The sequence below is a fragment of the Chelonia mydas genome, chromosome 21 (genome assembly GCF_015237465.2).
Source record: "Chelonia mydas isolate rCheMyd1 chromosome 21, rCheMyd1.pri.v2, whole genome shotgun sequence".
In the NCBI taxonomy this organism is placed as follows: Eukaryota; Metazoa; Chordata; order Testudines; family Cheloniidae; genus Chelonia; species Chelonia mydas.
In genome coordinates, this window is record NC_051261.2 from 1,132,587 (window position 1) to 1,276,321 (window position 143,735).

Consider the following 143,735-nt stretch of genomic DNA (forward strand, 5'->3'; position numbering starts at 1 on the left):
AAAATGGCTTAAACCTCCATCTGCAGAGCAGAATCTAGCCCTAGGCCCAGAACCCATAGATCGGGATTATTGCTGACAAGGCCAACAGTTGCACATGTTCCATCACTGCCATGCAGCTCCAGGATATTGTGTGTGTAGATCTAATCAGCTTGGAGAGTGTGTTGTTCTCCAGGAAGCCTAGGAGAATGTTCCCCAATCCCTGTCCTAATTGCTTGTTTGCATGCTGCTCCTGATTCTGGAGTTGCTAGCACTGATAACTGATGCAAAGGCCATAGACCCATGTGCTCTGGAGCACTGAGAGTAGAAGGTGCCAGCCCACTCATGGAAAGAGATCAAGTACATAAAAGCTGTTGACTCAGAAGAGAGAGACGAGAGGCGCTAATGGAGAGGGATCAAGTCCTGAGTGCAGTTTGGTTATAACCAGAATAGACCCTCTCTTGTTTCCTTCTTTTACAGCCAGCTGTATGGTCACACATCTACACCCTGTCCACTGCCGCCCAGCTGATGGCACACCCAATAAAGAAAACAAAGCTTGTGTCTTTTAAAACCAGGAGGGCTGAGCCTAGCACACCCTGAAGGCATAGCTGCTGTGCATTGAGGGGAGACAGCTCTGAGCCACAGACTTGCATACATCCCCCTGGGGTGTGAGTGTGTGTCTTGTGGAGACTTTGAAGGCCAGCGAGCCCCTGGCTGGTTGCAATGGAGAACCTCCTTCTGAGCTCCTGTCCCACCCTGCATTTTTCTCAGTCACAGACCGGGAGAAGAGGAAAGCGGGTTGCAGTTGTTCTGAACCTTTCCTGACACAGTGTATTTGGTTTCACTTTCTTGACCCTCTTCACTTACGCTAGTGTGAGCACAGGAATATGCCCTCTACTGTGGGAGGCAGCAACACCCCGCCACTCCCAATGCAGTGTTGAGAGCATCCCGTGCCCAGTGGGCAGCCCTGCTGGGAGAGAACTTTATTATTAACGTCCTGGTACTGTGCGGGAGCCTAAAGCCCCTAATCAGGGTCAAGCCCCCCTGTGCTTAGGGATGTACACCTCGCCTAACAAAATGAGAGGTCCCGCTCTAAAGAGCGTACAGTCTAACGAACGCTGAGATGCAAACAATGGGGAGAGGTGCTTGGGCGGCGGGCGCAGGCAGCGGCTTGGTTACGTGGACGAGTTCTGTGGATGATTTGCAATTTTCAACAGGCAAATAAAGATGGGGTTTAGTGAGGTTGTTATGTAAACTTTAATGCAAATTGCACAAATTGCCAATGTGGCTTCCAGTGTTGCAAAGTTTGGGCTCCCTGCATGGTTTGCAGAGTCCTGTGCGCGCCATACGAGACCCTAGCAGGTTGCTGGCCCTGATAACGTTCTGTCTTACCCTTGTGCGTGGCAAACTATTCCCGAAATGTCTCTGATTCTGCGCGTATTCGTGGCTGAGCTGGCCAGGGTGGGGGAACTAATTAGAAGTATCTGTGTGTGGCTAGCCACAGGACACTGCCTTTCAATAAACAGATTCAATCATGTCATAGCAACTGGAATTTTGACCTGAGAAGTGCGTGGTATCGTGCTCCATGCGGCGCTCCATACCGCACTCTCATGGCAGCCTGTGCACAGGCAGGACAGCTGGAACACTGTATCACGTTGCCATGGTGAAACGGTAACTCTCGCACAGTTAGAATTGTACACCGCAGTGTCGCATGCTCTAGATGTGTAGCAAGGAACAATGCGCCTGTGACAGTCCTGTGCACAGTTACATGTGAACCTCAGAGCCAGTGTCACTGGCAGCACTCGATTGGCACATGCACCTCAGTCTGGAGGGGTTGTCACTGCCGTTACAGAATCCACACGGCCTGCCTTGGAGGGAGTCGTTAACCTGCCATTCCGGCGATTTATTGTGCATTTTAATGGACTTGGTTATGCGCTGTGGCTGTGTGACTGATTTTTATGTGTCCTTTCACTCAGGGTATCTCCTTAACTCCCTGATGGCATTTCTGATGTATGAAATAATTGGGCATCCCTCCCAAAAGTGGCTCTTGAATTGGGAAGTAATAGGTTGTTTTTATACATAACTAAATATTTGGAACCTCTTCCAGGGGGTTGCAAATACCACCTTTTCTGTGACAAATAAGGATTTTTCTAGGCCTGGGAAGGCACAGACCATGGGCCTGACAGAGCACTGGACAGTTCCTGCCTTTTTCTATTGGGGCCCCACAGCAAATAGCTCTGGTAGCAGTTGTCTCTGAACTCGCCATCCATGTCCCTGAGACAGAAGGTGAGAGAAGTTAGAGAAGGAAATGGCCACATCCAGGGGTCAGAGCAGGCCTGGCCCATTTTCTAGTGTTATATTCAGCTCAGTGAAAAAATACAATAAATATTCCAAGTGACAGAGCTTCCCTCAGAGTCGGGGGGCCCCTCAACCTGGGGTCATGACCTCCAGTAGTGTCACAAACAAGGTCAGGGGATTGTGACCACCCTGCCTTCCCCTCACTGCTGGGTGGGGGCTCCTGGCTAGATGTGAGGTGGGGAGGGCGGTTCCCAGGTTACTGTATGGAAAAGAGTTAGAACTACTGCTCAAGGGACTGACCATTCTATGGTCTAGATCTCACCATCAGGGCAGCCTAAACTTCTGGTCAGTATCACCGTTACTGATCAGGGAGATGAGAGCATGAAGGCCAGTTTAAAATATTATTATCCAGGGCTGTTGCACATGTTTCAGGATCTTGAGGCCTTGGCTACACAACAAGCTGCATTGTTTTAACTAACGGTGTGATTTTTAAGTGATTTAGTTAATCCAAAGCAAACCAATGTGGACACTCTTATTTCAGATTAAACCAGGTTTATTTCAGTTTAAATTTAAACTATGCCAGGCAGCCCATATTGGTCCATCTGCAGTCCTATTTGGCAGAACAGTGCCAGTTTATTCTGTGCCCCAGGAGTGGGCGTTGAAGCCCGTGATAGTTGGCTGAAGTGTGTCTTTTAGTTTGGTCTGTGTGAGGAAACACAGCTGCAGAGGTGCCTGATGCTTTGTATGGGCATTTGCGGAGCCCTGAGCTGGGGCTCACATTGTGGTGTTGCTCGGAGAGCTGCAGCAAGCAATTACCGGACTGGACAGGTAGAGTGGCATGCATTCAGACACACTTCCTATTCTGCCGTGAAATGGCGGCTTAGCACACCAGCCAGCGTAACTCTGCTTTTCTCTCCAGCACCTTCATTTATATTTGCACTACTGCTCCTCTCCAGAAGCAGCAAGAAATGATTCCACTGAGGATAATTGTAATTATCCCATTATGTGATCTTCGTCTTTGCTCATGCCTAACAAATGTGTTTTCTATTAAACAGAGTAGCTCTTTCATGCGGCATGACCTATCTGTTAAATTGCAATAGGCATCAAAAAGTGACACCATCATACATTAAAAAAAATCATCTAATTACACAACACAACAATGGCTGCACTCCCTATCACTGTCCATAGCCTGGTACATTAGTACTGGCAAAAGCCAGTAAATAAAACCTGTTTCTTTCTGTGTATTGCTCTCTGCAATTGGAAGCAGTGTGCAGCACACTCCCGGCTTTCCGCTATTTCTGGTGACAAGCTGTTCCTGGTTGGAGGATTCCAACGCTCATTTTTCTGCACAGAAGCTCTTGGGCTTGGATTTGAGCTTTGCACCTGGGCAGGGGAAATGTCTCCTCACATGCTGAGAGAGAAGGTGCAGCAAATAAGAGGTTAAAAAAATGCTCTGGCTGCAGCTTTAAAACTTAACATGGAAGGTATCAAACTGAATTGGGTAGGAGGTTCCTTGTCTGGCACACGCCTTGGCAGCACAGAGCTATCTGATCTCAGAGGCAATCAGACACTGGCTGGATTGCAGGAAGCTGCCCTCCGGCAGTCAAGTCCTAACTCTGAGAAGGGCTCAGATCCCTGATGTCTCAGGGGCAGTGTGCAGCCGGGCACAGTACAGGAGCACCAGGGGGTAGAGTGGGTGGTGTTGTGTTCCTGGAGATAAATACATTCTTTCCCTAGTCTGATTTTCCTAGACAGTCAGCTAGGGGGAGAGTGAAGGATGCAGTTTGAGAGATGAGTGCCACCAAGGAGGACAGCCGGTGTCAGAAAGCAGTTCGGATTGTCACTGACCTGTGCCGGAAGAAAAGCCTGCCCAGCCTGGATTTGGACACCTGCAGGGGGTTCCTCCTCCTGCCTTCAGACCAGAGCCTGAGTATCTCGGAGCCAGGTACAGTAACCCCTGCCCTGCAGGGCTGAGCTCTTCCTGTAGGTAAGAGAGCTACCGCACACCAAGAGCCAAGGCAGACTGGCATGGGAGATGACTTCTACAAAGGGACTGAAGTTGGCACAGCTGTGTAGCTAGCAGCACTGATAATCCCCTAGCTAGGAGCTGAGGGGCTGGGTCTCTGTCCAGAATTTATCTCCATCTGTGTGTATGTGTTGCCATTGACCCCCACCATCCGGAGTTCCACTGTCATGTTCTGTCTGGAAATTCCAAGTAACCTGTTGCAAGTTGGAAGTTCTGGAGCTAGCAGCTGTGAGGACGGCTAGAATGGAACTGGAGAGGGAGGGGATATTACCAGTGCAAATAACAGAGGCACAATCATGCTGTAGAGAAGTTTTGTTTGTTAAAGTTTCTGTGAAAGTCCCATGTTGTTCTGACAAGTTAGATACTTATAGTAAACACAGCAGTGGTTTCAGTGACCAGAGTGGTCTGAAGTGTTTGTCCATATCTCTATTTAAGGAGGACAGGAAGGGCTTGAATCGAGTTGTTTAACTAACGAGGCATTTAATAGACTTTCTGTATCTGTTTGCTAGCAAAAGCAAATGCAGTTGTAGTTTCACATCTGTCCCCAGTTCTTCCCTGCCAGCTGGCTAACACTAGAGGGACACCTGGGCATTTCCGAGATGAACTATGCGTGGGCGCTGCAGCTCTAACAGCAAAGGGGTATTTCACCCTTTAAGTGAGGGTAATTTCCTGGATCTCTCTGCCTCTCAGCTGGTAATTCCAGGGGCTTCTAGATTAAACGTCTCATTGCAGAGGAATCCTTGCACTCTACCTCCACAGTTCAGGAGATCAACCAGGCAACCTCTTTTGAGGTTATAATGCCGTATTTGAGCACTATCCTTTTTTGGAATGCGGCCAGTTGCCCACAAAGTGCAGAATCCGTATTCAGCAATATCTGTCAGCTGCTGAGAGTCTTTTAACATCTTTAAAGAGAACCTTCTGCCATCACCAGTACTCAGCCTGCACAGATTGTGTTAGGCAGTTCTCACAGACTTCTTGGGCCAGATTCATTCAGTCCAGTGGCGTGATCCCCGGGACGGGTAAGTATTTTGCTACCTTGTTTCTTGTTCTTTTAAACAATTTAATCATATTTAAAAGCATCACTATTGTTATTATTTAACACTTACATGGTGGTGGTGCCTGAGCCCCCATTGTGCTCAGTGCTATATAAACACATTCTGTCCCAGAGCATCTCAAATCCTGCCAGCCTTGCCGGCTGGTCCTGGTGCTGTGCTCAGAATAGGCTGGCAGGGCAGTCATTGTAGCCTTATTAAACAGGGCCTTTTGTGTTCAGGCACAACCCGTGCAAGGCGCCAGCGTACAGGGCAGTGGGAGAGTTGCGTGCCATAGCCCATCTCCTGTTTTGTGTGTGTGCACTGTGCAGGCTGTGTGTAATAGCTCTGCCAGACATCACGTCTGTCTACTGCCCACAGCACTACACCGTTAGCATGCCAGTCAGAACTGATGTCTCTATTTCACAGCTCCTTATTGGACAGGGTGACCAGATGTCCTGATTTTATAGGGACAGTCCCTATATTTGGGACTTTTTCTTATATAGGCTTCTATTACCCCCGATCCTCTGTCCTGATTTTTCACACTTGCTATCTGGTCACCCTATTATTGGAGTTTCTGCGTATTTGTAAAGCATAGTATTAGGGATTGTTGGTTTAAAAACAAGCCCTAGGCTAAACCTGCGCTGAAGGGGTGAAGTGAGTCTGTTAGGAAAAGGTTACATTTCCCTGGTTTTGGCCATAAGCGGAATTACTGAAGTCTCACCAATTTTCTCAATTTGAGCTGCAGACCCTGGGGACTGGCACTGGTGTCTGCCAAGAGAGGGCCTGTACCCCCCTGCCGGAGCAGGGCAGCATGGAGCTAATGGGTCCTTCGGCCTGAGGCAAGGTAACACATCTGTGTCCCCAGGGCAATGCAATGAGCTGGCTTAGGGCTCTCGGATCTTGCTCTCAACCGTAGGAGATGCTGGGGTGGGGGTGTACAGTAGAGGGGGACCTTGCAGAGCCTGCAGGAGGATGGTACCACCACCTTCCACTCAGCGGCTCCTGCTCCACTTCCCACGGCAGCCAGCACGTTCCCCATGTGCATAGGAGTAGAGTTTGCACTGATCCTATCTGCGTGTTTTAAGTAAGGCAGGCGTGCTGCACTGGAGTCTCTCTCCATTGTGTGTGTGTGTGTGTGTGTGTGTGTGTGTCTATCTGTCAGTCAACTTATTGCTGTTTGGGGCTACGTACCTGTATGTTAATTCTAGTCACTAATGTTACAGTGGCACGTAGCTACGGTCTTTATCCATCAGCCATTTAAAACCCCATTAGTCCACGCACAGGGAGAACTGCAGGCGGTTTTTCCTTGCAGTGGCCTGTCCCGTTTTAACCGTTCTCAGCATTATACCCCTTCGAGGGTTAAAAACTCTGTCTGATGATCACTGCAGTGTTCCTAGCTCAGAGTGGAGCTACATCATGTATGTGAACCTGGCTATGGGAGAGGATCATGCTGAGCAGAGGGCATGCTAATAGCTGCTTCCACTGCCTCTGCTCGTGGTCCCTGTGTGGGGCAGGCCAGGGCTTTGTGTATGCCTACAGAGCATTCAGCACGCTGACTGGTGCCCAGCTGAGCTGGTAGGGCTAATTCCAGAACGTCTGACTGCAGACCTTCTCCAGCCCAGCAAATGAGCATATTTGCATACTGACCTGAGTACAAGCAGCTGCAGTCTCTCTGGGGCCTTCACTTTGATAAGAAACTTCTCCCAGCTACTACTGTTTATTATTTGTAGTATGCCTTAGTGCCTCTCTGAACTGTCTTAGCCTGCCTGCTACACATTTTGCATTAGAGACTTATAACCTGGGATATTGGGCTCAGATCTGGTCACCTCTCCTGCATGAGGATGGAGCACAAGGCGAAAGGGCCCAGAGGTGGGCAATGAAAATGCTGTGTGCAGGGAGAGTGCTAAATGGGGAGAGGCTGAAGGAAGAGACTGTGCAAGTCAGAAGGAAGATGAATGGGGGGCCATTAGTGAGGTGTTTACACGAAGGAATGGTGTAGAGCAGGTAAACTGGGCTCTTCTGTTTACTCTCTCTCATTGTGCGAGAACAAGGAACACCCAATGAAAAATAACATTTAAAAGTGATGGAAGGACGCATGTTTTTACACAATGTTTAACATTCTCCTGCGGAACTCCGCACTACAAGGTGTCACTGAAGCCAAGGGCTTGGGAAGATTAAAAATGGATTAGACATTTATATGGATAATGAGAAAATCTAGTTCCAGTAAAGAGGATCAAATGTTTATAGGGGATATTAACCTTCCTGATTCGAGGCATAAACCAGTCACTAACTGACGGGGGTTAGGGACATGCTGCCGCATAATGGGCTAGTCCACTAGTGGTGCTGGCTGCTGTTGGAGGGAGAATACTGAGCTAACTGGATGCCCGGTTGGACTTCTGGGTTCTAGATGCTCTTGTTTACACGTTGCACTTGGAACACACAGCCCCTTTCTGGTGTACGCTCAATGAACTCGGGTATTTAGCCCATCTCTGACTTGGGGAATGGTAGTTCTGCTTATTCTGCACCACATAGGGTCATTTATCAGTCCAGCACAGAACAGACTGAGCCAGACAATCTTGTGTGAAGAATCAGATCCAAGCCCCAAGCAGAAGCCTGCAGGTTGTATGGTAAAGACGATAAAGCCTCGAGTATAATTATAACAGTTGGTGCAGTAATGGGGAGGCAGCAGCTGCAGGATTTTTCTTATGCGTTACCTGTTGTCACCGAGACCAGACTGACTCCTTCTCTAATCACAGCATCTCTGGAGCCATTTCTCTATCCGAGTTTGACGGTTTGGGTCAATCTGTTAACCAAGGAATAAATCAAGCAGCGTTTGCAGTTTCTGTATCCGTTTATCTATCAGTCTTTGATTTGCTAAGTGCCCATCACTGATGTTTAAGTGCAGTCTGCACCTTTTGTGTAGACTTGAGAAAGAGAACTGAACTAACACTCCAAGGCTAGGAGCCATGGCTGTTCTGCATGGCTGCTCCTGCTTGTCACCAGACCTGTAGGAAAGAGTGGATTTTGGGATGGGCTTTCATAAGCCAATGGAGAGCAGCGTGTGCTGGGCAAAACTGCAGTTACACAGCAAATGGCCAGCCGATCCTAACCCTGTTCAACTGCTGCTGGTTGCCCTGGTCAGTGCCTAAAACTGTGAAGGCAGAAACCTTTGCCAAACAGTTCATGAGCTGGAATAATCGAGGATAAGCTGAGCAGGTTTTATGCAGGAACCTTTGTTAAAGTGCTTTGGGGTGTGTGCGAAAGGTGCTACAGTATATAAAAGCAGATGCTGTTCCATTGTATGCACTTAGGGTTATATATCAGCTATTTCTCCCCTATTCAGAGTGCACAGGTAAATGCAGCTGCAGCATGTTCCCAGTCCATTCTGCAGTGTTGTTTACACAGCAAAGGCGTGCTGCAGGCTGCTGCTGGCTAATACTGCAAACAGATCATTAAGTCAGTTAGAAAAATCAGGGATGTGAATGGGAATTTAGCAGGGGAGAGCATCACTTTGCTTTGTCTGCCTCAAATCCCCCCTGCAGCTCTGGAAATCCTGCTTCCCTTCAAGTCTGAAGCTGTTGTGCAGTGGTGCTGTGAGCTGTTAAACAGCTCATCTTGGTTCACCCCAGGGACAGCCGCATTTAATGCTGGCAGAAGTGAACTCTAAAATATCAGGTTTCAGAGTAACAGCCGTGTTAGTCTGTATTCGCAAAAAGAAAAGGAGTACTTGTGGCACCTTAGAGACTAACCAATTTATTTGAGCATGAGCTTTCATGAGCTACAGCTCACTTCATCGGATGCATACTGTGGAAATTGCAGAAGACATTATATACACAGACACCATGAAACAATACCTCCTCCCACCCCACTCTCCTGCTGGTAAAATATCAGTTCATCTTTGTCATAGCACTTGGATACCCCAGTAATAGGCACCTTAGCTGATGGATAGATGGGTTACCTAACTCACTGTGGCAGTGTGAGGCTTAAAGTTAGCAGAACACTTTGAAATGCGGGGGAACAGGTCCCAGAGAAGTGCAGAATATCTACTGTTGTTTGTTTGTATGGCTCTGGAGTCGGGATTGATGCCCGTTGTGCTAGGTGCTGGACAGACGGCCAGTGAGAGATAGTCCCCGTACTGAAGAGGATACGGGCTGAGAGTTGTGCCCTCTCCACACGACTGGAAGTGACAATGTTTACTAGAAACAGAGCAGCAAATGCAGTGTGGTGATGTTTTGCTTCTGCCTATCGTCACACTGGCTGAGCTGGGGATCTGGGAAGCTATAGCAGGTCTGCCAGCTAAGACAGCACCTCTCCAGGCTCTGCCATACCGATGCCTGAAGCACCCTTTATTATTATTGTTTGTTTTGTATTGTTGTCGTGCCTAGGAGTTGTGCTTCTACAGAGCTGGCTGGAAGCTCTGTGCCAGTGAGAGGGCAGGAGGAGAGCTAAGCCCGGGGTGCATTTCTCATCATGCGAGTGGCTGTAAGATAAAGCTTCCTCATGCTTGCCATGGAGTGCAGCTTTCCATGGGGAAGGGGGTCTCATTCCTAGCCCGCTTCCCTCATGCTTCAGCAAAATGGATTGTCCAGCCGAGAGAAAGGGAGGGTTCCAGGGTCGCTTTGCTGCAGGCTGGTGTGCCTTATATTGTAGAAGTACAACGCTCCGCCTTCCTTTGGGCAGGTGTCTCAGAGTGATGTGATCACTGACAGCACTCACTCGCACTGTGACATCGCTCCCTGAAGTGTTCTTCTGGAGGGGGCCATGCAGACAAGCAGGATGCACCCCGGGGTGAGGCAGGTTTGGAGGCTGTTCTGTGGGCACCTGTGTCTCATGCCGAAGTATCTCCCATCTGCAGCTCCAACGTGCTTCTAGTCAGATTCCCTGTGACATGGCTGGCGTAAAGTGTGACATGCCACTGGCCACATGTTCAAATGCCATCACGGGAGAGCAGATGTGCCAGGGCAGGCCACATAGCTCTGGACAAAGCCTGTCAGAGGCCAGCTGAACTGCAGCCAGGCATGAGCGTGTGGGCCTGGGGGTACATTTCACCCAAGGTGGCACTTGCCTTCTCCCCCCACCCCCCAAGCTTCCTCCGGGAACTGCTCTGTAAGGGTTTGTCTGCAGGGGACATGCCCCCCTGGTTTGCCTGGCCTTTACGTGCCTTTCCCTGCTTTGTGTGACAGAGCCCAGGGGCCGGCCAGCCTCCCCACTGAGTCCCTACAGCTTTACGCTGCTTTCATGCCATTCACCCCTGGGAGTGACACAGCTCTGCTGGCATTAGTTGGAGAAATGCAGCTGGGACTGGGCCCCAGGTTTTTTACCTAGAGGGCATGCTGTGAGCCCCCCCGGCCTCCCACTGCTGGAGACGGGGGCATGCATGGGGGCGCATGTAGTTTGTGATGCTGTGGCTCCATTGTGTAGCCTGATCCCATGACATATTTGGGGCGTGTTGGCTTGTGTCAAGAGCAGGCAGTTTTGGGTGCTGTTACATTAAATCGAAATCCCCCTCTGTGAGTTACACCCTCTGTTTGCAAAGGAGCTTTCACAGTGTCACATCCAGAGCTGGAAAAGACTTGCTTGTACCAAGCCAGTGCCACCCACCCTCACCCCAGCCAGCCAGGATCGCTCTGTCGCCTGCTTTCTTGCCAGTAAAAGCAGCTGTGCGCTGGTGTCTAATGCATTTGCTGCAGCAGCTCCCACAGCAGCCTGGGGACACTGGTTGGTTGGAATACCAGCTGCTGAATGTAGATTGCGTACCTGCCCCGAGGCAGCTAATGAGCCCCTCCTGGGGGGTTGGTGTATGCAGAATTGGCCCTGCCACAATGCAGTCTGAGCAGTGCTCCGGAACTGGTCTGTGGGCAGGAAGGGTCCCTTGCCCTCCCATTGCTCTCAGCAGTTGAGCAAGCTGCTCTTAGACTGAGAGGTAGATTCTGTGCTGACAATAAGTGTTTATTGATTTATTTGTTTATTACTACATCCTTTTTTTACAACCTAGACGCATCGCATGATGCTGTATCTGCAACAATGAACCAATAGTGGGCCTGATCCTGCGTGGTGCTGCGCACCTACAGTTCAGCATCTTTCAGGAGCTCCGCAGCATCCTGCAGGCGCTGCCCCATAGTGGCACAGACTCAGGTTGTAAAACCCTGGCTGTTGTATCTGTCTGTCTCTCAGTCACTGTGGACAATACCACCATCCTGCCTGGCGTTAAGGCCCGTAACCTGGGCATCACCTTCAACCCAGGCCTCTCTGGATCCTCACCTCCAGGTTATGTCTAAATCTTGCCAATTCTTCCTGCATAGACACAGCCTTTCCTATCCACCCTCCCAGCCATAACTCTTGTCCATCATCTTGCATCTTGAGTACTGCAACATCCTCTTCTCTGGCCTTGACAAATGTGCTCTGACACCTTTCCTAACTGTCAGAATGCTGCTGCAAAGGCCATTTTCCTAGCCTGTCACTTTGGCCACATCACCCCTCTCTTGTTATCCCTCCACTGGTTCCTCCTTCTCCATCACATCGCTGCTGTCTTCCCTTGCGAGGCTTTTCACTGCCTATTCCCACCCTACTGATCTTTAATTCACTCTCTAGACCTTTTTCAGAGTAACAGCCGTGTTAGTCTATATTCGCAAAAAGAAAAGGAGTACTTGTGGCACCTTAGAGACTAACCAATTTCTAGACCTTGGCTCCCGCCTCCTACCAGCCCATGCTGGCAGCCTCCATCACCCGCCTGTTCAATAACATTCATGTAAACACCTTTCTGCTTTCTCCCATGCTTTCCCCCACGCTGGGGAGGGATTCCCATAAAGACCTGCAAAACTAAGGAATTTCTTCAAAGCACTCCTTAAAACTCTCTTTGGAGTGATGCACTGATACCACTGCCCGTCATGCTGACTAATACTGTGTCCTTGATCCCTTGTGCTCCCACATCAGTCTGTGGCTTGTTTGATACTTAGATTGTTTTGTTCAGTGTTTGTACGGCACTGAGCACAGCCGGGGCCTGCTCCATGGCTGGGCTCCAGGACACCACAGTAACAAAAATAATAATAACAACTCTACTTCTCTGTCAGCATTTCTCAAGGGCCAGAGCTCTGGTACTCAGACGGGAGTTGGTAAATGACTGAGAATCATAGTGAGCTCTCTCCAAAAGAAACCCCAACTCCTTCCTTTAGGGAATCTCTCCTGTCCGGTGCCGGGAGGCAGCAGGTCTGGCCTGAGAGAAGAATGGAATCCAGCTAGTAATCTGACCAATGTGTTTGGAATTCCCCAGTCTATGACGCTGGTGGCTGCAGACTTGGGGTCTTTTTGCCTGGTGGCCCACACTCTGGAGGTACCACTGCCTTTATTGCCTGGAGACAGAAAATTCCTTCTGTAAAATGAGGAGAAGCCCTTGGGGGAGAAGAGCAGAGGAATCAGTATAGTTAGAGTCCAAAGCGCAAAGTGAAATCCAATGCTGGCTCACACACTGTCACGGAGTGTGGGGGAGTCCAGGCCCTGCACCCCTCTTCCTGGGATTCACTGAGACTCTCAGCCAGCCAGTAAAACAGAAGGTTTATTGGACAACAGGAACACAGTCCAAAACAGAGCTTGTGGGGACACCCAGGACCCCTCCATCAAGTCCTTCTGGGGGAGCAGGGAGCTTAGACCCCAGCCCTGGGGTTCCCTGCGTTCCTCCACCCAGCCCCAAACTGAAACTAAACCCCCACAGCAGGCTCCCTGCTGCAGCCTCCGTCCACATTTCCGGGTAGAGGTGTTACCTCCCCCTCCTCCTCCTGGCTCAGGTTACAGGCTCTCAGGTCTCCCATCCCCAGGGTACATTCCCAGGTCAACACTCCCCCCCTCCCTACTCCCCCCCTCCCTGCTGCGTCACATCGTCACACACACACACCCTCTTACCCCCTCCTCCCCAAAACTGGAAGGGCAGGTTAGCAGGGCAAGCAGTGGCCAAAGACAAATGCCATGGAGCTGTGGGGGAGCCCAAAGTCCCCATTTTCTGGGCTGCTGCTTACAGATTCTGCAGCATTGTGTGACATCTGAGAGACTGGGCAAAACCAGTGTGTGAGAGAGTGGTGGTGGGGGAGTCAGTGGGGTCTTGAGAAGCAGGAATCTGCAGTGGCAGACTCTCAGTTCATTTAACTGAACTGTCCGTCAGAGGGAAAAGACCTAGTTAGGTCACAGCCATCCTACCTCTCCCAGAGGCCAGTGCAGGATTCAGAGTCCTCATTGTCAGCTTCACAACATGTTGTTGTTTTTCTGTGGCATGAAAATGAGCTCCTCTGACTGCCTGCAAACAATGAGTTTCCTTCAGAGTCTGACAGGAATCAGCTGGTCTGCAAAATTAGGCTGCCCCTCAGGGCTGAATTGTGTTACTGACTCACTCCTAATGTCCTGGGGGAGCAAGGCCCAGAGGCCTGGGGCATTCTGGCAGCAGGGCCGTCCACTGGAAGGCAGGGTCACCAGCAAGTCGTGGCAGACAATTCGAATGGATGTGGTGGGTCAGAAGGGGTCTGAGAGACAAGTGGGATATCCAGAGCGTGAGTCCAAGTGGGATGAGAATTATAAAATGGATCCAATACTGGACGGAGACCCAGTGGAATAAAATGGGAAATAGGTACTATGAACTGGCTAGTGTCTTAGAGGCTGGCAGGAGGGCGTTCATGTGGGAAAAACATTGTCTGGTGGTTAGAGCAGGGAACAGAGAGCTGAGACTCCTGGGTTTTACGTCTGGCTCTGAGAGGGAATCTGGTGTAATGGTTAGAGCAGCTGGCTGGGAGCCGGGACTCTGGGCTCTGGTCCCAACCGTGGCACTGAGGCAGGGCGTGACCCTGTGTAAACCAATTAGCTACTCTTTTGCCTCAGTTTATCCATATGTTAAATGCGTCCCTGCCTCATGGGGAAGCACTGCAGTTTAAGGACTGAATGATTGCAAGGTATGTTGAGATTGTTCCCAATAAGTCCCCACCACAAGTGCTGGGCGCTAATCTCAGTACAGCACACGCAACCTGCCTCAAAACTCACTTCTTCCGCACACCCACTGCCTCTGAGTCACTGCCGTTAAAACGCTTCCCCGCCCCCTGGGATACCAATGTGGAGAGTGGAGGAAGGAAATGGCAGGGTGGGCAAAGCGTAAAAACAAGGAGAACAGAAGGTCCTAGGCTAAGCTCCCAGTTCCTGGCAGATGTCGTCTGTCCGTGTAGGCCCGGTCCTGTTTACCTGTAGCCCTGTGTGTAGTCCTGGGGGGTGCCCCGTGCATGCTCTGGGGGCAGGGAGCGGGCCTTGGACAGTGGGGAACACCCTGTTGGCACTTGACAAACACTCATAAACGGTAACTACTATAAACACCCGCACGTGAATGACTCCGCTCTGTGGCTGTGTGGTCCCTGCATACAGACGTGCGGATGCCTCTTCATGCACTGCAGCTCTCTGCATTGTGTAGACTTTGCTGGGCACAGACGTTGCTTGGGGTTTTTTCTATGGAAAATTTGCCTCTAAAATTTGTGGGGAAAAAACTCCGTTTGAGGTGGTACTTGTAGCAGGGAGACCTGTCGGGAAAGCTGCATAGAACTGTGACGTCACTCCTGGCTGATGCTGTGTGGCTACAAGCAGCAGCTCTGAAAGGGCAGATGTGTGAAGTAAATTAGTGCACTGGGCATAATGGGTTCATTCGAACCATCGGTAAAAATGTATTTTAAACAAAGACATTAATACAATAGCATGCCATGCCATGCCATGTGAGTCCTAATCCTCTAAAGCAAAGATATTCCTTGCTTATAATTCCACCTCTAGTGGCCACGCAGGTGAGGAGTAGCATGTAGGGACAAAGAGCTGACAGGGGAGACACAGGGACAGACACCTACTTTATCTAAACATTGTATAACACCATTGTAAGAATGTATATTGCATTCCCCTTTAGTGGCTAGTCCACGTTTAGAATAAGAGCCTACTGCTAGCTGATGGAGTTATTCCTTTAGTTCAAATAATAGAGAGAGGGCTCTCTTTTGATGTTGAAGGTTCCAGATTCAAATGTAGGGTGTATTACATTTGCAGGTTACATCTTTAATCAAACTATATTAAAAGAATATTAAACCTACAAAACCAGAGACATGCAGATAGAAATAATAATTGAATCACCTATTCACACGTGAATGTTTGTATTTGTGTGTGTACCTATATATGTAGCTATATTTGTGTAGTGTGTTTGCACATGTAAATACCATGCACACACAGAGCCTTGTGGTGTGCGTGTGTTGGTAGCATCCCTCGGCACAGATGTGGGTTTAGATTTTGGCTGATTGTTGTTGGTTGAATCACTCCTGAAGCCGTACAGTGAGGCTGATCATGTTTGTAGACTTTTTTGTGTACCTCGGAGCCTATTCCAGTGCAGCTGCAGTAGCCTCATACATAGTCAGGAATCAGAATCTAAAACTCCATAGAAACAGCCAGCCAGATCTCTGCCAGTGTTAATTGTGTGTTTGGAGTGGGCTGCGGAAGGTGGCTAGGAATTGGGCTCAGGAACAGAAGCCTGGTTGGTAAGTCTACACTTCCAAAGTTGCTTTCTTAATTTTGGTTGCCTTTCTAAATGTATTGCTAACCCTTCCTCCGCATTAGCAGTTTGCCTCAGTGGTTTTGTTTCTGAAACATTTTCTTTTGCTTTCAAATATTTTGCCTAGATTGTGTTGAGACCAAGCATGTGCTTTTAACTACTTCAGATCAGAGCAAACCCTTTCTATCCTCTTTTCCATTGTCGGGCAAAATGAAACTGGGAAGCTAGTGATTTTCTATTTGTAGATGTTTGTTTGTGCTTGACATCTTTTGCTTGTTAAACTAGTCTCAGTGTAGTGTATGCTGCACTTCCATGCCGGCTATGCACACATTCCAACATGTGTGTATGTATCAGTGAGAGATACATAAACATCACCAAAACCAGCAGTGGATCTCATTGCCTGACACAATTCTTCATTTAACTTTATAGCTTAACCACTGCTTGCTTTTTTATCTCTGCTCATTTTCTCACTGTTCACATATTTAGGTGGAATTTCATTTTTTCCCTGAGAAACCCTTGTTTTCTTCTTACAATTTTTGGCAGCTTTCCCTGTCCTGTATGATATTTTTCCTCTTCCTTCTTGTCAGAAGCAATGATTGGTGCTCTTTCTACCTGGGAATTGTGTAAACACAAGACTTGTCTGCAATAGATGTCATCATTTCACTTTGATGAACTCACTAATCTAACAGTCACTAATGAATAGCAGTTGTTCAGGGGGAGATATGAATCCTCTCTGCACCATGCAGTGTCTTTAATTAGACTTACACATTGCAAAATGGCATCCTAGTGGGGCTGAGGTGGGGGAGATTTGGAGCTGTTGTGAATGAAATTGTAGACGGGATGCAAAGACGAAGTTACTCTCTGGGGAGTGCTAAGCATTTGGAAGCTGTGGATGCTAATTAGGGCCACCTTGAAATTTAGTTCAATTTGTTATGGTACAGTATGCTAGTGTTTGACAACATCTGAGGAAACTGTGCAGCAAAGACTACAGGCAGGCTGCCAAGATCTCAGTTCTTTACATACCCACCGGAAACATCATTAGGACAGAAAATCCAGGGTGTCTGGTCCTGTCTGAGTAGTAATTGCATAGAAATTCCAGTGTCCTGATGCCTCCTGTACTGTAAATTATAATTCTGATTTTCCATCCATGTTTGCAGCTGATGCAAGGAAATGTATTTACTATTGAAATACAGTCTTAGGTCAACATCTCCAAACCCCACTTGAATGCACCTTTCTATGTGCAGTGTAGTTTGTCAGCTGTGGGCAAGCATCTGCCCCAAAATCACCTGGCTGAAGTGCTGAATCTGGTCTCTGGTTAAAAGGTTTATTTTGCTGGGGTGTTACGGTGCATGGCACAGAGCCACACAGCTAATTAGAAAAGGCAAAGGAAGCTTGGCATCTGCCTATAAATCTCCAGGATCAGACAGTCCTGCCTGCGTGAGCTGCTGCTGTGTAGTACATTCTAGGGGTTAAAGAGCTCCGCCTTTGCTACAAGCTAATAGAAACGACAGCAGCATCTAACAACAGGAGCCAGCCGTGCAGAGCTGGAGTGGAGAGTTCTCGATCCCTCAGCTGAGCCTGAAGTCAGCTCCTGAGCCTCTCTACCAAAGAGAGGTGGTTTCCATAATTGCTGCATTACCAAGGCTGGGCAATGCCGGGTGTCCGGAGCAGGGAGCTGGGGCCAAGAGAAGCACTGGCCCTTGCACAGAGCTGGGCTGGGGTATCCTTCCCTGCAGCCTGCAAAGAGGCTTTGTCAGTCACATGCTGGGTGAGTCTTAGTGTAACCCACACACACCTTCTGGGTGTGGTGTTCTGTCCCATCTGAGACCACTTAAAGAGAGAGTTAAATGAGTCTGCTCTACAGCCTTAGCTAAGAGCGAATTGATTTTAGCTCATGCTGTAGAGGCTCATGCACTAAGCTCCAGGGGTCCCCAGTTCAATCCTGCCTGCTGACGACCAGCACACAGCCACAACTAGTGCCATTAGGGAGTCAGGTCTGATAATCAAGAGTGGGACTTCAGTAGTGACCTAAACCCACCTGCAGCCAAACTGCCCCCCTCCCGGACACCCCATGCCAGGGGAGCAATTGAGAGCAGAAACAGCCATGTGTCCTTTGGCGCTTTGCCAAGAGGGGGCGCCCTCAGGACGTAGTTCCAGCCTTGCCCCATCATGGGATGGGAGGCTTGAGAGGCTGTTTTGTTCCAAGCTGTGGGGCTTTCACCCCTTCCCTGGGGAGCCTGCCCCTTGGTCTAACAGTGCTCACACACAGGCTGCTTTTCCTGATGCTCAGTCTAGGGTCACTCCTGTGCAAATCCCTGGGGCTCCCTCAATGAGTCCTGTGTCCCCAGTGCGTTGCACCATGCAAGTGTGTGGATGATGCCTTGTCTCCCCCCACGTCAGATCTGATCAGAAATGTGAGCCCCAGAGCCTGACCGTGGGAATGAGGAGACCCCGATTCCACCCACAATCCAGCCTTGTCCTGAGCGCTTCTGCAGGAAAGCTCCGTGCCAGACAAGAGCGTGAGCACTGGGTCCAGCCCACAGCCCAGGTCAGTGGGATGCCCAGGCGAGTTGGCTTAGAGTTCCCTTCCCTGATTCTGAGCGGAGGGTGTAGTCCAGGAGTACACGCTGTCGCTGCGCTGCAGCTCATGCACCCAAACGGAGTTAAAGGCAGAGCTGTGGGGATGCTCTTGGGTGACTCCTCCTGCCTCCTGGGACTGCAAGGCACTTCCCCTCCCCCCCGGCTGTGGGACCCGGCAGGCTGCCTCTTGGCTCGGCACAGGGGCAGAACAGTTTTGGTGACATGTTGTAACGATCCTGGTTCTGGTGGGACCCAACTGAGAGTGCCAATTCAGGACAAATTGCTTCAAGCAGGGCAGTTACTGCCCAAGGCTGGGGTTTCTGTGCACACCAAGGAAGACCAAACCAGCCAGACAGAGAAGACTTTGGTTTTACCCCACTGGCTAACCACAAGTCACACAAGCAATTCCCTTAGACACTCCAGTTTCCCAGTATCACCAGCAGTGCCACTCATTATGGGGACAAATGGTTATGAAAACCAACACCCCAGTAAAAGAAAAAAGGTTTTCTCGATCCCAAAGGACCAAACCCCAGACCCAGGTCAATAAACAAGTTAGATCTTACCCACAAATCATGCTGTTGCCAATCTTTTAGAATCTAAAATCTAAAGGTTTATTCATAAAAGGAAAAAGATAGAGATGAGAGCTAGAATTGGTTAAATGGAATCAATTACATACAGTAATGGCAAAGTTCTTGGTTCAGGCTTGTAGCAGTGATAGAATAAACTGCAGTTTCAAATCAAGTCTCTGGAGTACATCCACAGCTGGGATGGGTCATCAGTCCTTTGTGTAGAGCTTCCGTTTGTAGCAAAGTCCCTCCAGAGGTATGGAGCAGGACTGAAGACAAGATGGAGGAGCTGCAGCAGCTTTTTATATTTGCTTGCCATGTGGCCTCTGCTTTCTTTGTCCCAAAGACAAGCTGTCCATCACATGGCATGGAAAAACCTCAGAGTTCTGTCCATAGGCATGTCCCTGCATACCTTGCTGAGTCACAAGGTGTATCTGCCTTCTTTCAGTGAGTCAGTTATATAGCTGATGGTCCTTAATGGGCCATCAAGCAGGGTAGGCAGAGCTGACACCAACTTGTCTGGGGTGTCACCCAGAAGCACAGCGTAAGTTTGAAATACAGACAGTACAGAGCCAATACTTACAACTTCAAAAACAAAAATGATACAGGCATACAGATAGTCTAATCATAACCAGCCAACCATAACCTTGTCTTAGACACCTTATTTGACCCCCTTTATACAAGATTTGGTGCCACTGCAGGACCTTGGTTGCAACAATGATCTATACGGTCCCAGATTATGTCAATACTGTCACACATGTATTGCTGTCACAATGTGCTGTTCTATCCAAGCCAGAGCATTTAGCAGAGCTGCAGTGGTTTTGAACTGGGAACTACATTTCAGTGGGAAGATTTCTGAGATCCTGGGCTCTGGTCACTTCTGGGGAGAGAGAGAGAGCACCAGAGAGAGAGCCAGATAACAATTCTGCTTCACACAAACTTGTGAGGTTTTGAAATCTCTTTCCATTCCAATGTGGAACAAAAGCAAAAACCTTTTGAGCATTTTTGTAGAATGGGCACTTTGGGATCCACACAGTCGGATCTATCTATCTATCTATAGAGATCCGGCTGTGTGGATCCAAAAGTGCCCGGTCTGCAAAAATGCTCAAAAGGATTTGCTCTTGTTCCACATTGGAATGGAAAGAGATTTCAAAACCTCACAAGTTCGTGTGAAGCAGAATTGTCCTCTGGCCACCTCTACTCAGGTCCCAGTGGCTTGGGCAAAGAGACATGGTGTGTACGGATTATGTAGCCTTCATTCAGGGGACACCACTGTGTCTCTCTCCTCTTTATCCCAGCAGAGTTCACAGACCAGAGGGCTCTGGCCTTCCCAAGGGAGTGAGCCTGCTAAAGTACATGGGGCATTTTGCAGGAGGAAAGTCGTGAGGTTCAGTTGCAGTTGTTTCACATGAGCCTGGGACAGAGCAGCAGTCCTCTGTATTCAGTATTACGGAGTCATTTACAGATGTTGCTACAGCACATTATGATAAAATGTCATGGGGTTAGCACACAGCCCAGTACTATAATTATACTCAGCATGGCTTATTATTGCTTATTAGATTGGCATCTGTTAGGCATAAAGCATTGACAACTGTTACTACTACATTTATAACCCTCTGGAGAGCAGCTGATTAAGACACAACACCGTAAATCACTGAGGAATTGTGTTCTCCCTGAATTTGGGAAGAAGGGTTTTTTACCTTTCATTTTTTATAATGGAAAATATATTTCGGTGCTTCTTGTCACTAGAGGTTCTTCTACTGTGCTCCTCGCTGTAGTAGGTGAGCACCTTCCAGGAGTGAATTACTCAACATCACTCACACCTGTCACATGTGGTTTGTCCCTTCATCCTCTCTGCAGGGGAAAAGTGTGTGCTCGGAGTGGCTTGGTTTGGTAGGTTGAGCTTTTTGGGGGCGGGATTTGGTTGGTTCTTGTTCGGGTTTATGGGAGCTTTGGGGGCATGGGGAGATTTTGTTTTGTTATTTGCATCTTGTAGCTGAAAACTATCCTTCTGCTTGCCCACCTTGGCCAAACAGCAAGCCGCGCACATGCAGGGTGCCAGGATTCCAGAAGCAGGGTTCTTACCGGGCAGTAACCTTGTGTTCCTTTCATTGAACCATGATTCCTTGATTCTCACATGCCTTGTATCATTTGTGTAGGGGCCTTGCCTTTCTGCGAGTGTGGCAGTCTATTGAAATGGCTGCTTGGTTCTCTCTAGGTACGTGTCTGAGTCCCACTCCGGTAGTATTTGCTGCCTCGCAATGTGCGACAGGGAAGGTCTCATCCCCTCTTCACAGATGGGGAATTGAGGCACAGGGCAGATTAAGCCCATGGATAAACTATGAGCAGGGAGTAAGTTCCAGCTCACATAGACACACTTGCACGAGCTCTCATCCGAGCTAGCAGGCCAAACATAGTGGGGCAGCTGTGAGCAGAGCATGGGCCAGCTGCCTCAAGTACAACTCCACCTGCCTCCCCCACCCCCACCCGCATCCCTCCAGGGGCAGCCTGGGTTGTCACGCAGGGTGGAAAGAGGAATTTGCAGAGATCTGTTACACTTGGAGCCCTTATGCTAAGAACAGCTCCGGATTTTAAAGGAATTTCATTGTATAGCAAGTGTGACCGTTTGCTTATTACTTGGCTTGTGACTTTTCTATAGCCCTTGCTGCCAAATTAAGAAATAACACATTTCACTCCAGCCTCAGTGTCAAACTTTCCATTTTCTCCTTTGTGGCCTGAAGCTTCCCACTAGAACAAGATTTGAGATTTCTTTTTACTGCTAATCCTTGGTTTATCAGCCATGATCTGATTCAGGCCATATAAACACATCAGGGTTATGTAACCTTTCAGTGCTTCAGCCTGCATCTAGTGGAAACGAGAGGAAGGGAACTTGCTGCTTTATGACAGACAGTCTGCCTAAGCTGGAAGCCAGTTCCCCATCCCTTTGGGAGACAGGTGGGCCTGGCTTCAGATACCCCAGAATATTGGGGATGTTTGCAATTAGAGCTAAGCTCTGCATCTTGGGCCTGTCTGTCTCAAAAGCTGTAAATTGTACTTTGTGTGTGTGTATAACTGTAAAGGGAAGCTATGATCAGTGGTGATGCACAGCAATGAGTCAGGGATGGCTGCAGAGTTTCTGAGGGGCAGACCCCAGAGCCACCCCATAGGGACAAAAATACAAAGCACTTACCCACTGTGGCCTGTGTATTCCACTCACACCGGACAAAGGTAGAGTCCTGCAAATTAAAGATGTCTAAAGGCAGATTGATTTTATGCTTGTGATTCGATTTCCCCATCCTGCTAGATGGGGCACTGTACTTGCAACAATCCAGAGGAGCAAAATCTAACTATATCTCCTCTTGAACATTCAGTGTCCCCCCACAGAAGCTCTGTCGCTTGTGTGTGGTGTTACTGCTTAGTAGAGATGTCTCTGAGAGCCAGGATTCATTAGCTGCGCTTTGCCTGGCTGGAGCCTGATAAGACGGAGGCTTCTCATACATGGAGCAGGCACACAGAATCCTTGTGCTCATCAGTCATTTATGATCCTTTGCTCTTTGCTGGGCAATTAAATCCTTCCCTGCCTCACTCCACCCGGAGGGGCCCAAGAGCCAGACTGGAGACTTGAGTCAGTTCCCATTATAAATTAATCTGCCTCTGCATTTGAACCCCCCTTTGGGTATTTCCCTGGGAGTTACTGGCTCTGAGGTTTGGTTTGGTTTTTAAAGCCACAGCACAATGGGCCAGCTGCCCACCCCCTATAAACTGGTTCGCGAGCTGTGCCTGATTAGCCCTTGTCAGAGAGATTAGTGGGCTCGCTGCCCCGTTCTAAACGCATCAAGCCACACGTTGAAAGGCGCTGGGTATGGGGGGAAGATCAGTTCTGGGTTTAATTTGTTTCCCTAAAACACACCATTAAAAGACAAAGGCTTTGGCTACACTACTACGAGGCTCTTAGCAACACGGCTGTGCTGCTACAGCCGGGCCGCTAGAAGACGTCCAGTGTAGCTGCTGTTTGTCGGCAGGAGAGAGCTCTTCCATCCCCCACGAGCGGCTGCCGCTTCATCCGCAAGAGAGCGCTCCTGTTCTCACCGGTGCTTTTCACCAGTAAAACTTTTGTCATTTGGGGGGGAGGCCGACAAAGTGCCAGTGTAGACAAACCCAAAGAACGCAGGTTCCTGATCACGGAACTGAGACTGGGAAGCAGAAGAGGCAATTCTGAGGGCAGGTGTTATGTGGTAACTACTCTGTGCCAGAGAAGAAGTGAGCATGTAATAGCCAGCTAAGATGGCAAAGGGACCTGCAGCCCTTCCCCCTGCATAGCCTCCTGTACAATTTGCTCTGAACCAGGAGCTCTGCAGCAAGCGAGGCCTCAAGCTGCAGCCTGAAGGCAGAGATGAAACCCCCCGATCTCAGCAGCATCCAAAGATGGTGAGCTGTGGCTGCTGGTCCAGGATCTGAGCCTTGCAGTTGCCATCTTTCCTCAGCAGAGAGACGGGGGTGAGAGGGAAGCAATGGGATGTGCTGGAGACAGAGCATGGTGTGTACAGGTCCATTGCTGTGCAGCTCAGGAAGTGTCCCTTGGTTTGAGCATCCAGGCTGGTAGGCGTTGCTGGTGCAAAGGGTAGTGTTTACAACAAGGTTAATCCTTTCACCCAAGGCTCTGCTCAAAGGCCTTTTACAATGCCACTCGCTCACAATCTCTCAAAGAGCGTCCCTCCTCCCAGCACATTATAAGTGACAGCAAAGCAAGCAAAGGGCCAGCCAACCCAAAATAAACATAGCTCCTGGAAGCCGGCAGCCAGGTCTCTCCTCTCCTGTGGCAGAGTCTGGCACTTTCCTTTCCAGTCAGAACTGAGAGGGGGTGGTGTCCGAGCAGCAGCTCCCGAGCTGTTCTCGTGGCCCTGACGATGCCTCGCTCCGTAACCCTGTACTTTGGCCTCGCTGCCTTAAGCTAAGCCGTTCCCCCGTGCTAGAATCGAGCTCTGAATGTAGAGTAACGGACTCAGGACAAAGTTCACATCAGTCCCACTGATGGTTGTGTTCACAGAACAGATCCTTAGCAGGGATAGGAGCATTCATAGTACTGGGGCGATTGTGGCCGTGCAAGTGCAGAGACATAGTGAGCCATTCCCCAAAGATTTAAATCCTGGCACCTGGGCTCTCCACAAAAAAGCCCCAAGTCACGGCCCACCCGGTGCTAATCCTGCGAGGCTAGTGGTGGGGCCCCCTCTTCTGTCTGGCTTCTGAAGAGAATGCCACGCGGAATCTTTCCTTACATTTCTGTGCCTGCCTATGTTCCTCTGCGTCACCATGTCTCCAGCTGGAAACAGCTTGTCCCTCTTGCATCTGCCTCATTCATCTTTCTCTCTTCCAGCATCCCCTCACTGACATGCAGGAGCGCTGCTTTAATCCCCAGGCAGCATTCTGGCCCAGCCTGCATGAGAGACAAGGGATCAAATAGCGCTGGGTGGGATTTGTTCCCATGTAGGCAAAGGGCTCAAATGCCTGGGTTTGGTGTTGATCTCTGAAGCTTGATTCTCTGGATCTGTCAGACCTTTGATCTCGCTCTACTGTCACTGCCTAGGTGGGAAAGCTGCTGCCAGCCAGAGCGGCGCTATCCAGAGGAGACCTGTGCAGCAGCTGCCCACAGCAAGAACCTGCCGTTGGGTTTGTTGGTCCCCAAGCCCCGTAACTGGAATTCCCCTTCTGCAGGCGAGGGAGAGCAGCCCCGGCTGGGGGAGGAACCCAGAGGAACAGCTCATTTTCCAAAAACCCCACCTGAGCTCACGGCAATAGAAAGCATGTGAGATAAAAGGGGGGTGACTCCGCCAGACAGCCAGGCTGCTAAAAGCCTTCAGCACTTGAGAAATCACTTTAATGTATCTCTTCCTAAAGACTCAGTTACAATAAAATGGCAATATACAGTTTCAGACACCTAGCAAAGCTGCAGCAGTCCCCAGCCTCCCTCCTGCCAGAGCCTGAGGACATGGGGGCATGTTGCGATCCAGTGGCATAGGAGGAGAAACCTCATTCAGCTGATTGGGTTGTATGCAGTTTAGTTTCTTTGCCATTTGCTGGGAAGAGCTGCCAGTGCCGAGGTGCTCTAGGAGATGGCCTGCAGTCCTGTACTGCTGGGGGGATGGTGTTCTCGTTGAGATAGGTGGGGACTGATGCTGACGTAGTCACTGTGATAGTCTCCATATGGCTGGGCTGTAAGTGGCCTCCAGACGTTTGCTCATTTCCCCGGTGCATGGTAGCTCCACAGCTGTCGAGACTTTCCTGCTGTCCCGGAATGGAGTTTGTTGGAAGTCTCTGCTGCTGCTGAGAGGTGCTCAGCTGAAGGGAGGACAAATGCTTCAGCAGGTCTGTTCCAGCAACTGATGAAGCGCCCGTGTTCTTCACTATTACATGTGCTTGGAAGCAAAGGCTCCTTGGCTTCCATGTGAATTCCCCTCTATAGCTCTGGGCACTGGCAGAACATGACCAGGGCCTGTTGCTTTGTCTTTTGAAAAGCTCCAAACTTATGTCCTCACTCTGATTGGCATAAAATATTTAATTCTTAGCCCAGCCCCCAGACTAATTTCAGAACAAAGTCTTGCTTAGAGTTAATAATCTCTGCAAATACAGGCTTGTCCAGATAATGTGGCCAATACGACCTCAGTCATGTCTCCGCCCCAGAAAGTGCAAGAAATAGGGCACCCTGCTGTTAGCATTCAGGCAGCCGAGACAAACTGAGATGCAGCCAAGCAAGTTCAGAATAGTATGTCCATCTCAGAGAGCAGCTTGCCACCTTGACGTGATAGCAGTTGTTTTTGCTGAAGGAAACCTCAGCTGGAACACATGGGGAAACCTCATGTCCCCAGTGTACTTGTAATGGGATGGCTTCCCCGACAGGGCTGGATGCAGGGGCCAGCCAACCCGAGTTACTAAGGAGGCCCACCCAAGCAGGGATCAACTGATTTCCCCTATAAGAGCAGCAGGAAGCTCCCGAGAAGGGGAGATGCTCAGGGAGAGACAAGCAGAGGCCTGCCAAGGCAGGGAGTGAGGAGATTCCAGCAAGGAACCATGAGGCATCATGTGGGGATAGAGAGACTCCAGAGATTGTGGGGTGACTAGGCTCTGGCAGGGAACCCTGAGGTGTCAGGGAAAAGGCTCCAGGCAGGGGAGGCCTGGCAGACTCCCAGCAGGAAAAGTGGGAGTCTGAACTTGGTGTGAATCTGAGAACTTCCTGTGGGAATGATTTTGTTATTTTACAAAATCCAGCCCCACGGAGGGGAACCAGAGAAGAGTTTGTTTGGGAATTTTTTGAGAAAGCCCTGAAAGAGGGGAAACTGAGACAGGTGCCGCAAAGCCACTCTGAGCCACGAGGGGCTGTTACAGAACTGCCCAGGAGTGGTGTGCCTGTGACACTCCCCTTTCTTTGCCCACTGCTCTGAAAAGTCACGTGAGGAACACCCATGGTACAGTCCTTGCCCATAAGCAGCAGAGGAGAGGCACAGCAAAGCAGCCAGCACTGTGGGTGTCAGCAAGGCAAGCAGTATGGGGCCTGTCAGCACAGGTTCCCCTGCCATATCTCTAGTAAATGTTTGCTCCTAGTGAATTTCATCTCAGTAAGTGGCACTATGCATTCCACCTCCACAGAAAGACACCATGCAAAGTACCAAGCTAATGAGCACTCCAGGCTCCCAGGCTGTGCTGAAGAACAGTTTTGTTTATTGCTAATATTGTACTCTAGTGATGAACATTAGAGGCGCTGCATTCCCTGCTCTGCCATGCTCTCCTCTTCAGCCTCCTTAGAAGAGAAGATAGCCACAAACACAGTCTCCCAGTCCACTGATGTGTGTAACTCCCCATTACCTTATCCTCCACCTCAGCAATGGGTGCACTGTGCATTGTCACTGTCTTAAACCTCGGTATCAGTAAAGGCAGGGAGCGTTCTCCATTACAGGGTAAATTCAAACCAGTGGGTTTACCTTGTTAGTGACTGTTCAGCATCCCCACTAATGGGGAACCCCAGAGGCAAGAGACCAGGGCCTGAATGGAGTTTATGCAACCTCCATCCCTTGTTCTCTGTGACTGTTGGAACTAATGCATTTCATAGCACCTAAATACCACAGAGAAGGGCGCACCAAGGCTCCCATCCAGCAACATACCAATGGAACAATGGCCAGACTAGTCAGACCAATGGTTCATCTAGCCCTGTTTCCTGTCTTCCACTGAATGTATCCGATGAAGTGAGCTGTAGCTCACAAAAGCTTATGCTCAGATAAATTTGTAAGTCTCTAAGGTGCCACAAGTCCTCCTTTTCTTTTTGTCTTCCAACAGTGGCTGGTGCCAGGTGCTCCAGAGGGAATGAACAAAACAGGGCAATTATCAAGTGAAAGCAAAGCACTTAAACTCATGCATAACTTTAAGCACATCGGTAATCGCATTGAATCTATGCACATACTTCAGTGCTTTGCTGGACTGGGGCCTATAACGTAGAGACAGCTGGAGGCCTTCCGAAGCTCAGCTTTCTCCCATTTTCTCCCATTTATGCTAGTGTTAGCCCTCTGTCTTCAAAATGAACCTCCAGCTATGTATTGGAATACAGTATGGAGAGCCCTGCTAATAATGCACTAATGTATGTGTATATACTGTCCCTGCTGTGTTTATAATACAGCCTTTCATCTGAGGATCACAGCACCCTTTACAAGGTTGGGTTAAGCCTCAGCATGCCCCTGTGAGGTTGGTGTTATCTCAAGCTTGCAGACAGAGAAACTGAAGCAGAAAGAAGTTAACTTGCTCAGTGTCAGGAAGTGAATCAATGTCAGTTGGGAACAGGACCCTGAGCCTGGGCGACTAACCCATTGGTCTGCCTAGCCAAACACACGGCCTGTCTTCCTAAATAAAGGCACTGCCCAGTCTGTGAACAGCTGCCACCAACAGCTAAGCATAGTTGCTTTTCTTTTCTTTTTGCTTGCAAAGATCCAGTCTTCTCATGGAAAGACCCTGTACCTACTGCACATTAATGATATGGCAGACTTTTCTTGGTGCTACATGGTAGATTATCTGTGTATTCAATCTGCTTTGATGTGAAGAAGAAGTTACTTGAGTTTTGATGTCCTATAGCTGTTACCAGATTTGGATCTTTCTGGCATGGTGGATGATGTTGATACACTTCGTTGCTGTATGTAAATACACTGCAGGGACTGTTTTGCATTAGCCCCTAATTGTACAGATATGTGTTTTGGTTCCTGCTTTGTAATTAAAAATAAATAATGGATTGGTTTAGCACCTCTGCGGCATGGGGAATAGCACCATATGGTAGAGCAGAATTGCAGTACTTGGTTAATTTTCTGCTAATGGCCAGTGGGGCTGAATCACAAAGGTGAGCAAAAAGGGTTGGCAGCTTACCAAAGAGATGGAAACCACGTTTAGATATCAAAAGCAAAGGAGAGGATCGGGGTCATGTTGATCAAGTTCACATGTTGCATTAAAATCTGGTGTGGAGGTGGGGGGTGGATCCATTGAGGACTTCTTGGACAGCTCTCCCCATCCATTTTTTCTGTTCTATCTCAGGTGTAAGCATTTTTCCATCTTTCCTTTTTATTGGCCCATGTCCTGTTTTGAAATTTCTACCCAGGTCACTAGATAAACAGCTCTGTGGTTTTCTATCAAAGCAGCAGCTTCAGCTTCAGCTGCTAGGTCTCCAGCATATCTCCATTTATCTTCCTTGTGTTGCTTTTCACAGCTTTTGTCTGCTTTCTTATATGCCTCCTTTGACTTTTCCAGTAGTTCTTTGGTCTTAGCATTCCGGAGTTTTCCATTCAGTACTTTTCTTTCCTCAATGAGAGGCCACATCTCTTGGTTTATCCACTTCTTGCTTTGTCTATTTTGATATCCAGTTGTGACGGCTGCAACTTGAATCACACTGTCTCTGAGCACTGCTCATTCTCCATCAGAACCAAGCTGTATCTCACCTTCCTCTGCCTCTGGCAGTGTCGCAGATCTGCCCCTTAGTTCCTGTTGGGATTTCTCACAGTACTCCTTTGTTTTCAGTTTTATACTCTTAATGTTCTCTATCATCTTCTGTTTAAAGCTGATTGTCTCAATTTCAATTTCAGTTTAGCAGTGCAAGTGTTATGGTCACTGCAGAATATCTACAGGATGATAGGATCTCATTCTGGGACAGGTGACCTGATGCTCAAGCTAATGCAGATGTGCTCAACCTGAGTGTTCATATTGCCATCTGGTGAATTCCGTGGTTCTTTGTATGGGAACAGGTTTCTTGCAGGAACAAGATCAGAACCAAGCGCAGCTCAATGAGTCTCTCCCCATTTTGGTTGATGGTCCCCAGCTGATGCATCCCCATGCTCTTTCCATGTCTTGGTTGTCACAGCCTACTTTAGCAATACAGTTGCCCATCACCTAGCTGATGTGGCTAGGTCCCAAGTCTGGAATCCGGGGCATCAGTGAGAGCGGATTGATAGATGTGGATGAGAAGTGCTGCAAGCAACAGAAGAAATATCTCATTTACTCAGGTCATAGTGACAACAAACCCTCTGCGGTAATACACTCATTATGGAAAAATCACCCATTAATTGGGACCGTATTAACTAATGCATTATATACGCCTGACTCCAAACCAGAGTCCAAAAGATGTCAGTTGTACAGTGCTGTGCTCTAACAGGAACAGAGAGGTGGGGAAAGAGATGAGTTCTGCAATTGTATCCAAAGTGTGATTGACAGAATATCTAAACTATTCATTGTCTGCTAATAATTTTTTGTGGTTTGTGACTGGTTATCTAGCCACGTGGTTTGATGTCTGTTTGCTGAATGAAGCTTCTGAAGCAAAATAGTTACAAATAATGAATTATGCAGTTGGATTAATCATAATTCAAGTTGAAATTCATGAAACATAATAAACTAGTGTCCAGACTCATGAAGAAGGAATAATTTCACCCTCTGAGTAACCGACGTAGAACTCAGAACACTCTTCACAAAGTTGTTAATGAGCCACTTTTCCAATTATTCTACCAGCTCGAGAACTCATGGAAAGGACCTCAAAGCCACATCCTTGAGTCAGTGGCATTCAGGCACTGGAGTCTATAAAAACACCCCAAGAAAGAACTACAGAGGGTGGGAAACACTGCAGCTGCCTATGGAACAAGGGTGGTTTGGACTGAAAATGTGAGGTTGCCTTGTATGCTCTGGGCAGCCGAACATGATTGGTTAGAACCAGCCACTAGCTCCCTCCAAGCTCTCCCTAGAAAGCATGTTGTCTCCATGCTTAGCTGGCAATAATCTTATATAATTACTCTCAAAATATCCTGTGATTCATCCCAGCCTTTGAAGTCGGCGCTTTGCATTCCAATAAACTCTCTCATCTTGTAGTGGTAAATTAAACTTTTCAGAAGTCATTTCTATGTAATTGAAACTTTGGTGTAGCTGACTCCAGGACCTGGTGTCTCCACAGTGTTGTGGAACATTCTTTAGCAGGGACAAAGGGTGCTCTCTCTGTGTGTAGAGCTCTGCATCCCTGCGCCAATGCCCTTCCACCGGCGCCCTGCATGGTGGAGCCACTCTTCATGGTACTGCAGAGCCCCTGGATTTCCCAAGTGAGAATCTCAGTGGGAGTTAGAATCAGCCACAGGGAGCTAGGCTTCCAGGAAGGAGGGGTGGGGTCTATGCATGGTGGTTCCTGGGTCCAGGATGAAGGGAGGTTCCTTGCCACATTGATCTCAGATCTGTAGTGCTTGGAAGGGGCCCTTGAGCCTCTCCCAGCAGGGTATCAGTGAAGTTTTCCTTGTGGAGATTACTGCCCCACCCCTTGTGGGAAGGGAGAGCCAGCCATTGGAAGATATGCACACAGCTAAACCTTGCAAGAATGCTTCATATCCAGATCAAATTCTGCTCTCATTTACACTGGTATCAATCCAGATGAACTGCATTGACTCCTATGGAGATACTCCGGATTGACCCCAAGCATAACTGAGAATGGGATTCAGCTCACATTCTATGATAGGGAGCCGCCGAAACCAAGACTCCTTCCTCTACAGACTGTAACAGTTTGAAAATGTGCCCTGCTCCTTTGAGACCATGCATGGTGCGTCTGAAGCAGCCCTCCTGGGTTCCTGGGCTGCTTTCCCCAACAAGCCCAGCATTCCCTGGCACCTTTTGGTATCTCTGTGGCTACTGCCTAATGCTGCCCTGCACTGGGCAGTGAAATGTCTGATATACTCCTGGGGAAAGAAAATGATTGATTTGTTTTCTTTGCCTGGTCACACTGGCAAAGAACTCGGTAACTGGGGGGTCAGCTGCCTTTTACTAAGGTTTGCCCTGTTGTCCGTTCTAGGAATGGAAACACTTGCTCTTCAGCAAGTCTCTCAGATGGCTGGGCTGTGAAGTACCTCACCTTGCCTGGAGGTATAAACCTGTGTTAGTTCCGGTTGCTACTGTGGGAAAGATACAGTGACTGGTGACATTTGCTCTTGTCATTCAAGTTACTGGTTGAACAGAAGCTGTTCTGAAAACCAAGTACACCCAGCTCAGAACCTGGGGACTTGTGGGGCCAAATCTCAGTTCGCATTGAGTGCCATTTGCTGGCTGAGTGGCTGCTACATGGAAGCTCCATTCAGAGAGAGGCTGCTTTGCATTCCTTATTACAGCACACAAGATGGAAGAATGTCTGAAGGAGGATAAAGCTCTGTCCAGTCCCTAATTGTTTTCTGACCTGTTTTGCTGCCGAGAACTTAATGAAATATCTCCCCATCACTTGTGCCCCTCGCCTCTACCTGATGGGGTCTTGTTTCTACAGGAGCACAGTTTTGGTGCTTAACAACACATTCACATCAGGCATCCAGCCTGTTTGATGGCTTGTGAAAAGCAAATCAGCTGCAGTTAGACTTGGAAGCAACAGATGCAAATAACCTTTCTAGTTCAAGAATGTTTCAGGAGATATTTTCGTAGCTTGCAGACACCAAGAGAACACGGCCAGTTAATTAGAATTAGAAGCATTAAAAAGCTGGAAAAATACACCCCCCTGGCCGACACCCTGAGAGCGAAGGGCTACAAGGTGCAGATGGATGCCCTGATCGTCGGACTCCTGCAACGAGCGTGTGCTGTGGACCTGTGGGATCGGTCGACGCTACGCACGGCTCATGCGGCGCCTCATGGTCTCGGACACCATCCGATGGTCCAGGGACATCTACATCGAACTCATCACCGGCCACCAACAGTACCAGGAGGTGTGAGCCAGTACGACATTGTGCATCAACTATGGGAAAAGGACTGAGAGACTTTTTCCATTGGACCATGTGAACGGGAACCATAAACTCACTGAACATTAAATCCCACCAAATGAGGGTAGATCCATCCTCATCATCGTATCCGCTCATTATACTCCACACCTGAACATAGCCATTATATGGACAACATATCCTGTCTGTACTTTGTCCTGTTAAACTTTTACCCCCAATCGGGGAGATTGCAGATTATTTATTCCTTACGCCACCCGCTCCTAAACCGAATTTCGCACCCCTTGATAATCTGTACTGTATTCCCTGATAACCAGTAACTTCTATGCCTAAACTCTGTACCGTTTTCTTTTTACTTCAACATTATCTTAATAAAATTATTAAATTTGAAGCCTAGGACACCTCCCAAATGGAAACAAGTAGCCCAAGGACACAGCCACAAAACTATCAGCTGGCTGACTGGCACCTGACTCTAATGCCAACAAACAGCTGCCATTAGAGAGCAGGTGGGGGATACTTCTCACCCTGATTGGGCCCTATGCAGGCCTGAACCTGGGAGTCCGCAGCCATAAGGGGGGCAAAGGTGATCAGATTTTCTTGTTAAATGCCCTGGTAAAAAGAGGTCTTCATTTCGCATTGCTTTCATCCCCCTCTCTGAGCCTTCCAGAGCTTAGTCCAAGCTGGGTTCCTGCTTCCGCAGGGCCCACTCCCTATTACCCAGGTGGTCTGTGATTGCTGTTCCTTGGGGTGCTCTTCTTTTCCTCTTGTTAACATTATGCTTCTATCCCATATTTTCCCTGCTTCCTTGGGTGTCTCAGGTCACAAGGCAGAGCTCCAATGGCCAATGTCTGTGTATAGCTGAGATTTAATGGATAAATTCAAGGTGAGCTCTTCTCTTTCATTAACCCATTTGTGCCTGAGATTCCCAGCAGCTCCTTGTGCACAGATAGCAAAGTCCAGCTTTTCAGATGTGTAGTGCTGGTGGTGCTTGGTGGAAAAAGAATTAAATTGCCAGTTGGTGTGTGTACCACATGGGCTGCCATAGCAGCTAAGCGTCTTTGCCTCTCCCCTAGCCATATACTCTCATAGTAATCTGACAAAAACCCACAGTCTGATTGCCAAAAGCTCTAGAGATAGACCCATACATCTTCATAGCTGCTATTGTAATAGAGAGGTGCTGAATGACAGAGAGGCCCTCACAGGACTCCGCCAGGCCCTGCCATGTCGGTAGTGGTGGTGGCTGGCTTGCTGTACTAGCATCCTTGCCCATGGACAGTGGGCACAGTGCAGCCAAGACTCTGCCTTGCTTTGTAAGGTTTTTGTAATGACTTGTGCTGTCCAAGGTCACTTGACAGGTTTTTGTGAAGACTAATTAGGTAACATCTTTGCAGAGCTGGGAAGCTAAAAGGTGCTGTCTTATACAAACTACTTTTATTGATCAGTCTCACTGACTTGAAAGTATCCAAATGCTTCGGAATCACATCAAGACAAAGGGCTCTGAGGTTATTTCTTAAAAGGAGCCACCTGAGATATTCTCACTCTTCCTACTCTCCTGTAATGAAACGGTGGAGTTTGGTGTTCCTCAGCAGGTGGCTGTCACATCCCAGTATAGCTTCGAGCCAGTTCTTCATCTGAAAGAAAATCTTAGCTGGGAATGCAACAGCCACACCTGCTCCCGGTGCCAAGACTTTTCATCTCTCACTAGGCCATTTGCAATGTTACCAGGCGAGAAGCATTCCCAAGAGACATGCGCTCTCTCTCCCTCTCTCTCTCTCTCTCAACACACAGAGTCCAGGCCAACTAGCAAGTTGTCCTGTCACAAGCTCGATCAGTGTAGTGCCACCAACAAAACTGTTTCTGCAGCGTGCATCCCACTCGGCGCATTCTGTCCACACAGAGTCCAGCTGCATGGCAAAAGCGTGTTGCACAGTTGGTAGGCATCCCACAATTCCCTGGAAGGCATGCAGGCATTCCACAGTACACAATGACAGTTTCCCACGTGGCTAGAATGACCCAGAGATGCTACAATGTTGTGTGAGCTACCAAATTTATTTTCTTTTCTCTCTCGGGGACGGTTGGGTGAAAAGCTAAATTATAGCTAGTGATATAGTCAGTAGAACTCTTCACATCAGACTAAGAATCATCTATGAATCTTAATGATGGTGAAAGCTACTTCAAAGTAATAAAAGTCAGGGTTGCCATAATTAGCCCAGCATTGTCTTGCGGTGAATAGACTGGTGTAATTGGGGCTTTGTCTGGAGCGTTAATTCGTTTTCTGTTTGGACTCTGCTAATTATCTCCATTGGTAACTCAAGCCTGGGGAGCATAAAATCACCAGGGACATAAAAACTGCATTTTAATCACACCATATTCTCCTAACATGTTTTCAAGGTGAAACAAAACGGACCATTTTATTGATGAGCTGCTTTCAGGGTCTTCAGAAGGCATTGAGCCTGGGCAGGGGGTCTGGAGGGAGGGGGGCAGGAAGGGCTTTGACAAACCCAACAAAGGCTCTCCCTTTGCCTCTGCAAATAGCACAGACTTGCTTTTAGATTGAAGGTGGAAATCTCCAAACTGTCCTGTCTGCCCACAGGGTCCGTCCCATCTCCTGGGCACCCCTCCTGGAAAAGACCCACAAGATGGAATAGAGAATGGAAACCTTCCCACAGGTTGGTTGGTTGGTTTTCTTTCTTTTGAGTAAATCCTGCAGGGTTTACTAGACAAATCAATCACAGGAATGTAATTCTCTAGACAGCTACAGATAACTAGAGAAGAGAGATCATTCTCAGTTCAGTTTGAACGATTCTAGCACCATTTCTCTAGAACCCTGTTACATTCCTCTAGGGCTCTATTGGTTTAAACTCATTAAATTCTATAGGCTGTTTCCATGACAAAGAGATTTCTTTATTGGACATTTCAGTGTGTGAGTCTCCAACCAAACATTATCCCAGTGTCGCTGAGGCTGGAAGTTGCGGTTGCCAAGTCAAGACCCTGGGGATGGCCTGCTCTCAGATGCCCAGGCTTCTAAGCCAGGTTCCTGCTCCCCTGTAGGGTGAGCCCATGACATGGCCCTTGCGCGGCTCTCCCAGTCACCCCTGCTTCTGACTGTGCCAGGCGCCGTGTTGTCGTGCTGAGGCAGCAGCTGATCATGTGCTCCATTTCTCAGGAAGGAGAGAATGCCCTGGGGCTCTGGACTTGCTGCTGTTTCCTTGGCTTTTTGGAGGCCATCTCCTCCTCCTTGTTTTTTACTTGCATCGGCCACCAGACTGGCTAAGCTCTGTCTCTGCCAAGGTCTCCAAACCAGCGTTCCCATTCCAGGACTGCATGCTGCAACCAAGGTCAGGCCTGGCGTCAGTGGCAGCCTCTGGCTGGGGGGTGGCATGTGGATGTGACACCTTCTCAGCAGCCATGAGCAGCCCTGGATCAGGAGCCAGGGACATTGCTTGTAAGGGGAGCCAGCCTGCCACAGGTACTTCCCAGCAGGGTCACTGGCTGCACATGGGAGCAGGTAGGTGACACAGAGGCCACTTGGCAAGGCGTTGGAGGAGCAGTTTGCACTGACTTTTGTATCGGGGTGCCGGCCCACTGACACTGTGGGGCTATCCTGTGAGCTGCTTCACTTGGGCTGCCTCCTCGGCAGCAGACCCCAGGGAGCTATGCCACTCTCTGCAAAGAGCAATGCCTGATTCATGATGCTGGTTTGGTTTGGGTCTGGCTGGGAAGTGACTTAGGGGAGATGGACCGCGCCCTCTGAGATCAGTCGCTAGTGCAGGCAGCTGGGGGCATCTGGCAGCTTGACGGCGGTTCTGCAGCGTAGCTAGAGCTTCTTAGCACCTGTACAGAAACCGGGCAGAAAGAGGGGCCAGCTACTGCAGCGACCCTGCATGCAAGGGGCCTACAGGGAGCTCTGTGCACCAGTCCCAGCAGGATTCTGAGTGTGCTGTGTCCATTGGACAGAGGGAGCAAAAGGGACCCAGAGCTTCCTAGGGTGGCTCCAGCTGCCTTCACACAACATGCGCCTCTCCTGAGCTGCACCCCTCTGGCCACTGTCTCCCACGCTGCTCTGTTAAAGTGACAGCTACTTCTGCAGGAAAACAAGAGCGCACAGTGGTGTTTCGGTGATGAGCTGATCCAGACTGTTCATTGGCTCAGAGGACTCGTCTGATTCATTGTTTTCCTTAGTGTCAGGATGCAGATGTGGGAGATCAGAGACAAAATTGATTCAATTTCTTTGATGTTTTAACTGTTCCTCCTACTGCATAAACAGTGATAAAAACTCATTTAGCAGCAGTTTCCTTTGTACCACCTGGCCTCCTCCAGCCAGTGAACATCCCCTCACCCCTTCTCAAAACCAAAGCACGTTCAAGATGGTGCAGAGCAAGAGTGTGAGCGAGACTTTCCTTGTGCTCCCAGCAAACGTCTGAGGCAAACAGCATTTTCAGTTGGCCAATTTTCACTCCTCTTGTGCCATTTAACATGGGGGGCTTTGTGCTCTGTAATCTTCAGCACCAGTATCTTACCATCATGGTGCCAAGCTGCTGCCAGCTGCCCCGGTGCACAGTGTGCTATAGCCACATCTGGTGTCTTAGCCTAAAACCCTACTCTGGGGTTACTGCTTTAGCGCAGGTGGTAGCAGCCTGTGCCCAGAGCTGAAGGTCCAGGGTTCTTTCCCTGTGCTCAGTCACACAGCTCCAGCGATGCTGCGGTAGACACTCACTTTTGGGTCGCCACTGTAGGACACAGCAGCATATTTTTTCTATAGGGGCTGGAGCCAACCCTGGAAATCTCACAAGGGTCAAGGTGTAAGCGCAAGGAGAGGGAGGCCAGAATGTCCGGTAACCTGGCCAACAACGACTGCTGCAGATCCTGAGGGGTATTTGTCCAGGAAACGGGAGCTGTGGGGGACCCAACGGATGCTGAGGCCCCAGCTGCAGTTTAGGGACCCTTTGCAGGGTTCCTAAACAGTAAGGAAATGTGACCCTAAAGAGCCTGCACTACCATGGGCGGTCTCCAAGAGAGCTCTCTGTGTTCTAGTGAGGTAAGGACCTGCGAACAGGAGTCCTTCTGCTTTGGGGTGATTCAGTCCGTCTGTCTCTCTTATGCACTTTTCCCCATCAGCATCTGTTGAGATTGGTTGCTGGGACATTGTATACATTTGTAGGCCTGATTATGACAACATTCCCACCACAGGGTCACAAGAGCCTCGTGATACATTGCTGAAGCCGTTCTGGAATTGTACGTCCTGCTTCCCCAGTAATGAAGTGTCAATATGGCCAATAAGTAGTTTGCCTTAGTTAATAATTCACTGTCCTTTCTAAGGGGAAAAGGTGAATTTCTCTGAGTAGCAGATTTCTCGGAAATGCTGTAAGAGAGGGAAGACTCCAGGGAACTCCCATGTGTGGCTGGGGAAGTGTTTAAGCCAAAGCAAATGGCTGGACTATTTGTGCTGCGCTTTGAGTCAGGAGGAGTCCCCCTTCGTTACTGTCAGACCTGCCAGCCCTCAGCCAGCCCTTGAAGGCAGCCCCGAAGTGCTGCGCATGGCAGAGCGATATGAACACACAGGCTGATCATTTCCCCAAGCTAGAATTTCCTCTTGTCCCCAGTGCCTCTCAGGAGCAATCTTCATGTGGTTCCCATCTACTCTGATGGCAGGAATATCCTAGCAACTTCTATCCGCAGGGTCCTGACCAGGAGTTTCTGTTAGCGAAGGAATTTCTGATTTTTCATTGTAGACGAAAGGACATCGAAGACATACCTTGTGGAACACTAAATGTCTTTTAAGTAACTTGCAGTGTTGTTGTAGCAATGCTGATCACAGACTATTAGAGAGACAAGGTTGAGGAGATAATACCTTTTAATGTACCAACTTCTGTTGGTGAGAGAGACAAGCTTTCGAGCTTACCCAGAGCTCTTCTTCACTTAGTGCTCCCCTGCTTCAGGTGATCGGAAGAGGAGCTCTGGGTAAGCTCAGAAGCTTGTCTCTTTCACCAACAGAAGTTGGTCCAATAACATTTTTAGAGTACCTGATCTTTTCACAGCCCCAGTTTAAGACTCATGGACTTAATTATGGTCCAACTCCATCAAATTAATATTTGTTTGTTAAATCTGTTCTCAGATAATCCAATGTCATCTTCAAACAAGCTGATGTTTTTCTGAGGCCGGCTCTTTTTTTAACACCATCTGTAAACTCCTGGTCCCATCCTCCTTTGTTTTAGGTGAGCTGCCAGAGGAAGGATTTCGGAGCTCATGCATAAAAGCATCTCTAAATCCTGTCAAATCTTGTGAATGCCAGCTCAGCAAGGAGACGTGTGGAGCCATCTCAAATAGGCAACAAGTTTTCAGAGTTGATGATTCATTATTTCTGAAACTTTTCATTAACAGCTATGGTGTGTTAGCAGATTTGAGAGTCCTACATAATTCCATGGCATGAAAGAAATGTCTTAGGAGAAATTTCCTGCAACACAACCACTTCTATCAGTGATGGATTCTGCATTGCAACTCTGCTTATTTCCCGTATAGCATCATGCGCTGTAGGTAGTTTAAATAATCAAGAGGAGGGAATGCACATTAAGGGGAGGAATTATGATTATTATTATTTTGGGTTTCCTGATGGTAAATCCAAAAAGCAGCTTTGTCCTGATGCAACCAGGCTGGGCTGTTGGATTTTGTAACTCTTTTCCTTTTAAAACTTCCTGTCAGACAGCTGAACTGTCTGAGGATTTGCTCTCTCATTTCTGCTGTCCCCTTGCAGGGTGATATGGATACTTCTCATTCAGCCTCAGGGCCTTAGCTCAGGGCCAGCAACAAATGTCCTTATTTTTGTTGCTAATCATAGGAATAATAATAAGGATAAAGATGCTTTCAGGGGATGCACCACATGGTAACTTCATGTCGTTGATGCTAATATACTGTGTGTTCATATCTATATCTCCAGGCTTAGGGCTAGAGACTTCTGACAAGGATTTGAATGAACTGTAGTGGAAACTATTTCTTCATTTCAAAAACCATTTGCAAAGGAAAGTGCCAGAAAAGGAGCAACAAAGACACATTTTCAAACAACCCAACTCCTTATGTTTTCGTACAGAACTGTGTTTGACACTGAGAACCCTGAGAAAAATTCTAGGACTTAGCTCAAAATACAGTAGATCGGTGTCTTGGAACTCTGCGATGTTGAGAACACAATTAGCCAAGTCTCCTAGGAAGCTCCGCCATCTGTCTTGCAATTCTGTTTATTATTAAATGAGACTAAACCCATTCACTCACCAGCCCATGACATGCCCTTTCTCCCGAGGCTCTGGTTGCAATGGCTTGAATAAGATAATCTGTACAGTCTGACTCAGACATGGACTGTTCATGGGGCTGCCGAAGGAGAGTAGCTGAGTGCAGGAGGTTTCCAGTATTCAGAGAGGTGGGAGGTGGGTGCTTATTCTCTCCACGTCCTGCTCCTTCACTCACTGGCAGCTTTTACATGCCTCCTTCAAGGCAATTAACCTGTGGGTAGCAAAGAAGCTTTCCCCAGCTCTCCTAGACAGCCTGCAACCTAGATAGTTAATGCAATTGGGATGCAGCTCCTAGGTGTTAATACAGTTAAGATACATGGAACACTGGGAACAACAAAAAGCTGTATCTCCTGAAGAGGTTTCTTTATCTCAGTGGCGCTAGCTTATTGATATCTAGATGTCACATTGTGTATATATGACACTTGTTTGAGAATTGTTTGTTTATTTCAACTGATGTTAAAAATCATGTAGATCCAATAGCAGTTGTGTTCCCAAATAGCAAGCCAGCGACAGCTAACAATATGAACAGGTTCCCTCATTATGCCAACAAAGTGATTTTCTTTATTTCATTTTTAGATTCAGGTGTTTTGTCAATATGAACATGTAAACCCCCTTCATTTTTTATAGATTTTTTTTCTATCCTTTAACATCAAAGATCTAATTATGGCTAGATCTAAAGTAAAACATAGAATCAAAGGGAATAGAACGCAATGAAAGACCTTGTATTTTATGGTGAGACATATTTCAAGGCTTATTTCTATAACAGCTGCAATGAAGAACAGATGCAAGCTGCCTGGATTGTCTGATAAAGGCTCAGCTGTCCAATAACAGGTTTGGAGTGATTTATTTTTAAATTGCAGTTTTGGGGTGAATTAAGAACCTTTTAGAGCTCATGAAAGTGAGAAGTGGTTGGCATTATCTAGATTTAGGCATATGCAAACAGGTATTGTACACTCATACACATTTATGCCAATTGTAAAAAATAGCAAATAAATAAATTTCTACCAATGCACTTCAATCTCAACTAGCAATAAAAAGGCTGGTTTGAAAACAGCACACTCTCCGGATTCTCCATTGTGTGTGACAAGCCCAGCGGTAGCAGAAAATAACACCCCGAACTGGGACTGTAGGCAGGGAGGGTTCTGATCAGCCCCAGCTCTCCTGTCCAGCTGCTCTCTGTGTCCGGTCCTCACGTCTCTTTATTCTGTGCAACTCTCCTGTTTATTGTTACAACCTCTGTATACTCTGCTCCTTCCCTGAGATGTTGTACCCACCCTCCCTCCTCCTAGGGTGTCTCTTTACCTGTTCTTGTCATTACCTGTCCCACTCCGTCTCTCCCTCTTTCCATCATTCCTTCTCTTCCCTCAACACCTGTCCTGGGAGAGCGGGAGAGTCCTGCCCAGGGGTGGCCACAGTTATGGTTGCTCTCTCAAGGGCTGTTCCAACCAATGAAAGCCTCTGTCTCTTTGCTTCCTGGAGCTGGTTTGAGCTCCATTGTGCTGGCCCCTTTGGTAGAGCAGAGGCCTGGCGCTCCTCACACAGGTATGGTTCGAGAGAACTGGGCAAGGAGCTCAGAGTCTGCCCTGCAGTGCAGTGTGGGGAAAGTAGGCAGGTACCCAGTGGGTCTCGTTAGTTCCACTTCACACCAGATGGTCTGATCTTCCAGCAGATGCTTCTGTTATATTCCTTCGAGTATCTCGATGGCTTGACTGGGTTTGTGGTATTCAGCAAGTGTTAATTTTAGTTCTGTAAATACTTTAACAATACTGACAGGTTTCATAGTAGCAGCCATGTTAGTCTGTATCCGCAAAAAGAAAAGGAGTACTTGTGGCACCTTAGAGACTAACCAATTTATTTGAGCATAAGCTTTTGTGAGCTAAAGCTCACTTCATCGGATGTATTCAGTGGAAAATACACTGCACATCTACCAATGTGATATAGGTGTTCCTCAGACGTTCTTATCAACTGCTGGAAATGGCCCACCTTGATTATCAGTACAAAAGGTCCCCCCTCCCCCCCCCACCCCCCCTCCTGCTGGTAATAGCTCACCTTACCTGATCACTCTCATTACAGTGTGTATGGTAACACCCATTGTTTCATGTTCTCTGTGTATAGAAATCTCCCCACTGTATTTTCCACTGAATGCATCGGATGAAGTGAGCTGTAGCTCACGAAAGCTTATGCTCAAATAAATTTGTTAGTCTCTAAGGTACCATAAGTACTCCTTTTCTTTTAACAATACTGTGGCAGCCTAGGTTCTTGAGAGCTTTGGGTACTGATGGTGTGAGCTTTATTTTCTTCATGTCAACCCATGGCCCGACTGTCTGCACGGACACAGGACAACAGGGGTCACAGTTTCACTTCGGACCACATTTTGGAACATTGAGATTTTTCCCTTTTTGCCCGTTTTTCTGTTACCCATTTTGCACCTGAGAGTCTTGGCTAGATCCTGGAATATAGCTTTAATGGTCACTAAGCTGCACAGCTAGGCAGGGGAACAAATCTGCAGTTGTGTACTCAAATCCAAAACTACCAAAACGGTTATTTGCAACTCTGTGCACAGACCTACCTCAGCTCCCAAAGTCCCAGGGCACACGTCGATGCTGAGTGGGCCGTCTCTTCTTCATATATGCCAAAGTGCCAGAATCTAGGCTATGGGGAGGAATCTTCCTACGATGTTATGTCAGTGATTTGTCCATTAATATGCTGCAAAAAGTGATGTAAAAATAAACTGTCCTATCCTGTTCTGAGATATTGTGGATCCTATTAAACCCCATGTCATGTGCATGCTCTTTATTAGTTCCATGATTCTTCCACTATTGCTATGAACCCTCTTCCCTCTCCAGAGAAGAGATTTAAAACCTGAAACCTACACCATATAAGGGAAAATGACCAAACAGCCAGAGGACAGTGTCAGTTTTCACTTTGGGTTTGTCTGTTTTATTTAATGCAGGGGAGAACATGTACTGCCTGCTATAAAACCTCCCTCTCTATTTGATTTCACTGTGTCAGCAGCCTGTGGTTTTGTATTCTCCATGAGCACAGCTGGATGGAAGGTGCACTTTAATAGGCCAATAACCAGCCTGCCTTTGAGAGTCATGGCAGTGGGTTTTTAATAGCACATCAGAAAGCCCGTGTTTTGCAGTGGAAGGCACGTTCTGCCATAACAGCAGAAAGGTGCGTCTCCAGGGTGGTTTATTAAAGCTCGGTCCCACCGCAGTTCTGCAGTCAGGCTTGCGCCTAAGCGGCCTGCTAGGGACACAAACCCAAGTGCAAACTCAATATCTGACAGTGCCAATGAGCCAGATCAAATGTAGTTTTACCCCTGAATCTGAGCGTTCTGAACCATTCACAGCAGAGATGCTATTGCCTGGTAGCCTTGCAGCCCCCCCCCTCTCGTCCCTGCCCCTTCTGCTGACTCAGTCTGTCTGAGTCCAGCGCGTGACAGGGGACCTGTGCGTGTTCACCGGTCATGCACAGAACTGCAGGGCCCGGTGTAGAGACAAGACAAGCCAGCTTGGACCATCTTCTCATTTTACCTTACAGCTTTCTCACAGCCATCTTTTCTTTTCTTTTCTCTTCTCCCTCCCTGCCTCTCCTGCTCCCTGCCTGTGTGTCACCCTCACCTCTCCTGCCCTTAGAGCTCTCCATCAGCCTCCTTGCAGTGATAGTTAGTGTGTGTGGCCTCGCCTTGGTGGCAGTTTTTCTCTTTCTCTTTTGGAAGCTGTGCTGGGTGCCCTGGAGGAACAAGGCCATTTCTTCTAACGTCTCCCAGAGCGAGGCGGCCTGCAACCAGGAGACCATGGCAGACAAGCTAAAGGACACAGGCACGCTTGGCTTCCTGGAGGCAGCTGTGAAGATCAGCCACACCTCGCCGGATATCCCAGCCGAGGTCCAGATGTCCATGAAAGACCATATCATGCGGCACGCTCGGCTACAGAGGCAAACAACAGAGCCGGCATCGTCCACCAGGTGAGTGCAGTGCTGTGCTCCGTGCAGCATGGAGACCGTGTGGGTCTGTGCAGATCGGCGCCACGCGCTTGGCTGAAATGGCTTTTCCATTTACATTCCGAGAGCCTTGCATTTAAGAAGCTGTGCAATACCTGGGCTGATCTGCAGGCCTTCCCAGACACCCCACACCTTGGCGGCTGCTGGCACTTAAAGCAAGAGGCGTAAGTTCAGGCTTCGGTTGGATTCTTACTAGCATGAGCCTGCAAGATGAGACAGTTTTGCCCCATACATAGAAGAGATGTAAGTTTCCTTGTTAATACAGCACCTCCTGGTGGCTGGAGGTGGAGCTGCGTTGTTGGCCATTGGTCAAAGACTATTTGCCCACTCTTCCAGGAGGTGGTCAAGGATGGAGTTAGCAACTGTTGCGGGGAGGTTGGGTTTCTCAGGGAGAAGTCGGGTAAGTGCCCATTCTCTGATGTTGTGCCCTGAATTTACAGAAGGTACAGTAATCCTGAGCACAGGCTGAAGACGAATGGAGCCTGGCCAGCAAACCAAGAGAGGATTAGAGATGCTGTAGGTATCCATTGACATGGTCTGCGGGCAGAGGCTGTTAGGTTATATATCCCTCATGTACGTCCCAGCCCATGTTCCCCAAGACCGCTCCCACTGCACTACTCCTTGGGAATGGCTTCAACTAAATTTACCAGATGGTGCCTTTCCATAGGGGAGAAACGCTGTCTCTGGAAGTTCAGTAGTAAGTGGCACTGAGCTGCCAACAAAAGCGAACCATTGTTTCTAGTTTCAGAGTAGCAGCTGTGTTAGTCTGTATCCGCAAAAAGAAAAGGAGTACTTGTGGCACCTTAGAGACTAACCAATTTATCTGAGCATAAGCTTTCGTGAGCTACAGCTCACTTCATCGGATGCATTCATGAAGTGAGCTGTAGCTCACAAAAGTTTATGCTCAAATAAATTTGTTAGTCTCTAAGGTGCCACAAGTACTCCTTTTCTTTTATTGTTTCTAATGTCTGCCCGGCGCTAGAGAGAAGCCCTAAAAGCTAGAGTACAGCCTGCAGCTTCTTGGCTTCTGTGCCTAAACCAGAGGGGCTCCATGGGCCCCTGAAAGAATCTCCATGATGTGTAACGGGGGCGTTCTTCATGTTCAAGTTTAGCCTGGATGATTCATTCCATCTGATCAGTCCTGGAGCTCAGCACTGGGAAGTCAGACTTTCCAAAACGGTTATTAACTAACTCACAAGGAATCAGATATTATATCACTGTACACTAGCGACCCTAGATATGTGTACGTGTCTAACTTACACCCAGCAGGGTAGTTATACCCTGCGCTCAATGCTGTTTGATTATTGAGAATGTGTGATAACACGTACCTCTAGTTTCCGGCAACTGGCTTGCCTTGGGTGTGTTCTTAATAATTATTTGTTGTTCGATATGTAAGAACTATGTCTGAGCCTGAGGGGAGATGTACCGAATGGGGCTGAAGGAAATACACCCATCCCCATGCTGGAGCATTTGCCAAAGATTTGCTTGGTTTTGAACCAGCTGTCGTATTAAGTCAATCTTAGGATAGGCCCTTGATTAAAAGTAAAAGATTCAAACCCTGTTACTGTGACTTGCTCTCATTACGTCAAGCTGTCAATATGCTTGTGGCCACTTTAATTTTGTGACAGCACAGACAGGGCGAGGGAAGGATTGGTATATTGTCAGATAGAATTAGACCCCTTTGCTCTCTTCTTGCTTCTCTGGCTCACAGCAGGACTCACTGGATAAACAGAATTGAAGTATCACTCGCTGGCCAGGCGTAGGAGTAGCTGCATGCCAGTGCCCCTGATCAATGGCTCATTGCTGCCCCAGCCGCAGCCCAAAGGCCTGTGCATGAGAGTCATTAACATGAGAGGTGAGATGCATGGGCCTTGGATGGCTAGTCTGGAGGAGAATCCAAAAATTCTCCCTGTGTCCAGAGTCTGGGAAACAAGGGCAGGAAGCTGAGTCCATGGTTTCTGGCTGAAGTGCTGGCCACAACCCCAGTGAGGTGGGCAGCACCACTGTGCAGGCAGCTGTTGCTCAGAACGCTGCTTGCACTGGCGCCCCGCATACAAGACACACATCTCAGTCTCCTGTTTGAAGGGGAACTAAAACTCAGCTTGTGACAGCTGGAGTTATGCCAGGCTTTGTCTGTAACCATTGCATTGCTTTTCGGGCAGCTCAGTCACATGGACACATGACACACGTGCAGCATGTGCACACGCACACACACAAACCCTGCACACATGCCCAGAACCCCTTCTCTGTGCACACAAACACACACATGCTCTGCCTCTCCAGCACCTTTCATGCACAAGAGAGGGTAAAAGCTCGGTCAGGCTGAGCGTGTGTGGGGACAGCTTGCTGGGGCCTGCCGACGGTATGCCAGCCCTGCTAGTTTTTCATAGTCACTTGCATCATTAAATTCACCCCCAAGATGCAACAGAGAAAAAAATGAAACAGGAATTTGTGTCAGACTCCACTGGCAAACGTCTCACTGCACCCTGAGTTACAGAGGGGTATTTGGGATAATGGTGCGGATGTGTTATCGTCACTCATCTCCCACTTGCACCTTCCTCAGATGTACGGAGGTACGAAACTGCATGGAAAAAATCGTGTACAAACCTCCAAGAAAGAGACACAGCACATTGGCCTTTGTGGTAACACACTCAAAATTCACCTGGGCTCCAAGGTTTGCATAGTGGAGAAGGCCCCCTGGGTAGCAGCCCTGTTTCTTTTGTGCACTTTAATCATCGTCCTGTCACATCATTTCTGGCCCCTAAGTGCCACATCAAAACCAGAGATCAAGCTGCTAACGCTGCCCTCCTTTGTTTGATTCGCTGCCCTGGGGCTGCCTCCCGTACTGAGCATTGCATAGCTGAGTATCCTCTTGAATCCCTAATTAATGCAAGTGGATGGGTCTGAATGATCAAATCAGGCACATGAGACGTCTCTGTAGCAGGTCCAGCTGCTGTGGGTGTTGAGGCTGCAGGTAGGGTAGAGACAAGTGCTGGAGCAGGGATTGTTCTTGGATTTATTTCCAAATCGCTCCTTCCTGTGCTAGCTGAATGCCAGGCACGGACATTTTCATTCTGTAGCCTCCTGGTGCCTGGTGGGATCCCCATCCAGCTCCACACAACCACGACACACTCACTGCCAAGTCAAAACTCCCCCTAGCCCTCCTGAGTCCAGTTCCCTGCTCTCACGGGCAGCCCTGTCACATAACCCTGTTCATAAATGCATCACTAACAGCCGTCGTAAAGCTGGTTAGCTGGTTGGCGCCACTGCTCCTATTGGGAGGCTGTTCCAGAGCCTCCCTCCTTTGATGGGTAGGAACCAGCTTCTCATTTCCAGTCTAAATGTATTCATGGCCAGTTCATTGCCATTAGTTCTTGTGCCCACACCGTCCTTCACTTAAACAGCGCCTCTCCCTCCCTGGTGTTTATCCCGATGTGCTTACAGGCAGCAGTCGCATCCCTGTCAGCCATTGTGTTGCTAGGCTAAACCCACCAAGCTCTCCATCCTCCTTGTCATCTAGTAGCCCTTCTTGGTACCGCTTCCAGTTTGAGTTCATCTTCCTCGGGGCCTGCTATATTAAGGAAGGGTAATTCCAAAGCCAAGCTACATGACCCCCAGTGTCAGCCTTCTCCCCTCTCTTGGATGCTCCACAGTCCCCAGGCCCTAGAGTCCTTTGCCAGAAGGGTGCTGCCCCCTCCCCTTGTATTCGGGGAATATCTAATGAGCTGTACCTGCCCCAATGATTCAGCAGTACCTAGGCTGCTGCCCCAGGGGATCCTGCCATGCTTTCACATGGCCTCTCACACCCCACCGGGCAACTGGCAGGCTCAGCACTGTGTGGTGCAGGCCCAGCTTTGGGAGTGAGGCAGGTTATGGGTGATCAGGCAGGGAATGGGGGGTCCTTGAGTTCTCAGTTTTTAGCTACAGAGCAAAAGGAAGAACTGAGAGGAGCCACCCAGCTCATGCAGGGGAGATTCTGCAGCCTTGCAGAGACCATTAAAGTGAATAACAACAGCAGGATCCTGCTAGAGCACAGAGAACCTGTACTGGGAAATCAGCAGGGCCACTCTGAGCCCCTTCCTGTCAGAGGGAAACATGAAAAATGCATCTGAAGTAGCGTGAAATGCTTTTAATGCTGAGGTCCCCTGGGGCTGGAGCAGCTTCCACGCGAGATGAGGACCCAGCCTGCTAGGTCTGCATGTGCCACTGCCCGATTGGCATCTGTTGGGGAGGTCTGGGTGCAGCAGGGGCCCGAAGGCAGCCATCTTAGCTAGTCCTGGCTCTGCTTGTCTGGCTTTCACAGTGCTGTGAATTCTGAGGGGAAGGAAGTTTAGTGCCAGGGTCTGGCAATGGAAAAGGGTGAGAGAGCTACAGAGTCTCCCTGGCCTATGGGCTCTGGCTTGGACACAGAGTATTTGCTCTCATTTGTGTCACAGGGGCATGGAAGGAGAACAAATGAGAACTGGAAGGACCCTGGGTGTCTGCTTGTTATCTGGGCTCCTCAGTCACAGGCACGTCTCTGTGTGTGAGATGGGAGGTGGCACCTCTGCAAGCTAGACTGGGATGTTTCCATTGCAGATCCAGGAAGAGAGCCTAATGCCCCTAGCCCATAACCAGCTCAGAGGTTCCCCACAGACAGCATGAGCACCTGTTCCCCTCTTTCTCCCATCCCCAGCTCTGCTTGGGCTCATCTTGGGAGGGAGCTGTGTGAATGCGCCAGGCAAAGTGTACAACTGTCCTCTTCCCCTGCAGGCACATTTCCTTCAAGAGGCACCTGCCTCGGCAGATGCACGTGTCCAGCATGGACTATGGCACAGACCTGCCCCTTGAGGCCGAGCAGCCAACCAGCATTGGCAGGATTAAACCAGAGCTTTATAAGCAAAAGTCTGTGGACTCCGAGGACCCCAAGAAGGAGGCGGCAAAAACCTGTGGGAAAATAAACTTCACCCTCAAATATGACTATGAGAACGAGACACTGATTGTGCGGATCCTCAAGGCCTTTGACCTGCCAGCCAAGGATTTCTGTGGCAGCTCAGACCCCTACGTCAAGATCTACCTCCTGCCTGACAGGAAGCGCAAGTTCCAGACGCGGGTCCACAGGAAGACTCTGAACCCCACCTTCGATGAGTCCTTCCACTTCCCTGTGCCCTATGAGGAGCTGACTAGCAGGAAACTCCACCTGAGTGTCTTCGACTTTGACAGGTTCTCCAGGCATGACATGATAGGGGAGGTTATCTTGGAGAACCTGTTTGAGGCCTCGGACATTTCCCGGGAAACCTCCATCTGGAAGGATATTCAGTATGCGACAACTGTGAGTATCTGCTGCAGGGGAGCCACGTTGGCCTTCAGATGGGTTGAGATCTATGCAGGTATTGTGCATCAATGTTGTATGCACTGGCTGTGCACATTAAACTGGATAGTGTGTCTAGCCACCCACACCAGGAGTGTGTCTTTGTCCTCTCCTCCCACACCAGTAAATAAAAGTTTATTAGAGTAGCCAGCTAATGGAGTTTCTCGATTAGCACAAGTGAGAGGGTCTTGTACTTTTAGCACTGAAGACCCACAGTTTAAACTCCACCAATGATCACGCAAGCATCGTGGGGAGGGAGGATGTTGTGTGCGCAGGCCTGTCAGCTCTACCAGGGTCCTCATTTATTGCAGATGCCATTCTAGCTCCACTTGCTGTTATCTCCCTGTTCAGTACTGTGTGTTGTTCCCCACATGTGGTGAGTCACGTACTAAGTCCATGGTAGCCTGAGAGCTCTCAGTGTCTGCCATGTGCATAGTATAGACATTAATAAATTACTCTGGAGGAACATCCTGGTCCATCAGATCACTTACCTCCATTTTGAGAAGTTACGCCGTCTTTATTTACTGCATGACTTGTTTCCACATATCAGAAAACATCATTTCGGAAACAGGTAGGAACTGCTAGGTTTCCTGGAGTTTTTCTTTTTACCTTTTTGAAAAGTAACATTTTCAAGTCCTCTAAACAAAACAAATTAGCAAAAAACTCCAACCTCCAAGCTGACCCTGTGTGGAAAATTCAAACAGAGATGCTCCAGCCATTATTATTCAGTATTAATCTGGCTCTCTCAGAAGCCCCTCGGAAATCTATGCCCAGAGGGATCAGCTGGAAGCATAACTTTTGTTTGCTTTTCATTTAGAGGGTTGCATCATCATTTCACCTCTTTTAAAGTTCAACCAGAAGTTGTGGGATTAATCACTAGGTAAAATTCTATTCCGTGTGTTGTGCAGGACAGACTAGAGCATCGTAATGATCCCTCGTGGCCGTAAAATCTGTGAATCTGGGGATAAAATGTACAAATAGCAGCAGCTTCCTCATTCAGACACTGCCCTTAGCCCCAAGTGCACAGTTGGCGTCTCATTGGGCTGTGATTGTCTGACGGGTAGTAGTCAATCAGCGCTGCTTGGCAGTGTCACTTCTCACTGCCCCCGGCTATTGGTGGGGCTGGGCTGGCCACATGAGCTGTGTGTGTGCGTGCGTGTGTATGTGTGTGTGTGATGCTGACCAATTACCCACGCAGTGCTACCCTCATCCACTCTTTGGCAGTGGAGCAGTTGCAGTAGCTCCCTCCCTTGTGCTGCGCGGGGGAGAGTACCAGCAATAATGGTGATGGTGAGACAGGGCAGCACATTATGAACAATGGTCTGTAAAAGGCTGCAGTGTTAGCTGCACACCCCCGAGCCCTGTCAGCAGGTGATGATCCTGCTGGGGAAGTAAAACCTATTGTGCTGACTCACTGAAAAGAATGTTCATTGCCCCTTGGGGATAAAAGGACATGAGGGTGGTTCTCTGCAGAGAAGATCTAGTATGTGAGCTGAGCAGGCCGGAGGGAGGGAGGACCCTTAGGAGCAGTGAAGGCTGGAGACTCGCGTTTTGGTGGGTGTTTTGAATTCCTTTTGTGAATGAAGGGGGGGTGGTTCTGACCCATTGTGACTGGTCACATTGTGGTTATGGCCAGCCGGGAGCACCACCTGCCCACACTGTCTGCTCAGTTCAGAAGTGTACGTCAACCAACACATAAATTGCTGCATTTCTGCTCTTCCCATATCACCTCCAGGAGTGCCTGTTTGAAGATAGTTAGTCCTGAGGGCTAACAACAGACCATTTGTAGGTCTGGAAGCGACTTGCTCTTTTTCTGTCTCATGTCACAGCCTTATTTCTGAGACTGCAGAATATGGGATTTCCATAGCCCTGTGGCCCAAAGCAAAGGCCCTGCCAACGCTACCTGGCGATGAGCATATCCGACTGAGTGGCAAATGGAGTGAATGCTGTGTGTAATCCCGCCTGGAATTCCCCCAGGCTTATTTGGTCTCTCAGCTCTCTCGCTTTCTGCCTGGGGACTGAGCTCTTGCATAGCAGTAGCTATTCCACAGGGGCCAGCAATATTAAAGGACACCTGTTGGCACTGCTCCAAGCCCACTAGCAATATTGCTCTCACTCTCTGGCCACACTCCCATCTTGCCACTCGATTTCTGCCAACAATATCACTCTGTCATCACACTGAGTTCTGACCTTTCCTTGCATTCCCCTCAAGCTAGGGCTCTCCTTGACCTACAAGTGCTGCCCATCTGCTGGCCTGGTGAGACTGGGCTGGTGAGACCCCCTCTAGATGTGCTCTGCCTAGGGAGGTGCAGTGCCGAGGGAAGGGAGAGAGCTGCACGTTGCTAATGCAATTGCTGGAGAGCCCAGCATGTGGCCAGGGCTGGAGTTTGACTGTTCTGCGTGGGAAAGGATTGAGTGAGCTGAACTGAGCAGTCAGTCCCCTGAAGTGTTTCTGAGGCCAGGGATAGGTGAGGCGTTCCAGTTCCTGTTTGACTCTGGTCTCCATCCCATCACACTGCCAGTTCTGACTCTGACATGCTGGCAGCAGCGACTTGTTTGGCTGGATTCCCAAAGACAGGGCCCTTGGGAGCCAGGGCTGCCCACAGCCGTACCAAACCAGTGTGTGGCTGTGGGTCTCAGGTCTCACATGCACCCCCAGTGTGTGGCTCTGGGTCTCAGGTACTGACACAGCATCTGGTAATCTGTAGTGCATTTATCGTCACACCAGCCCATGTGTAGGAGGGGAGCTGAGGCACAGAGCGACTGAGTGACTTTCCCAAGGTCACACGGGGAGTCGGTGGTAGAGCAGGGACTCCAGATCTCCAAGCTCTACACTAGTCCCCCCCACTGGATAGACCCTCATGCTCTGGCTGCCTCCGGCAACGCTGTCTGCATGGAGATTGGGTGTATTTGCACCCAGGTGGCCCCTGCACTTGAGCTGTTTGCAGCTGGGATACTCACTAGGTAGAGCTCTGCAGGAGCCTCTTTGTTCCCACTTCCTCTTGGATGTCATTTCAGCCTGTTTCAGAGAAATCCAGGACCTGTGATCGGGTCCTTCCGCACTGCCCTGCTGGTGCTAATCCTGAACGGTCCTGTGGGCTGGGCTTCACCTAAAACTTAGGTCAGCCTCGCTACGTCACTCAGGGCTGTGCAGAATGTCCTGTCCGGATGGCCATCGTTAGGTCGACCTAATCCCCGGTGGGGATGTGGCTAGGTAGGCAGAAGGATTCTTCCGTCAGCCTAGCTCCTGCCTCTCAGAGAGGTGGATACCGACGTTGATGGAGGTGTCTACATGACGGTGCAACATCTGCGCCGCTGCAACACCAGGACTGTGCCACTTGTGGCAGCCGTAATACCCTCGGCGTCGACTTGAACTCCGCACAGAGGACCTCATGGGGAGCCTGGCGTGTGCGCCGTGTGCGTGTCTGTGTGCGCGCGTTGCCGCCCACTGATTCTGTGCCCTCTTCAGGGGTGAGGTGGTTGCTCATAACTGACAGCTCTCAGTGGGCTGCCTGCTACTCGGTTCCAGACAGGGGCGTTTTCAGAACAATGCCTGTGGTGGCTGTTTCTCTTACAAGAGGATTTTCTGATTTTGTTGAGGGATTGAGGATCTGATCCAATGAACAAGAGGCACCAGTCGAGCCAGACACTCCCCAGCCCACTCAAAACACCAGCCCTTTTTTATCTTCATCCATCGTCCTTCTATTTCGGCACTTAATCAATACCCCCACCCCCGGCACTCACAGTACTGTCCCTGAACCCACTTCTTAGTGCTACTCCAGCCACTTGCTCCAGAGTTTGTTCAGTTTGTGAGGCTCCTGGCTCAGGCCTATACAGTTTTGCATAGATTCAGTGGTGAATTTCCTGGTCCCAGGGTGTACACTCTAAACCTGCCTTGCTTTATCAGTTATTTGACATGACTAGTGTATTGGAGACTTAAGACACAGACGTGTTCTTTTGCTGATTTAATGTTTCTAACTTCAAATTACTACTAGGGAGTAGTTCTCTGCTTTGAAATCCTAATACCAGCTTTGCACTCCAGACATTGCTATGAAATCGCTTCCTTTTCCCACTGTGAGAACATGCTTCGATTGCTCTGTGGCCACAGCTGGGTTCTCTAGCTAATATTTACCTACCGGACAAAAAGAGTTGATTAGGTAATTTCATAGCCAGAGTCTGCCCTTACTCCCTGCAGGCTGATCTAGCTGGCTTGAGGCTGGCTTGAATTTCATTTTCGAATGGCTTTGAAAGGCTCTTCCTTATGAAATGTTCCTTATAAGAGGGAGTTTAAACAAAACCACTGAAATACGTAGTTAAGAAATTTGCCAGATTAATTGTCTTGCTTGAGATTGAAGTTTGTGTACTGGGCTGCTTTGGAAGGGTGTCTGTTATCTTTAACGATCATCACATACAGGCTTTATCTTTTCATCCTATTGGACAAGGCCAGGCTTAGCATCTGTCAATATGGCACCTACGTTTAAGCCATTCCTGACACCTAGAAGTGAGAGGTAATATGTATAGACTGCTCGAGAGAGCTTTTTTCAAAAGCATATTCAATGGCTGGCGCGCTGGGCTGATGTTGCTCCCAGACCCTTGTGTACCATAGATCACTTGCAGTTCTAGGTGTAAATTATTCTGGGTAACAGGGCGCTGCTGTGACTACCAGAGGCAGGTGGCTTCTTACCCAACCTGGACATAATGGAGTAGGGAGTGGCTCTCTGGAATGAGAGGATGTAGAGTGTAGGCTGAGCAATTCTGGGATAGGAAGCTGAGAAGCAGCCCAACTGAGGAAGGAGGCTTAAACCTAACTTTGTGTTGTTCATTTCTTTGGTAATAAAGCCAGCCCAGGTTGGGACAGGCATCTGCTAGCACACTGGTCAGCCCTTCGGAGCTGAGGCAGATGATATGGAGTTTTTATAGCGCCTTCCAGCGTGAAATCTGAAAAATACAACACAGTTAAAGAACATCAAAGCCCAGAAGGAAAAGGTATTTTTCTTTCCTTTTCTCCGGAAGAAGGAAAACAAGTTTCCTCTTTATTGTGAAAGTGTCAGAGAGGAACAAAAGGATTGGATCGTCAGGGGAGAGGGTCTGTGACAATGCCAGCTGTGTAGTTTGTATTTGACTGTGCAGCAGAGATCAAGGTTGGGCGTGTAGGAAGTGGTAAGGGCTTTCTCAGGGAGAGGGAGTGGGGTTAGCTAATGGCACATCCTGAACAAGCTGAGAACCCCTAACAGAGGGATTATGAAAGAACAGGCCTGTGAAGGGGTCATATTGGCTGTGGGGTGAGCAGAGCAGGCTATGTGCAGACAGTAGCATCGAGCAAGCCTTGAGGAACTCCCCCAGGACAGTATGGGACAATTGCTTGTGTCTGTCCTGCCATCCTCTCCCTGTCACATACACGGTCCCATTCATTTCCATGGGAGTGCTGCAGGTCTGTCGCAGCCAGTTGTAACTACCCAGGCACACTTCTGTTTTAGCAGAGAGTGGGAAGATAAATGTGGTTCTCATCCTACAGTACCAGCAAAGGCTTGAGCAGCGAAGAACGTGTTAGTTTGTTCGTGTGGGAAAGCAGAATGTGCCCAAAGGAGGATTTACAGCCATTCAGACAGTGCCGCTGCTGAGCAGCTATTGAATGAACTGTAGCTTACGAACCTGTGAGCCATTCTGGTCTTGGTGTTTGCAAAGCTTATTGATGCAGACTTTCCGCTAACTCCGTCGAGCTGCAGAGGTGAAGTTAGGAAATGGCCCAGTGTCTCAAATGTGCAGGCAACTCACCCATCCAATAGGGCCCTTCTCACCCATCTCATTTGTGGTCACAGAGTAAAACCCTCCGGACCATGCTCCCAGTCAGTGCTGGTAGTGCCAGTTCCGTGCCCTGTGCAGCTTCTTGCAGGGCAAGGAGAGGAGAAGGTGCCTTTCGGATGCTCTCTCATTCTAAAGGAGATCTCTTCTTGTGTCTGTGTCCAAGGCCTCCTGCTAGATATACTCCCAAGCCAGCACTCTGACTAATGCATGGAATGAATAAAGGCCAGCACTGTGCCCTGCCCACATGAGCAGTCACTGGTGTGCTGCACAGACCAGTCAGGCACAGAGAACCAGAACCAAGCACAGATGCTTTCCCACTCATTATTTGTCCGCTTGGGCATGATAACAAATGGTCCGAGCCAGAATGGCTGTTCCCCAGTATTTGTATGTGTAAGCAGAGTCAGGATGAGCTCCACCCTGACATCTGGTGGTGAGGTGTGGCAAGTTGTGGAAAAGAACTTCCGGGGCTGATCTCATTTGCATAGGCACACCCACCCCGCCTAGAATGAGACCATAGCTGCCCAAATGGTCACTTTGGCTGCTGTGGGATCCCCAGTGTCTCTGTTATTGGGGCAGGAAGAATAAATTGTTATTACCCTGATTATGGGAACTGTGCTTGGAACTGTACTTGGCCTTTTGTTATGATGGAGGGACTCACCATCAACTAAGTAGCACTCGCTAGGCAAGGGTCATGGGTTCCAAAACTCTGTGAATTGAGAGAGGCTGGGGATAAGTATTAATACTTGGTGGCATGGGCCCCTTGGTGAGGGCCTTACATGCTAATTGCACTTCCTCCTCTCTCCACCATGGAATATCAGAGCTAATTTTGATTCCATTAGGAGTCTAGTTGCAGGCTGCTGAGCTTATTTTGGGCTAATGGTGGACTAGCACTGAGGCTCCCCTACTACAAGCTGAATTCACCAAAGAGCTGAACTGACTAAAAGCTGAAATCACTGAGCGTTGTGTTAAGTAGTGGGGGAGCCTGAAGATATATTGTGGAGCAGTTTGCGGGACGGCTGGAGTGCCTTGTGGACGGCTGGTGGAGCAGTTCATAGGACAGTGGGAGCTGCTTGTGGGATGCGGAGCGGAGCAGTTCGTGGACCGGCTGGTGGAGCAGTTTGTGGGACGGTAGGCGCTGCTTGTGGGCCGCAGAGCTGAGCCGAGCGAAGCAGTTCGTGGGGCGGCGAGCGGAGCGAAGGCCTATGGAGCTGTGGGGCGGTCAGTTTCAGATCGTGTAAGGTGCCCCTTACCTCTCTCTCCCTCTCTCTCTCTCTCCCCCCTCTACCTCCACCCAGGTTGGGAGGTAAAGCTCTGCAGATAAACTTTCAAACTCTGGGGCTGCCCTGACCAGGGACAGAGACTTTTGCGTCACTGGACTTTTGGGACTTTGGGTGATTTGGGGTTGCTGGACTCAAGAACCAAAGGGAAAGGGCATGCCCCAATTTGCTTGGAGTGGGTTTTTTGCTCATGGGTTGTGTTATGAATCCTGTTGGTGGTGTTTCCCCAACATAATGCCACATTGTTTCTCTCTGTTATTAAAAGGCTTTTTGCTACACTCAGACTATGTGCTTGCGAGAGGAGAAGTACTGCCTCTTGGAGGCGCCCAGCAGGGGTGGTATATATTTGTCCCAGGTCACTGGGTGGGGGCTCGAGCCGGTTTGCATTGTGTTATTGGAATGGATCCCCTAGATATTGAACCCGGCCCTTGTTGCTGCCAACTCTGACTGGCAGAAGGGTTACGTTTTTGGGGGCTCGTCCAGGATCCCTGGGTCAGTACCCCTCGCAAGCACTTGTTGAGTGATCCACTACATTGGGAAACAATTTATATTTTGTTTGTTTGTGCTTACATTTTGAGGAAATTACTGTTTGTATAATGGCTAATATGTCAGGTTTCTTGGGCCCTGGCTCAGCAGCTTCTAGCTCAGAGGCTGCAGCCTTGGCTGATGATTGGACAAAAGCTCTGGGGCAAACATTGGAAAAGGTTGTGCTGTCCCAAGCTGCATCAAACTCTTGTCGTAAGTTAAGATCATTTGCTGGGGAGGAGGAGTTTGAACCCTGGTTAGAGCATACCACTGAAATGCTGCAAGAGTGGGCCGTACCAGATGCAGAAAAGCGAAGATGCCTCATACAGAGCCTTGGCGGCCCAGCATTAGATGTGATTCGCACCCTGAAGCTCCTTGACCCTGGGGTCAGTGTGAAGGACTGCCTAGAGGCCCTTGAACACACCTTTGGGAGCGTAGAGGGCCCTGAAGACAGCTACTGTAAGTTCCTTAATTCCCGATAGCAAAAGGGCGAGAAGGCTTCAGCCTACATACAGAGACTGGAGAGACTGCTTCAGAGAGCTGTCATGAGGGGAGCAGAGACTGCTGAGCAGATGGATCAGACCAGACTGGCTCAAATTGTAAGAGGAACTCAGTATCAGAACCCGATTCTACTTCATCTCCAGCTAAGAGAACGACAGGAACATCCCCCAAGTTACTCCCAGCTGATAAAAGAGGTCAGAGAGGAGGAAGAAAGGCAGGCTGCCAGTGAGTTTTGGGAAGCGCAAACATCAGATCCAGCCAGCACAACACCACTGCAAATGGCCAGTGTACTGATGGTGAGCACCAGAAAGGAACTTGCCCAACAAATGCAGGTCCTGACAGAACGGATAGCTGAGCTGCAAAGTACCGTTGACCGAGTTAAGACTTCCAGGAATAAGAAGCCTCAAACTGTGGTGATTGAGAAGCCCGCACTTAGAGCCACCATCCCACCCAGGCGAAGGGGGAAAGGTCAATTCTTCTGCTACCGATGTGGTCAGGATGGACACAGTGCTGCCAAGTGCCGTAATGAAGAAAACCCCTCCTTAGTGTATGGAAAGCTGAGGATCAGTTGGGAGAGATCCAGTAGCTGCCAGAGGGTCTGGGGACGGGGATCCCCCAGGTCTGCAGGATTTGAAGATTCCCCCAGAAAAGATTGTCCAGCTGGGATCCCCGCAGGACTGATAGGACCTCGAGCAGAGGTCACGGTGAGGATTGAAGGGGTGGAGTGTAAAGCAGTGCTTGACACTGGATCTCAAGTGACTATTATATTTCAGTCATTCTGCCAACAGATGCTTAGGCACCTGCCTATACAGCCACTGACTGGCCTTGGCCTGTGTGGCCTCAGCATGGATGAATACCCCTACCAAGGGTATGTCATAGTGCACCTGGAATTCCCAGAGGAGGTTGCTGGGGTAAGAGAAGAGGTAGATACAGCTGCCTTAATATGCCCTGACCCTAAAGGGACCTCTGATGTGTCTTTGCTGATAGGGACCAACTCCAGTCTCTTCAAGGTACTCACGGATTACTGCAGAAGGCAGGCCGGGGACCAGTACCTGAATACCCTGATGATCCATACGCTTTGTGCTGAAGCCTACAGGAAAATTGAGAGCGCTAAAAGGGACACATCTGAGCTACCGCTTGGGGCGCTGAAGTACGCGGGCACGACCTCCTTAGTAGTGCCTGCAAGGACGGAGCAAGAAGTGCTCGTCATGAGTACCTGGCTGAAAGGCAGTAAACGGACGTTAGCAATGATAGAGCAGCCGATGGGAGGAGAGCTCCCTGAAGGAGTGCTGGTCCCCAGTGGAGTCATAACCCTACCTGCTGAAGCCCAGGAAAGGGTGACTATACTGATTGCTAATGAAACGAGTCGTGATGTTGTTATGAAGCAAGGACAAAAGATAGCAGACCTCTTTGAGCCTGAGTCGATTGTAAAACCCTAGTGTGAAACTCAAGTTCCGACAGTAGACCCAGCAAAGTTTGACTTTGGAGATTCACCAGTGTCTGAGGACTGGAAAGATCGCCTGAGGAAGAAACTTTGTGAAAGATGCAAGGTGTTCTCACTGCATGAATGGGATGTGCAAAAGGAGTAGAGCACAATATCAGACTACATGACTCTCGACCTTTCAGGGAGAGATCTAGGAAGATTGCTCTCTCTGAGATGGAAGATGTGCGACATCATCTTCAGGAGCTGGCTGCGAATGGCATCATTACAGAGTCCCGCAGCCCATACGCCTCACCCATTGTGGTAGTCCGTAAAAAGAATGGGAAAATCCGGATGTGTATTGACTACCGCACCCTAAACAGCCGTACTGTGGTCGACCAGTACACTATGCCTCGAGTGCAAGATGCCTTAGACTGTTTGCTGGGAAGCCAGTGGTTCTCTGTGTTGGATCTTCGCAGTGGATACTACCAGATCCCTCTGGGAGAAGAAGATAAGGAGAAGACAGCCTTCATCTGCCCATTAGGGTTTTATCAGTTCAAACGCATGCCCCAAGGGATTTCTGGAGCACCTGCCACCTTTCAACGTCTCATGGAGAAAGTTGTGGGAGACATGAATTTACTGCAAGTGTTAGTTTATTTGGATGACCTGATTGTGTTTTGGAAGAACCTTAGAGGAGCATGAAGAAAGACTTCTTAAAGTGCTTGATAGGTTGGAGGATTATGGTCTGAAGCTTTCAATTGACAAATGCCAGTTCTGCAGAACCTCAGTGAAGTATGTGGGTCACATCGTGTCCCAAGAGGGTGTGAGTACTGATTCTGATAAAATAGAAGCACTCACTACATGGCCATGTCCAAGTAACTACAGAGAACTCAAGACCTTTCTTGGATTTCTTGGATGTGTCAGTGGGGTTCTGTGGTCTCTGATAGGCGCCTTCCCCTGCAGTCTGTAAGAACCTTCACCTGCAGCCACTGGCTCTCAGAATTCTACCTTGGAAAACAACAACAGAAAAAACTAATCCCCATTGAATTCTTCCAGCCAAATGTGTCACTAATCTGTATAGACAAGAGCAAATGCACCGACACCTATGCAGAAAGAGGGCTTGGGAACTAACTTGAGCCACAGAGCCAGAGAATCATTACAAGTGGTGATTGCTAAGCTCTGTGTAGGGAGCCAGGCCCCAGTGAGGGGTTTCTGAGGGATGTAAGTGATGTATGGAATGGGTGCTGCTGGCTGCCTGGATAAAGCTGTCATAGCCCTGCAGGTCAGGTATCACTGAGCTGTCCTTTCCATGTTCTCTTTTACAGGTACATTTATCAGTTACAGTCTGCATTTATCCTGGCAATCCTGACATGTGCGGGGGCTGCTTTGTGCAGCTGGGGGTTTCTTGCACCATGTCTGGGGGGGGATGGAGTTAAACAGGAATATACTATCTGATACTTCCGATGCAGCTTTGTCAGGCTGGCAGTGCGATATCCAGTCAGTCAGCTCCACCAGATCCCATAGGGTAAAATCGATGGCCGTGACACCAGGCTGTGATGTAGAGCCAAGCTTGGCTCTCTGAGGAACAGGCTCCGTGGAGGAGTTCAGCACTTTCAGGAGCAGACCTGGTGTGGTGCATTAAAGTTCACAGGCTCTAAAGCCTGTCCGTACAACCTGGGAGGAGGAGGAAGGTTTAAAGCCTTGCTCACGTTTTCTCCTGTATTTGCTGGGTTGGCTCCTAGCCATTTCCCCCCATCTCAGCTCAATGGAGGGTCAGAGCCTGAGTGGGTGCCTCTTTAATGTGGGGATAACTCTTTGTTATCAGAGCAGCAGCTGGGCCTGTGCTCACCAGCGCCCAGGAAGAACGGGTTTGCACAGCTGTCCGACTCCTAGCAGTGCCATGTGCCAAGATAGACGTTCTCTAGTCCATGCTCCTTACCCTGGTTACCCCAAGCTCCGCAGGCGCAGATTGAAATAAACCAGTAGAGAGGAGCTAGGCGCAGCTAGCCCGAAATGGCCCCTGCGTGGCCAGCCAGGCGCACGGGTCCCTTTGTCTGTCCGAATGTTGCCGCATGCCCTCCCCCTATCACGCTGGGTCTGGAGGAATGGAGGGAACCCGGAACCCAGATCACAGGGAGCACCTGGGCTTTGCACGGGGGGCAATTGACTTGGCAATTGCATGGGAGTAGGAGTCAAGATCTGTGGAATGCCCCCTTGAACCATAAACTAGCTGCCATGGAGCCACATGGGGCCCCCTGAGCTCTCGCCTGGGGCTGGGGTACACGGAAGCCATGGGGCAAAGCCCGAGGGTAGAGCAGGCATGACTGCCCCTCCAACACCCATTGCATGGAGGGAAGCTGCTGGGGCGTTCCATCGTCCCAGGAGGAAGGGGCAGGAAAGCTTTAAATGACGACTTAGCACAATATTCTAACTAAAGCACCAAGATATTCTGCTGCACTGGGGGGAGGGATAGCTCAGTGGGTTGAGCATTGGCCTGCTAAACCCAGGGTTGTGAGTTCAATCCTTGAGGGGGCCATTTGGGATCTGGGGCAAGAATTGGGGATTGGTCCTGCTTTGAGCAGGGGGTTGGACTAGATGACCTCCTCCTGAGGTTCCTTCCAACCCTGGTAGTCTATGAGTCTGTGAGAATTAATGACAAGAGGAAGATCTGGGCCAAGATACAGAAAATCCTGTGGCGAAATCCTCAGGGGGCCATGTCCCTCCTCACCACCACCATGTAGAGGCCAATGGTTGCATTGCAGTGCCCACTGGCTCTCTCCCAGGGCCTCTTGCCCTCTGTCCCTCACAACCCTGGAGCAGCTCCAGCTTCTTGCAGGTGCCCAGGCGCTACTCCGTGCAAGGCTGGTCCCTTCTAGCAGGGGCTGCCCCAGAGGGTTCAGACACCCCATGGCCATGTTGACTGTCCCCAGCCCATAGCACCTCAGCTGCAGGGCGTTAGTGACAGGGAGGTGGTGGGATGTGCCCCTGGCGGTATTGGGCAGCAGGGTTTATGGGTGCCCAGCTGTGTATTACCCTCTGAGCCCGCTGGCTTCTGGTCTAGGGATGTTTAATAAAAATGCCACTGAATGAAGGCTACGTCTCTTGCCTGTGGCGTGGCTGGTGCTGGGCAGAGGGGCAGGCAGACACCCTTATACTTGCCCAGTCTGACCACTGTTTGCACAATATTGGAGCTAACATGAATAAAACGTTACCCCTGGGCAGCTCATATCTGGGTGCTTAAGGGGGACTTACGTGGCAAGTAGGTTTTGTCCTGAAGCTCTGCACAGGGGAGGGTTTCACTTTACAAGATGAAAAATAAAGCAATGGTATTGATGAGCGCCCTTCTCTTGTGCCTTTCTCTTTGCGTATGTTCATCAGCATGTGCTGTGTTGTTATATTTATTCAGTGGCCAAAGTCTGTGCAATGAGCTTTGCAGTCATATAAACCATACACTTTATAGAGCTTACCCTGCACCTGGGGGTAGGATGAAGCAAGTGAAGCAAACAGACTGTGCAGAGTGAGAGGGGAAATAAATTACACTGGCTGGTTTAAATGGGGAAAATATTGTTGCAGAATAACATCCCACAGGGAGCACAAGATCACGGACTCTGCCAAGGAAAAAGCAGAACGGTGGAGGTAGTTTGCTGGGCACTCTTGTTACAGGTTAGAAAGTATCTTAGCCTCAGCGACTATAATTAAAATCAGAGTTCCATTCACTTCAATGGGAGGTTTGCTGAGTATCAAAGAATCACACAACTCCACTGGGGTTTCTCAACAAAAATACTTAATTTGTATTAGACTGAGGAAAGTTTTCCACGAGTGAAAGCAGACTTAAGTAGTTCTCCCTCTTAATCATACAGTCCTTAGAACTCAGTGGATGTGTGGACTAGGATAACATTTACACTTTAATCAGATTCCTGTTCCAAACATCCCATCTGAGGGTACACTGAAGATCTATATAGTTTGCAGGAGTCAGGGATGATCACTGCAGAAGGCGATGTGAAGCCCAGTATGCAGACTGCAAATGGGCAGGCATGTATATCTGAACCTGAATACACAGCCCTGATACTGCTCTCATTCCTGTCAAATTGGAGATGCAATACGGACAAACTCTACTTTAGTCTGGAATGTCATGTTTTGTGTTTCTAGGAATGTCCTACTGCATTCTGTAATATAACAGATACACAATATTTTCCTTTCTTCTCCTCTTTCTGGAAGTGTCCCTCCCCCTCAAACCCACTTGCGGGAATCTGCTCTAAATCACCCAGCTGAGCAACTGCTCGAGACATTCGTTTTAATCTCACCCTACTTGAATACATCATTTCATAGCCTCTCTGTGGGAAAAAAATAAAAAAACTCCGCCCCACAGATTTACTGTTGTGATGAAGAGCCATACAGCATACGGTGTAGCCACCTGTGTCTCCTCGCCTCATTAAAAAAGAAAAAGGAAACAAAAGAGGAGTAGATTATTAGATGAAACTCTTAGTGAGCTTGGGAACATTAAAGTAGAGGATGGCTCTTTCCAAGAACTAATGATTAATACAGCTGTAACACCGATTAGCGTAGCTAATGGAATTAAGAGCCAAGCCATTACATTGCAGAGTAATGACAGGTTTCAGAGAAACAGCCGTGTTAGTCTGTATTCGTAAAAAGAAAAGGAGTACTTGTTGCCAGCAGGAGAATGAGTTTGTTTGTGTGTGTGGTTTTTGAAAAAGGGGGGGGTGGGGGGGGTGAGAAAACCTGGATTAGTGCTGGAGGTGACCCACCTTGATTATCATGTGCATTATAAAGAGGGGTTTCAAAGGGGGATGGGCTGTTGCCAGCAGGAGAGTGAGTTTGTATGTGTGGGGGGGGGGGAGGGGGAAGGGTGAGAAAACCTGGATTTGTGCTGGAAATGGCTCTACTTGATGATCACTTTAGATAAGCTGTTGCCAGCGGGGGAGTGAGGTGGGAGGAAGTTTTGTTTCATGGTCTCTGTGTGTATATAATGTCTTCTGCAGTTTCCACGATATGCTATGCATCCGATGAAGTGAGCTGTAGCTCACGAAAGCTCATGCTCAAATAAACTGGTTAGTCTCTAAGGTGCCACAAGTACTCCTTTTCTTATTGCAGAGTAAGAGAGTAAAGCTGCAGCAGGACAGCCTAACTCTTCACTGAATGTAGATGATATCGCACAGGATAACTGGAATAGAAACTAGCAACATTTCTGCAAGTGTCTAAGCACTTAGGCAGCATCGTTCATTCATATTCTACTCTCTGAGATCAGCGACCTCACTCAGAAGCAGCTATTATTTTCAAACTATCTGCCTGCCTCATCTCTCTGGCTGGGAGTAGTTGGACTTCAGTCAAGACCCTGAAGCCACAGAGATTCTAAAAGCTGCAGATGATATGCAGAGAACTCTGATGCTTTAAAAAGGCCCCTTGTTAATATTCTGGGAAGCTAGAAATTCAACTCACAATGGACTTGTCAGTAGGTGCTAAGGATAGGGCAATATAATAGGTGAAAACACAGTCACTGGGTTGTATCTCAATACTGAACGTTGACAATGAGATTGGGACTAAGATGTTTTTGTCATGCCATTAGACGAAACTGTGATTGTCATTTTGAAGGGAACGGTCTTTAGGAGAGTTGGTATTTTAAGACGAGAGAGATCCTGGAGGGAGCTCTGAATGGACTGGTATATCAAACTCTTTTACAAGCAACTTGCATCTTCTGTGACAATGTGTCTTTAGATTCTTACAAGTCTAGTCATACAGACCCTCTATCCAGAAAGCATTTAGCTGTCAGTGCTTCTTTCATACTCTTCGTGTTTGAAAAGATTTGGGATTTATTTGCTAGACAAGAGAAGTCTAGTGTCTAGAACCAATACTTTAATACATCGCTCATTAGTATTCTGCACATCTAAGTGGAATAAATATCTAATCTTTTGCCAGAGAAAGAGTGGAAAATCATTTGGCATAAATCACATGCATCAACAAGACCTAGTCCGCTAACACATGGGCATTTTACCTTTCCCCAATGCATATACTTCTTTTGCGAGTTCTGTCACTTGGATACTAACAGCTGCAATTTCAAGAGATAATTGTATCACAATGGAAGGAACCAAATACCCTTTCTGCAATGATAAATGGATTGTATGCCCTATGCATAAAATAAGCAAACTTGTAACCATGCTTTGTATATGTTTGGGGATTTTTCTGCTTAGTTCAGAGGATAACGTTTTTCCACAGTCTGAGCAATACCAATCTGTTTATAAACTCAGTTTGGCTTCACTTTTTTTTTTTAAATTCCCATGAGCAAGACAGTGATACACACCAGACTATGCTATTAGAAGGTGTGACAGGGCGGGCTGGGCCTGCAAAGGGTGTTAAGAGCTGTGTGTAAAGAGCTGTACACAAGAATCCATTTGCGGTGCACAACAACATGTGTTATTGGTCCTAGAAACCCCAGGAACTATGCTACGTGTTCCTGAGCACCAGCTACTGGCCGTGTATCTGTTAACTAGCTATTTACATATATAGCCATCCTAGAGTGACCAGACATCCCAAGATTAGGGGCTTTGTCTTATATAGAACCCTATTATCCCCCCCTCCCAATTTTTCACACTTGCTGTCTGGTCACCCTAAGTGTTCCACTCATTTATAGAGCACTCACAACAAGGGGTTAAAACCCCAGTGCAGCCTGCAGGTGGATCAGGTGACTGGGTCATTTGACACCAGCCTGGAGGCAGAGCTACTATAAAAGGCAGCCTTTTCCTCAGCAGTAGAGATTTGGGGGGTGGCTCTCTGGTAGTGAGGACTGTGTTCAGTTTAGGGAGAGTCAAGCAATGTCAGGAATGGGGGGCGAGGAGCCTGTGACTGCAACTCAGTGCAGTAAAGGGGGTTATTTGTGCAGGGAGAGGAAGAGTTTGTGCCTGGCATGGCCAAGCAAACTGATTACATTAGTCTTGTGTTATGCTCTAAATAAGAGGGAGGAATGTGATTAGGCTGCATGCAGGTCAGCAGAGAGTCAGAGGAAAAGTGGAGGCCTGGCTGGCCCGATGCTGGGATGGAGCGGACTGGCCCTCTGACGGTAGGTTACTACTACAGCTTTCGGCTCTCCATCTACTCCATTCCTGAGTCTCACTTCCACCACTCTGGCAGTGCAACAGGGCTGTGATATAGAGAGAGAGAGAGAGAGAGAGATAGTTCACTTAGATTTTCTTAACTTCACTCGATTATGTGCTACGGAGCTGTAACATTCCTGTTCATTATAATGCTTGGGGTTATGCCTCTGAATGTTTTCTCCTTTGCTAACCTTTCTCTGGTCCCCTTTAGTCTTGACCAATGACTGTGAAATGTCAACAACTGTAATGGCAGTCACTGCATACCACCATCTGGGGTGTCTCCTTTGCCTGCTCTTTCCAGAGCACTTGGTCACCATTTAAGCCTCTTTTGTTGGCTGGAGTGCCCTGTTTCTAGGACTCTTCTTATATAGACGGTAGAGTAGACAATAGAGCTGGAGAGGGAATTATGGACTAGCCCCAGAGGCACCTGAGCATTTTGTTTTACAGTTACAACACACACTGATCTGGCAAGGCAGGAGGATGCACAATGTGTGTTTCGCGGGTACCCTGGAATGTTGGTGTAGAATACCAAGGAAGGAAGTAGTAAGATGACACAATAATTAGTTGTGATTCTTCTCTCTGTTTGCCAAGTACCAAGAGGCCAGTGAGCTATTAATCCAGTCCTGACAGAGCTGAAGCAGATTACTGGGTGGCAAAGGGAAGCAGGGAGAGAAAAAGGCTGTAATTTATCAAAACACCAACCACTTCCTCCAGGAACTAGCGGTTTGGTTTCCTTGGAGCTGGGGTGGCAGAGGCACTCCAGAGTTTGCTTCAGCCGTTAAGTAGCTTTCACTAGTGATTTGATGCAAAAATGTAGCTACTAATTGCACAGTTAACTACTGGTCCCAGTACAGCTAGTTACTTTCTTCTTCTCCTTCGCTCACCTCAGTCACACTCCTCTCTGGCCCCATTTACTCCAGTATGTGTGTGTCAGGTCAATGAACATGGTCATACATGTTCCGGTTCCGTGACTAGTTCAGCATTTTCATGCTGTGTAATTGGGCTCATGCTACCAGCATTTCTATACTTAAAACTTCTACTGAAAATGGGTCTGGTCTGAGAGAGCCTGAGATGCTAATGAATCTGTGCTTGCTGAGCTTATAAAAGTGGGGGCTGGGCGAAGGTAATTCACATCACAAAGATCCAGAGAGAGACGTTCCCTGGCTTGGGGCTTTTGCATGCAGCAGGACAGCACATAATCCCTTTGCATACATACTGAGTTCCTAAGGCAAACATGAGAACACTCCAGGACACAGCCAGTATGCTTTTGTTGATAGGATAACGGGGTGTGTGTACGTGGGGAATAAGCATGAATAACTGTCCCCAGTGTCATGTGGACAGGCTCATATCTATGACTTGCACCACATTGCCATTCTAACCTTTTTTCGTTATATTAGCAGTTGCACAATTTGGTCCCCTCCTAGCCAGTATGCACACACAATTGAAAACAATGCAGCATGCTTCCACAGTGATTCTTGTTTTGCCTGTGTCTTGAAGTGTTCTATTAAACTGCTGCTGTGCCACCCCAGAAGTGTCTGCATTTTGTTAGTGGTTGATATATCCCATACCTATCTCACAAAGATTGTGAGGCTCTGTTAATATTTATGTAGCACTTTATTTTTGCAAAGGATAAAAAGCAGAGTGTGGACTGTTAGATGAAGGGCACGGCTTTTCCATTCAGACATTCACGAGATCTGTAGGGGGAAGTGCCTTTGAGAGCATGCCCAATTGCACTGGGGATGGGATAGGGAACAGATGCAGACCTCTAGGATTACATTTGAATCTGGTCTGGGGGGGCCTGTAACTGTCTGACCACTCTTTAGTGGCCTCACTCTAGATTTTACTAAACATCACAAACCCACAAGCACAGCTGGCACTAATGGCCTCCTTACTGGTAGCCTCAGAGGAGAGACTAAAAATTGAATGTACTATGGCAACTTAAGTCTCCTTTCTGTCACCAGTTCAGGGTAACAGCCCCTGTATTCTCGCCTCCATGGCTCACTGCAGGAGTTCTCAGGCAGTCTCAGATCTCCAACCATCACCTGTCTGGGCACTGGGCAGGGACACCTGTCCCTCTCTCTTCTGATTGAGGGGCTGTAAGGCTGCACAGCTTCCTGCCTTACGCTGTGATAGCCCTAGCAAGCCAGTCTGCCTAAAGGCCAACACCTGAGCTCTGCTTATGTCTATGGGCTATGAACTGCATATTGCCAGCAGTTACAAGTCCCCACACAGCTCCTTCTAACAAGAACATTTTTTTTCTTAAGGGAAAAGCATTACAGCGAACACACACACAACCACTAAAAGTTCCTATTCTCATGCTAACAGCATACGCATGGTCCCCCCTGAATCATGTGGAACCTTAGTAGGTCAAAGCCCTTCGTCCAGGGTGGAGGCCCCACAAAAGGCACTGTCCATTTAGTTGGATTAAAAAGGAGACCCTGAATCCATTTAAATGCTACGTATTTATGTCAGAAGGCCTTCCTTTGTTTCCAATGTCTGGAAACCCATTTGAACCAGAACATGCAAACCACCCTGGTGATGGCTCCTCTCTGGAGGCTCTTACAATGTGAGATTCAGATTAATCCCCTCTTCCTCTCCTGCCCCCGCTTTAGTTCCTGAGGGGAGTTGTGGTAGCCTTCTCCCGTGAAGCAGACACAATCACATGTACAGTGATAGATACTCAATACAGTGTCTCCCCAAAGACACGCAATATCTACCACGCTTTCACTGTCCGAGGTGGGCATCCCAGGCCAAAGCACTTTCTGGGGACTGGGGAAAACGTGTGCTGCTGTTGCCTGTAATATCTCTAGCTGGATAAAGGACTTCAGAGATTTCAAGGCCAAAAGGGATCATTGTGATCATCTAGTCTGATCACCTGTGTAATGCAGGCCAGAGATCTGCTCCGAAATCATTTTTGGAGCAGATCTTTTGACAGGAGTTCTCACAACAAAATTTTTGGTGGCCTCAGAGGGCAGCTACCAACTCCTACTGATGGCTGCTCTTACACTTTGTTCTAAAATAATTAACTTTAGGAAAAACAAATGAATACGTACCTAGACACGCCCAAATCATTGTAATGTATTTATTGCTAGCTAGTAAGTCTGCAGGTGTGAAAAGCGATATTAACTAATACACAAGTATCACTTTTCACAGCAGACTTACTCAGCCCTGCCAAGCCTGGGGAAAAATTAAGTCCTGGATGGGGAGGTGGATGGATAGGCACCAGGGGCAATGAGGGGCAGGGGCGGCAATGGGGAGCCAGAGCTGGAGCGGGGAGCCAGAGCTGGAGCCTGCAGCCAGGGGATGGGGCCAGAGTCTGAAGGCCCAGGGACCGAGCATGAAGCCTGAAGCCTCGTGGCCAGAGCCTGCCGCCCCAGGGCTGTAAGCCTGAGCCTCACCACCCCCAGGAATGTGGGGAACTCACTGGCTGACTGCTCCTCCAGCATTATGCCCCAGGTGTGTCAGACAGGGCCCAATCCCTGCTGGCAGCCCCAGCAACCAACAGCAAGGTGGCACATTCAGGAGCGACGGAGGGGGAAGGGCAGCTGCTTTGTCTCCCAATCACTGTCCATGAGAGTGTGACCGCAAGAAAAGGTCCTGGTGGCTGCATTTGAAAAACGCTGTTTTAGAATACCTAGCTGTTACCTAGGGCTTTTCATCTCCAAGTGCTTTACAGAGGTGGTCAGTGTCATTATCCCTAGTGTACAGATGGGGAAACTGAGGGACAGAGCAGGGACGTGACTTGCTCAGTGGCCAGTGCCAGGTGCCCCAGAGGGAATGAACGGAACAGGTAATCATCAACTGATCCATCCCCTGTTGCTCATTCCCAGCTTCTGGCAAACAGAGGCTAGGGACACCATTCCTGCTCATCCTGGCTAATAGTTATTGATGGATCTATCCTCCATGAATTATCTAGTTATTTTTTTAGCCCTGTTATGGTCTTGGCCTTCACAACATCCTCTGGCAAGGAGTTCCACAGGTTGACTGTGCGTTGTGTGAAGAAATACTTCCTTTTCTTTGTTGTAAACCTGCTGCCTATTAATTTCATTTGGTGACCCCTAGTTCTTGTGTTATGAGAAGTAGTAAACAACACTTCCTTATCTACTTTCTCTACACCAGTCATGATTTTATAGACCTCAATCATATCTCCCCTTAGCCGTCTCTTTTCCAAGCTGAAAAGTCCCCATTCTATTAATCTCTCCTCATACGGAAGCTGTTCCATACCCCTAATAATTTTTCTTGCCCTTTTCTGAATCTTTTCTAATTCCAATATATTCTTTTTGAGATGGGGTGACCACATCTGCACGCAGTATCCAAGATGTGGGAGTACCATGGACTTGTATAGAGGCAACATATTTTCTGGCTTCTTATCTATCCCTTTCTAAATGATTCCCAACATTCTGTTTACTTTTTGCAAATTTTGCCACCTCACTGTTTACCCCTTTTTCCAGATCATTTATGAATATGTTGACTAGGAGAGGTCCCAGAACAGCCCTCTGGGGGACACCACTGTTCACCTCTCTCCATTCTGAAAACTGAAAAATAGAGTTGCCACTTGTAGTTGGACGTATTCCTGGAGGTTTCATCACATGACATAATCTTTAATTCCAGGAGACTCCAGGACGACCCTGGAGGGTTGACGACCCTTTTTCCAAATCTTTTAGTTGGTTTGACTGTTTTAAATACTTAGGAGCGGTTTCTAGACTTTGCTCTTTGTCTCCTCCCAAGGAGGAAGCATTTTACAGGAAGGGAAAGTCCTTCCTGCAGGCAAGATACATTGCATCGAGTATTATTGCTTGTTTGGCATCTGCAGGTGAGACCAAAGAAAACCAGTTGGAAGGCTAATATTCAGGTAGGTCCAAAGAAAGCTGGTTTAAAGTTTCTGGGGTTTTAGGTTAGATTTCAATTCCACAGCATAAGGAGGACTGAGTGGTTTATTGAATGTCTGCCAGCATGCACGGTGGCAACCCAGGAGCTTGACAGTCTCAGCGTTTTGAAACATGAACGTTTGTATCCTTCCCAACTGGCCTCAAGTCAGGAATCTCTGTGACATTAAAGAGCGAAAACACAGTATAACAATATGGGTTGAGCCAAAGTCAGTCTGTATTTCCTAGAAGCGAAAGATACTGGGAATGAATTACTACCCCAGTCACTCTGATGTGTCTCTTTCTGTCGCATCGTAGGCGCGTTGTCCTGTGCAGGCAAATGGCAGACTATGGCATGGGACCTAGTCCAGCACGCATCAGGCCTACAAGATAACACACCTCACCAGTGCCTATAGCATGATAGAGGGCAGTTGGTAGGAACAATACATGCAGGTGAGCTACAGCATCAAGGGTGACTGTACAGAGAGCAGAGGAGGAAAATCCAGAGCGGAGAAGTCCAGACTAATGAAGTGAAAATCGGTAACAAAATACTCCTAACCCATTTTCTGCCACCGTCTTTTGGCAAAGTGTTTTTTTTTTTTTTTTCCAGTTGGGTTTGCCATAACAATACCTAGCTCTCAGAGCGCTTTTCATCAGTAGATCTTAGAGCAATCATAATCACGAACGTATTTATCCTCACAAAACCCATGCCATAAATGTGACCCACTAAGAAACCCCCCAACAAGGTTTTGTAGTTAATTGAATATTTGGTTTGGTTGGGGTCTGAAACACTGGGAGGGCCGGGGGTGGGGGTGGGGGGGGGAGGACGGACTTGTTTCAAAGTGAACATGTTTCAAATTTTTCAGTGAACAGAAATGTTGGAAAAAAGTTTCATCATTTGGATGGAAACATTTTGGTTGACATTTTCATATATTTGTTTTATTTATTTCCAAAACAGTTTGCTGAAATAGACCCAAATTCACAGATGGTTTTGATCGACCTGAAGCTGTTTGTTTGTTTGTTTTTTTATTGAAAGTTTTGCCCACCTGCACCCTCCAAAGGCATCTCTTGCCTGAGGGAAGGCTGGGTTTTGCTCTGGCTATGCCAATGGAGTGGAACAATTAGAAAGGAGCTCTGCCTTGTTTATCACATTAGACAGCCAGAAATCCAAACTTCTGGGATGCAATCAGCTCCCTAAGTTGACGTGCTCACATTCTGTATTGTCTTTTCCTGTCTCTGCTCTGTATTCCTGGAGCAGAGGAAACAAATGTCACATGCTTGGCAAGGGAAGATATAGTAGTAGCTGGTGTAGCTTGAATGTACAGCATATAATTTTCCTAATGGTCTTCATTGGGCATTACATGTCCTTTCCTCTGCTGTTGCTTATACAGAGATGAAATGACAAGTGCATTGGTTGTAACAATGAGAAGTAAGTGTTGCACTGTGCAGGGCTTGCATATTCCTTGGGAGGCAGAGAACGGTTAACCTGAGCTGTAGGATAGGAGTCAGGCTACTTTCTAGGTCTGTTCCAAATATTCAGCTTTTAAGAGAAAGGGGAAATACATGGCTGGGGCACACGGAAATACATTCCATTATGCCAGGCATAATAATATTGTGCTATTCACTGCAAAATTATGGGGGGGAGAATAGGCTAGCTTAGTGAAACTCCTGGGTGTATCAGTTTTATAATTCAAGAGGGACAGACCAAATTCTGTCAGGATAATGATCAACTAATTTCTCCTCCAATGTTATCTTTTCTTCCAGAATAAAACACATTTAACAGACACCAGTTAGAGCGGTGTCACTCACTTCAGACCTTGATCCTGGAACAAAAATATTTGAGTTTAGAAATTAGCTTTATTACAAAATAGGTTGGTGGGTTTATTTGTTCCAGGCAAATGGCTGGCTGGATGCAGATCATTAGAATGCCAGGCTGTCAGGTCGCAGGGTTTGTCTGACTCCTACACGTACTGCAGACTCTTGAGTACTTTCTAAATCAAGGCAAAATCCTTTGCTTGGAGCCTTTGCCTGGAGTTTTGCCACCCCCATCATCACCCTGAAACCAAATTGTTGTGAAAGAGACTTCCAGGATAACATCCGTTCTGAATTCAGATCTTCATCCTGTTAATGAATTAATTTACATTCAACAACAAGCGGCTTCTGAGCGGTCTGGGCCCATGTCACAGATTGCAGTGTTTCCCCACCCTGCAGTGGGCTTGCATTGGAGTGAATCCTGCCCATCCGGCTATTGGGGGGTGGGGTGGGGAGGGAGGGGATTGTGTGCCTTCTCTCCATTCGACCGGGTTCTTCTCATTGTCTGTTCCGAGCCCTCACTCAAAGAGGCCAATGTGATACCGAGTGTGACCACTTGCATAACACAGGCCAGAAGACTTCCCTGATGGGAGCAGATTTGTTAGAAAACCATCCCACCTTGGTATAAAGACTTCCAGTGATACTGAATCCACCACAACCCTTGGTAAGCTGTTCCAATGGTTAATTACCCTCACTGGTAAACGTTTGCGCCATATTTCCAGTCTGAATTTGTTTAGCTTCAACCTTCATCCACTGGATCTTGTGATACCTTCATCTGCTACATTAAAGAACCCTCTATTTTCAAATGTCTGCTATCCATGTAGATACCTGTAGACAGTGTTCCAGTCACCCTTAACCTGGTGAGCTCCTTTCACTATCAGGCATGCTTTCCAACCCTACTCTAGTCTTATAGACTCTCTTGAACTCTCTGCAGTTTTTCAACATCTGTCTTGAATTGTGGCTATCACAGCTGAACACTGCATTCCAGTAGTGATTGCACCAGTGCCAAATACAGAGAGAATATAGCCTCCCTTTTCCTACTCAGTATTCCCCTATTTATACATCCAAGGATCACGTTAGACCTTTTGGCCACAGTATTGCACTGGAAGCTCATGTTCAGCTGATTATCCACCATGAGCCCAAGTCTCTTTCAGAGTCCCTGCTTCCCAGGGTAGAGTCATCCATCCTGTAAGTATGGTCTACATTCTTTGTTGTGCGAGGTATGGTTTTACATTCAGCCATATTGAAATGCATATTATTTGCTTTTGGTCAGTTTTCCAAGCAATGCAGATCACACTGTATCAGTGACTTCACCTTTTTATTTCCAACATCCTCAGTCTTTGCCATCTGCAAACATTCAGAGAATTTTTTTTGTTCCACGTCGTTGTTAATGTTAAATAGTGTAGGGCCAAGATTCAATCCCTGAGGGACCCTGCTAAAACACACCTGTGTAATAATGATTCCCCATAGGTCTCAAAATGTATTTGTATATCTGTTCAGTTTTTAATCCATTTAATGTGTCCCATGTTGATTTTGTATTCTAGTTTCTTACTCAAAATGTCTTGTTGTACCAATGTTACGTCAATTCTCTTAGCTGGAGTGGCATCTGGACCTATTTCTTCTCTTCTGTTAGACTGACTCAAGCCCCATTCCAGTAGCTAGTTCTGTCTTCTGGGAAGGTCTGGTGTCGTGTTATATAAGGTCGATTTCTGGTGATGAATCTACAGTATGATACAACATAAAAGCAAGGAGGCTACATGAGGAAAATTACTGGTATTATCAGTCTGGCTTATGGCCTTGAAATCCATAAAATAGAGAGCTAAGGGCTGAAGTGCTTCATGTTTGAGTTCCTGTTTGCCAGGTTACCCCATGTCCACTCTTTAAATACCCTCCCACACATGTACATGGGAGGATTTGGGGAAGAGATGGGGCTCTTGTCTCTGCATTCCCTGCCTTTGGGAATTAAACATAGAATGGCTATACTGGGTCAGACCAAAGATTCATCCAGCCCAGTATCCTGTCTACCGACAGTGGCCAATGCCAGGTGCCCCAGAGGGAGTGAACCTAACAGGTAATGATCAAATGAAAGAAGCTCCTTCATCCTATTATCATTTATTTGTAAAATAAAAAACCAAGCCCCCCAGAGCGGTATCTTCTCTAAGGCAGCTCCAGCTGGACCTACTTAGGCTCCTTACAGTGCAACAAGCTACTGGAAACTTGATGGTCCATTGTGATCTTCGGGGGCATAATTAAAATGAAAATGGATAAAAATGGGCCCCAGGACAGTCACTTGGAGGGCGGATGAAGTTCTGTTGGTGCCTGGTAACATCTACGCATGTTCTCTGCCCCAAGTGATTGAACACGGGGAATGGCCTTTCCATCTTCCAGAGGTGGGGCTATCCCCACGCGGACCTGTTTGCCACACAGAGCAACAGAAGGTGCCAGCTGTTCTGCTCTCTTCAGAACCACAGACACCTTTCACCTCCCAAGTACGGGTCACCTGTTCTGTGTTCCTGCCCTTCCCTCTCGTACACAAGGTGGTCCTCAGGGTCCGGCAGGACAGGGCTTCAGTGATCCTCATCTGCAAGGCTACGCTGGTGCACTGGTTCACCACGTTGCTGAACCTATCAGTGGACAGGCCAGTAGCCCTTCCTGTGCTCCCAGACCTCAGCGCACAGGACCACAGCCAACTACAGCACCCCACCATGGAGTCCCTCCATCTCCTGGCATGGAAACTCCCTGGCTGAATCTGCTGGAACTGCAGTGATCGGACTCTGTTAGGGAAGCTCTGTTGGGGAGTAGGAAGCCCTCCACTCACACAGCGTACCTGATGAAGTGGAAACGTTTCTCCATTTAGTCCCTAAGAAAGGTACTGCCCCACAGCAAGCTCCTATTCCCCTTGTGCTAGATGACCTTCTGTACTTGAAACAACAAGGGTTGGCGATATCATCTATTAAGGTGCACCTGGCTGCCATCTGTACCTTCCACCCAGGCATAGCGGTTAGATTGGTCTTTGGACATCCCATTTTTGGCCTGTTTCTCAAGGGCTTGGATAGGCTTTATCTGCAGGTGAGGCAGCCCGTTCCCCAATGGGACCTCAACCTGGTTCTCTCTAGACTTATGGGGCCCCCCTTCAAGCCCATTGCAACCTGCCCTCTATCCTACCTGTCCTGAAAGGTGGCTTTTCTGGTGGCCATAACCTCAGCCAGAAGAGTCTCTGAACTCAGAGCGCTGACTTCCAAGCTCCCCCTACACTGTTTTTTATAAACACAAGGTGCAGCTATGCCCTCACCCAGCATTCCTACCCAAGGTAGTCTCACACCTTCATGTAAACCAGGACATACTTTCTACCGGTATTCTTTCCTAAAGCTCATGCCAGCAACAGAGAGAGTGCTCCATTCTCTGGAGGTCCAGTGTGCCCTAGCCTTCTACATTGAACCCACAAAGCCATTTCGTAAGTCACCACAGCTCTTTATTGCAATCGCTGAAAGGATGAAAGGGCTTCTCATCCCAGCACATTTCATCATGGATCACATCCTGCATCAGAGCAAGCTATGACTTAGCTAAGATTCCAGCCCCGGCATTGACGTCGCACTCCACAAGAACGCAGGCTTCTTCCGCTGCATTCCTCGCACAAGTCCCTATTCAGGACATATGCAAGGCAGCAACATAGTCTTCCATCCACACCTTCACCTCACACTATGCCATCACCAAACAGGCGAGGGACGATGCGACCTTCAGCAAGGCAGTCCTGCAATCAGCAACTCTGTGAACTCCGACCCCTTCTTGATGGAAATTGCTTGGGAGTCACCTATTGGAATGGACATGAGCAAGCACTCGAAGCAAAAAATGGTTACTTACCATCTCGTAACTGTTGTTCTTCAAGATGTGTTGCTCATGTCAATTCCCAGTTCTGCCCGCCTCCCCTCTATCGGAGTATTCCGGCAAGAAGGAACTGAGCAGTCCTATATACACCGCCATGAAGGCGCCACTCAAGGGGGCTCCACAGCCGACCCGACGGTAGGGTAAAACCTTCTGATGATTGTGCATGTGGTGCGTGCACACCTATTGGAATGGACGTGAGCAACACATCTCGAAAAACAACAGTTACGAGATGGTAAGTAACCGTATTTTTCTTACAGGGAAAGTGAGAGGCAGGGATGGGCCTTTCTACAATGAAGGAGATGATTTTCAGTATCCTAAGGAATGTGTGTATGTATGGAAACAGAAATAATTCCTCTTTGGTTTTGTTTTGCTTCTTCAGAAAAAAGATAATCAGACCCAATAGTTCTTTTCAAGGCCCCCCCAGGGTGTCAGGTCTCATTGAACAGGTATTGATAGGGGTAGTGAACCATTGAGGCCAGCATCCTAGCACAGAATTCTGAGTGAACAAGAAACTCATGCTTTCACAATTTGCAATTCAATCTGACACGAGCAATTTGTCTCATTTAGACTCTTACCACAAACAGTGCTAGCTTCTCCAGTGATATGAAAGGTCTTAATGTGAAAGCGCACGTTAATGTGTCTGATTTTGTCTGAAAAAGCACAGTATTAAGTCTATTTTAATTGCAACTTGCTATTAGCACATTGAATTAGGTAGGTTAAAGTGAATTGCTCTGGTTAATGTGAGCTATCCAAGAGAGGCTGCATAAATGCTATCTTACCAACAACTCATTCTACATGATTGAGAAGAGAGGTGGCAGGTTACCTTCTAGCCAGATGTGGAAAATCTCATCTCTTCCTTATGAAGATCCAAATCAGAACATGGAGAAAGATGGTCTTCCAGAAACTGCAAGAAGAAGAGAAGCTGGTTGTGCGGGGCAGCTTTCTCCAGGGTGAAATGTATGCTGGCATTGAGGGACAGCCAAATGCTGACTGACCACCTAAGAAGCAGTGTGGAAGCCTGGTGCTGGCCCTTGGCACGGGGTGTATTTTGCCATCCATGAGGATCGGGGGTTCGGTGCAATCTCAAATGCTAAATCAAAGCGACTCTTCCAAGGAAGGCCTTTAGATGTTCAGAAAAGCGCTTCTCTCATTCTTTTCATCCTTCGCATGCTGTTCTGGGCCTGCAGTCACCCCACTGGAAGAAGGAAATGGGCTGTGTTTTGGGTGTCTTAACAGCAGCCATATATTGGACAGTTTGTGTTCTCTGAAGCAAACCCTGTAAACTAGGAATTTTTGTGCCAGCAAATGCCAGAAATAAAGAGCCTTTCATCTTCACGTCTCTTCCAGAAAATATCCTGTCTTGCATCAGGTGTTTCCATGAGTACTGCACAGAAACAATGTAACTGAGGCGGTAAATGCACATTCCATAGGCGTTACTAACCCTAAACATTCACATAAATCAGTGAAATCCTGTTGCTCACAGAATGTAGTGTGAGCTGCGCAGCATGCAGTGCTGTTGAGAAGGGAAATCTGCAGTAGTTTATAGGCTGTTTTTAGAATCCAAGCATGGAGTAGCCAACGTCCCTTGGCTTTGGTGTAATTCCTAATAACCCCCTCCTGTGACTGCTGCCCACAAATGCACTTTTCTATTCTCCCAGCAAGCCCCTCCAACTGCTCAACTGAGAGGCTGAAGGTTGGGCAAATATTGTCAAAAGAAAGTAATTTTTCCTGAATGGACTGAAAGGTGTTTGCCTGCGTCCTGTGCTCCCTTCACAGCTAAGGGCTGCTCGTGATACCCAGGGCTGAAGGTAGATCCCCGAAATCAATAATTCATCTTGTGGAATCAGGGGCTACACAGTAGAAGTCCTGCATGTGCTCAAAGAGAACAGGACACCTGCAGAGTGTCTCAGAAATCTCTACCTGCTTCAACTCCATCAAACTGAGGTGAAAGCATCACTTTGGCTGGGTCTGTTCACTCCCTTTGTGTCTGGAGGAGTCATAGCCCTGTCTTTGGCCAGGGCCGGCTCCAGGCAACAGCTTTCCAAGCAGGAGGTTGGGGCGGCATTCAGAATGGGGCGGCAGTCCGTGTCCCGTAGCGGCAATTCCATGGCAGCTCCGCTGCTCTTCCGGGTGCGGTGGCAATTCGGCGGCGACTGCTTGGGGCGGCAAAATTGGTAGAGCCGCCCCTGTTTTTGGCATCAAAGTCCGTTTTATTATTGTCTCACATAAGACACCTCTGTGCCCAGGCTTGCTGTTCTCTCATACCATACCACTGCTCTTCAGAGTGAAAAACACTCTCTTCTTCAGCTCAGATACACACAGTGAAGGGATGCCGCAAACACAGCAACCACCCCAGAGTGTGCAGCATCCCATCACGCTTTGGAAACCCACAGGTGTTTGTGCAGAGTTCCCTCTGCACCCTGCTAGTCCAGGTGGGCTTGGAGCCTCTCAGCAGGGAGACACCCATTAAATGGGATCACTACATCTCAGAACAAACCCCAGTTCTGCATTGGCACAGCTCGAGCTGGCATTCCCATCAGAGCTTCCCTGTCCATGCCAAGAATTTTAGTCGTGGTCTTTCCCACAGAAATATCCTCAGATGCTCTCTAGCTGGCTGCTGCTTGTATTCAGACACACAAGTTTCTCCATCACTCGAACAAATATCAGTGATTTTTAGAAGCAATGGACATTCATGTTTCTTTCCTGCTGCCTGCATTCAGAAGAGGGAAAAACTCAGGCCATGGCTTTCCCTTGTATGTGGTTGGTAGGGACATGAGGATTTTAAGTTAGTGAAGTCTTAAGATGCATCCATCCATCCAAAGGAAGAGGAATAGACACGGGTTCTGGAAGCCAAACTTCAAAGTTTGGCATAATCAGTACTTAGACTCTTGTCAGTCTGTACCCTGGGGATATGCCAGCTATTTGGGGCCATGCTTTATTACTCAGGGATGTACCTCCTATGTGGTGGACACTTTCCAAACACTCCAGACATGGTCCCTGCTTCAAGGAGCTCACGGTCTAGGGGAAGGTCAGCCTGAGGAAAAGCTTTCCAGGTTCATTGACCCAGAGCAGCATCCCAAAAGCCAATGGAAACACTCAAAACAGCTTTCAGAGTAGCAGCCGTGTTAGTCTCTAAGGTGCCACAAGTACTCCTTTTCTTTTTGCGAATACAGACTAATAAATTTATTTGAGCATAAGCTTTTGTGAGCTTCAGCTCACTTCATCAGATGTGGCCACTGAATGCATCCGATGAAGTGAGCTGTAGCTCACGAAAGCTTATACTCAAATAAATGTGTTTGTCTCTAAGGTGTCCCAAGAACTCCTTTTCTTTTTACTCAAAACAGCAATTTCCTTTACAGAGCACCCCTCACTCCAGAGTTTCCCAGCACTCTGCAGGCAATAACTTATTAAGCCTCACAGCATTCCTGGGAGATGGGGCCCCATTGTACTAATGGGGAAGCAGATGTGCTCGCTGTCTCAGAATTACATCTAGGAACTACCAATATGTGAAGCTGGCTGTTGGGTCCACACCCGCTTTTAAACTAGCATCTGCAGATTTGGTGATTTACTTATACTATATTGTTTTATGGTCCGGATACGGAATTGCAGCCTCTGCTGCCTCTGAATGCCAGGCTCCAAGTCTTGAGGATACTGGTGTCATAGGAGGCAATGGCTCTGGTATGTGCTCTTCTGCCTTGTCTAGCTCTGCCTGCTCAAGTCTCTTCTCAAAAGAAGCCTTGTTTGGGTGGGGTTACAAATGAGTCTGATTTCAGAGTAGCAGCCGTGTTAGTCTGTATTCGCAAAAAGAAAAGGAGTACTTGTGGCACCTTAGAGACTAACCAATTTATTTGAGCATAAGCTTTCGTGAGCTACAGCTCACTTCATCGGATGCATTATGCTCAAATAAATTGGTTAGTCTCGAAGGTGCCACAAGTACTCCTTTTTCTTTTTTCAAATGAGTCTGAGCATCTGACAAACACATCCCAATAGCTCTGTTTGTAGCCAGCTTCCCCACTGCTGATGTTTAGGCCACCTGCCCCTATGTATCAAGCTATCCACAAACCCAGCAATGCTAAGGAAAGAATGCATGCTTTTGGCAGAGCAAGCCGGGCTGGAAAGAACAACATTTTGGAGGTCTGCATCAACTCCCTGAGTCTCTTAATTTGCAAAGCATCTCCTCAATTGTGAGTTTAGTATGCTCCAGTTTCACACATTACTGTACAATAAGGATGTAGTGGATCCAGAGTCTCTGATTCTCTATAGCACCCAACACTTGTTGTTGCTGAAACTCTGTTTCAGCCACCAAAATCCTCTTTGTATAATATTGCCTTCCTCTCCCTGCATGGATTGTCAGCAGGGCTGGAAACTAGGAACTTCAGAGCTGCACCAGACTTCTTACTGCTTCAGCTAGAGAAACAGTTCCATTCAGAATCCAAGGCCATCATTGACCATCTGTCTGACCCCCTGTATCGCACAAGCCAGAGACCTTCCCCCACAATCCTTCTTAAAGCAGAGCTCTGTAAAAAACACCCACTCTGGATTTTAAAACTGCCTGAGGTGGAGAATCCACCACAACCCTTGGTAAATTGTTCCATGGGTAATTACCCGCACTATGAGAAACATACACCTTATTTCCAGTCTGAATCTCTGGGAGATTGAAGAGCCTATTAAATATTTGTTCCCCATACGACCGTAATCAAGGCAGCCATTAACCTCCTCTTTTTGTGAGGCTCCAGGAGCTCAATCTATTTAACTTAACGCTATGAGGCGTGTTTAAGTGGTAGCAGTAGTAACCTGTTGCCCTCTAGTGGCCCCAGCAGTAGAGCACTGGTAGAATGGCAACGTCTCCTCCTCTTGTGGCCTAGCCACTAGAGGAGGAGATGGTGCCGTTCTGCCAGTGCTATACTGCTGCTCCCAAGATAACTGAACTCTTTTCAACTCTACCAACAAGTCAGTGCTGCTCCTGAAAGGAGCCAAGACAGCAGGCTTCCTTCTGCCTCTATCCTGAGCCAGCTCCCTGCATCATCATTACTAAGGTGCAAGAGCCTTTGAAAAGCTATTTACAATCTGGAAGTTCCAAACACGATGCTCTTCAGAAATTAAATCAGAAGCATTAGGCTGTTCAAGTGCATGCTCCTCATTACCAACATATGGTCCCCTCTCTCTCTCTTCTCCCCCCCATGTCCCCCCAAAATACCCATTGCCATGCTGTCTGGAGTTGCCAGAGCGACTACTCTCCAATCACAAAGCCTCTCTAGTTGGGATAAAAAAGAGACCAAAACATATGGTGCCCCTTTACAAAAGAGCAGATAGACAAGGTGAGCCGACTGGCAGATTTACTGCCTGGCAATTTCCACAGCAGAGGAAGGTTAGGTTGGAATTTTAAAGGCAAAGTGGAGGAAAGCTAAATACTCAGAGATGAGGGCTTGTCAGCCTCTTTGCTCAGTGTTTTTTTTAGTCCCAGTTCCTTGTATTTGCTGAGAAACCTCATTTACCCCATCCATACTTAAAGCAACTAATGAGCTCTGTGTGCTGTGCAGGTGAGGGTTAGCTAGAAGTAGCCTTTTGACCTGTTCACTTCTGGTTTCATGAGCATACAGTTAGCAAGATTTGGGTGGCTAGGTGTTAGACCTAGGGAATGAGCAGAGTCCGGTAAATGAAAGAGACGCTAGGGAAGATCTGTGATTGAATTATGATTGTGACATAGGCAGCCCTTCCCTGAGGCCCTTAGAAGCTCTATCTGCAAATGGCTAGGCTTTCCACTAGCAGCCATGAATAATGCAGCATGATTGCAAGAGTTGATTAGAATGAACTATTCTGGTAAAACCCCCTTCTGGGAATTGGGCTCCATTGTAGAAATACTGTGTATTAGGCAGACTAATACGCTCATTGAGATCAAACCCAAGCAAAGTGTAATACTGTGATGTGCAGCTGATGTCACCTTGATGAGCAAGGTGGAGTAGTGGGGTTCTGTGGGAACCACCACCACACTGATACAGGGGCAGTTCCCTGGCTCTGTGAGGAACAATGTCCCAGCTAATAGCAAGTTTGCACATGACACCCCAAAGAAATTCTCCAAATGATACAGTGCTAGGGCAAGATGATATCCCAGGCCAGTGAAACCGAATTAGGAAGGCAAATGAAAATCACCTTGTGTCCCATCCAGAGGGTGCAGGAATTGTGTGGTATGTAACGCATGTTTGTAATGGCCTGCAGTCTGGTTTGGATGCTTCGTGCTTTCCAGGCTGTCTGCAATGCAGCGTCACGTCAGCTAATGAGATTGACAAATAGCATAATGTGCCGCAGTCCTGCCCAGGATAAGCAGTGTCAAGGGTTGCTGTCATGGTGACGGGCATCTCCCCATCTGTGTGGTCAGGGCACGGATAAGGCATCAGAAGACCTGGGTTCTGTTCCCAGCTCTGCCACTGAGCTGCTGGGTGAGCTTGGGCAAATCACTTTCTCTTCCTGGGCCTCAGTTTCCCCTCCCATCCAGTGTCCGTCTTATTTGTTAAGACTGAAAGTGCCGTCTCTGACTAGATGTACAGGCAGTGCCCAGCACAATGGGGCCCTCATCTTGGCTAGGCTCTCCAGGAGCCGCTGTAATGCGGTGTACAAATACGGATAGGGTCAGAGGCTGCAGCCTCGGGTCACAGGAAGCACCTCAGCTCAGTTAGAATACAGTTTTTTAGCCAACTGAAGCTGTGCTTGGCCTGGCCTGAGATTTTTTTAATGGCTGTATAATGGCTGTCCCTTGATGTTGGGTGCTCAGCATGGGGTTTTGTACAGTGACTGGAGTCAGAAGAGATATAGCATCTGTTTTTTAAAATGGGATTTTGGAGCCGCTGACTTAAATACAATCCAATTTGCAAGGATTCATGAAGAACAGTGATGGCTGAGCTGATAGTGTTACCTCTGCACCTCCCCCGCCCTTCCAAACGTGGGAGTCCTGGGGGTCCTGGCTCATTACACTCCATAAATGATTTAATTAGTTGGCAGGACAGATGTGGAAGGATGAGTCTGAAGAAAGGGAGGGGTCCCATCGCCACCTAGAGGAATTCTAGTGAACCTCATTCAAATGGCTGTGGAAAAGCAACATCCGGGCAGGTATTTACCACAATAAGATGAGTTGACTCCTTGAGACACTAAAAATAAAACCAGTGTACGGGTCTGAGCAGTGGTTGTAGGGGGGTGGGGGAGAATGTTGACCCCTTTGTGTCAGTTAGTAAAACAGAATGAGGGAGGCAAACTGACTCAGATGAAGAAAAGCCTTTGCCCAGGATTCAGACTAACTCCCCAAGTCTCTGCCCACTATCCAAAGAGGCCTGTCTACCGAAGCATTGTTGGACATTATGGTATCTGCCCTGCCTCTCACACATTGGTGAGATAGAGAAACTTGGGATATGTTGCAATTTGAGCAGGAAGCCGACTGGTTTCTTTTTCACAAGAAACCTGGGTTGACCAGAGAATATTTGCAAAATTAGGATTTTTAAACAATGCTGACTTCCTCAACAGATATTAACTCGGGAGAACAGGAAGCTTTTTAGTCCATGGTATCTAATTCAGGTGCACTGCTAGCATTCAAAATGCATTCCCCAGAAGTGGGTTTCTGGGGTGAGAGAGAAGTGAAGCAGTTCTGCAGAGTGAAAAAGGAAAGATGGGTAAAAGAGTCAAAAAATGCAAAGGACTGACCTTGGTGCATGGCTGGTTCTTACATACTTCTAATGCTCTGTCCCCTCTTTTATTAAAGGAAAGCGTGGACCTGGGAGAGATCATGTTTTCCCTTTGTTATTTGCCAACTGCAGGTCGCCTCACCTTAACAGTCATTAAATGCAGGAATCTTAAAGCTATGGATATTACCGGCTACTCAGGTATGTGTTCATTTGCTCAAAGAGTTAGTGTCATTCCCTTTTACTTAACCCACCTGGCAGCTTGCTGGCTTTGATGCTGTGCTAGTTTGTGTTGTTTCTGAGGTGCCCTGATAAAGGGTGTGGGGTGTTTGTGTGTACACACAGATATGGAGCTGTACTCACAAAGCTTTAAAAATAAAACTAACTTGGAAAGCCAGTCCCAGGAGAATGAGAGGGGTGCTCGACCCTCCCAGGAGCCACGCGCCACTCGGCCCAGGGAAGTGGGGACAGTTATGGTTCCTCGTTCTCTGCTGGGCATGTCGTGCTGCATCACCAGTTACAACAGTGCGGTACTGGTGGATTGGAGCTCGGATATGTCCCTCCACTTCTCTCGGCACTCCCGGGGCCTGGGGAATGATGCAGGCACTGGCTCCAGCCGCTTTTTGGAGCAAGGACATTCCCCTCCACCTAGGGAAATTTCTGCTAGCCACCTGCTGCCAGAATCTAGACTATTTGCCTGAATAATCTGACCCATGATGAGCAAACGTGTGTGACCGGGAATTCCACTTCACACACTGCCCTAGCACTCCAGTGTGAGAAAGTTTAATCAGCTAGCAAGGTTTTGTGCGTTCATAGTTCCAAAAACCAAAATCTTGCCTGGGAACTCACCATGCACAAACACTAGTGTTTAACATGAAAGCCAGCCAAGTTTCTTACCTGGAGGTCTAATGGAAGTACTTGAATTCTTCTGCCAAACCTTTTAATAAACAGGTTTCAGAGTAACAGCCGTGTTAGTCTGTATTCGCAAAAAGAAAAGGAGTACTTGTGGCACCTTAGAGACTAACCAGTTTATTTGAGCATAACAAAAGCTTATGCTCAAATAAATTGGTTAGTCTCTAAGGTGCCACAAGTCCTCCTTTTCTTTTAATAAACAGTAACACTAACTGAAGAGATCTCTGAGCACACTCAGCTCTGCTCAAATGGAACCTGCTGCAGTGTGAAATGTCTGAGAATCCCAGTTTCAGATGGAAGGCAGCTTAGTAGCTCTGCAATAACATGCTGTTTGTTTACTGGAACTTCAAAATGCATTGAGATTTCCCCAGCAGTCTACCCAGCAACCAAGCTGTGCTCGTAACTTAGAGGCACTCTGCCAAAACCAGCCACTGGTGAAGCAAGTGACAGCTGCCCTACCTCCTCTTCTTCCCCCTGCCCTTTCGCACCAAGAAAAAGGGCTGTTAAATGCCACTTCTTGCTATCAGGCCCCTGATGTGACAGCCATTTATTTCCTCGCCACTTAAACAATAAACTTGTATGTGCAAGTTATGGAAACTTTCCTAGAGAATGGTCCTAGAAATAGGATATTTTTGGCTAAGATACAAAGGCATTTTGCTGTATCTAATTAGACTGTATCCTGAGTACCTGCTGTGTGTGTGTGTCTGTCTGTCTGTCTGTCTCTCTCACTCACTCACACACACACACACACACACACACACACACACACACACAGAGCGCTATGGCAGCAAAAGATCTCTGTAAATTAAGTTACACTTCATATTTTGATCTTCAAGGTGGCTGTGTTACATTTTTACTCTGTTCTACGAGTGTTTGAAGTTGTTGTTTTTGCTTCAGGAAATGTTTTGGGGTTGCTGTATTGTCAGATGCATTTGCAGATTCAGTTCAGCTCCATTGTGCTAGGAGCCGTACAAACTGGTAGGAAGACCAGGTGGTTTCCCCAAAGAGCTGACAATGTAAAATGACAAAAACTAAACAGGGATTGAAAGCAGTGGGATGAAGGTGAAAACTGGCACACTGCTGGCTTGTTCTGTGGAACATTCCCTCCGCTTGGAAATACAGTGAGGATTCTATGGTAGGCACATGGCACCTTCCTGAGGTAACTTAGACACTGATGTATCAAGGCAATGTCAGGATGAAACCTAATGGGAGAAAAAGTACAATGAAAGATTCTCCTTAAGACACTGACAGTTACTCTGAACTGATACAGACGGCAGCTGAACTGTCTCATCGTTGCAGAGAAATGAGTCATTGCTGCTACATATCCTGTGTAACTCATTGGCAAAATGTATGTTGGGTCCCATTCTATTAGTGGGTCCACTACAGGATAACAGTCTACTACTTCTACCAGCTTCATGGAGTTACTCCTTTAATTAAAGGGGTAGAAGGCTTTACTTTGGTGCTGAAGATCCTGGTTTCAAACCCTGCTGATGACCCATGTGGGCTGAGTTTATTACACATTCACTTCCCAGTGGTGAATTGGTGAAGAGAGCAGTTCTTTTGGGGCCCCTTCTCCCCTTGGTCAAAGTAAGTAGAGTTCTGTCAGGTCAAATGTCTTATAATTTTCACTATAACCAGGGAAATTTGAATGGGGTTCTTGTTCATGCCATTCCTGCATTCTACAGAATATGGGTTTAAATAAATTTTCTTTTTGCAGCAAAAAATAACCTCCCTTGTTTAATCTGTTTGCTGCTCACTCATGTTCCTGAGCCCTGAGCTACTGCTGTGGGACAGAAATTGGAATATTTGCAGGTAGAAGAAAAGGGTGGAGTTGTTTTTTTTTAAATAAATTAGCTGCATGGAATGGCCTCTTATAAACATCCCACAGAGGTGGTGTTATGCGTTGTATTTACCTCCTATAGGACAAAATGATCCTCCATAAGCAGTAGGTTTTTCCCTTCCACTCTTCCTCAGATCCGTATGTCAAGGTGTCTCTGCTCTGTGATGGGCGGAGGCTGAAAAAGAAGAAAACCACCATTAAGAAAAACACTCTTAATCCTACCTACAATGAGGCGATAATCTTTGATATTCCCCCAGAGAACATGGATCAAGTTAGCCTGCTCATCTCCGTCATGGATTATGATAGGTAGGTGGGAGCTTCTGGAGAGCAGAAAGAAGGGACAAGCCCATTCGGCCTGGTTTTCATGCTCCATTCCAAATCGCCTTGGTATTGCTGCCTGGATTACACAGCCAGTTTGTGTCAACATGCATCCCATAACGATGCATTGCAAAATGTCATGGACATTTAATGCTATGGATAATTATGTTGCTAGAAACATGAGAACAATAAACCTGATCCTTAGGTTTTAAGTAATTTTCTCCTTGAGTGAGCATATATGCCCCATAGCTGCAGAGTGTTGAATGCATTTCATCTGAGCCATCATCCCTGTTAGAAGGCAAACCACTTCCTCCAGAGTGGAGCCGTTCGTTTCTGAGGGATTCGTTTATTAGTGAGCCCCAAGCACTTATTCTCACTCCTCAGTTATCAGAACACACATCCATTGGGATCCTGTCTGTTGACCTAGTCTGGAAGTCAGCCCAACATACAGAATCCCAAAAGGCCTGTAATTGGATAAAACCATCAGCATGATTTTTATTTATATTTTGGTAGCTCCTAGAGGCCTAGCTGCAATCAGGGCCCCATTGTGCTGGGAGCAGCACACACGTTGCAAGAGATAGTAAGAGATTGTCTTAGCAGTCCACAGGAAATTTCCAGTACTCGTAAGCAGTATGGCTGTATAGGCAATGTGCACATACACTTTCTAGTCAAAATAATGACGCCACTTTCCCATTGCCTTTCAGAGTTGGTCATAATGAGATCATTGGAGGTTGCCGTGTGGGGATCAATGCCGAGGGACTGGGCCGAGACCACTGGAACGAGATGCTGGCATACCCTCGCAAACCGATTGCACACTGGCACCCATTAGTGGAGGTGAAGAAATCCTTCAAAGAGGTGCTTGAAGTCAATTACTTCCTTTGACTGCATGTGCCACGCATGGCTGAGCTGGTGCAAGGATTGCAAAAAGCTTCTATTCTCAGTTGGGGAGTTTCTGAGATGGGCTGAGTGGAGCTTTTTGCTGGAGGTGGACCCCAGAGAACCAGCATCTCTGCTCTGGCTTGACATAGTTCCTTGGCTGGCAAGCAGGAGTGGAAAGGAATGGAATTTACAGATCAGGTTGTTTTTGTGGTTTTCTTTTTTTTTTTATCTGAGAGAACAGACAGGAAAAGGGAACACTGCTGTGATCCAGAATAAATACCCCAGGCACACCACATGTTTCTACTCTTAACTGCTCCAAACATCTTTGGAGAGCATTTCGCTGCATCTTTGTATCCCTCAATATGGTCACTGAACTTGAAAAGGCTGGACAACTTCCTGACCATCCACAAGGTTTCCCTTTCCCTCGCTCTCCATTTCCTCCCCTTCCTCCCGCAGGCTCCTGGTCTCCTTTGCTATCTGTCTAATTTGGATGGTAAATCCCAAGAGGTGCAGTTGCCAACCTGCACAGTGCCAGGCACATCAAAGGCACTTTAGTGATGATAAACAAAGCCACCATTTACAGCTATGCCATCTAAAGCAATAAAAACTATAACATCCCCACCCTGGCCGGGGCCAGGACAGCCCGCGTTCCCCTCCTATGCAGCATTGCCCAATGGCTAGGTGTGGTATAAGGAGTATTTTGTTGTCCTCTGAAGTGTCAGAGATTGAGCTCTGCTGGTGGCCAGATGCTGGGCCCCATGGATCACAGCAGTGGCCTGAACCAGTATGTGTCCATTGAAACCTGGTCATCTATCACCAAGATTCATAGATTCATAGATATTTAGGTCAGAAGGGACCATTATGATCATCTAGTCTGACCTCCTGCACAACGCAGGCCACAGAATTTCACCCACCACTCCCACAAAAAAACCTCACACCTATATCTGTGCTATTGAAGTCCTCAAATTGTAGTTTAAAGACCTCAAGAAGCAGAGAATCCTCCAGCAAGTGATCCGTGCCCCATGCTACAGAGGAAGATGCTTTAGAATACCATAAATCAGGAGTCAGTAGTGTAAAACTGGTGCAAGTCAGACTAGAATCAGACCCAGAGTCATCTCTGATATGGAATTTGTTTGACAATAGCAGTGGTGGGTGGTGAGCTGTGCTGTGAAATATACCACTCAGGCTAAAACTGCATGTCACACACCCCCTCTGGCAGCAATATAGGAGTTATTCCTGTCTGCTGGGCTGGCATTTAGTAGCTGCTAAGTTTCAGGATAAATATGCAGTATTCAGTGATCCATTAGCCAGGAAGCTTAACCTCCTCTGCAGTATCAGTAGCAGCCACACAGCACCTGGTTCCAGCTGTCACGTCTGATGCAGGAGGATAGAATCATTTCTCCATTTGGCAGTTTGCATGATTTTATTCCATTATATTTAAGACCCAGATTGCAGTTTCAAGGCTCAGTTCCTATAAAATTTCTGATAACAAACCAGGAAAAATTCAATTATTTACAGGAAAATTCAAAGAAACAGGCACAATATGAAACCCACTTAAAATGGAAATCAAAACCCACTGCTGGGCCACCCAAATGTTGAAAACAAAAAATCAAATGCATCATTTCACCCTAATGCTGGGCAGATCAGGGGGACAATTATGAAAGCCCAGCATCATCGAGTCCTGTATTCTTGCCACAACTCACTACACACAGCCAGCAAGCAAATGGTCCCTTTTCATAGATACTAAGGTCAGAAGGGACCATTATGATCATCTAGTCTGACCTCCTGCACAACACAGGCCACAGAATCTCACCCACTCCTGCGAAAAACCTCTCACCTATGTCTGAGCTATTGAAGTCCTCAAATCGTGGTTTAAAGACTTCAAGGAGCAAGAGAATCCTCTAGCAAATGACCCATGCCCCATGCTACAGAGAAAGGTGAAAAACCTCCAGGGCCTCTTCCAATCTGCCCTGGAGGAAATTCCTTCCCGACCCCAAATATGGCGATCAGCTGAACCCTGAGCATGTGGGCAAGATTCACCAGCCAGATACCCAGGAAAGAATTTTCTGTAGTAACTCAGATCCCACCCCATCTAACATCCAATCACAGGCCATTGGGCCTATTTACCCTGAATATTTAAAGATCAATTAATTACCAAAATCATGTTGTTCCATCATACCATCTCTTATTTGTGTCTGTTTTTTAGCCCACCTGTGTGCAACTCTTTTGTACACAGACATATCTAAAAACCAAATAACAAAAGACAACAAAAAAACCTACCAGAGTCCCAAGCAGCAATTACTGGGGAAATGTTTTTTCTATTGCACTAAATATAGATAGTCTTGTAAGAGCATTTAGGGTCAAGGTGTCTTTAATCTCCCTCTGAGCATAAAAATAGCTCTGCTGCCCCCCTGCTGGATCTGCCGATCACTTTCCTATCGAGGATTCTCAGGAGGTCAGGACACAATCCCTGTGTAAAACAGATGGGTAAGGTTGTTAAAATGCCTTGATGAATTCTGGTGGCAAGTTGTTATCCTTAGCTGCTTCATCCCTGCACATCCCCCTCCTCCTCCTCCTGCTCCTTAATGGTCTGTTGTGTGGTGTTGGGCATCTCCCACTGTCATGTTCGCAGGCGTCAATTCACAGAAAACAAGGTGGGTGGCAAATGAAAGGTTTCTCCTATAACTGCTGGGTATCTTGTTCCCAGAGCTTGTCAGCAAGTGTGCTTTTTCAGATCTTGTGTGTGCAGCTGAGCTTTCCAACAAGGGAACTGATTGACTCTATTCTCATGATGTACAGTCTTAGCAAAGCTGATGACTCAAATCTTTGGTCACACTTCTCAAGACAGAGGCACTTGTTTGAGATGTCCCTATCCAGTGTACTCGGTACGCATCACCTGCATCGAATGATCCTCTGGTGAAAACACCTAGGTAGTGTGAATTGTCACAATGAAGCAGCCGCTGTCTCCCCTTCCTACCCTCTGGGGTTGGGTGAGCTTACTTTCCATTATTGTGGGGAACAGTAATAACCAGGCTATTCAGGGCAATGTCTCTATTAGGAAGCTTCCATTAGAATAAGCAAGTTCTGGATTCCCTTCTTTCTGTCTGCCACATGTGTTCCCTCTGAGTATGAGGAATATCAACAACTTTAGAAAGAAATGGAACAATCTGTCATGTGACAGTTTCTTTCCAAATGCAGACCTGGATCTTAAGTCAAAAGCAAGGAAACCAATTTGAATTCTTTTTTTTTTTTTAAGTGATCTAAATTGTAAAACAGAAAATTGTGTCAACCTGGGGGAATTTGAAGTGACTTATACCATTCAGTTCTGTACGTCTTTCCTCTCCTCCTCTCAGATAAAGCTCCCGGCCATCTCATCTTCCTTTCCCAATTTGACTGCACATGTGCAAACTGAAGAGCAATGTAGAATTCCTTGCTAATTGTTATACGTTCTCTAATCTGCACTCAACTAATGCCTATTTTGTGGGGAGGGGGCAGAAATCTGTCTAAAAGGTGCTCCTGTCACACTTTGGACTTGGAATAAGATCACAGACCTCAAATAAATCAGAAAAAGACATTCCTTGCTAGGAAGGACTTTCTTTAATGAAATGAACTAGTCCCTCCCCCAGGTTTCCTCTCCTCCAAGGCTGCTGCTGCCCATCCCTGTACAGTTCCAGCTGCTGGTGTGTGTTCCAGACACAACACTGCACTATGGCTTCTCAGTGGCAATCTTCCAGAGTTGTGTAAAACCTGGAGTTCTCTTCCAGGGACTTCTTGCCTTCCCGTTGGCACTTCCTGACTATTCAACAAGAGGAACCTGTGTGCTGCATGGCCTGGTTCCCCCAGCCATTGCATCAGTCTTACACGGATGGCTCCCTGCAGGAATAGGTAGTAAAATGGTGAATCAGGCCTGAGTCTGCATGAGCCAAGTCCTTGCTCTCCCTTTCCCTCTTTCATGGCGATGATCTCCAATGAACCATTGTCAATAGCCACAGCTCTGTTCACTCTTGTTTTGCTGCCAGTAAGTGAGAAGCTTGTACTTCTTTGGTAACTTTCTTCGAAGGATTTCAAAGCACTTTAAAGTAATTAATTAATTACAGGCCCCTATTAGGTAAGGAAGTGTTATTCCCCCTTTCTTTGAATGAGCACAGACCGATTAAGGGGCTTGTCCACATTCACACCAACTTCAATAGAGCTGGTCATGGAACCCAGGAATCCTGCTTTCCAGTGCCTTGCACTAATTGGTACCTAACACACGCTTCCTGCAATCATCAGCACACGGCTAAAGAACCTACACGCTGATCCAGGACAATTCAGCATCTGATGAGTTTCCCCTTGCAGTACTAGGTATGCTTCAGCCATTCCAATTACTTTCTCATGCCTTGCTGTCTCCCTCAAAATACTTCCTGACATCAGTCAGTCAGGATCTATAACTGCCATGTTTACAGGAAGAGATTTTTAAAAATCAGAGTATTTTTAGGAACATTAAAGGAAACAGTGAAAAGTGGAGATTTGTCTCTGTCTCGGAGCACCTAATATCACCAGCCCAGTATAAAATGTGTCTCCAATGTTACGAGGCAGTTTCAACATTCAGCACTTGGGCATTTATTTGTTTTTAAACTTTTTTCTGGAGAAATAATTTAACTTCACTGGGAGCAGGATCTAGTCCATAATGAAGGATAACTGCTCATCTTTGGCTTTGCATATCATTAATCTCCTCTAGTCCTTTGAGTCCATCTGGCCTTCCAAGAACTGACACTTCCCTGGCTGTTACAGAAAGAATGGCTCACTTCTCTAATTAAGAGAAGGGAAAATTATCCTGAGGTTTCTCAAGACACGTAGGTCACTTGACCCTGGTCTCACTAGAGCTTCCTTCACTGTTAAGAATAGATAACATTATCAATGTAAAAGCAGGAGAAATGCTGCAATGGCACATCCTAAACTCTACCAAGAGCTTATTTCTGGAGTAATTTCTGATGTCCCATCTTTTTGGAGGCAATTCTACCATTGAGATTACATCTGCATTGTGCTTTCCTCTGGGGCTTTAGGTTGTAGTGAGCAGCCTGGCAGAACTGCAGAATGCCTTTATTACCTTAAGGTACCCTAGGTCTGAGAGACCATTCTTGGTTCTTAACGCAGTACTTTCTGCTGACCTTTAATTAAATGCCCACTCTGCTGTGTAGTGGATTGCTTTGGAAATGAAAAGGTCTGTGCTCTTTGAGGAGAAGAAGTAAATGCCAACCCTTAACCCCCCAATTCTGCCCCCTGCCTCCCCAGAATGAGTATTTGTACAGATAAGTCATGAAAGCAGGTCTGCTGCTGCTGCTGCTGGCATAATGTTAGCTTTACATTAATTTGAGTGTACCCTGCAAAGGCAGAACTGAGCCAAGATGGGCAATGGCCAGCACACCTTCCCCTGTGACTTGCTCAGCACTAACTGGAGACCTCACAATCTGGCCAGGCATATCTGTGCATTAGCACATCCGATCCTCTTGGGCAGATGGACTGTGCCCATTGCAAAGAACAGGGGGAGTCCTGAGAAACTCCCCCCATACAAGGAACCATCCCAAGGCCTATGCAACCCTGATGTCCCACTTGCAGCCCTCTGGCTTTGAGTTAATGACTCTTAGATGGAAGCAGGATTTTTTGAGTATTTCTCTCTCTGGTTGGTCACTATCATGTTCCCACCACCATGCCTTTTCCCCATGCTGACTCATTCTTCTCACTAATGGGCCTGGGCCAAAGCAAGCATTTATTTTCTGAAGTGAAAAACGGGGAAAGAATTAATGAGAACTCTTACAGGCCAGCGAGTGTATTCAGATAGCATGTCTTAAACAGGATCTTTGGAGCCAGCCATCCTACACAAAGGAGATTACATAGCTCTGATCTGCCATCCTGTGCTGGTGGCATAGCAGAGTACAGGTGAGAACTGCACATGGAAGGGACAGTACCTCCAAGGTAGCAAGTGATGGGTGAAAGGCCTGATTGGCCACTGCTTTGCACCTCGGATCACCATTTATACCTGTGCAAAGTGGGTGTTAAATGAAACTGAATCCGAATTCTCCACCCATACACACTTGTCATTGCATTTTCCACCCACTTTACATAGAATGAATTACTAGACCATCAGCGGCCAAAGCTGCAATGACATCATGTGGACATGAGAGCCACAACCAGGTATGGAACCACATTTGTTTCTCTATGGCAGTAAACCCAGCCACTTGCAAGGTTTATACTGGGTTGGGGGAGCAATTACTTTGGAACTTATTATCACAGTTATTCTGAGAGTTTAAGTGAGTAACTGCACCTCTCAGATCCTACTGGGCAAGTTGATTTTCCCCAGGGTCCTGTCCTGTGTATGCTTTCCATGGCACAGGATGATTTACGTGCATGGGTGATGGTTGAGAGCATTGGTCCTCCTAAACAGTGTAACATTCACGTTGCACATTTGGACTGGAACAGGGAAACCCTGTGGCAAAGCCAGTCGGTGGTGTGACTTTTGCCTGGATTCATTCATTTGCAGTGATTTGGTGCAAATCAGTTGGTGAATTTTCTCTTATGTGAACTTCATGCACTTTGAGCTCTAATATTTACATGCAAAGATTTTTGCTGGCTCAGGAGAGGAAAGATTTGGTTTGGGGTGGACAACACTGCAACAGGAGCCAGGAGCAGGTGCAATGTGAAATACCATGTTCCCTGCAGTCTTTGGGAGATACATGTAGTTTGTCATTCGCATTCAATAAAATGAGAGAGAGAAAGAGACTGGCAAGATGTCAAAAGCTCGAGTGATACTGGTTTTAAACTACACTAATAGCTCAAAGACAAATTGCTAATAATTTATGGTCTGAAGTCCCTGACAATGAAGTGTTTACTACATACTAACCTATCCATCCATCCCCAGTCTGATCTGATTTTCAATTTGAAAAATGGCTCTGGCACTGGGTCCTGTGGAGTCTCATTATTTCTCTGTGCTGCAGTGATTTAATTCACTTTGCTGTCGTTCAGTATTACCAAAAAAAAAAAAAAAAAAAAAGTTGCATGGTAAAATGGGAAGCAGCGGGAGGGCAAAACTTTCTCCAGCTAAGGAGCATGGGCACGATTTAGCTGATGCTCAGTCTCTGCACCGGGGTTCAGGATTAAAAAGGTAATAAAATGCACTGGCAACCTCCAATAGGTGGTGTCAGGCAGGTATGGCTGCCACCAATGAGGTCTTAATGACCAAGTGATGGAAGTAGACAATCATAGGCTAAACCTAATTCAGCAGCAGATGAGACTGTGGAAAGTAAGACTGTGATCGTGACAAGGGAAATAACGTGCTGCTTTCCTCTCCCATCAGTGGCAAGGCCGAGCAGCAAGCTTCGACAGCCAAGGCTCATGTCCATCTCCTAAGCCACCTCCCACACCATGAGCCACTGAAGCAGTGGACTAGAATGGAACTAAACAAAGTTATTTTGCACTTGTCCTACAGTCTGAACAACTTGTTGCTGAGTGGCACCAGTGAGGCGTTCCAGGCCTAGTTGTTCCAACGTAGGTAAAGGCAGAAGAAACACTTTGTGGTCAAATTTGTCTTGGTCTGTTATGTCTCCCAAGATGATGTTTGTGGTTTGCATTTTATGGATCTGCTGCCCAAGGAAGAAGATGGAACAAAACATGAGCTGGGAGGCTGGTCTGTAAAATAACGTGTAAAATGCTGGACCAGTAACAGAGACCTTCTCAGCCTATCTGAACACCGATGACATGCCCCAGGGAAGAGGCATGGGGAGAAGCATGCTGCAGCATTTTCTGACTGATTGGAACCGTATAAATAGAAGCCTTGATTAGACTTCATGTGACCAGCTCTTTATTATTGTGATCAATCTGAATTCAGCCACATGTTTACAGGTTTCTTATTCACGTAGACATGTTCATGAGCCTTTCAAAGTTTGTGCCGTGTGTACCCCAAACTTCCTTCTGTGATGTATTGAAGATTTGTTGATTCCTCAGGGAAAATGATCCATTTTCTGTATTCTCACTAGGGCCATTTGCATGAACACAGTTATAGATCATAGAATATCAGGATTGGAAGGAACCTCAGGAGGTCAATCTAGTCCAACCCCCTCCTCAAAGTAGGACCAATCCCCAATTTTTGCCCCAGATCCCTAAATGGCCCCCTCAAGGATTGAACTCACAACCCTGGGTTTAGTAGGCCAATGCTCAAACCACTGAGCTATCCGTTCCCCCCAACCCCTGTCTCCTACTGCTGCTTGTTCCTCTGTGACATCGCTTGTCTGATGCGGAGTGAAGAGGACTGTGCTGACACAAGCAGGGTTCTGATGTGAGGTGGGAAATGGGTTATAGGAGCAGGTGAAAGTCTTGCATAAACACTAGATCTTTATTTTTATAAATGATCCTTAGCAGTACAGCGTGAGAGAATACAGGGGAGCACAAAAAATATAAACAAGTTTTTTTTAATTTTTAAAGCTTTAAATTAGGGCTGTCAAACAATTTTTAAAAAATCACAATTCATCATGAGATTTTTTTTTTTTTTAAAGTTGTGATTAATCGTAATTTTAATTGCACTGTTAAACAATACTAGAATCCATGCTGAATTTCAATTGGTAAGCATGTCCTCTGGAATGGTGGTGGAAGCACGAACGGGTATACAAATGTTTAGCATATCAAGCACGTAAATATCTTGCAACGTCAGCTACAACAGTGCCATGCGAACGCCTGTTCTCACTTTCTGGTGACAATGCTGCCCACTTCTTATTGACAATATCTCCTGTAAATGTAAACAAGCTTGTTTGTTTTAGCGATTGGCTGAAAAAGAAGTAGGACTGAGTAGACTTGTAGGCTCTGAAGTTTTACATTGTTTTTGTTTTTGAGAGCAGTTATGTAAAATTTCTATATTTGTAAGTTACACTTTCATAATAGATTACATTACACTACTTGTATGAGGTAAACTGAAAAATACTATTTTGTTTCATTTTTAATGTAATATTAAAATGAGCACTGTACACTTTGTATTCCGTGTTGTAATTTATATAAATATATTTGGAAATGTAGAAAAACATCAAAAATATTTATAATAAATTGATATTTATTGTTTAAATTTAACAGTGTGATTAAAACTGTGATTAATTAGAGGTTTTTTATTGTAGCTAATTTTGTGTTAATCTCTTGATTTAATTGACAGCCCTACTTTAAATTTTTCCATAAATTGTAAGCAGCTACTTAATAAGAGAAGTGTCTAAAATCTCAAATCAAGGTAAAAGTCTGTTGTGAATAATGAATGGCCACTACCTGCAAGATCCAGAAAATGATGTTACCACATCTCAATGTACCAGGTTTTTGAATCCTACAGAGTCAGCGGGTATTTATCAGCAAATGGACTTTCTGAGACTTTTCATCTTGGACTTCTGTTCTCTAAGTTGCTAAATACATTAGTGTTTGTTTCACTGATATTAAACAATTTTGGGCAGTTATCCCCTTCCTCTCTAATCACCAATGTACAGGTACAGTGACTCAGGTTAGCAAGCACCTGAGCCAGCAATCAGTTTCCAGCTCGGCCTCATTTCCCCTAAATGTCACACCATGCACTAGTCTATACTGTGCATCATGATTGACTGATCTGAATGTTCTAGACTTGTATGTATATCTTTGCTGGGTGAGAGGAGGGAGCCTTTGTTCGGTGAAGCACAAATACCTAACTTCTCACCAGACTTTGTATCTTAATTCTCTGTGTGCCACATGCTAAAGGAGCAGAACCTCAATAAAAGATTTGATTTGTAATGCCTGTTTTACCTGCCTAAATGCTTGTTTCTCTTGGGAACGTAGTGACTGTGTCTGTCCATTTCCAGATGTTCAGCCAATCAGACCACACACACAAAGACCCCTATGGGACTTTAAACTTGAGTGAAGACACCCTACTGAAAATGAGACAATCCAATGATACTGGCAGTGGTGGTGTAGCCGTGTTGGTCCCAGGATGTTATGAAGACCGGAGGGGAGGTCAGATCTTTTATTGGCCCGTCTAATGGTGAAAGAAGAGCTTGAAAATGTTTCTCTTTCACCAACAGATGTTGGCCCAATAAAACATATTACTTTGCAGTCCACTGCTACGTACACTTCGTTTTAAAAAGAGAAGTGAAAGTGCAGTGAAGGTGCAGAATTAGGTGTGGTGATTGGTGCTATAGCTTATACCGCCCAGGTGGTATCCTACAAACACCTTCTGGACAGTATATCCTTTCCTGTAGTATCCTGTGTCTTCTAGTAGGAAAAAGCTTTAATAGGTCAAAATAGTGACTCACAAGCAGGGCAAGCCGAACCACTATGGACCACACAAAGACTGACCTAGCCCTTAGTCTAGAAAAGAGACACTTAAAGGGGGGAAATAGAATACAGGTCTATAAAATCATGAATGGGGTGGAGAAAGGGAATAGGGGAGTGTTGTTTACCATGTCACATAATACAAAAACTAGAGGTCACATAATGAAATGCTGAGACAGTAGGTTTTAAACAAACATAAGGAAGTCCTACGTCACAACACACAGTCAACCTATGGAACTCCTTGCTAGGAGATGTTGTGAAGGCCAAAACTATATATGGGTTAAAAAAGAACTAGATAAGTTCATGGAGGACAGGTCCATCAATGGCTATTAGCCAAGATGGTCACAGACACAACCCCATGCTCTGACTGTCCCTAAAACACCAACTGCCAGAAACTGGGACGGGACAATGGGGGAGGGATCACTTGATAAACTGCCTTGCTCTGTTCATTCCCCCTAACTCATCTGGCACCAGCCACTGTCTGAAGACAGGATACTGGAATAGATGGACCATTGGTCTGACCCAGTATAGCCATTCTTATGTTCTAAACCATGATCTGAGCTGAATTGAACCTGTTGAGGGTCGCTATCATAAGTTAAAAAGTGCCTCCCACTGCTTTCAGGGGCTTATGTTAATCTTCTGCAATGCATGCATGCTATTCTCTCCTGATGGGCCTTCTGGGGCCACTGAGAGTGTGTCTACACCAGGAGCGGTGAAAGCTTCCTAAAAGTGGGGGGTCACTGGTGCCTGAACTGTGGCCCCGCCCCACCCCACCCCTCATGCCACCCTTTCCCCCTGAGGCCCCGCCCCATGCCACCCTTTCTCCCTGAGCCCCTGCCCTGCCCCTCCCATGAGCCCCCACTCCCACACTGCCTCTTCCGCCCCCCGACAACTCTGTCCTCGCTTGCTCCTCTCTGCCCCTCTCCCCCATTGCTTGCCTTTAGGGCCGGTAAAAAGTGGCAAAACCATGCTTCCCCCCCCCCCCAATTCCAGCACCCTGGTCTACATTGCAATGTAAGTCCAGGATTCAAGCCCAATCCCTTTCGGTCTACACAGCTATCATGCTAGGCCCCCACAGGGCTGGAGGGGCCAAGTCTGAGTCAAGCCCAAGTTTTATGCCCTATTGCTTTGCAGTGTAGATGTGGCCACACACTGCGATTTGGCCAATAGTATCCCACAAGCCCACGGACCATCTTCTGGACAGTTAAGTTTGGATGGGCAGGCAAGTTTTCTTACGCTGCACCATGAACAGAGGGCTAGAGTGGCCACGTTGTGGGAGGGCACTAGAAAGTCTGGGCTGTGGGCGGTTGGACTCAGGTCCATATAAAACTGTGTAGACGCATTAGAGAGGAGTGAGGCTGGGCTCCAGGGTTCAACAATTCCTAACCTGGGGGTTAAAAATGGGTGTGGACGTGCAAGCCCTAGGGTAACAAACACAGGCTCTGCTGCTGCTAGTCACTAACCCTAGGCTTACACTGCAGGCTATGGCTACAGTGGGCACTGAGCCTGGGTTCTGGCTCAGGTTTGAACCCAAGACCCAGAGCTTAAATTCAGGGGGTGCCGGCCAGAGTGGTGTTCCGGAAAATATTTTAAAACCTGCCGGGCAGAAGCCCTGAGCCCCAGTGCTTCCCGGGGGGGCCTCCCGCCCTGTAGCTGAAGCCTGGAGCCACATAGGACAAAAGCCCCTAGACCACCCCACCATGCAGGGCAGAAGCCCCATGCTCTTCCCCCCACAAATCCCCTAGCCCCATGACCTCCCCGCTTTGCAGAGCTCCACCCCCTTCCTAGTCTGGTAGGCAGAGAATGGGGAGGATGTCGCGGGGGGGCTGGGGGAGGCACTGGGAACTATTCTATGAGTCTTTAAGCCCTGCCAAGACCCCATTCTGTCCACACACAAATCAGTCTGGCTACCTACCAGAGCAGGTCAGAGCCCGACTCCCACTGAGCCTTGGACCCAAGCCCTGGCATGTTTGCAGTGTGGCCGCAGCTCAAGCCACAGCCCCATCAGCAGCTCTGTTAGCACAGCTGTGAGACCCAGGGCCAGCAGTAGGCCACACAGGATTACAATGAAGTGGGGATGCTGAGTCCGTAGGCCAGTTCCTTCAGAGCTGTGCTCACGAGGCAGCACAGACACACCCTGAGTGTTGTGAGTCCTATGGTCGGACTCTGCTCCCCAGTACACCAGGTTCACTGGCTCTGGTATAATTACTCTGGAGTCACTGTGCTGTAACTTAGTTTCGATGTGGGCCCCTGCTCTACTCATTCCTGTCAGAGCTGGCCTGGGTCCATTGCTCAGTCTCTTTGGTGACTGAGCGAGGTGCACAGCTTGCCCCTGGCCCACTACAGCCTCCCCACGAACACTCAGCTGCTCATCAGCCAGCACAAGAATGACGGTCACATTAGTCAAGTTCCCCAAGGGTGTGGCTGCAAGACCAGTTTGTTCATGGCACATTGGGGTGTGAATCTATCCCATGCTAGCGGCCATGGCCTCTGTGTCCACGTGGCTCCCACTGATGCCAACTGGTGTTTTTTAAACTGCTCAGACCTAACCAGCTTTGACCCAGGCCACGTTAACTGGGGGAGCCCAGGTTCTGCTTTCACACAGGCTGGTAACACAGGCGAGTGCTCAGAGCCCTCTAGTGCTTCCTGCTCCCCCCCGCCCCCCAGAGCAGTTCTCCCACAATTCCCTAGGCAGGAATCAGAGAGCGGCTCAGCTGACTGTAACCCAAAGAACCCTGGTTTGTGCTCCCAGCGGTCCCAGTGAATGCAGCCCCAGGGAGGTCACAGCAATGTAGGCAGCAGGGCAGCTCACACCCCACCTAGGCTAACCCAGGGCTCAGACCTAGGTGTCCATCACAGGGGTTACGGTTGCAGGGAAGACTTACCCCCTGGAAGCTGCATGTCCAGTTTCGGCTGGATGGCAAGATGTTGTAATCTAAAAATGTATTAATCACTCTCCTACTCAGTCCCTTGCTTCCTAAAGCCTCGCTTCTTGGGCTTTGTGCTTCTGTAACAATCACTGCTTTTCCATCATGTCTCTCATTAGCTGGGATTTAGTCAAAATAGAGGTGGGGTTTGGCATCAAGCTTCTATTTTTAATTCCTGCTTCACACAGATAATCAATTTCCTCTTGCTATTGATTGTCAGCAGCATTGTGAAATGCTGCCACCTTGTTACTGAATAACACCCCCAACCCAGCATGCTACGAAACCCACAGTTAGAGTAGAAACACCGCAGCTGAGCTATGACTCTTGGTGAGGGGATAATCAATCCGCTGTATGTTCATCAGCGCCTGACCTCAACTAGGCCACAAGCTGACCACACTATTTCCCTTAGTCCCAATGGAAAACCTGTTCTTTTATCTCTGCGAGCAGCTTGGGCCAGCACATGTGGAATGCAGAACCAATTCTTTCTTTCCTCGTGCAGAGGGGCAGGCCAAGGCCATGCACCACGTACGCTTTGGACTTAGGTGGGACGTCAGTGTTACATTGGCCAATGGTCGCCCGCTGCACAAGGGTGATTTTCACCCCTCTAGTACTGATTCATGCCAATGGTCCCATTAAAATCAGTGGGACAGCTCCTGGGCCTGATCCAGCCAAGTCACTGGCAGTCTTTCCAATGGGAGCTGGATCAAGGCTCTGCTAGGTACTCCTCAAAGTATGCATTGCCCCTTCAGCCTCTCAAGCTCCAGCCCCTGATTGCGCACACCCTCCACACAATGGAGACACGTAACTCTTTACAGGGCACGAACCAGTTACTGGCAACTTTGCAAAATCAGAACAATAGCCACAAGTGGTGAATTTTACTCAGTGTAAGGGAAACTAGCTAACCAAACCCTGCCAAATGTTCCCAAGCCCTGGGCCTGACCTCAGCCTCATTCTTCTCTTTGTTACAGCCTCACACAGCTCCTGGTTTTCAGAGCCATGCTAAAGGGCAGAAAAACCAGTGGAGTGTTGTTGCCTGAGGTGCAGCTTAATTACCAAGTGCTCCTGTGGGACTCTCTGAAATGAAGCTAGAAGACAATGTGACACACTGGGTGTATCTAAATACTTGTCCTGCAAATATGTTTTTGCATGACACACTTGTCATGGTCTGCCATCAATCCTGCCTTTACTTTGCATCATATACAGGCACGTTAGTGTTCAGATACGTGGGAGAGAAAGACCTCTGGGCATCCCTCACTGGGGGCACGTCTTCACTAGCAACCTTAAAGCGCTGTCACAGCAGCACTTTAACGTGGCTTGTGTAGTCGCGGCAGAACGCTCTCCCAGCGCTATAAAAACCCACCTCCATGAGGGAAGTAGCTCCCAGCGCTGGTGCACTGTCTACCCTGGCACTTTACAGCACTGAAACTTGCAGTGCTCAGGGGAGGGTTTTTTCACACCCCTGAGCAAGAAAGTTGCAGCGCTGTGAAGTGCCAGTGTAGACAGGCCCTGGGTTATAGCATCTATTCCCCAGTACTCTGTGGAAGGAAACATTTCAAATGACTACAGCTGATTTTGTTCATCCTCACACAATCACACTCTTTTAAAAACAGATAACAGTCATAGTAAGAAACATCTATTGTAGTTCCAGACTGAGCTATACAAGCCTGACTCCGCAGCTACACTGGAGCTGTATGAAGGGGCCACAGTGTGAATGAGAATCAGGCCCGGATCTCATACACTGCTGCAACTCTGAAGTAACCTTAGTGATCTTAATTAAATTAACTGGTGTGAGACATGCAGGACTGAACGGGACTGTGCTAGGTCATCTAGTCCAGTCCCCTGCACCGAGGCAGGACTAAGTATTATCTAGACCATCCCTGACAGGTGTTTGTCCAACCTGTTCACCAATGATGGAGATTCCACAACATCCCTAAGTAATTTGTTCCAGTGCTTGACTACTCTGACAGTAAGTTTTTCTTAATGTCTCACATTAATCTCCTTTGCTGAAATTTAAGCCCATTGCTTCCTGTCCTGTCCTCGGTGGATAGAGTGACCAGATAGCAAGTGTGAAAAATCGGGACAAGGAGGTGGGGGGTAATAGGCATCTATGTAATAAAAAGCCCCTAATATCGGGACTGTCCCTACAAAATCAGGACATCTGGTTGCCCGATCTGTGGATAAGGTGAACAATCTATCACCCTCCTTGTAGTGAGGCAGCATGGCCTCCCTCCAGCACAGAGGGGGTTAACTCCCCAGAATGTGCAGGGCAGGGCCGGCAGTATAAGAGCAGGGCCCTGCAGCTCAGTTGGGGCTGGAGCCAGGAAGGAGGCAGACATCCCTCCCAGGGAACTGAGCCCTCAGCCACACCCACTGCCCCAGGAGATTGAAGACCCCAGGGAGAGAGTGGAGGAAGGGCCACCCAACTGAGACTGAGAGCCAGGTCCCAGCGGCGAAGGAGCAGCACCGGCAGAACCCAGTAGGAAGTAGTTCAGGGAAACAAGATTTTGGTCCATTTGTGCCACTGCAAGTTTCCCTGTTGGCCCCGTGGTGGGATCGCCCGTCATTTCTAGGGCCCTGGGCTGGGACCTGGTGGAGCAGGGTGGGCCTGGATTCCCTACCTCTAGCCCCGTATGCGGGGCTGGTTGCATGAAAACCTTTAGGCCAGAAGGTCAGTAATTCAGACTGTTTAATTACTCTGCCCATGCCAAAGGGCCAGCGCCCCAGTATATTGCTGCCCACCCAGCCAGGAGGCCGAGGCTACAATCTGACAGGTGGTGTGCTGAATTCTCCTTTTTGCACCCTGAACTGTCATATGGGCAATTGTGTGGCCACAAGTCAGACTGCCTGGCGAGCTGCCAGTGGGCATACCACCTGCCCGACACTATCAAAAGGGGTCGCCCCAGCCCCGAGAGGGAGGAACGGTACACACCTCTTCATAACACCCTCTTATGTACTTGAAAACTGTATCATGTCCCCCCTCGGTCTTCTCTTCTCCAGACTAAACAAACCCATTTTTTTCAATCTTCCCTCATAGGTCATGTTTTCTTGATCTTTAATCATTTTTGTTGTTCTTCTCTGGACTTTCTCCAGTTTGTCCACGTCTTTCCCAAAGTGTGGTGCCTCGACCTAGACACACTGCTCCAGCTGAGGCCTTAGTGCTGAGTGGAGTGAAAGAATTACTTCTCTGTCTTGCTGACAAGCATCCTAGAATGATTGCTTTTTTTTCAACAGTATGACAATGTTGACTCAAATTTTGCTTGTGATCCACTATGACCCTCAGACCCTTTTCTGCAGTGCTCCTTCCTAGGCAATCATTTCTCATTTTGTATTTGTGCAATTGATTATTCCTTCCAAGATGTAATACTCTGAATTTGTCCTTATTGAACTTCATCCAGTTTATTTCAGACTATTTCTCCAGTTTGTCAAGATAATTTTGAAATCTAATCCTGTTCTTCAAAGTGCTTGAAATCCCTCCCAATTTGGTATCATCTGCAGACTTTGTAAGAGAGCTCTCTATGCCATTATCCAAATGATCACTGTAGATATTGAATAGAACTGGACCCATGATGGATCCCTGCAGGACCCAACTCGATGTGCCCTTTCAGCTTGACTGCAAATCATTGATAACTACTCTCTGGGAACGATTTTCCACCCAGTTTTGCATCCATCTCATAGTAGCTCCATCTAGGTTGTATTTCCCTCATTTGTTTATGAGAAGGTCATGCGAGACAGTATCCAAAGCCTTACTAAAGCCCAGATATACCACGTCTTTTGCTTCCCCACAATTCACAAGGCTTGCTTGACAAGTATCCTGTCAGCTGGTTGCCCTCCTTCCCTAGGCCCCCAAGGACTAGTTTATCGCAATATCTTCTTTTCCTTTTTAAATAAATTGTCCTTTTTAGTTGGGGAGCTTGGCCATCTTCCTCCATCTGCCACAGATTCCAGGCCAGTTGCTGTGTCAGGAAACTCTCCTAAGCACCAGTAGCCCAAGACCTGCTGATGACAGGATCCTTGTCCTAGCAAGTTATTGTTACATCTCAAGGAAGTCTTTGGGCCCTGATTTTAGACTGTCACAGCTGGACAAATTGAAAAAGGAGGCCAGAGCAGCCACAGAGGCTTTACAAGGCCTTAAGAAATAAATGAAGGTTCTGTGCCGTTATCTGAGAGAGACCAAAGCAATAAATACAGAAGACGAACTTCAGCACTGCCATGCAGTGAATGTGTCCCCCGCTGTCTAACTCCCTGCAGCTGTCTTGGTAATGTGGTGAAGTACCTGAGCATTCCTTCCCCCTTGCAATCATGGGACCCTCAGCTGAGTGAGAGCTCTCCCAGCAAGCATCTGTGCCAGTTTGAGAAAGTTCCAAAGTCTGCCTGCGATGCCAGGAGCCAGGGAAAGGTTTGTGCAGTTGGGACATTATGCCCTGATCCAGCAAAGCACTTTGCACATGTGCTTTCCCTAGAAGCCAACAGAAATATAGAGCTGCCAGACTGGATCTGACCTGGGGGCCATCTAGTCCAGTATCCTGGCTCTGCCAGTGGCACTGCTGCCTCAGAGGAAGGTGCAAGAGCCCCCAAATTAGACAGATTTGGGATAATCTCTCTGACACATGTATTAATGACTCTCTATTTTGTAGCAAAGCTTTGCATATAGGCAAGAAGGGCAACAGGTCCAAAGAGAAAATCTTTCCTGTGGCGTCCAGCGTGTGCGATCAGTGTCGTTTCACATGTTGGTAGCCAAATCCAGCCCCGAGCTCTGCCAGAGCAGAGCTGTCAGCAGTTTGCTATACATGGACTTCTACTAGAGCAGAAGCCCAGTCACAGGTGCATATTCTCCAGCAACCTGGACACGTTCTATGCAACCTGGTACATTCTAGCAGAAACTTCACCCAGAGTTCATAGAAGATCACTGTCACCAAGTCTGATCTCTTAGGTAGCACAGGGCAACTCCTAGCTAAAAAGCTGTGACCGTTTCTGTTATAAACCCCTGAGCTCTGCTGCTGTCAGACTTTCTGAAACGTTCCCTTTCCAGGTTGACATATTCCAAGCTTGCTCTCTGTCCAGAAGAGCTTTTTAAGGGTGAGCAAAAATGGCTCAGCTCTTTGTTGGTATGAGCAGCAAGGGAAGATACTTTCCCCTTTATGAAAAACATTCTGGTCATTTCTTTAGCAGCTGCACAGCAGAAACGGCAGAGGGCTGGAGGCCGAACCTTGGCAAGGAAAAAGCCCTCCCAGGTGAGAAAAGTCTTGGAGCACCCTAAGGACCATTGTTTTAGCTCTAGCTGTGTTGTGAACATGTGGGAATCCTGCGGCACAGTGTGCAGTCAAGTTGGACTGTGCTTTTTCTTTTTTGCTAAGTGTGCATGAAAAGGGGACGTGCTGTGCAGACTACCCGTGGCTGTCACAGTTACAACCTCCCACAGTCCATGCACACATTGTGAGGCAATTGGAAGGAAATTGCCCTTACTGATTCCAGCATTCAGTCAGGACTTCGATGCCCTGGGTCTCCCTTAGCTTTTGTGTTGTGCTCTGTAGTCTGTTCCAGCAATGGGTTCGGTCTTGGATCGCCACCTTATTCCGCAGGCCCTGTTGAGAAGATCAGCTGCAGTCTGTGTCTGTGCATGAGGCTGGAGTGGCTCACTCCTAGTGTGAACTTACGTCCCGTTTTGGCCAGGACATTCCCTTTTTTAAGCCCTGCCCTGCCGTCCTGACTTTTTTTTCCAAAAGGAGGCATTTGTCCCTTGTGCTCTTGCTGACTTTATCAGTTGGCAAGAGAAAACGGGACAAATGCCCACGTTTGTCAAAAAGGTGGGGTGCGGTGTGGAGGAATTTCGGGGGGAGGGAAGGGCAAGCAGAGGTGCCAGCTCCCCACAACAGGGGAGGCAGGGCTGGGGAGGGGAGGCAGTGTTCCAGTATGGGGGGAGGAGGGAGGGTAGCAAGGTTCTAGCAAGGGGCCAACAGCCTCCTGAGGGCTCCCCGCAACCCCTGCAGGGTTCTAGCCATGGGCAAGAGCCTCGCGGAGGGGGTGTGTGGAGAGAGTGGTCCTTGGGCAAGCAGCTGGGGGTGTCCCATTTTCTCTCTGGGAAATAGGTCACCCTACTCACTCCTCACTGTGCAGAAGGGAAAGATGTAGGCTGGTTCTATTGCCCGAGAAGGAATGCCGCCCCACGAAAAGGGCCAAAACTAGGCCACTGCGCCATTTAAAGTCTATTTTGTGGTAAGGTCAGACTTTGTTCTGGTCGTCTGCCCATGGTGAATTTGGGACTAAGAAGCAGGCTCTCACTCATCGTTACAGTCAGCCTGGGTTTACAGAGAATGGCACTTAGTACATGACTGCATTAAACATCTTGGGATAGTCCTTGTGCCTTACATCCTCCGTGCACCACCAGTGGCAATTTTACTTGAATCTCTGTGTTATGAGGAATGTTTATTTCCTGTACCTAGATGTGTAAAATAATTGTACAGTTTTGTGCCATGCAGTGATTGTCTTTGTCTTTAGAGAGTCTCTATATTTTAAAACAGGGCATTAAGCATGCAAGTATGTGTATAGTTTATTTTTTCCATTTATCTCCTAATTAAAAAGAAAAAGGAATTTACAATACACTTTATTTCCGAAATCCAGTCTAGACATGAATTAAAAAATGTAGTTTATTAAATTTAATAAAATAACTTAGAATGGTTCATTGTGAGTCTTCATTTTAATATATGTTCTGTTGCCATGGAAAACACCCATGGTGATGAGCATAACCTGCAGCTTTGTCAAGTACAAAATAAAATGAAAACAAACAACCCACAATTGCCCCTGTTCCTTCCTGTCCCTCTGTGAGTGTCTGCCAGCGAGGCTGCAATGCCCAGCTAAGCCCAAGTGCACAACAGCCAGTCTCCCCTGTAGCGTCTTCCTCATACCACCAGACATGTGGGTTATAATACATTTCTGTTGGGCCCCGGAATTTCCCTCCGTGTGCAGCGTGGTACTGCTGGACAGGGGCATTTGGAAGATTTTTTTTCTACCTCCTCCAAAGCTGAGCTGCCAGACTGTATGTTCCAGTGGCTGGAGCTGGTGGAGAAGGTAGTGAGCTAGCTGAGTAGACAGATGAATGGTCTGGCACAGCAAGAGGCAGGATACCAGACTGTGGGTTAAGGGATTGATCCATTACTACAAATCCTATATACCTGAACAAAGAAAAACTGAACTTCCTGTACCTAGGACAGTGTCAAACACCAGGCTGCCAACCTAGTCACAATGCGGGTCATTATAACTGTAGAGCTCCTGCATCCCAGGAAATCAGGGCGTTCAGATGGATTTGATTTCCAAACAGTGCTGGAACATTCAGGGACCAGACTCAGAGTCACCCCCAAGAAGTATTAAATATACGAATGAACAAGAGGAAAAAGTCTCACTGGACAGCTTAAGAAGGCAAGAAAATTACCATAAAGTGATGGAAGCATCTCGCAGGAACGTCAAAGGGGCACATTCAGGGCACTGCTTAGTTCCTGAGGACATAAGCCAAGCTTTGCTCTTGCTTCCTGGGTCTTACACGACACATGTGGATTACAGCTTCCCAGGTTATTAGGCTAATGATTTTGGGTGCCTAGTTTGAGACACCTTTGAGGGGCCTGGCTCTCAGAGGGTGGGTGCTTGGCATGGCCTGAAAACCAGCTCCGTTATGGCATTGTGCACTGGGCACCAACTACCACTGTCACTTGGGAAAATGAAGGCCTGTGGAGCGAAGAGACCAGTAAGCAGAGCATTGAGTCTCCTGCCCACAGCCGAGAATCCTGTGTGTCAATGAGAGAAGGCACTGACATATAGCCAGATATTGGACCTAGCACTCTCACTGGCAAATGGAAAACATGGATAAATACTTCAACAAGGCCAAGAAATCACTGTACTGTGGGAAGGACCATCAGCAGCACAGTGTACAGAGATGCCTAAGCCCATGTGTGAGGCAAAAAATTCCCCTGGCTGATCTGGGACAGATGGACAATGCTGCTACTGAGGGCCAATGACAGCTGGAGCGGGGAGGATTTTAATTCTGGTGGGTCCAGTTCACTAATGGACATGAGATTTTTTTTCCCTGGCTTTTTTCCCTTTGGTGCATTGCCCCATGAGTGATTGCTGCACATCTCCCCATCTGCACATTCTGGGTCTCCTTACTCCCAGGAATCTATCCCAGAGCATTCAGTCACCCTTGGGAAAGGCAGTGGCAAGGACTAAAGCTAGGAACTCAAGAGTATCAGGAGGTTCTCACCTGATGTGCCACGTATGGAAAACTCCCAGGCCTTGTCTTCACTGCGGAGTTAACTCGAGGAATAACTCAAGTGTTGGCTCTAATTCAAGTCCTGTCCACACTCCCAAGTGTGGTGGTGCTTTGAACTCAAATTGGTTAGCCTGTTGGCAGGTATAGCCTCCAGGCTGAGTTAGCACAACTTGTCAGCTGCTAATGCTCTCTGTGCCGCTCGCATGTCCTTGGGCAGTGTGGCTGCTCTCACTTGAGCGAGGCGAGCTCGAGAGGAGTTAGCCGGAATGCAACTGACTCATGTTCACTGGGCAGTAAAGACATGAGGCTTGTCTGCACTTGGGATTGACTGAAATAGCTTGTCCAGAATAATCATCCATATCTTGGCGGTGGATTAATCTTTTATTCCAGAATAAGCGTGTCCACCCGGGGTTTATAGTGCAATAACTACCCCAGAGTAAGAATTCAGAATAGGTAATTGGGTAAATTTCCAGCCTTAGCCATCATGACCTAGTGTAACGTGGCCAGCCCTTTACCTCCAGCATCCCCTCATTTTGCAGCCACGCATTAGGCCCAGCCTAGGAAGCCCTGCTGCCAGAGTGGATTGCATATGGCTCTTTCCAGGCACAACCACCTGTCTGTGTGGGCAGCTTGCAGGATCAGTCTCAGTAAATGGTCAGCCAAGGCTTGGGATGTTGCCCCAGAGGGGAAGGGAAGGAATGGGCTGAAGATCTGAACAGATGCTTCTCTTCCACATGAGTAATAATGCTTCTCTTCCACATGTCGCTCTCCAAACAGTTCTGAGCTGCGGCATGAGGCTGGCGGAGGGAGAGCTGAGTAACCAGGCTGAACAACCAGCTGCTTACGGAGAGGGAGGGACACACCACTCTGTCAGATGTGCCATTAGGAGAGGAGCAGTAGAGGGGTGAGAACTCGCCGGCCCTGGACGCTTCTCCCTATCAGTGCACAAAACAGGCCTTTTCACAAAACCCTCTGGGCACCAAGGCTCCTGGCTCTGACTGCACATGGAGTAACAGCAGCCTATTGAGGGTAGCGGCTTTGTCACCCCGCCCCAGTTCCCGTGACTGGGTCCAGAGAACAAAATCCAGCCTCCATGTTACCCAGAAGCTCCCTGGGGTCACCCCACTCGTAAAGCGACAATTCCTGTTCAGTGCTGTCTGAGTCTGACCCCCAAAGCCTATTTTCCAGTGACAGAGTCTCCACACGACACGCTGTGATAGCAACTAGGGCTGTCCGAGGCCAGGGAAACATGGCGGCTGTGCTGAAGTTCGTGATAATGCACTTGCTGCCGGCGCAGAGCAGGAGAAAGGACAGCTGGGTGCCCGACGTGGTGTGCGCGCAGATGTGGGGGTCAGGGGACCGTCGGCCACTCGCTGACACCGAGTGGGGGGTTTGGCGGGTCTTCGCCCTGTGCCAAAGGAAAGGGGCAGGGCCAATGAGAAATCAGGAGCCTGAGACTGATGGTCCCCAGGGCCAACGGGGAGGGGCCAACCTCCAGGTCAGCCCGATTGACAGGGCAGACAGGCCAATGAGGGAGTCAGGAGCCTGGGGTCCCGTCCTCCGTGTGCGCTGGAGCTGCCTGAGGCGGCGCAGGGCCGAGCTAAGGGGAGCGGGGGCCCGAGCTGAGCCGGGAGCAGAGCCAGAAAGGAGCAGCCCAGAGGGCAGGGCGGGGCCGGGAGGGAGCCGCGCCGGCCGGAGGGGCGCCTGGGGAGCCGCGCTGAGACCGGGGCCGTCTGGAGCCGCGTGCGGTGAGCAGCTGGGGACTGCGAGGGGGACCCCAGGCCGAGGGCCCAGCGCAGGGAGAGGTCACCAGCCCAGGGGTCTCACAGGCCGGACCGGGAGGGGGGCCGTGACCCCGACGGGGGGAGGGGGCAACCCTGGGGGAAGGGCCCGGCCACCTAGAGCCTGAGGGCGGCTCCGGCCAGAGCAAGTGTCCGACCCGCCGGGCTGCCAACTTTCTGACCGAACGAAACCGAACACCCTCGCCCCGCCCCTTCTCCGAGGCCCCGCCCCCTCCATCTCCCCCCCCCCACTCGCTCCGTTTCACCGGGCTGGGGAGGGCCCTTTCTCAGCTGGGTGTTTGGGTGAAAACTGGACACCTGGCAACTCACCCGCGGCGTCCCTGCCGCGCGGCCAGGGCCTGGGACGTGCGAGGGACGGACTGACCTTCCCTTGCAGCCAGAGGCGGCTGGTGGTGTGTCCCCGGCCCACCGAGGGGGTGACGTGGTTTCCTTTAACCGGCCCATTTGTCCTTATTTTGTTTGTTGGTTGCTGTTTAATCAGTCGTGTTTGCTTTGAACCACTCTATGTAATGAGCAGTGGGTCAGGGACGTGGCCGGGGCGGAGAGACCCCCCCGCCGTGGGGACACCCTAGCCACTGTCCTAAGTGACCACGACAAGACTGGGGGTCCAGCCCCCCCCCCCCCCCCCAGGGATCCTGGGCCTGGCCTTGTTGGGGTTATGAGGACTTTGCCCCACGGGAGGGAGGAAGGGGCGTCCTCGAGGGCAGGCAGGCCTCTGGGTAAAGGGAGTGGGAGCGAGGACTCAGGACTCCTTTCGCTAGCCAATTTCACCGGAGTGAGGTATAGGCCAGGGAAGTTCCCCATGATAGCAGGAACATTCCCCCGCTTACATTTGGGTAAGTGCTAGGGGCTGTGGGCGGGAGGGATAGTAATGCTTGGATTCAGAGTAACAGCCGTGTTAGTCTGTATAAGCAAAAAGAAAAGGAGTACTTGTGGCACCTTAGAGACTAACCAATTTATTTGAGCATAAGCGTTCGTGAGCTGCAGCTCACTTCATATGATGCATGTCTCTAAGGTGCCACAAGTATTCCTTTTCTTAATGCTTGGATGTTACTGTATAGACTCCTCAGTGCAAGTGAAGAGCAGATCCTGTAACTCAGAATGTGAGGCTAGATGGCTGGGCCCAGTTAGCTCAGATAGAGATCAGATTAGCTGAGGAAGGAACCATGAGGGCTTATCCAGTGCCCTAATAACAACACAACACTCAATAAAATCCATTATTTCATATGGATGAATATATGTGAGATTTTCATCCATACATCTCACAAGCATTTACACAGGCTGGTCGCTGTCATTGCTCCCTTTTACAGTTGGGGAAACTAAGGCACAGAGGGGGCAGGGCAGGGGGCTCATTCCAGCTCATACAGGGGTTCAGTGACAGAACCCAGAAGCTCCATCCACTAGGGCGTGCTTCCTCCCTAGGGCAGGGCTGACTGGAACTCTAAGGACAATGAGGAATCTTTGTTCAGAACCAGGGTAAATGTAAGAACCGGTAAGAAGCAGCTGGGCTGCAATAGCTGGATCCTGTCCTTGCTGAGTTCCAACCTGGGGAAATCCAACAAACTTCTGTGTAATTAGGGATCTAAAGAAGGGCATTAAAGCTGAGACAGGAGCCCTTTCAGTCTGATAACAGGTGGATTGGGAGACCTTGACACGTGAACCAACATGAGGTAATTAGAGGAAAAGTAAACAGAGGCTGTCCAGTCTCTTCTAATATCACCCCATAGAACAATCATGGGGAACTAGAGAGTAAGGGGCGGGACAGGCCAGAGCTTGTTAGGAGCACAAGTGCAGAGGGTTAATGGAGGGTTAATTGCTGGGCTCCAGTTAAAGCCTACACAGGTGTATGGTGTTCCAGGGTGCTGACTGGGCTGCAGGAGAGCTTATATCCGGAGGGTCACAAGGCAGGCTCTGTAACCTGTGCACAGCTGAGGGCAGGGCTGTTACTTTCTTGCACTGCAGCCATTGCTAGAGAGATTCCTTTTCCAGCTGACCTAGGGGAAGAGCCAGGCCTTGGGCAAACTGGAGTGGATTGTAGCTGCTGAGGGGCCAAGGCCAGGACTCTGAATGGAAGGGACGGCAGGTGGCAGGGAACTGCTGCCTCTAGAAGCTCCCACATTAGAGCAGTGGGTTCATTGCACCTGAACTTAGCTCCAGGGACACCCTGAGAAAGCAGAGAGGGGCTGCTTCAGAAGGTCCCTTTCACAGGGTGTTTGGTCTGCAGGGCTGGAGCTCACTGGTGTAAGCTAGCTGGTAGTGACACCTCTTAGGAGAGTAGCCATGCAAAACGTGTATATCTAAGAGTACTGCACTGGCCAAGGGGGATAGTGCTGCCTGACCAACATCCAGAGGAGCTGCCCAGCCCAGTGCTCCTGTAACAGACCACAGCTGCCAGCTAGGGAACATGAGCTACACATGAGAGCCGGCAGCAGGATGGAAACTGCTTTATGGAGGGGCTGAAAATAGAGGGGTTCAAACTCAACCTAGGTAGGCAGAGCGCTGTGCTCAGCAGTTTGTCCCGTGGAGTCAGCTTGCAGGGTGAGGGCCTTGCTGGTAACTCCATGTCCTCAGGGAGCCTCTTGTAACTGCTCCCAGGCTGGCCCTGCAGACAGGGGAGACTCAGGCGAAGTGCAGACAGCCTCCCAGCTCTGCTGGGTTGGCTCACAAAGGGGAAACTCTTGACTCTTTGGGAAGGTCATATTGGAAAAACCCACACGCTATATATAGCTGCAGGTGGGGAAACGTGCAGTGACTGCTTCAGGCCAAACTGTGGGCTGCAAACTGCTTGTGCTGCAGTCTGAACAGTCCTGGGTTCATGGGGCAGCAAGATTTATATTCCCAGCCGTGCTTGTGGCCTAAGGGAAACTAGAGAGAAATGCACAAGGATTTCTGCAAGCAGGGAAATGGGATTTGCGAAACTTTGAGAAGCACTTTCATTCCAACATCATCATGATCCAGATCCACAGAACAGTTAGATTCAGCCAGGGCATGTGGTAACCTGGAAACAGGATGGGTTTGCTTCTGTGTTGTATCCCCATTACTCTGCCTTATCAATTTAGCTTGTGAGCACACAGGGACTGGTTCTTCCCAAGCATTTGTATGGTGCGTACCTCCTGACTGGAGTAATGGGTCCAAGGTTGAGCAACACACCTCTCTCCCCCCCCCCCAGCCCCCACAGCAGGGCAAATCATAGGGAGAAAGTCCCTGTTCTGTCTGCTTGGCAGCTGAGCCGTGCCATCCAAACACTAACTTGTAAGAGAAATGATGGGCAGCATGTCAACTCCCATGTAATCCATGAGAGCTCCACTGATTCCTACGCGTCAAAGAGCAGCCATGCCCGTGGGAGCAGTACTTATCTAAATGTTACATCCGGCCATGTCAAAGAAACAATCAGGGTGTAGAATGGAGCCCCCTTCCCTGGCAACTGGGATGGGGGCTTCCAAATCACTTCTCCTGGGGCAGAGTTTCAAATGCAGAACAACTGGGGGACAGGGTTTGCTAGTGCTTGGTACGTGTCTCTGAACTCTTCCATGCAGAATCCTGCTGCAGGGCATTTTGCTAGTGGGGGAGGTTTGTGGCCTGTCACGTGCAGGAGGTCAGGCTAGGTGATCATGATGGTCCCTTCCAGCCTGAAAGTGTTCCAGTCTCTGCCTGTGAGAGCCACATGGTAGGGCCCTGGGGGATGCCACAGGTGGCAACAGAATGTTTCTTCCCCCCAAGCCCATATGGAAAGCAAGGGGAACCGCTGGTGGCTGCTTTTTGCAGGGCTCCAATGGGGGATGCTTTTGATGTAGCAGTTCCTTCGCTTCTGCCCTCTCCTCAGACATGAGATCATCCCCTGGCCCGTCTGACCCTTGGCTGTGTCCAGGGGTGGTGGGTATCAGGTACCAGGTGTGACCCCTTTGCTTCCTGCTCCATGCAGCTGGAGTCCTGTCTCCCTGTGGGGTGGCCCCGGCTCGGGCCGCTCCACCCGCCCTCCCAGGGCTCCAGGGCTGGGGGGAGCTGGGCTGGGGGGAGCTAGCCTGGGGTGGGGACTGGTGGCTGCGGGGGATAGAGGTGGCTCTGGACTCTGGTGGAGGGATGCAGAGGGGCGGGCCTGGGAGCTTGCACCACCCCTGGCTGTGTCCCGCCTGGGCTGGTTCTGGTTTCTCTGGCTCTGCAGGAGAGAGAGAGACAGATGCTGTGGCCAGCGGGTTTGTGCGCTGACCTGCTGCCTGGCATGTCTGGCTCACAGACTAACAGGGGTGATCCCGCTGGGCCCCAAAGCTTGGGCCTGGATTTCAAATTCCAGAGCTGGGGTGGAGGAAGCCCTCAGGACGAGCTGCTAAGGGTCATTTCCCTGCCTTCCTGTCGGAGGGGTGCAAGCGCTGTGGGGTGAGCAGCTGGGAAGGGAGGAAACCCTTGCGCTCTCTGTACAGCACGTTGGCACTGTACACTCTGGGCTCAGAGAGACACGTAGCAAACCAATACACAGGAAACCTCACCCAGTAATCAGTTCACATCTGTAAATACTTTCTGGGCGGTTAGTTACTTCCAGTGCAAAGGGCTCGTTTCTAATCTCCCATTAGCAATTGCACGTCTCTTTCCATTTCAGACCGCCTCAGCAAATGAGTCTTGCTGCCACAAAGGACAGGAAGAAGAGCACTAATGACTTTTTTTTAATTAAGTCAGTTGTTGGTGCTACTCTAGGATAAAATGAATCTGTTTTTCATAAATGGAGTTGGATTCTGTTATTGCTCTGTCAACTTCCTCCGAATGCTGCAGTCCCAGCTGCCTCACTCCCGGTTTGTAGTCCTCCATTAATACACTGCTTAGTCAACTGCTACCTGCAAAAAGCCTCAGAGGTTGTGCCTTACATTTGCAATGTTAACATAGATCCACAGGCATGGCTCTCAGCTCGAGGGCAGCCTGTCAGGTCCAGTCCCCCTGAATCTCGAGCTCAGACTCCGTAACACCGGGGTGTCACCCACCAAAGAAAAGATCTTTACACCTAATTCTTAATGCCAGTGGACTGCTTCACCCCGTGCTCCAAAGGGGTGCACAAGGCAGTGCTGGAGGAACTATTGCATGGCCTTGTGATTAAGGAATAGGATGGGGTGTCAGGAGAGCTGGGTTCTTTCGCTGGCTTCGCTGCTCAGTCACAGCATGATAGGCAAATAACTGCAGCACCATGCTGCTAATGGATGACATTTTGCATGGCTGTTGGGAGGCTAAATTCATCAAAGTGGGCAAAATGCTTAGGTACTAGCATGGCAAGTACTGGAGTTTCCTCTCCCTGCTCTGGGTGCTGTGTCCAGCTGAATGTTGGAGACTGTTATACGTTATTTGTATTGTGGTAGCACCTAGACACTCCACCCCCATTGTGCTAGGTGCTGTACAAATGCCTAACAAAGCTCCTGTTACCATTTCCATGTGGAAGGAATATCCCAATGTTGCGGCTAGAACTGGCTCAGTAGTACATCACAAACAATTATTCTGCTTAATCCAGCCTTGCTTTCTGTTCTTAAACTGCCCACCAAGAAATCACAGATTTTATAGATGTTTGTTGATGTTTGAAGATTTAATGTGAAAAAGTTTCAGCCAATGGGCAGCTCACAAACTGGAGCACTATTGATCTGTGGTTGGGTCTCTGCTATTCCACCCACGGGACTGGTCAGAACACAGGTTGTTCATGAAGGTCTGTGCACCAGTCATGGGTGTTTTCTGTAAATATCCATCTGGCCAAACTCAGCTCAGGTGAATGGGGAAAGGGGGCAAAGGCTGGGGAGTGGCAATGCAGCTCCAAGGGTTTACAACTACTTTCCCCCACACCCCATCCAGTGCTGGCCAATGTTCACTCCCCCAGGTTCCCAGTTCAAGGCCAGGTCTGTGTAACCACTGCTCCATTTGGCACAGTCACTGCGCTACCTGCTGGGAGGGGTGAAATGAGCAGGCGGAGCACCCCAGAGCCCCCAGTTCTACTCTGGCACACCAAGTTACACTGGGTGGCTGCTCCCACCTCCGTTATGCTCCTTGAGAGCTGCAGTGGCTTCGGTGTCAAGTAGGAGGCTCCTGATGAGGGCAGGTTGCACAGACACAGGCAGGTCCCACGTTCTGCAGCATGGGGGGATTTCATTCCCTCTCCACAGTGCAGTGATCTTGGGGATGGTGGGGACATAAATGGAATGAACTCATCTTAGCACCTGGAGAGAGTTGCTGGGCGCCTTGCTGTGTCTGTGTGGTGCTGGATTCACCTTCTGCAGGCCTTTAGACAGAAGATATTACAGAAAATACAAGTGTTGCTGGTATGAGTGGCTTCTCCTCCACAGTGCCTGCTGTCTGGAATGGCCTCCCCAGCTCTCCATTCATTTTCACATTGAAGATGTGTCTTCTCCTCCCCTGTTCTGTTGCGAGGTGGCTGCAGCATTCTTCAGCTATGTGTTGGTTTAGCCCCATGAGTGTTTTGAGGCCCCGCTCCTATGAAGGGCTTTGGGCTGGCTGACCCTGTGCATTGCCTGCTATCCGACTGCCTTGCCTGCTGGAGAAGATCATAAATGAATTTTCTAGGCAGTGATCATTATGAAAACCAGGAGGACCTTTCTGGCTGTTGTGCAATCTCTTCTTTATGGGCCCATGTGCTGGGCCCTCGCTGCAGGGTCTCTGCCATCATGCTGCCTGCTTATTTGGATAATTGTGTTCCCCTCTGGCAGAGCTAATTGGGTATAGGTAGCAGACTGGGCAGGGCTCTGTCCATCCCTGAACCCTCAGCCAAGAGATCAGAAGGAATTGTCTATCTGCTTCCTCTCACACTGATAATGCTGTTTGCAGCCCTGAGAGGCATTGTCCTGCCACTGAATCAAGTGGCTACTTCTCAACGCATACCCAGAAGCGCCAGTCACCCTGAAAAAAGAGGTGGATCGTGACCTAGAGAAGAGGAAAAGTATGTGACTGTCCTTCCCAGTGTAATTAGCTGTTGATACCAAGGGTGGGATGGAGCACAATATAGCCTGTCCTTATCCAGCTGCCCTTGTGAGAAACTGAACAACGGGAGTGGATTTATGAGTGGATCTGTTCCTTTCCTGTTTGTGCGCACAGTGATAAAGGCTCAGGTAACGTTTACCTAGTGCCTGTCATCCATCCAAAGAGCTCAAGGCATTTTGCAAATTGATTGCAAGCTCACGTCACTCATTTCTGAGACACCGCCACTTCTGTTCCCCAGCACACAGTAACACCATGCAACAGTCTAGGAGAGAGAGGGAAGAATATGGTGAGGGATTTTGGGAGGCACAGAGTCACTGGCCAGTCTATAATTTGGCCAGACAATAGGGCTGCTATTTGCTCGCTCCAACAGAGAGAGCCAGGGGAGCTTGCCTGTTCAAACAACGAATTACTTTCCAGCATGAATTAAAATTTTGGCTGAAGCAGAAATCTGAATTTTCCAGGTAGCTGGAAACAAGGACAGGAAACACCCCTGAAGGACAGAGATGGTGCCACAGACCCTGGCATCATGGGACCTGTAAAGTGCAGTTTTATTCTAAATGAAGTAGTTGAGAATGCATCCACATTGCCCTTGCAAAAAATCCACCTTCGGAGGAATGGCTGTGGATTCTCCCAGCTGAATACCAGCTTGCCCAGCCCATGTCAAGGCCTGCCAGTTATTATCTAGGTTTGCACATGTATTGAAATCAGGGTCTGAGGACTGGCTGTATTACTAAGGAACAAATTGGAGATGTGGCATGGTAAGATGGTGTGTTACCTTTATCTGAGGGGCCTTGAAATTTTCCCAGCCAGAAGGGAGAAACAGAACTGGAAGCTCTGCCTTGATGTACCTAGATAAGCCAGCCAGGAACAGCTCCCAATTAACACAGAGCAGGCAAACTGCGAGCAGCTGAGAATTAGTCTTACATTTGACATTTAATGATTGAATGGATAAAACATGAATGCAGGAATGTTCCATTGAAGATGGCGCTGTTCCCTTCAAAAAATAAACTAGGTCAGTCCCTGGGGTGTTGGCAATGGACTCTGCCTGCTTAGTCTGTGGCTAAACTACTCCTCAAGAGAGCACTCTCGGGCGGGGGTTGCTTCTGTGACGCTGCCTCCATGCCTAGCATCAGACCCCAGATAATGCAGAGAAGCTGAATCACCAACATGCTTTACGCATGTGCCATGAAGCCATGTCCAACGACGTTCACTAAGGCACTGTCAGGACACAGCTGTGTGGAGCAGCTCTACAGCCACCATGCCTGGATTTGCCTCCACTTGTAGCAACTACCCTCAGCTGGAGCTGTGGGTCACTGCAGCACGCTGACATTGGCAAGGCTGTGACACAGATTGGGGCTAATTCTGTTCTCACCAACCTGTGTAAATAAGGAGTGACTCCATTAAAGCCAGTGGGGTTATGCTGGCATAGGTGAGCTTGCAAGCTACACTGTAATGTGTTGCACTACAAGTTATAGAGGAGCTGGGGTGCAACACTCTTCTTCCCCTTCCACGTGCATTTGTGTAGCTGTGTTAGTGCAGTGCAATCTGCTCCAACATCTGATACAGTGTATCCCCAACAGCGAACCATAGTCACACAAGAGAAGACAACCCCTTTCTTCGGCCCCAAAACAACTTAAAAAGGCTCAGAAAGTCACAGAGGGCGATTTAGCTCAACGCTCCAATGGCACCGACTTTGTGGAGAACAGTAAAGGCATCAGGGGCAGCCAGAGCAAGCTGCTCCTCAGCTTGTGTGAACTGTCACGGCACCATAAGTGTCTGTTACTTCCCACACTAGGGAGCCTGCATATGCTGGTACCAGCCTCGTTCTACTTTCCCCTCTGCAATGCTGCTGATCTGCGTTGAATGTACATTGGAGACGAGATGGCCAAAGCATAATGCCCCCTGCCACAAATCTGTGTGTCAAAGTAGCAGCAGCTTTTCAACCTTGCACTGGGAATTAATAGATAGTGCTTATTCTGGCCCAGGAAGCAGTGGCATGTCTCCTGCCCGAAACACAAGTCCCAGGAGTAAAAAACATTGAAATACCAGATGGCATTCTGCAAACATGAGCCAAGATCATTTATATTCCAAATAAACAAGAGGGGAGCTCACACTGACTCAGAAGGACCTGCCTTCTCTGGAGCTGGTCTTCCAGAAGTAATGGCATTAGTATAGGCAGTATCACCTGTGGAGTTCTTGCAAGATGCTGGAGATGAGGGAGCTTTTAATGTCATTTCCCTGGACCTGGGGCTCCGGAGTTTTCACAGCAATGTTTCATGAGCTGTAGTGTATACCGCCCTTCATAGCGAATACATTCATCCCTCTGCTTCATCTAGGGCTACCTGGTCGTCACTGACAGTCATGGCAATGCCCAGACTGCATCCACAGGGGTCCAGAATCATGAATGATTAAGTGAACCAATAATGTATGGTTACAAATTAGTCCCCTTGATGCAGAGTTAATCTTGTGATTGGCAGGTGAATCTGGGATGGGTCATTCAGATGTCTATGGGGTCCACCCCTTCGTGGAGGGGGTGTGGCAATTAATTCAGATTTACAAACCTCTGTGATTCAGGACAAGTTCAGACTCTGCTGAGGAGCCAAGCTACCATGGGATGAGCTAGATACAGAACAAGGTCGTTCCAAGGCACCCAGAACTGTCTCTCTCGCTACGTAGATTCTGGAAGCACTTTGAAAGCTAAAAGAATTATCAGAGTTTCTCCAAGCCCAGAGATACAGACTTAGATTTTGAAGGTTTATCTGCATGATGGGGCAGGTTTTCAGAGAATAGCCCAGTGCTTGGAGACTGAGGTAGTCTCATTGTACATTAATTAATAAGGCAACAGCCATTACGATTTCTTATCATGTAGACTAGCAGAAAGTCTACTGCATCCTTAAAAGCCTGCTAGAAAGAACTGTCTCTGTCACTGACAGAGAGATTTATTCCTTGCATGTCCAACTTTGCACCAGTCAGCCTCACTGTGAGTTGTTCTTGTGTTATGGCATATATATGCAAATCATAGGTCAGCTCAGGAGTCAACTAAAGATTACTCAAATCCCATACCATAGTCTTTCTGAAAGGAGACTGCTTGCTTATTCTATTCTAAGGAGTGTACCAAAAAATGTCATACAAACCATGCATGCCTGGAATTAATGATAATCACACTGCAGAGAGGAAAAACTGCATACAAGAGGTGGCTTTTAAGTTTTTGGATATCTCAGAGAATTTTTGTCTCTAAAAGTAGCACAAAGCACTTAGTGGTTCTGAACCCCCTCTCTCTATTCCCGTTCATGTCAGATCAGCCCCACATGGGTGGGGAAGGTAGAAGATTAAAATAGCTCAAGAGAAGCAAGCAGGCATTATCTGTGTGCACTAGTCTTCTGCATACAAACTAGCAATACCCGATGAGCCATCTACAAGCTAGTGTCCCACTGAGGTCAGAGCAGCCACAGGCATTGGGGAGTATGTGTGACTGCCCATCACAACTCCAGGGCTATCTGGGGAAGGAACGTGAAGAACTGCTGCTGGAAGACTCATTCCACCGGTGTCAGTTCTCACAGGGGAGCTGTAAACTGCTGGTGGGTTCCCCTGTAACTAGTGGCAGTAAATATTTATAGAAGACTCCAGAGGTCCCAGCTGGGATCGGGCCCCACTGTGCTGGGTGCTGCATGAGCGTGGAAGAGACGCATCTCATGCCCACAGAGCTTTCACTCTAATGGCCCAAACAAGCAAAGGGCAGGGGATGCCCCAGACAAGCTTAGGCACCTGGGGAGCCCAGCCCCATGAATGCCATGAGCAGCAGGTGCTGGCTTTAATCGTTAGGAGCAAGGGAACAGTCCCAGCTTGTCATCTGATGTTACTGACAGGCACCTGAACCCACTCCCTGGTCCTGGGGAGATCAGTGCTGCTCCTCCATAGCCAGGGTTCCTGACTCTAACTCTCTGGTGTCAGTCAGTCCTGTGGGGCAGGGTGATGCTGGGGGGCACTGGCCTGGAGAGCTCTGAAATCAGGCAGAGCCAGTGTCCATTCTTACCAGGGGCCCAAGGGGAGCCCCTGACTTCCAGCTGGAGGTGACCACTGGGTTGGGACACAGGCATGTTTACACTCACCCCCAGCATCCACGCCAGCACCAGGGGTCCAATCAGCATGCAACCACCCGAGCTTAGCCAAGACCCTGTGTCTGAGGGGCTGGCAGGCCTGGCACCTGAGAACCCTGGAACCCTTGCCCACTGGACAGGCCAGTGAGGAAGTATTCCCTCCAGTGTGTCTGTGACCATGGCTATCTTGGTCAGCACTAGAGACTGAATCCAGCCCCTGGAGAACTAAAGCAGCAGCTCCTACAGGACCAAGCCCCCAGGCAGGGTGCTGTCCCAGCCTGATACTTCTGTGGCTCAGGCACTGAGGGGTGCATTGCTACCTTTGCTAGAGCTCTGCCAGTCTAGTGCTAAGTGTCTTGAGATGGGATCTCCTGAGTCCTGTTCATTTCAGGATGATCACAGCATTAGTTGTTCAGCCTCCTTTCACGCTGAGATTTTTAATATCTGGAGCTACAGTAAATCAGCAGCTGACTCAGGTATAATCACATGAATCAGAGATCCAGATAATGAGATCCTCCAAGCAGTTTCCCTTTATAGGCAGCCGAGAAAGCATATTTGTCACTCACGTCTGACAGAAAACAGAGTCATTATCTAGCCCTTTGATTAAATTATATGAACCACACATTTATCCGTCGCATTGGACTGCAGCAGTGACAGAACCTGAACAAAACCCCTTCAAATGTACATCTTCATTGGCGTGGTTTATCCAGAGATAAAATGAATCCATGCAGTATATTTATAACCTCTCATCTCTCAACCCTGGCCTGTGATGTCTCTGCAAGGTAGGGAGGGAGTCCTGGGAAGATGTTAGGAACCAAGTAACCAAGCGAGTATCTGTCTCTGTGTACCAAACGCCAGACCTTGTCCAACACTGCTTAACGTTGGACAGTGACTGGGTTATGTTAATGCCTTGGGCCCCCATATTCCATCTACATTAATACAACAGGGATCAACAAACCAAGCAAGTGAAGAAAGAGAACTTGGGCTCAATCAGCTAGGGAGAGCAGGTCAGGAGTCTGCCTCATCTCAGTGATAACAGCAATGCTGTTTATAGCATGCTCCCCTGCTGGGGTGCTCAAAGCCCTACAGGAAGCATTTGAAATCTAATATAATTAAATCCATAAACAATCAATATAAAAAGTGACACAACACTTTTAACAAGCCCCACCATGTGGTGCCACTTAAATGAATGAACCAACCAACCATCCTGGGGCAACATCAGCAATAGCAGGCTATGTTGTGACGATCAGATTACAGCTGCCACACAGCTCTATCCATAGTTACACCATGGGAGGAAAGTACAACATGGTTCATACTGGCTTTGGGATTGGGAACACCCGTTAACAGGCCGAGCAGAGTGAGGATTCCCTGGTGCCTGGTGACTGCCTCAGGACTCCAGGTGCTGTGGTGAACAGCACCCGTCTATCTCTCTCTATCCTGAGGATTGGGAACATACATAAATCGTTTTGGTTCCCTCTTCCAGTCACAGGCACCGACTTGCCATTGTGCCCGGGCACCTCTGCCCCAGGCTTCACCCCCACGCCACCCCTTCCCTCAAAGCCATACCCCCACCCCACCCATCTCTTCCCACTCCTTACCCCTCTTTCCGCCCCCTCCTCTGAGTGCGCCACATCATCGTTCCTCCCCCTGCCCTCCCCTGCCTCCTGCATGCCACGAAACAGCTGATCAGCAGGACCTGCCAGTGGGCAGGAGCTGTTGTAGGGAGCGGGAGGTGCTGATAGGGGGGCTGCCGGTGGGTGCTCAGTGCTAACCATTTTTTCCCCATGGGTGCTCCAGCCCCAGAGCACCCATGGAGTCAGCATCTGTGCTCCCAGTATTTTGCTGGCATGAAAGACTTCCCCCAGGTGTCCTGAGGATGAATTGAAAAGAATAGGCATGGCCCTGATACTCCTGGCTTTACCCAGCTAAAACAAACCAACCCTCTGTTTGTTGGCAAAGTGGTGAAAAAACTCGCCTAGAATAAAATTAGTGCAAACACCCATTTGTATGGGTGAATATCTAACACGTGGAAATCTTTGGTTCAGTCACAGGTCTTCACTCAATGAGTCCAATGCCCAGGAAAGGAGAGCAAAGCAGGGCTAGGCCCCAAGGTGCTGCAAAGAAGCACCGCCCATGCTGTGATGTCCCTAGCCAATCCATGTTAATGGATGTGCAGTGTGAGGCCCATCCCAGCCAGCCCTCCTGGAGGAGAGTGTCGTCTAAGGCAGTGGTTCTCAAAGCCAGTCCGCCACTTGTTCAGGGAAAGTCCCTGGCGGGCCGGACCGGTTTGTTTACCTGCTGCGTCCGCAGGTTCAGCTGATCGCGGCTCCCACTGGCCACGGTTTGCCGCTCCAGGCCAATGGGAGCTGCGGGAAGCGGCGCGGGCCAAGGGACATGCTGGCCACCCTTCCCGCAGCCCCTATTGGCCTGGAGCGACAAACCGAGGCCAGTGGGAGCTGCGATCGGCCGAATCTGCGGATGCGGCAGGTAAACAAACCGGTCCAGCCCACCAGGGGCTTTCCCTGAACAGGCGGCGGACCGGCTTTGAGAACCACTGCTCTAAGGCTATGTTTACACTATGGACCTTACAGCGGCACAGCTGTACCACTGCAGCTGCACCGCTGTAAGGTGTCCTGTGTAGCCACTCTATGCTGATGGGAGAGAGCTCTCCTGCTGGCATAATTAAACCACCCCAATGAGCGGCGGTACCTATGTTCACAGCCCATATGCTCAGGGTTTAGCTGATCGCCATACTTGGGGTCGGGAAGGAATTTTCCTCCAGGGCAGATTGGAAGAGGTTTTTCGCCTTCCTCTGTAGCATGGGGCACGGGTCATCTGCTCCTTGAAGTCTTTAAACCACGATTTGAGGACTTCAATAGCTCAGACATAGGTGAGAGGTTTATCGCAGGAGTGGGTAGGTGAGATTCTGTGGCTTGCGTTGTGCAGGAAGTTGGAAATAGATGATCATAATGGTCCCTTCTGACCTTAGTGTCTATGAATCTATGAATCTAGGAGACACTGTCCTGCCGGCATAGCGCTGTCCACACTGGTACTTTTGTTGGTGAAACTTATGTCAGTTAGGGGTGTGTTTTTCACACCGCTGACCAACAAAAGTTTTGCCAACAAAAGTGCTAGTTTAGACATAGACAAAGTGTCAGTTCATCGTAACCAATCAGGCGTTAGCTGCATGTTTCCTACTAATGTTGTGTTGAACTGATTTCACAGCAAGCAGCATTTTCAACAAGTTTGGGGAAATCTCTTTAAATTATATCTCAAATAAGCATTTAATATGGATGTTAAGATTTGCTTTCTCTGGCAGGGGAGGAATTTAAGGTCCATTATCTTTGCACCAGGAGAGAGAGGTACATTTTCAATGCCTTGACTATGAAACGTGAGTTCCTCTCAGAGGAGATAAGCATAAAATGAATGGAGGGAAGCAATGAAGGTTAGGAATGATACAAAATGCTCTAAGCTCCCAAAACAAGGGGACGAGGTGCTGGAGCTGAACATTGGGCATTATCTACAGCAAAATAAAAACAATCCTTTCATGCAACAAACTGCAAGAAAATCAATTGTTTCATGTAGGTCTTAATGGTTTTTGGTAAACTTTCCTGGTCTCAAGCCAGAGGCTGCCAATGTCATGGAATCTTTGGTTAACTACAATAGTCACTGATTTCCAAAAAGAAAAGGAGTACTTGTGGCACCTTAGAGATGTGAGCTGTAGCTCACGAAAGCTTATGCTCAAATAAATTGGTTAGTCTCTAAGGTGCCACAAGTACTCCTTTTCTTTTTGCGAATACAGACTAACACGGCTGTTACTCTGAAAACTGATTTCCAAGAGATGCATGTTGCTGTTTCAAAGACTAATCAATAGTTTATAATTGCAACACAGTTTCAATCAACAGGAAGAGCCAAGATGACTGGGGACTGATTGTATCAAGGGTTAATAAAAAAAATATAAATGGAATCCAGCACCTAAGTATAGATGAATAATTACTAGAACTGTCAAGCGATTAAAAAAATTCATCGCAATTAATCATGCAATTAAACAATAACAAAATATAATTTATTAAAATATTTGTGGATGTTGTCTACATTTTCAGATATATCGATTTCAATTACAACACAGAATACAAAGTGTACAGTGCTCACTTTATATTTATTTTTTATTAAAAATATTTGCACTGTAAAAAACGATAAACAAAAGAAATAGTATTTTTCAGTTCACTTCATACCAGTACTGTAGTGCAATCTCTTTATGAGGTGAATTGAAAAATACTATTTCTTTAGTTTATCATTTTTACAGTGCAAAGATTTGTAATAAAAAATAAATATAAAGTGAGCACTGTACACTTTGTATTCTGTGTTGTAACTGAAATCAATATATTTGAAAATGTAGAAAAACATCCAAAATATTTAATAAATTTCAATTGGTATTCTATTGTTTAACAGTGCGATTAATCGTGATTCATTTTTTAAATTGCGATTAATTTTTTTGAGTTAATCGCATGAGTTAACTGTGATTAATCGATAGTCCTAATAGTTACCCAGCAAACTTCTGCAGTTTTAGCACAGAGGAGTGAACTTGGCTCTCTTAATGATAACATGAAGGGTGGCTCCAGGCACAAACCAAGGAAGCCTCCTAATGCAGCAGCACTGACACGTCTGCATTGTACCCTTCACTGCCAATGGTGTTAGAACAGAGCAACTCTGACAAAGGGAGAAACTCGTGGTTGAGAGAGCAGAGAAAGAAGTTAGGTTGAGGCCCTTCCTATCTGTCTGTAGTGGGCTGCCCCGGTGGGAATTAAACAGACAGGTTATCTTTAGATAGCATCTTTTTATCCCCAAGTGCTTAACAAACTATTGAAGTACAGAAAGCAACCCAAGTGCAGCCATCTCTGGGGCACAATCTCTCTGTCTAACCTAGGTGTCTCAGCACCCCGGGACAAAGTTCCACAGAAAAGTTATTCTTCCAAGAACATCTCGGGAGTCAACCCCCGTGGGTTCCGTGGCATAGCCAAAGTGCTAGTATTAGTCAGCTGCAGCACCAAGAAGCACATTCTATCCTGGGGAGGAAACTGAAGCAGGGAAATGCAGACAGATGTGTGTATTATTTTGTCTAGAGCCATACATCTCTCGTGCTAAGTACAGACCAGTGGTGTTTAGAATCCTGTGCACCGGCTGTCTGTCTCTCTGTCCATCCGTCTGTTGGCTTTCATTGTCGTGTGCCCCTGACACATTAAACTGCAAACCCAGAGCGCCCACGTGGCTGCAGTTCTGAACAGGGGGTGTCTAAATAATGGGAAGTCTGATGGGTCAGCACTGGGCCCAGGAGCTGGGCAGTTGGACTGTGAGGTTCCAGCTCTCCTGAGTGGGTACTAGACAGAGACTCTGCACCCTGAAAGCATGCTAGAGACCCTGCCAGGGGCAGGGCCTGGATTCAGGTCAGAATAAGGAGGCTCAAAGAGCACATGGGTCCGGCAAGGTGGGTGCCAACCACAATAGACATGGGAGTGTCCGTCCCGAAGGAAGCTTTACCAGGGCTCTGTGCATGTGTGTGTGCATGTGCAACACATGGTTTAATGGAATATTATTGATTGTAGTGAGATTAATTAGTCCAAATCAGCCTCTGTGGGGCACTGTGACTGGTCAGTGACTGAGGAGGGGAAATGGATGGCAGTGAAATACAATGTTTTTCTCTACATAAAAAAAATCTTCTGAATCTGAGTACACAGTTCCTCTCCCAGAATCTGTGCTTCAGCTTTCCTTCTCTGGGTGAGGTTTTGTATCAGATTCTGTGGCTTTCCCCTGCAGATTGCTCTGTGGAGGAGTTAGATAGTCTCCAATTAGAAATCCACAGGGTGTAAATAGAGTCCTTTTCTAAACCCAGTAATTCATCTAGAATGTGTACGCTTGCAAATTAAAACCAAGGCTGGTTCTAAATTACATTACCCCCTTGCATGTGTGGAACTGCCTGATAATATTTCCCTCATCTCTCTATCTTGTTAATTACCTGTACGTGTTCCTGGCTTACACTGGAAACCCAGCCCTTGCTAGATTTGTAAGTAATAAACTAAAAAGAATGACAGCTGCTGATCTTTCCTTGGAGAGCGGCCTGGAGGCTGCAATGCCTCAGTGCAGGACTTCTTGACACATGCCAAAGGTGGATGTGTTCATTTTTGGGGGCGATACAGAGCAGCAGGAAGGCGCCTTATCCCCACATAGGGTATTAGCTCTATTATCTACAAGAACAAGGCACTTACTGTTCCCCTGTGATGTATCTATAACAGTTCAGCCAAATCTAAAGGCAGTGGCAAAAAGTCCACATCTGGGAGCCAAAAGAACGGGTTTAATTTACAGCTGCAGTGTTAGCTTGTGGCATGGAAGGAAAAGAAAGGTGCTAAGAAGGAATTAGAAAGTCCAGGAAGACTTTAACAGAAGCCATAATTAGGGATTTACTAACCTGCCTGCTTCTACTCATTCACAATTTGCTCTCTAGCCTATGGATCAGCTCCGTCAGCAGCCCCAGCAAACTGTGCTCGGTTTTAGGGTTTTGATATCACGCTAACGATAGAGCCTCTTCCGAACTGTTCTGCGTCCTTCCAAGGTGCATGGGCTGTCAGAGTGGAAAGCAGCACATACGGCAATGTCACCCCTTAGTTTGCCACTCTGGGGCTTTGAGGCAGCACCACTTGGCTTTTGCAGAGACCCACCCCAGCCTGTGTTCTGCTTTCTCAGCCCTTGTGTCTCTGCTCTATCAAGCCTCTGAATTGTCCAGTTCCCTGGATGGGAGCTCTGTGTTGACTGTTTGGTCTGCAGAGCTGTAATAAAATGAAAACATAGGGCCAAATTCTGTTCTGTTATCCCAGTGTGAAACCAAAGTGACACCACTGCCGTCAGTAGTTACTCCAGATTGAGACCGGTTTGGCCCAAACATTAGGTGGTGGGGTGGAGGCTGTGTTGTGCTGAAGTGAAGCATGGGCTCTCCATGGGTTATTGAAAGTAACTCCCTCCCTGTCAACCAGAAATAATCCAATAGCATCAGTTCTTCCCTGGCCTGAATAAAGAGGCATCCAGAATTTGTGTTTACAGTGGCTGAACAATTGAACCATTTAAAAAGAAAAGGAGGACTTGTGGCACCTTAGAGACTAACAAATTCATTTGAGCATAAGCTTTTGTGAGCTACAGCTCACTTCATCAGATGCATTCAGTGGAAAATACAGTGGGGAGATTTATATAGACAGAGAACATGAAACAATGGGTGTTACCATACACACTGTAACGAGAGTGATCAGGTAAGGTGAGCTATTACCAGCCGGGGGCGGGGGGGGGACTTTTTGTAGTAATAATCAAGGTGGGCCATTTCCAGCAGTTTCAGACAAGAATGTCTGAGGAACAGTGGGGGACGGGAGAGGGGAATAAATATGGGGAAATAGTTTTACTTTGTGTAATGACCCATCCACTCCCGATCTTTATTCAAGCCTAAGTTAATTGTATCCAGTTTGCAAATTAATTCCAATTCAGCAGTCTCTCATTGGAGTCTGTTTTTGAAGTTTTTTTGTTGAAGAATTGCTACTTTTAGGTCTGTAATTGAGTGACCAAAGAGATTGAAGTGTTCTCCAACTGGTTTTGGAATGTTATAATTCTTGACGTCCGATTTGTGTCCATTTATTCTTTTACGTAGAGACTGTCCAGTTTGACCAATGTACATGGCAGAGGGGAATTGCTGGCACATGAGGGCATATATCACATTGGCAGATGTGCAGGTGAACGAGCCTCTGATAGTGTGCCTGATGTGATTAGGCCCTATGATGGTGTCCCCTGAATAGATATGTGAACACAGTTGGCAACGGGCTTTGTTGCAAGGATAGGTTCCTGGGTTAGTGGTTCTGTTGTGTGGTGTGTGGTTGCTGGTGAGTATTTGCTTCAGGTTGGGGGGCTGTCTGTAAGCAAGGACTGGCCTGTCTCCCAAGATCTGTGAGAGTGATGGGTCGTCCTTCAGGATAGGTTGTAGATCCTTGATAATGCGTTGGAGAGGTTTTAGTTGGGGGCTGAAGGTGATGGCTAGTGGCGTTCTGTTATTTTCTTTGTTAGGCCTGTCCTGTAGTAGGTGACTTCTGGGTACTCTTCTGGCTCTGTCAATCTGTTTCTTCGCTTCAGCAGGTGGGTATTGTAGTTGTAAGAATGCTTGATAGAGATCTTGTAGGTGTTTGTCTCTGTCTGAGGGGTTGGAGCAAATGCGGTTGTATCGTAGAGCTTGGCTGTAGTCGATGGATCGTGTGTTGTGGTCTGGATGAAAGCTGGAAGCATGTAGGTAGGCATAGCGGTCAGTAGGTTTCCGGTATAGGGTGGTGTTTATGTGACCATCGCTTATTAGCACCGTAGTGTTCAGGAAGTGGATCTCTTGTGTGGACTGGTCCAGGCTGAGGTTAATGGTGGGATGGAAATTGTTAAATCACGGTGGAATTCCTCAAGGGCTTCTTTTCCATGGGTCCAGATGATGAAGATGTCATCATTGTAGCGCAAGTAGAGTAGAGGCATTAGGGGACGAGAGCTGAGGAAGTGTTGTTCTAAGTCAGCCATAAAAATGTTGGCATACTGTGGGGCCATGCGGGTACCCATAGCAGTGCCGCTGATTTGAAGGTATACATTGTCCCCAAATGTGAAATAGTTATGGGTGAGGACAAAGTCACAAAGTTCAGCCACCAGGTTTGCCATGACATTATTAGGGATACTGTTCCTGACGGCTTATAGTCCATCTTTGTGTGGAATGTTGGTGTAGAGGGCTTCTACATCCATAGTGGCCAGGATGGTGTTTTCAGGAAGATCACCGATGGATTGTAGTTTCCTGAGGAAGTCAGTGGTGTCTCGAAGGTAGCTGGGAGTGCTGGTAGCGTAGGGCCTGAGGAGGGAGTCTACATAGCCAGACAATCCTGCTGTCAGGGTGCCAATGCCCGAGATGATGGGGCATCCAGGATTTCCAGGTTTATGGATCTTGGGTAGCAGATAGAATACCCCTGGTCGGGGTTCCAGGGGTGTGTCTGTGCGGATTTGTTCTTGTGCTTTTTCAGGGAGTTTCTTGAGCAAATGCTGTAGTTTCTTTTGGTAACTCTCAGCGGGATCAGAGGGTAATGGCTTGTAGAAAGTGGTGTTGGAGAGCTGCCTAGCAGCCTCTTGTTATATTCCGACCTATTCATGACGACGACAGCAGCTCCTTTGTCAGCCTTTTTGATTATGATGTCAGAGTTGTTTCTGAGGCTGTGGATGACTGCAGTGCAGCAACACCTATTTGCACCAGCTGAGAATCTGGCTCAATCCATGTAAAATTATCTTCTGCCAAGTGAAGAAAAAGAAAGGGCACATCTTACCTGCAGAACAATCAGCTACTGGCTAATTTAATCACAGGCCAAAGCCGGAAGTTTGCTACTGGGGTTTGCTACTAAAGCTGCTTTCTTTCATCAGAGAACGTGGTGTTTGTTCTTTCAGCCCACGTCTCTGCAAAGCTGCGCAATCAGTACATCCTATCGGGGGCTACAAGGATGGAAAGCCTGCAGGGAGCTGGTGTAAAAACTCTCAGAGAGGAAATATTTTGTTGTTCATTTGCAGAAATCGAAAACGGCAGCCAAGGAATTCCCACGATTATTTGAAACATGCACCCCCGGGCCTTGCAGATCACACAGGCATCCCAGCAGCCTCTCTGCCTAGGAGAGTGAACCGCAGGGTTTCAGGCAGGGCAGCAAGGACGTCTTCAGTTAAAAACAGAGTTCAGGGAGGCGGAAGGTAATTGCCTACATGGCATCAGGCTTAGCATCCAACTCCATGATACGTGGCAGCATCTTCAGTGACCACAAGCAGCCAGGGCCTTGACTTGCCCAGCCCCATTCGAGTCCCTTCCAACGGATTCAGAAGAAGAGCATCGGCTGCTGAGTTCCCACTCCGACACTGCACAGGGACGCTGGGTCAGTCCTGCTGTGACCTGGCAATAAAGAGGAGGAAGTGTCTGCTTGTACTGAATAAAAAGGGGTGGGGTTTGGGAGGCCCTGCACAGAGTGAGCCAGGGGGCTCTCTAGGTCCCAGGCTGACAAAGTAGCCTGTGCTGATGAATGTCAGCACACATGCCTCCCAGCCATGGAAGGGACTGTTAACTGCACTGTTATTGACCCCGAGAAACACATGCCCCTGATGAGCCCCCAGTACTCCTGAGGCTCTCTCGGCCTTGCCCGTAACCTCAAGCTCCCTGGACTCCAGCGTGTTTGGGTTAGTTTCCTGAAATCGAGAGTTCCCAGATGCAGCAATAGAGATGGTGACATGATATTAATTAATCTGGTTCCCATTTCCTGCACTTGCTTGTTTCTCTGCACCCTTTGGAGGAAGATCTTATATTCCCTGGTAAATGGAAGCACAAACTACAGGCGTGGAATTATCTGGCTTGCATGGAAACAGTGGAAGAGGGGAAAATGGCCAACCAATAAACAACTTGATACAGTACCCAGGCTCAGTGAGAGCAAAGTTTTACAGGATTTATTGGCTCTGATCCCTTTTGATTAGATTTAATTATATTCCTTCCTTTATGCTGTTGCAAGCTGAGCTGAACATTTCAATTTCTCAAGAGGGCTTGAATGGAGACCATAAGGGATCAGGAGCCGGCAGATAACTCTGACATTGAGTTGGCTCAGCTGGGGTAACTCTGGTTTTTCATTTAACATGTTACTTTCCTGGAAAAATAGAGTAAGGGAAGAGTTGGCAATTCAGAGCAAAATGCAAGGAGTGATCACCTGCATTCATGTCACTCCAGGCCACAGCTGCGGGGCTGCAGGCTGCATGCAGTTTGCCTGTTATGGTGCTTTGGGTTTCAAAGCTTCAAGTGATTTTGTTTCAAGGTAAAAAAAAAAAAAGACTAGAAAGACTGTAGGAGCCAGATAGTCATGGTCAGGAAGCCAACATTTATCAAGAAAAAGCTTCCCAGAGGGCAGAGATGTGATTTCCATTGCAAATTAGCTCATGTATTAACATTTCTTTTTCTTTGTTCTCATTTTCCTCTGGGTTTTTTTTAAATTTCAGTTTAATTTTTTAATTCTCTTGATTTCCTGCTTGGAGATCGCGCATCTCCCACATGCCGTTAACTCCTTTGTGGCAGGCAACTTAGCACTGGCCTTCTCGTAGCCCTGCTGTAACAACATACCTCCCTCTGCCACATCACTTTAGGATACTTCATGGTACAATGGGGATGGAGCAGCATTTGGCTTGCACTTTTGCTGCTGATATATCATCCCACGATATCTCCTCTGGGCCAGGCTCCTCCACATGGTGTTGGATGGCTTTCAGCTTAGCATATCCGTCCCTTCTTCCTTGGGCAAAGAGCTGCTGTGCTCACACATGCCCTTGGTCACCCCTGATCGCTACCAATATTTATCAGCATTTCCTGGCCTGACTGACCCTTTCCAGGAGACAGAGTTCTGCTGAGTCTCAACACTAGCAGGAATCTACCTCTCTCACTTCCTGAGCTATGAGGTTAATCAGTAGCCTCTTCTCCCACAGTACATATAATGACCTGCCACTGTTGTGTCCCCCTGAGGAGTGCACTGTGGTAGCACCACAACATGGTTCAAAGGGCTCAGTCAGATTTTCCCAGCATGCCAGTCCAAGGGGTAGTCCAGCTCAGCACATGGATTTGCTTCAGATTTCTCAGCCTTGGGAACTATCCACCTCTCTGGAATCCTAATGCACTCTATTTCTCAGGGACTTTGCTGGGTGTTTCCCAGGAACCTAAATGAACAACAAAGTTGGGCAGATACAGGAGTTTCCTGTATGGGCAATGCTAGGGCAAGACACGTGGCTTCCCCCAGAGCATGACTCATGTCAGACAGAGCGCTCTTGAGCACCAGACAAAGAAGGTGGCTGGGTTTCCAAAGACTTGGCAGCACAACTCCTGCTGAGTTGGTTGGTTTTGGTTTTTGTTTGTTTTTAAAGTTCTTGCTTCACTGTGAGTTTAAATGATAATCCAGTCAGGAGACAGTTCATCTTGCGGAGCAATGTCCCTTTCTGTGGTGAGCAGACAGCATCTAGCAAAGAGAGACTCTGCAAACTTAATAACATAAATGCAGCAGAGGTCTCCTAAATCCATCCTGATGCTGCAGCTCTTCCCAGCAGCTAGCAAGCAGAATTCCCAGACTCCTGAGTGGCATTCCCTAGCAGGTGTGGGTAGTGACCCGCTGTTCTTTTCTTGCAACTTTTGGGCACTTGTTCCCTCTGGCTTGAAGGGCTCGTTGCTGGGGATTGATGGGGCCTGAGTAGCATGCACGGAATAATGAGGAGACCTGGGCTGAAGTGTCTCCAGAGGACACAAGACTAGAGACACAAGTGCAGTTACTCAGCAGGGGACACAGGGGCAGAAAGAGGAGATAAATCCAACTCAGGCCGTGAAGGACCCAGGGCATTTTCTCCAGGAATTTAAAAGAACATATTTTAGTGCGATGGCGGCAGTGCAAACAATCCATGTTCCAGGCCCTCAGCAGCCTGCGGAGGGCATGGCAACTAACCCTCCCTTCTCCCGCACAGCCCAGACTGCGCACTTGGGCCAGCCTGTTGGAGGCTGCAGAGAATATTGTGCTATTGCACAGCAGTACCGGGGAAAGTCTCTGGGATCTCGTAATTAACAATTGTCCCATTGTACTGTCTACACACGGGAGGGCAGGGTTCACGCTGTGTGGGCGGCCTTCCTTGGACGTTCTCTGCCTCCCAAGTGCTTGACTGTCTCTCTGAATATCAGTGTGATGGAATGAAGTGATAACTAGGGCTTGCAAACACACCGGTTTGGGAGGAACTCAGCAGACGTTCTGCGTTTGGCAGTAATCCAGCCCGGGACCTCTGTGCCCGTGACACTGCGAGAAGGAGCCATGTCCAAAGCAACAGCATGATTCTCTGCTGGGCAGTCACCAGCAATGGCCAAAGGAGCCTCCACTGACCATCTCCCTGGAGGGACGGCATGGCTGAGAGCAGCCCTGCAGTGGGTGTCTGTGGCAAGGACCCCCCAGAAGGGCCCATCTGGCTGTCGAGCACACGTGTCCCAATCCTGGCTGCCTGACTAACATGGCACAGAGATGCTCTCTGTGCCATGGATGAGGCACCCAGGACCCAATTCTCACCTGCACAAGAGCCCTGTGATGCCTCCCTGACAGCGGGTGTAAATGTCATTGGAGCCAAGCCCTGGTACCGTGGTGTCACCATGGGGCTAAAGAATATGGCTGACGCTGGCTCCCTGTGAACTGGCAGAACTCTCTAGGGAGCCAGAGCGGCAAAGTCCCTGCATCACCTCTTGTTGATCCTCCCTAGTGGGATTCCTGCGGGAGAGAAGGTCAGCGGGTGACAGACGCTTCTCGCAATGGGGTTAATGGCTAAGCTGGCTTTGGTTTTAAAGTGCATGTCATTTTGATGAAAAAAGAACAGGTGTTATTTAGTTCAGTCGGATTTCCTCCCTCATGGGCAGCACTCACCTCTCTGCATATTCCCAGCCCTCAGTCTTCACACATGGCTTTGGAGCTGGGTAATTGAAAAGTCTTGTTAGTCTAAATTAACCTATACATTTCCTCATCCACTGGCAGTTATAGCTCTGCTTACAAATGGCTTTGGTCTAAGCTTTTGATAACTGGGTCTTTGCAGGGTATTAAGAGAGGAATCTCCAAAGAAATGGCTTCATTTAAGAGAAGAGAAGAGACTGGAAAGAACAAAGTCCTTGTGCAGCTCCACGCTCACGCAGCCAAGTTGAGAAGAGAAGGGGCTGCGTGTGGGACACAAACACACAGCCTGGAACAGGCCCAGTGCCAGTCTGCTAATGAACCAGTGCCCAGCTGACGGATTAGGCATGGCCACTGAGCAAGGCGAGCCCCACTGCATGAGGGCAACTCCAGCTCTCAGATGCTCCACCACCTTCCCCAGGTGGGGGCATTTGGTTAAACCCACGGTCCTGGCTTCTTTTGGGGCCTGATTTCCAAAGGTGCTGAGCATGCTGGTACCAGGTAACGGTGTTCCACAAGCCCTAGTGCACAAGTGGTTAACCCAGCCCCGGCCTCTCACCTGGGTGATTGGTGGGGGCCTAGTGGGGAGGTGTGGGTTCTCAGCACTGCCGAGAACCAGGCCTGGGAAAAGACAAACACACGGGGTAATTGTCGAGCATTTAAAGCCACTATATTGCAGCCCCTAGGGTGTGCAATGGTCTCTTCTGGAAAGTACATTGCTCCAGCATAGGAAATGCTAAGTCCTTCATATTGCAGTGTGACTCAGCCCCAGCCTGTGTAAGGAAAGAGACACCCACTTAGCCACTGTCCAGCACAGTAGCGTTAGTATGAATTGCTGACAGCCTGCATGGTGCTGGACAGACGTATGCTCCTTGCCCAGGGACTTTACAGTCTCAGTCAGACACTGCTGTGAAGACACACACCACTGCGTGGTCATTAGCATGGGAGGAAATTCTCTCCAGTCACCATGCTGATGTGGTGAATGCAGAGAGATCCGGGGCTGGGCACTTGCGACCAGGAACTTGTTTTATAAAACACACAGCTCAGAAAAAGGCTGGCCGGGGAAAGAGTTACGCTTTGCCTGCTGGCAAAGAGACAGTGAGCCTCACAATCAGTCAGCGCTGCTCTGGTCTCTAGCCTAGGAGAGAGCAAGGAAGCCAAGTGTGGACGCAGGGGAGAGACCCCTTGATTTCATATCCTGAGGGAGGGTTGGGTAACGGGCTTCTTGCTGCTGGAGTCGTCCCGCATCTCAGGGGGTGCATTTAGAAGATCTACCTACACCCAGAGAGAGAGCAATTATTGTGGGAGCATTTCTCTCTGTCTGCCCCTCCCTGCCAAATACAGGGCCTGCTCTGGGTAGTCTGAGGGTATGTCTACACTGAAATTGGACACCTGCGGCTAGCCCTTGCCAGCTGACTCAGGCTCACGGGGCTGTTTCATTGCAGTGTACACTTCTGGCCTTGGGCTGGAGCCTGTCTGTAGGACCCTGTGAGGTGCGAGGGTCCCAGAGCTCTGACCGCAGCTCCATCCGGGAAGTTAACACTGCAGTGAAACAGACCTGCACCGTGAATGAGTCAGGTGGCAAGGGCCAGCTGCGGGGGTCTAATTACAGTGTACACTTATCCTTGCAGTCTTCTGTAACTAGGGCAGTTTTCTTTAATGCCCTTGTTGGCTTTGCACTTAGATGTAGCTTTTATAAACTTCTAACATGCTATACATCCCCCTTGGCTTCCAATAAAGGCACATATGGCTGAATTACGCTGGATGGAGTTACGGTATGGATGCAGAGAACCAGACACATTTTCCTATGTGGGCCATACCATATATCACTGAAACCATTTCCACTAAGTACACTGAGTGCCTCTCTTCAATGGACTTGCTGTATTTAGGACACGTTTTTTCCAACACACACAGGGGAGTCTCTTCTGTAACATACTCTAAGATGTATCTTGAGTTAAAATTAGCCTCTGTAGTATTACGCACAGCATCATGTTTGCATGCTGTTTCCCCCTTGCTGTCCTCAGCACATTTCAGAGGGAATCTTAAGGGTTTTGCAGTCCACTCATTTTCTCTTAGCATTGTCTATATTTGCACCTTCTGCACTTCCTTGCTGAATAATGGGAACCAGCCCTCACCGTTCTGCTAAGCACCACTGACTCCTGTGCCCCTGAGATACGCACACGCCTAGGGAATTGCAAAATTACACAGCACAACAAGAAGATAAGTTCATGCTCTGGGTTGTGGAGTAACTTTTGAGCAATGAACGATGATTTTGTTGCTGTTGTGTCGAAGAAGCAGATTGATGGCAGCAGTGGCCATGCCCTATCATTCTAGAAAGCTCACAATTAGTGCAAGAGAATGAGTAGCATCTCACATTAGCACTCAGCTCACTGTCCTGATGCTTTCATGCAACATGGGTCACACCTGAGCGCTGGGGACTGAGTCCATTGTGGGAGCCACTGGACTGTGGTCAAGGGGCTGGACTCAGGACTGTGCTGTCAGTTCCCAGCTCTGCTGGGGACGCCTCATGTGACCTCAGGCAAGTCACTTACCCTGCCTGGGACTGCAGTCCCACTCTGTCTGATGGGGAAGATGCTCCTAGCCCCCAGGTTGTTGTGTGTATACGTTCTTCATTCATTAACGGTGCTGCAAGGCTGCTGACTAGCCCCTGGAAGCACTGAGGCAGAACAAAGGAGCTGACTCTTGAATTCTCTTGGAGGGAAATCCTGAGACAATGTGACCTGATGAGAGTGATGGGGGCTCTATGGGAGTCCAGATGGTCTCCCTGCCCTTATCCAACTTCACCCTTGTGTATGCTCTGGGGTTTGCCTACATGTCCTATGTGTGATCTTCCAGTCACCCTGCAGGAGGGGTTGCTTCTCCCACTGCCAGGCTGAGCAGTACGACTCTGAACGCTCAGGCAGGTGACAGAAGGCCCTGGATGAGAGCAGTCTTGGAGCGTGAGCCATCAGGCCCAGGCAGGGGAGGAGTTTGCCATTATGATGCTTCAGTAGAAGAGAGGAAGTTGAGCACCTGTCCCTGTTTATCTTCCTGCCCCTCTGACCTGCTGGGTGGCTGCTTTGCCAAGCTAATGCCAGAGAGAGCAACACAGCGAGCCCTTGCGGCTAGGGATTGGAGAGATGCACACGCCCAGCCTCTCACAGCTGACACAGCACCCTCAGCCCTTGCTGCCCAGAGCTAGAAGCAGACACAATAATCTGTTCCCAGGAGGAACCCGTGAGAAGAAAGGCGGTGGGTGGAGAGGTCTGAGCCCAGTGCCACAGCCTGCTGCATTTGGAGAGAGGCTGCCTGGAGAACACAGTGTGAAAGACAGCGGGGAAGCAGCACCCAAGCACCCTCATCTCAGTCCTTCTCCCCAGCCTCTATGCTCTTCTGTTACCCCTCTCAAAGCTGCAGCCTTCAGCATTGCCAGACTAAGGCAGCTGTGCTTTGTGCATTTCATCAGACCTTCCTTCCTCAGCACAGGGCAAGTGTTCATTCCAGCACCATTTGCATTGTCCAGAGTTAGTCAGCAATTTGTGGAGTAATCCTTTTAATTGCGCAATTAGTGAGTCAGTTGCAGGGGTGGACAAACTATGGCCCGGGGGCCGCATCCGGCCCTTCAAACGTTTTAATCTGGTTCTCAAGCTCCCGCCAGGGAGCGGGGTTGGGGGCTTGCCCGTCTCCACGCATGCCATGCCTCCGCATGGCTCCCGGAAGCAGTGGCATGTCCCCCCTCTGGCTCCTATGTGTAGGGGCAGCCAGGGGGCTCCCACAGGCTGCCCCTGCCCCAAGCGCAGCCCCTGCAGTTCCCATTGGCCGGGAACCATGGCCAATGGAAGCTGCAGGGGCAGTGGCTGCGGACGGGGCAGCGCACAGAGCCATCTGGCCACACCTCCGTGTAGAAGCCGGAGCGGGGACATGCCGCTGCTTCCAGGAGCTGCTTGAGGTAAGCGCTGCCTGAAGGCTGCACCTCTGACCCCCTTCCATGCCCCAACCCCTTGGTCCCAGCCCGGAGCACCCTCCTGCACCCCCAACCCCTCATCCCCAGTCCCACCCCAGAGCCCGCACCCCCAGCTGGACCCTGCACCCCAACCTCCTGCCCCAGCCTGGAGCCCCCTCCTGCACCCTGAACTCCTTGTTTCTGGCCCCACCCTAGAGCCCGCACCCCCAGCTGGAGCCCTCACCCCCTCCCACACCCCAATCCCCCAATTTCTTGAGCATTCATGGTCCGCCATACAATTTCCATACCCAGATGTGGCCCTCGGGCCAAAAGTTTGCCCACCCCTGGTCAATTGTGTGTTTCTCTGTTTCATCAGAAACAACTAATTGGTCATTTCTGTTGATTTTGACTCTGTCTCTCTGGCAATAGCCGCAGTACTCCATAATCGCCAGTTTGTGACATGGTGCTAGCGTGTCAATAGGCAGCTCTGTGCTCCGGGACCCCCAGGCTCACAAGGGAGGGTCATGCTGTCTGCTGGCAGCTGGCTGGCCTCTTCCTCACCCCCTAGGTTAGCCCCTTAAAAGCATAATTAATTTATGTTTTACTTCTTTTCTTGTGATCTCTCAAATGCTCCAAGAGGCAGACCTGGCATCTCTTCTGCTGCCTTCCCAAGTGCTCATCCTAGCCAGGGCCTGGTGAAGGGAGCTCTATGGAAACTGCCTGTTGCCAACTGCAAAGCAAAGCACATGTCTTTTGTGGCGTGGCCTGGTCTACGGCTGCTGCGGCAGCGATTCTGGATCATTCTGCTGTCTCATTTGTTGACTAGGAAAGGGTGCTGGAGGAGGCCCCTCCTGAGGCGGACTGAATCTTTCCCTGGGATGGAAGCTGGACTGGCTGCACCAGGAGAGGCACCCCGTGCTGACTGACTGGTCTCAGGGTTCTGAACCGCCCATTTGGGCTGGGTTTCTAGCTCTCGCTAGAGAGAGAAAGTGGCAGTTTTGTTAGTACTGTTTAACACCGTGAGACGTGTGTGTCCTTCACAGAGAACAAGCACATCCAAAGAACCTTGGTATCTTAGGACCTCAACAGTCTTGAAAGGGTTAACAGTGAACCCTGTATGGTATTATTTACTATCCCTGCTTTGCAGATGGAGACACTTAGACACAGTGATGTGACTTACTTAGGGTAGCTCAGTGGGTCTGTGGCAGGCAGGGCTGACAAGAGACTCGGGAGTTCCAGAGCCTGGTTCTGGTTGCTAGTGGTCTGAGAACAGAGGAAGAGAGTTGCTGTGACAGCGACACACTTTGCAATTGATGGGTTTGTGAGTCAAGAGATGGTCTCTCCCCCTGGGAATGTCAGCATTTGCTTTGGGTTTGGTGTTATAATGGAACTTGTGGTTGCAAGAAACACTTGAAAACATGCCCAGTGCAACTGAAAGGTTCAAAAAGCAGAGAGCAAATAAATGAACTGAAGATTTATAATTTTTTTAATCTCACGATTTTAAAGCCAGTCAGATGATTTCTGAATGCTTGGGGTTGGCAGTGCTGGCTCCAGAGCTGTCTTTCCCCTGCCAGCAAGGTCAGCCAAGGGCTAGGACTAGGGGATTGAAGGGGATGAGGATTCCAGGCAGCAAAGGAAGGGTTTGTTGCTAGAAAGAATGGACTTAAAGGGGGGCTAGGAGCTAACAACAGGGACAGAAAGCCCAGGATTTACTCTCAACTCTCCCCCCAGCAGGGAGAATCGTGATTCCTCTGGAACTTTTAGCTCATGAAAAAGTGAGCTGTAGAAAGTTTGTACCAATTCCAGATGGACTCTGGGCTAGAAGCTCCATAAAAATAATGAAGAACTGAGCTATTGGAAGGGAGGGACATTTTAAACAATTGCGCAGCATGAACTGCTCAACTTTGAATTTGCATGTCTTCCAAAAGCCTTGGTTTGAAAAAATTGCACTAAAATTTAAAAAAAAACAACAGTAAAATTCTTCAGATTGCAGTTTCATGAAATTGTGCTCCAGGATGAAATGTAAGCTGCCTGGCAAGGATTGTCTCATTGTTGGTGACAGCCTTACTCAATAGAGATGCAATTATGTTATTGCAGATTGGAAACAGTTTATGCAACATAATCCATTGTGATCAAAGCATGGAAATAATTGCAATTCTCAGTTAAGTAATTGAAACTGTCCAAAAAATAATGAAAGATTGTTTCCTTCTGCACACTGCAACGATTCTTTGACAGGGTCACAAGCTCTGGCTGTGAACATTTTAACTTTAAAACTTTCTTTCAAAAGTGAGATTAAAAAGGGCATTCTGAAGAGCAGAAAGGTGCCCGAAGGCAAGTCAAAGCCCTGCCATATGCAGCTGTGGGATGGAGCTGGACTGTGTTGCTACTGGCCCTGCAGCTCTCCAGAGACCCCATCCATTTCTGTGGTCTCTGGAGAGCTGCAGGGTTGTGGATGGAGACTGGGTAAAGTCCCATTTCCCTTCTTCTCAATCCAATGACATTCAACATCAGGGTACAGAACTGAAGCTGGATAAGGGACAGCAGGGCTGTAATATACATGTGCTGGGCCTGGCCACTGGAGAAGAGGGTGCACTAATTTGTCTGTGGGGTCTTTAGATGGAGGAAGGCACACAAAGTCTGGAATAACCTTTGTTTCTGTGATGCTGCTAAACAGAGGGGAAGGGAGATGCCCTGGCTGTGCTGGATGCTAAGGGTGATGCAATCTTGGGAAATAGCTGGAGGAAGGGTGGGCAGGGTAGCTCAGGGCAGAGGAGCAAATGGAAGGCTGATGAGGATCCATCAGAAGCAGATCAAGGAAGCAAATACCAGACTTCACCCATGTGCGGATATTCTGCACCTAGGGTGACCAGATAGCAAATGTGAAAAATCAGGACCGGGTGGGGGGTAATAGGAGCCTATATACGAAAAAGACCCAAAAATCGGGACTGTCGCTATAAAATCAGGACATCTGGTCACCCTATCTGCACCCAGCTCCCTCTCCAAGCTATTTGGCGACTGTTCTTGTTAGCGCTAAACGGCTCTTTTATGTCTCCGCAAAGCGTTTCTACCACCTATTTTTCCAGATGTCTCCTCTGGCTCAGAATCAGCAGTTGGGAATTCCAGCTGCATTGGGGGATTTCCATTAAGCAGCTGTAGCATGTTCACTTCAGTCTTGAATTTCTCATAGGTGAAAACTTCACACCAGAGCTCAGACTACTCCCAGGAGAGGTGAACTGGCAGCAGGCCAATTGGACAAGGCACAGTTGTTAAGGTCCCCTGTATTCTTAGGGGGTATAAATCAAAGTGCAATTGCAGACAGGAAAGTGACTATTTTAAATAGCTTCTTTGCACTCTACATGTCTGCTTCCTGTATATCCTTTGGGTCCCTCTGCTCCAGCATCTCTTCCTGTTAGCCATGCAGAGCGGGTACTGCCAGAGGTGAGCGAGTGAGGCTCTGACTGCAGAGGATCAAAGGACCCTGCTTACTTCCATACTGGGGGAGTTGGACCCTAGAACAACTTGTGCCCATTGATCATTTGTTCTGGCCTCGCATTGCCACAGATGCTAAAACACTCTGTGGGGCATCTTGGAGGCTGGGTCACCAAGTCTTTGTTCTCCTGTAATGTCATCACGTGGCTTTGACAGACGATGGTTCCTTTTAAAATGAGAAATGATGAGGTGCTGGGGTCTGTCCTTCAAACCAAAGAGCCTGGCCACTGCTCAGAGACCGAGAGCCCAAGCTGCTGCCGCAGTGTCGCTCACTCCCCTGTACTCTTCCTGGGAGATGGGTTCTTCTGCCTAGCCGGGTGAGGTGCTGGGCTGCGTGGAGGGAGAGAGGCATCTGCAGTGAGCTGCAGAGATGATCTTGGAGCATGCTGGAGGCCGCACTTATATGTTAGATATCAGCTCTTGCAGGCCTGTGTCAGCACAACTGGGGTGAGACTGGCTTTTCCTGCAGAAGGCAGAACATCGTGGGAAAAGAGCCCACAGAAGGGCTGGTCCCCTGGCAGCCCCTGAGAACTATTGCTGAATGGGGTCAGTCCTCCCTGGCCTCTCTAGGGCAGTGGTTCTCAGCCTGTGGCCCGCAGTCCCCTGAGGGGTCACAGACGGTGTAAGATTTCCAAAGGGGGTCACACCACCATTTGACATTTTTTAGGGGTCTGCAAATGCATTGAAGTTGAGAACCACTGTGCTAGGGTGTTGCTATAGGAGGATGCAG

At 48.4% G+C, this 143,735-nt stretch overlaps 1 protein-coding gene across 2 annotated transcripts; it reads left to right on the forward strand.

Moving 5' to 3' along the window:
- The first annotated feature begins 3,651 nt into the window (after positions 1-3,651).
- Positions 3,652-96,229, forward strand: SYT6 (synaptotagmin 6). Of its 2 annotated transcripts, XM_043533746.1 has the most exons (7): positions 3,652-4,219; positions 43,183-43,513; positions 48,302-48,860; positions 83,843-83,963; positions 86,649-86,820; positions 87,537-87,687; positions 95,045-96,229. In XM_043533746.1, the coding sequence occupies exons 1-7, from the start codon at positions 4,066-4,068 to the stop codon at positions 95,114-95,116; spliced, it is 1,560 nt and encodes a 519-aa protein (XP_043389681.1). In that variant the 5' UTR covers positions 3,652-4,065; the 3' UTR covers positions 95,117-96,229. The 2 variants fall into 2 exon arrangements, with proteins under 2 accessions (XP_043389681.1, XP_027677901.2); XM_027822100.3 differs by lacking the exon at positions 3,652-4,219 and having other exon boundaries at positions 42,717-43,513.
- The last annotated feature ends 47,506 nt before the right edge of the window (positions 96,230-143,735 follow it).

Bases quoted from the DNA above. Each gene is read 5' to 3' on its own strand.
- SYT6 (XM_027822100.3), top strand. From the start codon at position 43,014: ATGCACAGAACTGCAGGGCCCGGTGTAGAGACAAGACAAGCCAGCTTG. The intron at 48,861-83,842 runs GTGAGTATCTGC...CTTTTATTAAAG, and splicing joins ATATTCAGTATGCGACAACT to GAAAGCGTGGACCTGGGAGA. The intron at 86,821-87,536 runs GTAGGTGGGAGC...ATTGCCTTTCAG, and splicing joins TCCGTCATGGATTATGATAG to AGTTGGTCATAATGAGATCA.